This window comes from Rhipicephalus sanguineus, chromosome 4 (genome assembly GCF_013339695.2).
Source record: "Rhipicephalus sanguineus isolate Rsan-2018 chromosome 4, BIME_Rsan_1.4, whole genome shotgun sequence".
In the NCBI taxonomy this organism is placed as follows: Eukaryota; Metazoa; Arthropoda; class Arachnida; order Ixodida; family Ixodidae; genus Rhipicephalus; species Rhipicephalus sanguineus.
Genome location: NC_051179.1, coordinates 150,318,996 through 150,463,174, shown reverse-complemented (window position 1 = coordinate 150,463,174; position 144,179 = coordinate 150,318,996). Strand labels below are relative to the sequence as shown.

Sequence of the window (144,179 nt, the reverse complement as noted above, 5' to 3'; positions counted from 1 at the left end):
TTGTACTAGGTGCGAATATATGATGTGACTAATACCACGGGGGAGGCCCAAGGGCTAGACGATGGCTCGATTATGTCTTTCGCTAGCATTTTGGCCACTTCTTTTCGAATCACTGCTCGCTCTGATGTAGACACGCGGTAAGGCCGACGGTGGATGCGCGCAGAGTCACCTGTGTTAATTTGGTGAGTGACAATTTTAGTCTGGCCCAAGGGATGATCATGGATATCGAAAATGTCACTATAGGAGGCCATAACCTGGGAGAGAGCGTCGGCCTGATCAGGAGAAAGGTCTGATCCAATCATGTTTCGAAAAATGGCGGCGTCAGAACCGGGTAACCGTGCGACTTCAGCTTGGTCCGAAGCAGTTACGGCGACAACGTTGATGTCACCATCGGTTATAGCTGTGAGTTGGGCGAGCGACATCTGGTAGGGCAAAACTTGGGGAATGAGGCCAAAATTGAGGAGCGGAAGGAAGAAGGAGTTATCCACTATGGTGGCGATGGTATGCGGCACAGTAATATTGAGCGTAAGTAGTGCGTCAGTTATAGGTGTAACGATGTAGTCGCCGTCGGGAACTGGAGGGGTCGATGACAAACAGACGTACGTCACTGCTCGAGGTGGCAGGCGAACAAAAGTGGTTGGGCTCAAGCGGCTGACGGGCTTTTCACAGTTATCGGCGAGAATAGGAAGATCGAGGCTGAGTGTACCAGAAGAACAGTCACTTAAGGCCGAGTGTGCCGAAAGGAAATCAAGGCCAAGTATGAGGTCATGAGGGCAACGAGCTAGAACGGCGAAAATGACGACGGTGTGACGACCGGCAATGCTGACACGAGCAGTGCACATTCCGATTACTTCTACAGCACCGCCATCGGCAACCAACACGTATTGCCTGTGTCGTGGACGGCGTCATAATCTTCTGCAAACGGCGGCGAAGAGGAGCGCTCATAATAGACAGGTGCGCGCCTGTGTCAACGAGGGCGGTCACAGGAACATTGTCGACTTTTACTTCAAGCAGGCTATAGTGTGTGGGCAGCGTCAGTAGAGGATTTGCAGGCGTCGATGGCATTGCAGCATCACCTCCATAAGCTACAATATCTAGTTTTCTTGATGCGAGCGTCCAGAGAAGGTCGGCGAGGGAAAGCGTCGAGGCTGCGGAGAGCGGGCTTGGCGGCGTTGCGGCGACGGTGAGCGGGAGCAGGGTCGAACGGGCGAAGTGGCGTCACTCGTGAGTGGGTTCGTGAGAGGACGAGTAGACAATGGAGGGTGCAGCGGCTGAACGTGTAGAAGTGGTAGGGCGCATGTAGGTAGGGTAGGTCTTGCGTGGTGGGTTTGACCAACGGCGACGGCAATAGCGAGAAGCGTGCCCTTAAGGTTAACAGCGCGAAAATAAGACACGGCGGACAGGAAAAAGACGAGACAAGCGCTGACTTCCAACTGAATTTTTATTGACACGAATGCTCTTATATACCCGGGTTAACAGAAAACAATCGGTAACAGAAGGTGAAAACATAAGCAAAGATATGAAATAACTATACATCAACTATCACTGAGCCTGCTACGTCAACTCCCGCATCCCAAAAACAGAGCTCCCTGTCTGACAATGCAATTGATGGCTTGCTTACGCACGTGCCCCTTTCACGCGCCATCTGAGCTGCCTCAGAGATTATACGCTCATGCTCTTCTTTAATCTTATCCACGACTGTGGTCCTTTCAAACTGCGGAGTGCACCCACACGTGCTCACGTGAAGCGCCAGGAAGCCATCTTTGCCATTACGAACGTTATTGGCGTGTTCCCGTAAGCGCTCGTTCAGACATCTGCCCGTCTGGCCCACGTAGCACGCGCCGCAGGACAATGGGATCCTGTACACCACACCCTGCGCGCAGTCGACAAACTGCGTCCTGTGCTTGACCACGCACTGTTTACCGCGCCTCTTCACGGGGCAGGTCCTATTAGCCAACTGGGCCAATTTGTCTGGAGCACTGAAAACAACTTTCACGTTGAGGCGTTGTCCTATTTTCTTTAGGCGATGTGCAACCGTGTGCATATACGGAATGACCGCCAACTTTTCCCGCTTCTCCGCTGTGCTGCGCTCTTCGTTACGGTCACTGCCCTTACGTTTTCTCTTTCTGTGCATTGTTTTTTGGGATGCGGGAGTTGACGTAGCAGGCTCAGTGATAGTTGATATATAGTTATTTCATATCTTTGCTTATGTTTTCACCTTCTGTTACCGATTGTTTTCTGTTAACCCGGGTATATAAGAGCATTCGTGTCAATAAAAATTCAGTTGGAAGTCAGCGCTTGTCTCGTCTTTTTCCTGTCCGCCGTGTCTTATTTTCGCGCTGTTAACCTTAAGTATGCACAACCAACTAGCCCAGTCAGCCACTTTATTAAGCGTGCCCTGGCTGGTGACAGGAAATGCATATAGGCTGGTCATCGGGTGTTCGCCATTCCGTAGGGTTGCGGAAGGGCAATGTAGGAGAGGATCGGCGAGCGTTGCCTGGGGAGTAAGGCCGTACTGCAGGGCGAGTCAGGGGACATGCTGAAGGAAGGCCGAGGTTTTAAAACTCATGCCTGACCACAGCTTGAATGAAGGCCACCGATGGCTGTGAAGGGTCAGTGGTGTGTTGTGAATACTGGTAGTTCAATGGGAGCAGGACAGGTAGCTTCAATCTCCCGACGAACAATGCGTGTGACATTGTCATAGGTGGGCGGCTGGCGAGCGGCTTCACAAGATGAGGTTGCGGCCGTGTTGGGAAGCCGCGTAAATCTCTGAGTTATACGGCGGCTCTTGGCTTGTTCAAACCGTCGGCACTCTTTGATGATTGAGTCGACGGTGGCAACGTTGGTATAAAGAAGCAGGTTGAAGGCATCGTCTGCGATGCCTTTCAGCACATGCGACACCTTCTCCGACTCAGGCATGTGCTCATAATCCTGGCGACAAAGGGAGATGACGTCGTGAGTGTACGCTACGTACGATTCGGTAGAGGTCTGAGCTCGAGTTGCCAGTTGATTACGTGCAGCCAGCTGCCGTCCAGCGGCGTTGCCAAAAAGGTCGCGGATTTTCTCTTTGAAAGAATCCCAGCTCGTAATCTCAGATTCGTGCGTCTCGAGCCACACCTGCGGTGGGCCATCAAGGTAGAAAAGTACGTTGTCGAGCATAAGGGTCGGGTCCCACCTATAGCTGGCACTGGTCCGTTCATAGAGGTTGATCCATTTGTCAATGTCAACGCCATCCTGTCCGGAAAATACGCCAGGATCACGAGCAGGAGGTAGGACTACGTAGGTCGAAGCCACGGGAGGGGCAGGCGGTGACGACGATGTTCCGTCAACTTGTGACATGGTCGGACCCGCGATGATACGGCCGTTGCGGAGATTCGTGATGGGTACAGGGAATACCCAGCGCCTCCACCACAAAGATGTTGCGTAAAATAACACGAGGCGTGACTATTTACAAGTGTATTTACACTGATGTGCACAGCATCGATCAAGATGGAGGACAGCACCCACAGCAGACAGACAGGCCAGTCCTCTTTGTCGTCTTCTGTACGCAGAATGTCTGGCTCTTGATGGGTTAGCTACGTAGCAATATGATGACCTCTCATTCGCACACCTGATACCAACGCCGCCTCAAATGAACACACTCATGGTCCCCTATGCCAATCGTGGTAGGTACCAAAAACCAAACATGCTCGTGGTTCTGCAAGGCGTAGCAGATAGATAGATAGATAGATAGATAGATAGATAGATAGATAGATAGATAGATAGATAGATAGATAGATAGATAGATAGATAGATAGATAGATAGATAGATAGATACGAAGCGTGTCGGACCAAAGTGCCTTTCGTCCGCCACGCATTTGTCTGCATTTATTTAAGTGGATTCTTAGCAAAGAAACACTAATCGAAAACACGTTAATGAAGCTGTACGATCCGCTCACTACGCGGAAATTCAGTTTTTGAGAATCAGTGTGTTATGACGGCAATGTGCGTGGTTCATGTGTCACTTTCAGTGCTCGCAGGAGCCACATTTACTGTTTTTGCAGGAAATTGCGCCTATCAGGAATTTTTCTGGGCGAACTTCACGGCAACTTTAATTACTGAGGCTATTTTACAGCTTTAACATGAGTGCAGCTCTAGCTTGGAAGCATGGCGTGCTGCTGGGATCGCTGTGGCAATTTTGTCGCAGGAATGCGTCTTGCTTTTGTCGTGAACATATACTTACATACAGGGTGTCTCAGATAAAAAAAAAACACCAAGTAAATAAAAAGCATAGGCGCTACGCGCCTCCAGTAAGCGCAGTATTGGTGGGGGCCATATAGAGCCCGACAGAATATTTTTTTCCAATCCACAAAGTCCATAAGGTAACAAAGATTGTTTAATGAACTTTTTAAATAGTAACTCGAGAGAAAAATCAGCGATGCAAACTTTGCCGCACTTGTTCAGGAACTTCTCAATTTTCAATCAATTGTAAGATAACGCGCATAATTTTTTTCTGGCCTTTGTTTAAAGCTCGCGAGTTCAAAATATATATATATATATATATATATATATATATATATATATATATATATATATATATATATATACCACGTGACCGCCGCCTAACGCTCGATGTGTTTGGCGCCCTAAAATTTAAGTTGAACGAAGGATCAAAGGCTGCTTCTGGCTAGACGTTAGACGCGGACATCGATTTCACAGGCTAGACTGCGATAGACGTTAAGCGACAAAATGAGCACACCGTTTCAACAACAGCAAAAAATGTTCAGCCAAAAAGCGGCAGCGACGAAGCAAACGCCACATATGACCGTAGGCAGCATTCGATGCAGCATAGGCGTTTTTTTTTTCGTTTCTTTTCGCACCAATGAAGAAACAGATTGAAAGGGACGGGAGTGACAGTGTGATGAAGAACCGTGATAAAAGATTCACTCACACGTGGCAGGCTGTTTCGTAGTTTGTTTTTTTTTAGTCGGTATGCCCCTCACATCATTTAGCGTCCATCGCAGTCATTGATAGCCTCGTCAAAATCGACATTCGTGCGCTGAGCAGCCTTAGATAATTCGTTCAACTCACGCGTGAGGGCACTAAAAGCGCGGAGCCTTAAGGCGGGAGTCACGTGGTATTTTTTTAAAAATTCGCGCGCTTTAAATAAAGGCCGGAAAAAAAATTAAGCAGGGGAGTAATCTTGCCACAGATTGAAAAAAATTTGATGGTTCCGAACAAGTGCCACAACTTTCTTATCGGAGATTTTTCTCTACAGTCACTATTTAAAAAGTTCATTAGGCAATCTGCGTTAATTTCTGAGCTTTGCGGATTGGAAACAATATTCTGACGTACTGTATATGGCTGAGAACAATACTGCACTCAATGGAGACGCGTAGCGTCTATGCTTAATTTTTAATACATCGCGCTTTTTTCTGCAACACCCTGTATACTTCCCGCCATCTAAGTAATATGATATTGTGACGTGGTAGCGACGTTGACGAAGGCAGCAGTCGGCGTGTTCAAGATGAAACTCTTTATTTGAGCGAACCTGTGCCCCGGAAATAAAAACTCAAACTACAGCAATACACTCTGTACTCTAATAGCCGCGAGGAGTGCGTCGGCCATCGATAATCTAATTTGCGGCTAAGCGCGCCGCCATTTATAGATATGGCATCGAACATTCAAGTCTCGTCGCTGGTGGCTGCGCGCTACTTACAGATCAAACTGACCTGTTCACGTTTGCGCACTCAGGCCCATCACAAGATACCCAAATAATCTGAATGGTTTCTCGACATTTGGGCGCGGTTTTCTAAAGGCAGTGGCTATACGTGTCACGGCTAGGTTAGATAGAAATACAACATGAGTGTACGTGGCAACGCCCCCCTTCCTGAAGAATCATCGTCTTGATGCTAAAACCAGAATACAGAAGGGGAAAATATGCATACGCAACGAATAACAATAAAGAAAGCAAAAAGTACAGTTCTCCGGTTAGCTAAGGCGTATAAAGTGGTTTAAGGCGCATGGCATGGGCAACTTTCGTAATACCATCCGGGAAAACCGCGTTCCAGAGCGCCAACATTGGGCCGAAGTATCACCGGAGTCGTTTTTCGCTGAGTACACTTCGGCGTATCGGTGTCCAGACCCAGACACGGTTGCCGGGCTGGTATTGCACGAAGCGTGGCCGAAGATTGTAACGGCTGCTGTCGGTCGTCTGCTGATTCTTCATGCGTAGGCGTGCGAGCTGTCGGGATTCTTCGGTGCACTGAAAGTAGAGGGCAATGTCCAGGTTGTCCTCGTCAGTGATCGTCGGCAGCATGGCGTCGAGCGTGGTCGAGGGCTCCTTCCGTAAACTAGCTTGAACGGCGTCATATGCGTTGTTTCTTGCACTGCAATGTTGTAAGCGAGTGTTATGTACGGAAGGATGGCGTCCCATGCCTTGCGTTCAACGTCGACGTACTTACATGGCCAGCATGTCGGCGATGGTCTTCTTTCGGTCCTTGGTGAGGCCATTGGTCTATGGGTGGTAGGCGGTGGTATGGTGGTGGCTTGCCTGGCTGTATCCCAAGATCGTCTGGGTTAGGTCAGCAGTAAGGGCCGTACCTCTGTCGGTGATGAGGACCTCTGGGACGCCATGACGAATGACAATGTTCTGAACGAAGATCTTTGTTACCTCGGCGTCACTTTCCTTGGCAGAGCCCTTGTTTCGGCGTAGCGGGTGAAAGAGTCCATGGTTACGACGATCCACTTGTTGCCGGACGACGTCCAAGAAGGCTTCAGCAACACCATCCGGATTGGCTGAAAGGGTTACGAAGTGGATGGATTGGCTGAAGAAATCCCGCTGGCCCTGTCGGCGGTGTCTTGCGTCGATGACAGTTCCGGCATATCCTCACGCAACGAGCGACGTCAGCGGTAAGACGTGGTCAGAAGTACTTTTCTCGGATCCTCGCGCGTGTGCTGAAAAAACCGAGGTGGACAGCCATCGGGTGTCGTCGTGCAGGGCCTGCAATATTTCTGGTCGCAGTGCCGAAGGTATAGCGACAAGCTAGTTGGCTCGGGCTGGCGAGAAGTTCTTCTTTACGAGGACGTCATTCTGCAAGAAAAGTGACGCCAACCCTCGCCTGAATACCTTGGGTACAACAGTGGTCCTGCCTTCGAAGTATTGTGCCAGACTTCTCAGTTCTGGGTCGCTTCGCTGTTGTTCGGCGAAGTCGTTGGCACTTATGCGACCCAAGAGGCCGTCTTCGTCGAGATCGTTATACAACGCCGAATGAACTGGTGCGCGGGACAAGCAGTCGGCGTCAAAGTGCTTGTGTCCAGACTTGTAAGCAACGGTAATGTCGAATTCAAGTCTGAGACTCCATCGTGCGAGGCAACCTGAAGGGTCTTTGATGTTAGACAGCCAACACAAAACGTGGTGTTCTCTCACAACTTTGAAGGGCCTGCCGTAGAGGTATGAGTGAAACTTTGACGTAGCCCAGATGACGGCAAGACACTCCCTTTATGTTGTGGAATAGTTGGCTTCCGCCTTGCATTGCGACCGGCTAGCATAGCTGATTACCCTTTCCACTCCGTCAGTCTTCTGCACAGGGACGGCGCTGAGTTCTACGCTGCTAGACCTGTGCCGTTTTTCACAACTCGCCGTCGGTCTTGGTCAGTTTAGTGAGTGGCTTGGCGATGCTTCCAAAGTCTTTGACAAAACTCCTGTAATAGGCGCACAGGCAGAGAAATCGACGCACAGCCTTCTTGTCGGCGTGCTCTTGTCGGCGTGTAGCGATGTCGGCTTTCTTCCGCGGGTCAGGGCGGACTCAAGAGCGCCTCTTCCAAGGCGAAGTCGACGTGCCGTAGAGTGTGCTCACAGGTCCAGGTAATGAAGGGCGACGCGGTCATACGGTTCAAGCCAGCTTTCCGGGTCTTTAAATGATGATCCGACGAAGGTGGGCGGCTCCCTGCGTTGTAGCCCGACTGCCGCGGTCGGTGGCACAGGGGCTGCCATCGTTGCCCCCGCCTTGTTCATGGCGTTTGTCTTCTGGGTCTTACCGGGCAGTAGCCCGTACTCTGGGGCTAGACCTCATTTCCTGCGGCTGATTTCTTCTTTGCGACTTGCACTGGGTTCACGGCTTGACGGGGGCGCCCGCAACATGAACGAACAGCACTTCCGCCAGATGTCACGTGTTCGTGACGTTGAGGAAGGCAGCAGCTGGCATGTTCACGATAAAACTCTTCATTTGGAGGAACCTGTGCCCTGGAAATGGAAACTCAAACTACAGCAATGCACGCTGTACGCTGATAGCGGTGAACAGAGCGTCGGCCGTCGATAATCTGATCTGCGGCTAGACGCATCGGCATTTATGCATGTGGTATCGAACATTCCAGTCTTATCGCTGGGGGCTGCGCTAGTGCCAGAACATACTCAATTGTTCGCGTTTGCGCGCTCAGGCCTATCAGAAGATTCTAAGATAATATGAAAGCTTCCCAGACATTCGGGCGCGGTTTGCGAAAGGCAGTGGCTATATGTGTGGCTATCGGTTACATAGAAATACAAAAAAGAGTGCGCGTGCCAATATATAACCATTGACAATGAAAACGTGAGCGTATGTAAAGTTCAGTCGTCGGCGTTCGCGTTAGCTACAAGGGGCATCCATTCCATGAAATTTGAGCAGCAGCAGCTGAAATTTGTGAGAAAAACAAGGGCGATTGATTCGTCCACTGAAATGACAGCCGCATGCTTTATACACATTATTTATGAAAAATAAAGCATTTGGCCCGCTTCTAGCAAAGCAAGGATGACATCGTGCATTATTGTGATCGCGTCTGACGACTTCTCTAAGAAGGGCAACAATATAGTGTGACGTCACTGCAGCTGTATGAAAACACCGGCTGATTAGAACAGCTTGTTGCCGGGAAGGCAACTTTGTGCTTTGTAGTTTGAGATGCTTTCGTTCAAGATTACCGCCTTCACCTTTCTTGCTGCGGCTCTCACGCTTATATATCAGTAAGTATACGCCCCATAAAAACATACACCCAGTTCAATAATCAGAATTTTAACACGAAAGTGTTTTATGCCGGGGCCCACCAAGACTTCACTGACGCATTTCCGCCACGGATACGACGTTGTAAAATGTACATAAACAGATGATAAAGAAATAAAATAAAATAAAAAGTTCCCGCACTGCTAATCGAACTCACGATCGCTTGCTCCAAAGCGCTCAGCGCTAAATAACTCGGCCACATAGTGTATGTTCCAAGGCGCACTAACGACGAGCTATTTCTATACACCATTTACCACTGGCGGTACTTGGAGCTCGGTGCCACTTCAACGCGCTCTCGTTATCACCAGCGACATGGCGTGAAGGGCGCTTTCTAAAGGTCGTCGCACCGCTTGTTGCGATGCTCGCGATATCTTGTGTAGAGGGGGACGGGGGTGTTGTACGTCTTGTGCGTTCACCGCAAAGGCTGTGTTGAAGCTACAGAGCGCACGAAGGTCACTTCACTGACTGCAGCGGCCGCGTTCGCGAAAGGAGTACGCTGCTGAAACACGAAAAAGTAACAACTGTAACAGTTGTTAGCTGGCACTCGTACTCCGCATAATCGTTCGTTCGTTTCATGCGTCCTTCGTTTTGTTTGACGGTACTATAGCTGCCAAACACAAATAGATATTCTACAAGCTTTCATATATCAATGCACAATAAACGCTCTGCTACCACTGTGAAGACCCGTTTCACTTTCGTGTCATACCAGTTCTAATGACGGAGGGATCAGCCATGCTTTTTTCTTGTGTTTAGCATCTTGTGTTTGTGAGCCACAATGGCTGCAAGTTTCTTTCTTTTGAGCGTACAGTCGAGAAGTCATTCAGAGGTTTGGTGAAGAAACCAAACATCCTTTAGCTCGAAAGTTCATTTGCGCTCGGGGCGCTTTTTCATTACATGTGTTATCCCAGCGTACATGCGCGGAATGATTTGTAGCTTGATTGTGCCGTTTTCATGAACGAAATATTGCTGCCTGTATTTCAGACAACTGTGCAAGGCAGGTGAATGCCTTAGCGAATTGAGGTTAAAGGGGTCATGAACCACTTTTTCAAGTAATGATCTAATCTCCTTAGTATCGGAGTTTACTGTAGAGCACTGCACGGGCTCGGGCCTACCCGAAAACCCGGGCCCGGCCCGGCCCGGCCCGTGGGCCGGGCCGGGTAAAGTAGTTCTCACGGCGGGCCCGGGCCGGGCTCGGGCCTGAAGCTCCGGGCTTAGGTCCGGGCCCGGGTTTGAGGTCGCGGGCTCGGGTCGGGCCGGGCTTGGACTTTGCTGGGTTCTTAAATAGACACTATAGTGAAGCACTGAATCGGTTTAGACTGATAAAGTGACGTCTAAGAACTCGAATCTCATACATTTCACCATGGTAATTTTATTATCAGACGAGAAAATCAAGGCCAAAATTCTATTTTTTAAAATTTCGCGCCGAAATATCCGAGCCTGACACCACGGATTTCAAACTGTGTTTGTCGTATTTGGGGACATTGGCTCTATAAAATTTGCTGAAACTTGGTATGTTAAGTCTATGGCCCCCTCAGAGGTCAACGTACTTCATTTTTAGTGATTAGGAACTACGTAGACCCCATTAGACGCCGTCAGAATATAAGATGTCACGATGTCTGCTACGCGAACTTAAAGCGGGCGTCGCCACCCGCATTTACCCTTTTGCGCGTTTTCTCACTTACCAAGACTCTTGTCCCGGCGAACGTGGTGATTTAGGAATTGCTAAAGAGTAATTTACTGATAATAGAGAAATTGTTTTTCTTTCTAGTGCCCCTTCATATTTGTTCCACATACGTTGTGCATACGTACATATATGTTTGACATTTTCTCTCGAAAAAAACGCTTTTTTATGTGGGGCAAGCTGTTTAGAGAAATTTTATTAGAGACAAGTACTGAACTTCTTTTGCTCTTTGCATATGGGGCTACTTGATTTATCTTAAACGGGCGAGCTAAAAGAAGATATACCAGGCGCTTATATAATTAGCATGTCGTTATTCCGTGCTTTATTTGCATTCGTTATGATTTTATATCCCAAATGTTATTCTGTAATCACAGTAATAAATGTGATATAATAAATATACACGTGTAACTTATCGCAAAAGCGATTATAGAGCCCCATAGCGAGGAAACGTTTTTGAAGTTTCCAGCCCTCCACTAAAACGAAAGGACTGCACACAATCTCGTTACATAGAATTCCTATACAGAGACATTCTTTTTCCGCGGCTTCGTCACGGCCCCGAGTGGTCATGTGACGCGATATGGACGTGCACAGCCTGCTTGATGTGCCCAATTTGTTAATATTTGCACTTTCGCCTTTTTTCTCTATATCAGGTGTCTCAAACCCACCTCAGTTAATGGGCCGCATTCACGAAAATTTACTCCGGCAAGGGCCAGGACAGTAATGCAGCTTAAAAGCGCGGGGGAGGGGGGGGGGGGGTTAGAGTAGCTAGGTCATACCAAATGTCAGCTAACGTTGCCATTTAAAAGAAGAGCTTTCCCATATGTCACATATAGGTCGTTTGAAGGGTATTTGGCGGCAGAATTCCAACAACATATCAATACCTATCTTCAACATGACTAAAATCAGGACGCCGATTTTGAAATATAGAGTTTTGTTTCACGGTTACGTATCAACACACGGTGGCCGCAGGGGATGCCTCACGACAGAAAAGCTTCAGACTTCTCATGGCTGTGTAGCTTAAGTACATACTTATAAAGAAAATGAAAAATTCGGACGAAGACAGTCATGTGCGGGCCGCGGGCCTTTAGGGACAGGCCCACGGGGCGCGTGTTTGGGTCCTCTGCGCTATACAGGTATAGTGTGAGAACTATATGACACTGCCACAACACCGTTGGAATGTGCAGGAATGGCATAGGTTCAAACAGCATAAGGCGTGAGGCGAAATGTATTCGCTTGACGAAATATCAGGCTTGAAAAAAAGACAATTACGAATTCCGTGCCGGGTGATGTCCCTTCACCTCGAACCATAGGCATCCAATGAGTAAGCGTCGAGAAGCTGACTCGCGCCTTTATTACCAGACTGTAACGAACACCAAAAATAGATCGAAATAGCTTCGTCCACCTCTTGCCAGTCCTACCCGCGTAGTGCAGAGGTCACCTTCTACCAGTACAACATCGTTAAGAAGGCATAGAGTATTATGATACGGAAGAAAAGAAGAGCGCAGTGCAAGCCGTGCATAACATACACTGCTGAAAACTTCAAGCAGAGGCGCTCAAAGAGGAGTATTATAAGTGATACTGAAGAGTGTGACGACGTTCGGGAACGATAGAAATGAAGGGATAAGCTGCACAGCTACATTCATTCTGCAGATGTCCACAAAGACATCCTAAATTTGCTCCAGTGGTGGAAGTTAAGAACGACTGCCGACGCCTTCACATTTCGCAAGGCAGATGTGCACCCCTGCGGCTAGCGCATGCAGTGCAAGAAACTTTAGCGCGACAGGATATGTGATACAACGGTAGATGGCGTGCTTAAAGCCGGAGTCTCTAGATAGTTTGATTTTTTGAACAATAACACGTGAATAAATAAACTATAAAATATGCCACAAAAGACTTGTGGACTCTATATAGCCCTGGTGATATATGAAATACATATGATATATGAAAAGAATGCTACCACAAATATTTTTTCGCCCTTTCGGCTGCCTATACGTATTTCTAAAAGTACACGTGGTGCACATGGTTTGTTCTTTTTATCTAGATTAGTGTACATACAGCAAGGTGATAAACTTGGCTTTCTTCCTCCATCTTGCTGTGGCAAGGTGCCGCCATGCTGAAGACAGGTGTTACATATCTGAAAGGGTGCTCGATTGGCTTTGTCGTTAGAGCATGTTTTATGTTTCAGTAAAGAGCGCAATAAGGTGTTGTGTTCTCTGTCTCCTCTCTTTTTATTGCAATTCTTATCGAAACTGAACTCATGCTGCAAATCACTTTCCGTGCTACAATATCTGCTACAAAACGCTCTTGATGATCCGTATTGCATTAGCAAGAAAAAAAAAGTTATAGTATACCATTGCCGAACAAAAGTTCATTGCACCCAGTATTTCCACTCAACTCTTTCCACCATGAGTCCCTTTTTACACGAAATTACCGTAGGTTAAAGTAGAATTGTTAGCGAAATATTCGCCAACAAAGAGTAGATATTTGCTACTTAAAACACCTTGCTGTAGGTTCTACGTTCTGGCAACACCACCTATATTATTGGCTCTCGGGCCTCTGTCGGGCCTGATCTGCCGTCGGGCCGGGCCGGGCCGGGTAGGCGAAATTTTTTCTCGGGTTCGGGCCGGGCTCGGGTCGCGTATTGAATCACCGGGCCGGGCTCGGGCGGGTAAACTTGAACGAGGTCCGGGCCCGGCCGGGCCCGGGCCGGAAATCACGGCCCGTGCAGTGCTCTAGTTTACTGCCTCCCGAATCAATTGCCGCAAAAATTTCTCGAGTCCGTGAAGAATCAGCGGAGTTACGGGGATTTGGTGCAAGCTCTCAGCGCTTTCTCTCTTTTCTCGTGCCGACGAGCGCACTGGAAGCTAGACAGGGAGGGATGGAACGGGGGTAAGAAGTTACGTCAGCGCGCGTCATGAAACGCGATCGCTCTCCCGCTGTGATTCGCATGCGCGAGTGCGGCTACCGTGCAAAGTTAGCAGACTGAGGAGTGCGGCGCGGGCAAGTGGCAGCAGCCCGTGGCAAGAAGCGCATCTCATGCGGCTATCGGCCAATAAGCATGCTATGTCTCCGCGACGTCAACGTGCAGACGCCCCGCCCACTGACAAGAGTGAGAACCGGCCTCTCTTTGAAAAGAGGGCGCCTGAGGAAACGGCAACTACGCGCTCCGCTTGTGGCCTTTACGCGGCGCGCACGACTGTAATATTTTGCAGAGCAGTTCATAGCCGTGTCAGCTTTCCGCAGGTTGTGTTTTTTCAACAAGCCCAATTGGTGCTTCATGACCCCTTTAAGAGATAATGAGGCACTGTGATCCACCGAATAAATATTGCTGCCAATGAACTACGCAGCAGTGGTGCACTATTGCTGGTTCCGGGAAGATACTTCGTTTTGATTGTTGTAAAACTTACAGCGCGATGCTTCGTACGCCTCGTGCATCTTTTTCCGTATGCCACGTGCGACTTGCGGGAAGCTCTGGAATATTTTCGGAGTACTTTAAATTGCTGTCAGTTGCGCGTACTGAGGCTTCGCAGATACTTTAAATCTTATGCATGCCAAGGCAAAAAATGCCATATTTCAACGAAAAAGGTGAATTAGTAAGCGGTATGAGGTTTCTCATCCAGTTGGCACGGACATAGGACATAATATCTTGCTTTGTAACTATAACTGTTGAAAGCAGTAACATATCGTAGAAACCGCCTTTTTACCTCCATTTCCTGGTCTAGTCATCGAATCGTATGAAGTCACCAGTGAGCATTGTCTTCAAGTGAAAAGTGGCTCTGTGTCATCAGTAAGCATGCTGCCTTCAAAAGATACATATAGTTAAGTAGACAACAGTAATTTAAAAGCGCAAGTATTTCGATGCTTACTGAACGAGCCACGGTGGTCTAGTGGGTAGGGCGCTCGACTGCTGACCCGAAGGTCGCGGGATCGAATCCCGGCCGCGGCGGCTGCATTCGCGATGGAGGCGAAAAGGTTTAAGACCCGTGTACCTAGATTTCGGTGGACTTTAAAGAACCCCAGGTGGTCAAAATTGCCGGAGTCTTTCACTACGGCGTCTGCCATAATCATACCGTGGTTTTGGGACGTTAAAACCCCAGATATTATTATTATCAACGAGAAAAGTGTCCGTTTGTCTGTCTGCTACATAAGAGGATCGCCGGTCTCAAGAACTTGATGAAAGTAAGTTTTAACTCTAGTGATTGAGTTTAAACTGCGCCCTCACGCTCAGAAGGCGAATATCTTAGCCCGTACGCTACGCTTCTACCTATGCTTGCAAAGTACGAACGGATGTGACCAACATGTGCGCGTAATACCCGTTTTCAGGGCTGTCAGGTGAAAATGAGAATAAATAGCTAGAAAATGGGAAAGTCTAGCTAAAAAGTAGGCAAATTTATGCCGATGGCAGTAAAAGTAGCCAAATGTAGCCACGAGCGCCTGAGGACAGCGACATTCTTATTTACATAAATAAGTTCAAAAGCCTTTTGGCAAGAGTGTTATTAAATACAACATGAACAATTCCAAATTTGCATTACGGTTATTCAACGATAAATTCTTGACTCCAGCAACCATTTCATGTAGGTTAACAAAGTTAAAAAAACCAAATGTATCTCTCTTAACGCGTCTTGCTTAATTTTTCTTAAAATGACTATAATAAATGCCCTTGTGGTGACAATAAAAATATGTACCGCATGAATGTGCTCAAAATCACAGTTGCTTCGATTGAAGCGCAGATTACAGTCATTTTCGCAATTTTCTCTTACGTGATGATGAAGTCGCATTCCTGAGTCGCAGTCCGAACTTGACCCTAAGAAAATGTAAAATGAGTTCGCGGGATATGAGATTTCTAATGCCGATGAGTGCAGAGCGCCTTGGATGCGGAGCACTTTCGATTACCTTTACACTGCCAATTATAGTTTAAAGTCGCATTAAGAAAAACGTGGTGTGCAAAATGAGGTGCCAAGCAGTACTCCTCGAGTCTCAGCCACGTATCCAAAAACATTCCATTTTGTGTAAGTCAAGTGCGAAATTCAATTTTTGGAGCTGAACAGACGCATAAGACGCCATGTTTTGTTGCCGCATACTGGAAAGTCAGCGGCGAAGACGTCCACAGATATCGATAATTTTGACAGTTTTGCTCAAATCGGAAGGACAAGCGACATCTGAACATTATCACACAATTCGAATCGCAGCTGCAGTTCAGGTGTAATATGCTTGCGTTAATTTTGGCAATCGTTTCCGGAAGATGTTAAGCTGGTTGTGCTCACGTTCTTCAGTTGCAGCCACATCTTTATCCATAGAATCGAGGACCAGCAGGACGTCATTCTTTTTTATGGCGACTTTTCTTCAAGGTTGTCAATAAAGAAACTCGCGGGGCTTCTGCCTTTGAGGTCAGCAGGCGAAGCTGCTTAAGAGGGTAGGTATTGGCATTGTATGCGACATATTCATATTGTAAAGCGTATAACTGAAATGAGAAGGACGACACAGGGAGTAACACACACACAAGAGCTAGCGCTTGTGTATCTTACTCTCTGTCCCGCGCTTGTCATTTCAGTTCTGCGCTTTGCAATACGAATATGCTGCTTAACAGGTTCCTCGTGCACTGCGGCTGGCTTCGCCTATCGTATCGGGGCTGTCGGCGTTTCGCTTGTTTCGCGAAGCCTGCAATGGTCAGAGTGGTGTGAGCAGCAGTTGAGCGTTGCCGATGGCGTTTCGCTTGTTTCGCGACATATGCGATGTAGAGAGTTGTGTGCGTAGCACTCGAGCGCAGTCGGCGTTTCGTTTGGTTCGCGACACCTGCAATGCACAGCACTCGAGCGCTGGCAGTTTCTTTGGCAATATGTAACTAATGTTACATTGCTACAACTGAGGATAGCCAAAACTTCAAACGCTGCTGGCGTTGCCCCAACACGAAGCTGCGCTCAGAATTCGCAATAGGCAGTATCTTAATCGTCGGTAAATATTTTACTAGTGTTTTCTGACAACAGTTTTGGCAACGAACATGCACCTCACATGCTTATCATAGCTATCCAGTAAACGAGAATACCAAAACAGCAAATATTTATGTATCCATACCGTGACTCAAGTACTGTGGCGCAATGTGGTCTGCTACCGACAGCATGCGGGACGCCTGTGCTTACAAAGTAGCGAGTGCAGGAGAAGCTTCAACTATAATGCTGACGTTTCTTACTCAAAGCCAAATAGAAGAACGTCGAGCAGGAGACACTCACGGCACGATCAAATACAGCAAAGAAAATGTGCTGCTCCTGAGCTACGGTGTAAAATCCACCGCAAAAACGCAAGCCTATGTCATGAGTCTCTTCAGCTACGCTGTACTCTGAACTAATTCTACAGAGTGCCGTGAAAGTGCAGTAGGGTGCTGCTCAGAAAGTGTAGGTACTGTGACTACACCGACACTGCACGGTTATATGAAAAAATGAGCAGAAATATGCAAGACTTCTTTTCTATTCGGCGCATTTCGCGCATTTCCTCATCGAAGTTAGATACATTTCCAGGAATTAAGTAACATAGGAATAAAGAAACAGAAACATGAAGACGCGGAAAGAAAAAGGGACAGCAGGAGCCATGCTGTTCAACTGAGTTTGTTACACAGAAGGAACGATTTTTTATAGGTAGTTAACATACGTCAACAGATGCTGCAACAGCGAATGTGGCGCGTGCCTGAGTCACACTACAGTATGGTACAGTACGTTTTGGAAAAATATAATATGTTTCTTTTTGCGACAGCACGATACAGGCAGTGCTGATTCAGTTCTCATTTTCTTTTCTAATGCAGAAGGCCCGATGAACCAGACAGATTTTTTTAGCCTTATACTTGCTGCGAACTTTCAATAGCCTATAGCAACAGCCATCAGAGACCTCGAGTATATACGGGGTCCGAGGATAGTCATAAGCGGTCAATGCTGTGGGGCGCGACACGATGACGTATGCTAGCGTGGTGAGCAACGCCAAGAATGCCAAGACGTCTCGCCGCCGCGAAGGAGTAGTATGGCTTGCGCCGGAAGCAAAGCTCTGAGCTGTGATCATTGCCGCCAGGTTGCCGTTTAGTGGTGGTTCTCGGCAATCGAGCCGAGCACGAGGCGCTAACTGGGCACGAGAAACAGATGGAATGCGCTCTCAATGACCACACTTCTTACTTGGGTCGTTCTCATCAGATGACGGCATGTGCACGGCTCCTGCATGGCAGCACCGCAACATATTGCACCCATGAAAATTGCCAACCTTCGAAACCGGTAAGAACGACTTCCTTAACATGCCGTCGTTTACAAGTACATCAAGAACATTTTTTTCACTTATGTGTGGCCATTTATTTGTAAGCGCTAAAAACAAGCGGTCAGTGTTGTTTCCTGTACAGAAAGCCGCATGCTGGCGGCTGCCATATGCTAAACTTTTATTGGGATAGCAATTATATGGACACTCTCGGCTGGTTTTTACGGTCGCCGTCCGGGCCCGTATATGTGTGTGTATATATATATATATATATATATATATATATATATATACACACACACACACACACACACACACACACACACAAAAGCCATTCAGAATTACGTTCCGACGCGCTGTGAAACTGTGACTTTTTTGTTCCTCTCTTGATATTCCACAGCTTATGCAGCTCTGAGCGCACAACTGCAGCCAATTTTGGTGGTGATAATGTGCGCCGCAGCTGCCGGTGCCGGTGGGGACCGTGAGGCGATGCGAAGCCGGAGCACTTGCACGATCGCGTTTCGTTGGCGTTCATTGGGCATGCTACCGACCTCGCGTCGTGGAGGGCGAAGAGGAACGCTACGTGCGTCTTTTCTTCCTTCTAGCCTGGTCGTTAATTCTCACAGGGCGAGCGGGCAACGCGGTCGACAGGCGTGCGAGAGGGGGGCAGCGTTGGAAAAGAGAGAGAGGGGGAGGGGACGCGCATGCGCTGGTGCTCATCGCGGCGTTGTGCAGGAGAGAATTTCGGCATGTCTAGCCTGCGTTTCAGAGGAAGGGCGGAAAGGGGAGGGGTGAGGCGAAGTGGAGACGGATATGGGAGAGGGAACGGCGACAAGCGAAGTGGGGAGGGGGAAAGGGAGTGGGAGAGAGTGAGTGGAGAGGGGAAGGAGAAAGGGGGAGAGGACAGGAGGAATGGTGAGGGGGAGTGGAGAGGAGGTGTGTGGAGAGGGTATGCGCATGCGCAGTAAGGGTGGTCACGCTGCACACCACCACTACCACCACCGGATTGAACTCCGCCATAAGATACTTCGCATCTAAAATCCAGCCAGCTCCACTTCGCGAACACTGTCGAAACAGCGAAGCTTATGCCCGTCCTTCTTCAGGCTATAAGTACTTTTGTGTTTTTGAAGTCTTCCGTTCGTTGGCACTTAACCTCGGCCTTTCTTGCGCGAACATTGCGGTTGGCTCAGCGACGACACGCCCGTTCTCACGTCAGCTCTCGCTCACGCTCACGTCGGGCAGCTTCTTCATCGGGAGAACGAGAACTCGTGAACACTGAATCTGGAGCACTATTTTACACTCCACTGTGCCTCACCGCAACCCACCTTGGTGCGTTTCTCGGAGGTCCACCACTCGGCATCCTCCGCCCTCGCCTCTCGCAGCACGCGCACGAAATCCCTCGCCTCTCGCATCACACGCAGCCCTCCCCTTCCTACCGAGCCTCGCTCTCGCCACACTGCGGGGCCACGTGATCACCGCTACCACAACCCTGGACATGAAAGTCTCGACTAAGAAGGGCTTCGCTGTTAAACCTAACCTATAAAGGCGTCACTGTAAGGCGAGATGTCCCGTTTGAAAGTGTAATATAGCGTGGCAGGTGCAATACCACAGCTGTAATATTGCCCTTCAAAAGCGTGCAATCACACCACTTGTCACACCAGTGAACTGCGAGGCGAGTGGGCGGTTCGCAGCTGCCCGCCCATTATGAAGGGCTCAGCCATAACTCAGCATCATCATTAATAACAACCACAGCACCAATAAACTTTCAAGCTACATAGAAAGTGCTGACTTTTTTACATTCGTTCGACTTTCATTTGCTGGGAAGACAAGGTCCATGCACAAAATCAGGAGTGTGCATTGGGTCGCGAGTAGCGCCTGTTCGGAGCAGTATTTTCCTGGGTTGCGTCGACCAGGCCTTACAAAAGCAAATATGTGGCCTTGCCACAAAGATAGCGCGCTACGTAGACGATTACCTGGTCTTTGTTAACAGCGACAACTTCAACTGCAGTGCCGTGAATGTCTTTAAGCTATTTTGTAGACAAAGTCTAGGACTGAACTTTTCCTTTGAAATGCCACCAGATAACAGAATTCAGTACCTAGATGTGCAAATATATTTCCATGACTCTCGCATATGATGGAGTTCTTTATCCTGGTCCGTGAAAGGTATGCTGACTTTTAGTTCCAGTGATTCCAAGCTTGTGAAAAATGGCATTGCTTTGTCGTGTATTCGCTCCGCTGTAAACAGGTCCTGCGAGGATCTCATACCACACAGCGTCCATAACCAGGTGCGCAAGTTACGAGGCGCAGGATATCCTAGTTTTGTGATTCCCTCTGCTGCTCAGAAGGCTCAAAAGTTGGCCAAGGTGAAGGCGAAAGCAAGCAAGCGAATGAGCCGCTCGAGAAATGTCCCTTTGTGCTCCTTATAAGCACGAAATTTCACACTGCTTGAAAAATGTGGGTAATGGCTATGTGTCCAGTTTTACAGAAGCCCCTTGACACTAACGAGCCCGCAAAACGTACTGTCAGCCACAAAATTTTGCAGGATCTGCAGCGCGTCGGCGGAGCGACGGAACACTAAAGTCCTTTAACGGAACACTGCATTGCTGCGTCACCTACCGTCACGCGGCCGGTATCGAGGCTATCGGCCTCGGCGACTAGCGACGGCGCGTTTAGACAAAGTGTCGTTGCCGGATCTAATCGCGGAGGCCACGGCCGATAGCCTAAACACCCGCCACGTCATGGTAGGTGACGCAGCAATGCAGTTTTCCGTCGGCCTATTCAGTATTCCGTCGGCCTATAGGAACGGCCTATTCCCACCTTGCACTACACTGCCGTGATTGCGGATGTGGACCTGCGCTATATGACACTTTTATTTTCAGATGCGATAATCAACTAACACGGGAAATTGTGGAAGCCTTTAAAATAAAAATGAAACGCGAGGCATGTGTGACCCAACCTTCACTGAGTGTGCAGAATAATACATTTATATATTGCAAAAGTCGTGCGTCATATCACAGTGACTTTGTTGATGTTATTTATGGGTGATTTGTGAGCCGTATGCGCAAGTGTGCGCACATGTGCGGCGTCCAATGTGGTTCTTGTTTTCGGTCTTTTTAACACGAAAGCGCTTTATGCCGGGGTCCACCAAGAATTCAGCGACCTATATCTGTCAGGAAAATGACATGAAATGAATCATGCGATCACATGGTAACGAAAAAAGTTACATCACCGGAAGTCGAGCCCGCGACCTCTCGATCTGCGACAACAGAGGCCGGGCACGCTGTCCACTGCACCACGATCACACACTGTGGAGGCTTCACAAACGCGCCTTTTTTTATCTGACACATTCCTCTCGCAGTGCATTTGGCCGGCGGGGTGGTGCTAGCGTCTGGGAGCGGTAAAGTGAATGCATCATGGTCGTGGCCTCCGCGATGAACTCCTTCAACGCGTCGTTGCTACGCGTCCGTCCCATTCGGCGGTTTTCTATAGAAGTGCAATTTTGTGAACGCCTTAACACACCGCGAGGTGGCGATATTAGCCCATGCCTCGGCCTCACTCATAGCATCCATCCATATTAAAATAGCATTGCGACGCGCGCCTGCCTTGGCCTGCCCTGCCTCGTCTGGCTGTAACACCGCGTTCCCCGCATGCGCTCGCCCCAAGAAAAATCATGGCTGGGCTAGAGGTGAGACACGACGCGCGTTGCGTTTCCCTCTAGTCCGGTCGTGGTGTTTAATAAAAATGGCGACCTTAGCCAATGTTCTGCGTCCAATGAGCGGCACTCTTCTGGCTGTGACACCGCTTTCTCTGATTACGCTCTCGCCGTTAACTCCTACAGCTACCACAAAGGTTTGTTTAATCATTCATCATTGACGTTAGTCTCCGGGATGGAGATGTGCCACCAAGCGTCAACGTGGGTGCGTCCACGCTAAACGGTGCTATAGCTGCCAAACTACAATAGACATTGTCCAAGCTGTGCTATATCGATGTACAACAAACATACGACTATTTTGTAAGGACACGTTTTACTTTCGTGTTTTACGGATTCCTATGATGGAAGGATCAACTATGTTTTTTGTATGAAATTCAGTTTCAAATCAGCGCTTCTGCTCTTTTCCGTCTGTCTGTTTTTCAGCGCTGTGAAGTTATTCCATCATGTCATACAAGCTCGCCCAAGCTTCGGTGCTCGTATGCACACATTGCCTTATATACGTGTAGTGGGTGCTTTGCTGGGTCACAAAATCATGAATTTATGCGCAGTTGGTATCTCGCAACTGTCAGTGCTGGGCAGTATCAACGATACATGTATCTTAGATAATATTTCAGATACTCTTTGAGTATCTTGTATCTGCATCGCGATACGTCTCCCATGTGTATCAGTATCTGTATGTCGGATACGATAAAAAATGTATCGTGTATCTTAAGATATAATATCCATCAATCGTACACCACCGTGTAAAACAATTAACAAAGGCTGTACTACACTTCTCAAGCTAATACTACGCCACTAAGACACCTGAATAACACTAAAGGCAGCGACATTCTTTTATCTTCTGCCAGAGTCCTCCAGCGAGGGCAAGTGATGATGTCAGCGCGTCCCTAAAGTGGTGGAGCAGAGTCACTTGATGGCGCTCGAGCCATCTCGAAAAGTACAAGTGCAAACGTCTACGCCAAGCTGACCTTTCGTTTTCTTTTTTTTAGCTGTGTAACTGCCAGGACACTTGCTCTTAGCCACTGTCCTGCGCTGTGTACTCTAATGCGTGGGGCGCCTATTGCGAAAATTTTGGCGCCACTTTAGTGTGGTTATCAAAGTTTATCTCGCGTTGTGCTTCGTTATAGCGTCTGAAGAATGTTAGAATGGGGTTCCTTTGCTTTCACACACCAGTGATTTGAAGGAGCTCGTGGATTTAGGTATGACTTTTCACGCTTTGACATTGACCTATATGCAAATGAGATTCTAAGAATTATAGCAACACTGGTAGCTATGCTAGATATAGTGTTTAAACGATGGCGATCCAGACACTGCGATCAGACTGAACTCCGTCATAAAGGCACAAGGTAAAATATACATTTATTTGAGCTGCGTGTGGAAGCGCTCTGCTTTCAGTTCTGAGCGTCCCCGCCGCTCGTGCTCTCGCGCTCTTCTTCTTCCTCGGTTCCTTGACCCAGCCCGGAACGTGCAAATAATCAACATTCCCGGCCACGCCAAAGTTAGGTACGCAATTCAAGCGGGTAGAGTCTGTATCGGCCTGATCACAAGAAGACCTCCTTGCAACTTGATCTTGCAGGAACGAATGAGGCCGTCGGCACTATGGTACACTTCCATGACCCTTGCAAGCTTCCATAGCTGGCGTGGCGCGTTGTCAGCATGCACGAGCACGACGTCCCGTTGTTTCACTGCTTTGGTTGATCTGGTGTCAGTACAGTGCGCAGATCGTAGTTGCAACAGGTATTCCTTTTGCCACCGCTTCCAAAATTTTTCAACTAGTAGCTTTCTATAGGTGTGTCTGCGTATGGCATCTGCTGGTTGGAACTACCGGCGACTTCATCGACGGTCGCATACGGAATAGAAGTCAACCTTCGTCCAAGGAGAAGTTCAACTGGCGTCAACGTACAAGGTTCTCCAGCATCTGCCTCGATGAAAGTCAAGGCCTAGAGTTTATGACTCCTTCGACCTCAGCCAGCACTGACGATATTTCCTCAATGTTTAGACGAGCTTTTCCGATAATTTTTCGCAGAGGAAGCTTCACTGATCGTATGAGGCGCTCCCACCATCCACCCCACCAAGGGGCATTTGGCGCTATAAACTTCCACGAAATGCCGTTGGCGCTGAGGTGACCAGCTACTTCCTCTTCAGAGACCATTCGGTGTAGTCGTCTCATGTCTGCCGATGACTTGCGAAAGGTTCGTGCGATCACGCTAGGTATTCCTCATCTAGCTATGAATCGCCGTAGGCACAGTAGGAAAGCCTCGGATGTCATTTTCGAAACGAGTTCGAGGTGTACGGCTCTTGATGCGGCGCACGTGAAAAGTGCAATGTAACACTTCGTGTCGCCTGTTTCCGTGCGGGCATAAAGGGGGCCGGCGAAGTCGACTCCTACCACCTCGAACGGATTCGTCGGTGACAGTCGATGGCTTGCCATTGGAGCAGTCTCAGCTCTTCCTGGGCCCACACTGAAGCGCTTACATACGTTGCAGTCGTGCAACACTCTCTTCACCAAAGTGCGAGCTCTGCAAATCCAGTAGCGTTCTCGAAGCTGGGTAAGCGTGTCTCTAACGCCTCCATGTAGGACTTGATGATGGGCTCTGTTTGCCAAAAGGGCCGAAAAGTGGTGGCTTGACGGCAGTATGATCGGGTGCTTAATGTCTTGCGTGGAATGCATAAGCGATAAGCGTCCTCCAACCCGAAGAACCCCGTCTGTGTCTAGGTAAGGGCGCAGCTCAGCGATTCGTGATGTGAACTCTACTGGTTGGCCCTTCGACAAACCGGTGATCTCTGTAGGAAAGCCTTGTTCTTGAGTACGCTTGATCCAATGCCGTTCAGCGTTCGAGATTTCTGTTGCCAGGAGATGTCCAGTTTGATCTGTCCTCTTCCTGCAGCGGTCGTTAAATCTGAACACCAAGGCAGTGACTCTGAGTAGGCGCTGAAGCCTGCTATGCCGTTGAATGTCGATGATTGGACTTGAGAAGCGCTTTACTACTGCGACGTGTACTACCGCGACTTCACCTTGTGTGGCTTCCTATATGTCTGGTTCGTTGAACTGTAGCGGCCATTCGGACATAGGTCTGTGTAGCCACTCAGGACCATGCCACCATTTAGAGTTGCACAGCAGTTTCTCGAGCGTCACACCACGCGTGAGCAGGTCAGACGGGTTGTCCGTCCCAGGGCAGTATCTCCACTTTGATGGATCTGTTTTGCACCTGATTTCATTGACTCTGTTGGCTACGAACTGCTTCCATTTCGTGGCGTCACCTTTTATCCATGACAACACGATCACTGAATCCGTCCACATCGTGTAGTCAATTTGAACACTTTTCAAGCCACTCCTTACGTAGGCCAACATTCTTGAGCCCAAAGCTCTAATCGCGGCAGCGTCGTCTCCTTAATTAATGGGTGCTACACGTGACTTTGCAATGAACAACGTCGGCTTTTCAGGACTTGGCACGACGTATATTGCTGCTCCGTATGCTGCTGGACTGGCGTCACAGAAGACATGTACTTGAAGCACGTTGTGCATCCTGCCTCCGCCACACAGATAGCGGGGAACAGCAACGGCTTTCAGTTGGGGTAGCTGGATGACCCAATCATGCCATTCCTTTTGCAGGTCATTAGGTAGTACTTCATCCCAGCTGATCCCTTGTTTCCACAGCTTCTGAAATAATCAAGATAGATTTACCAGCGAAAAAAGACAGGACATTTAGGAAGGACACATACACATAGCGCTGCACTCACAACTGATTTATTACTTCGAACGCAGGGCCTTTTTGTAGGCACGCGTCGAAGCAACAGAAAGATAACATCGAGAAAAGAAACGGTGGGAACCACGTGACACTGCTTGCCGAAAAGACAATCTACCGACGGTAACCGCGCAGTCGAAAAATTGTTACGCTACAAAGTACGCCCCCGATATGAAAGAAGTGACACTATAATTGATCTTAAAACCAACCGGCAAGCCAGATAAGCCAAGGCAGCCACACAAGAAAGATAAAAAAAGGTATAAAACGTTAAAAACTAAAATGAAATATAAGAAATGTGTAGAGCACATGGTAAAAACTATTGTGTAAAGGACAGGGTAAAAAACTATTAAAAAGGTAAGCGCCGTAGGTACCTGACTTCCTTATTTGAGAGGGAAATGCAAGGCCTGCTGACACATTTGTCACCCAGCCTCTCGATTTCGGCTGCCTCTAAAATCTCTCTAACAATTTGCTCGCTATTTAATAGTTTTTTACCCTGTCCTTTACACAATAGTTTTTACCATGTGCTCTACACATTTCTTATATTTCATTTTAGTTTTTAACGTTTTATACCTTTTTTATCTTTCTTGTGTGGCTGCCTTGGCTTTTCTGGCTTGCCGGTTGGTTTTAAGATCAATTATAGTGTCACTTCTTTCATATCGGGGGCGTACTTTGTAGCGTAACAATTTTTCGACTGCGCGGTTACCGTCGGTAGATTGTCTTTTCGGCAAGCAGTGTCACGTGGTTCCCACCGTTTCTTTTCTCGATGTTATCTTTCTGTTGCTTCGACGCGTGCCTACAAAAAGGCCCTGCGTTCGAAGTAATAAATCAGTTGTGAGTGCAGCGCTATGTGTGTGTGTCCTTCCTAAATGCCCTGTCTTTTTTGCGCTGGTAAATCTATCTTGATCATGAACCAACTCGCCCAAGCAGCCGTTTTAGCAAAGTTTATCTGAAATAATATTCGTATGGCAATGGTATATGACCCGACAAGTCCCAATGGGTCAAATGTTCTTGATGCTGCATGCAAGACAAATCTATTTGTGTCCCTCTGTGCTGCCATAAATCTGAGTAAATTTTCAACCGAAAAGCTGAATTCGTCTATTGCAGAATACCACACCAGACCCAGGAACTTGACGGATGTTTCGTGAAGGACGACCATTTCGTTATTACTCTTGCTGACGTTCAAGAGTTCGCATCAAATTTTCTGAATTCGTTGTCCACTTGCGCAGTGTCGTGCCTGCCGATTTCATTATTGTTTGCGCTTCTCGGCAAAGTTTAACGGCCTCCTCTTCTGAATGGGTACCAGTGACCAAGTCGTCTACGTAGAAAAACTCAGCAAGAGTTTATGCTTTTTGTGCCATGGCATCCGTTGCTCTTTTGACGTGGTAAAGAATGGTAGCTGTGAGCAAGAATGGGCTACACGTGGCTCCGAAAGGTACTCGTGTCATCCTCCACTCTTGTAACTTGGCCTTGCATAAATCTCCTTCTTCGAACCAGAGAAAGCGGAAAGCATCTCTGTCTTCTTCCCGTATCGAAATCTGAAGGAATGCCTTTTCGATGTCTGCGATCATTGCCACCGGGTGCGTTCTGAAGCGTAGCAAAACTTGCACGAGGTCTTGATACAAGTTGTCACCTTTTTCAAGGCAGTCGTTAAGTGACTTGCATCCTTTGGCATGTGACGAAGCGTCAAACACCACTCGAATTTTCGTGGTCAGCGCTTGTTCACGTATGACTTCCTTGTGCGGCATATAATATATTTTTGTCACGTCAGAAGGTGCGTAACTGACGACTTCAGCTTGTCCTGCCCGCAAGTACTCTCTTATGGTACAGTCATACGTTTCGAACAGTCCCTTCTTGGCGCTGAGACGGTTGACAAGCTTTTCTAGTCGAGTAATGGCGACTTGCCTGTTCCTTGCAAGCTCGAATCCATCCTTCCAAGGGAGGGCCACTTCATATCTTCCGTTGAGAAAGGTGATGGTTTTCTCAAATTGTATCATGGTCTTGCTCGTTTCAGGAAGCTTGCCTATCGTGTCTGTAATTCTTATGTTCTAAAGTTCCCAAAAGGAACGCAGAAACTCTTCGGAATCGGTAGCTTGAACTTCGAGCACGCACACCATCATTCGTGTAGCTGTTGTTTGAGACATCAAGTGCGATGTGCTCCCCTGGAAGGCCCATCCAAACTTGGAGTTCAGTGCAATCAAGGATTCGTTCTTCGCATCTTGAAACTTCGCCGGTCAATATTTTCCACATCTAATCGGAACCGATCAGTACACTGATACCATTGTTCGTTATGACAGGTGTATCAGCTCATCGGCGACATCCTTTCCAAGCTTCTTAAAAGAAGCGACGAAGGCTGCGTCCATTGTTGTCTCTTCGATGTCCTGGCAGATGTGTGGGATCTCTATATCTCCTGGTCGGAAAACTGACTCCGCAGTCGCAGTTCGACGACCCGACGCCTCTTAGCCTCTTGGTCTGATGCACTCGCGAAAGTGTTGAGTGCTATCCGAGTAGTTCCCACACTTTTCAGCTGAAGGTGCTTGGACAAGGCTTCAGTTATGAAGGTCCTCTGACTGCCGCCATCAAAAACTCCTAGTATGTAGCGACACGTGTCATCATTTATGGCACATGCTCGGAAAGTCTGGAGAAAGACGCAAGCGATGGAACCTTCATTTGGTGGTCGTTTTCCAAGTGATGCGCAGACTGTCGTAGTTTTTCCGTCGTTCTTGTTGACATAGTCTGTCTTCCGCGAACACCTGTCTGGATGACACATGCTTGTAGCGTGTCGCGCTTGGCATCTCGAGCAGGAGATCTTCCTTTTGCAGTCCCGTGCCCGATATCCTTTGGTGGTGCAGCGGAAACACCTCTTGTCATTGGACAGTAGTTATTTTTTCTGCGTCAGTGGTAACTCAGATGTGCACAATTCAGGTTTGTGTTGACTGGACGAGCAGAAGACGCAGTTGTCCGTTTTTGGTTCCCTTGCCGCGTTGCTGTGAAGCACAGATGACGTAGGTTTCCCACGGCGAGAATACGTCAAATGACTTGCCGCGGGCATTGTTCCGTTTTCTCGTCTTCCAGCGTCATTGAAATCGTTCTTCTCTAAGCTTTGCAGCTCAATGCCCAGGAAGTTGAGCAGACCATCCAGTCCCACGGGTGTAGCATCACTTCTCGAGTCACATGCCACCTGGACGGCACACGACCGATGATACTGAACGACTATGTCCCGTGGAAGAGTACGCAGTAGAATGTCGCAGAGCATAGATGAGAAGGATGACTTGTGCACACCCAGAGCATCGGGTCCGCGGATATTGACGAGAACGTGGTCGTACAAGTTGCGTAGGGCTTTCGTGTCATTTGATGAACGAACAGGGGTCAACATCCGTAGTTTAGCAAAGTACTCTTGTTCCAGGCGCGTCTTGTCACCAAAGCGCTTCTGTAGCATGATGATGGCGTCGTTGTAGCAACTCTCAGTCGTCGGAAGTCCCGCAATTACTGACGCAGCATCTCCTTTCAGATACAGTCGTAGGTAATGAAACTTCTCTGTTGCAGTGATTCGGACATTACTGTGAACAATGTGGTCGAACTGTTCCCAGAATTCCGTCCACTTGCATAGGTCTCCAGAGAAAGGAGCTATTGTCAGTTTAGGCAATCTGACTCCAGTTCCGTCTAATGGTGCTGCGACCGTTTGGGCGACCGTTCCTTCGGTTAGTGTCGACGACTGTAGCATGCGACCTTTTTTACTGAAAATCTCTGCGAGAGCTCGCGTCGCATTGTCTTCATATTCCAGGACGGCGTTATACTCGGCCTCGAACTCTTCGTCGGGAATATGCTGCTCGATCTGGTTGTTCAAGTTCTGAAGCTCGTCGTTGTTAGCCTTCAGCCTCTCGTATATGGAATTGAGCTGGTCATAAGATGCAGAGTCGTTAGCGAGAAGAGCACTTGCCTCGTTTATAAGCCTCGTGTTCTGTGCTCGCCGCGACGTCCGCTTCGACTTCAGTCGGTCCATGCCTGTGCAGTTGACTGGTAGCCGTCCGCTGTTTCCTGGCTTTCAATCCCGGTTCTTCGGCACCAAATGTTTAAACGATGGCGATCCAGACACTGCGATCAGACTGAACTCCGTCATAAAGGCACAAGGTAAAATATACTTTTATTTGAGCTGCGTGTGGAAGCGCTCTGCTTTCAGTCCTGAGCGTCCCCGCCGCTCGTGCTCTCGCGCTCTTCTTCTTCCTCGGTTCCTTGACCCAGCCCGGAACGTGCAAATAATCAACAATAGTGTAGCAAGCATTTACCTAACAGAAGGTATCTTGACGTACCGTATGATTTTCTTCCTGCCATCTTTGTTCGAAGTGTCACTAAAATTAAACATAGATTGCTAGCAACATAAGTGCTTTCTTCTTGTCCTTCTTTTGTATCCCATATAGAATCAGCAATGAGTAAGGTAAAGACACAGTATACTGTACTGATGGGCGACTTTAATGCAAAGGTAGGCAAGAAGCAGGCTGGAGATCATGCAGTTGGGGAATATGGCATCGGTTCTAGAAACGCCAGAGGGGAGTTACTAGTAGAGTTTACAGAACGCAATAATTTACGCATCTTGAATACGTTCTACAGAAAACGGGCTACTCGTAAGTGGACGTGGAGGAGTCCTAATGGCGAAGCTAAAAATGAAATAGACTTCATAATGTGCGGCCACCCGGGCATTGTACAGGATGTGGAAGTAGTTAACAAGATCCGATGCAGTGACCATAGAATGGTAAGATCTAGAATTCAACTAGACGTGAGGAAGGAACGGCAGAAACTGATACGCAAGAAGCCGATTAATGAACTAGCTCTGAGAGGGAAAGTACAGGAATTCAGAGTTTCACTTCAGAATAGGTATGCGGCTTTAACCGAGGAAACCGACCTTAGTGTTGACGCAATAAATGATAATCTGACTAGTATCATTAAGGAGTGTGCAGTGGAAGTCGGGGGTACAGTCGTCAGACAGAACACTGGTAAGCTATCCCAAGAGACGACAAACCTCATTAAGAAACGTCAAGCTATGAAAGCCTCAAGTGCAACAGACAAAATAGAGCTGGCGGAGCTTTCGAAGCTAATCAATAGGCGTAAAGTAGCCGACATAAGAAAGTATAATATGGAGAGAATTGAGCATGCTCTAAAGAACGGAAGAAGCCTCAAAGCTATGAAGACAAAACTGTGCATAGGCAAAAATCAGATGTATGCATTAAGGGACAAGGAAGGCAATGTCACAAACAATATGGATAGAATAGTTGAGGTAGCGGGAGAGTTCTACAGAGATCTGTACAGCAACCGAGACAGTCAGGATGATAACGTAAGAAGCAGTATTAGCGCAGAGGAATCTGACATCCCACCAGTATTGACAGGAGAAGTAAAGAAAGCCCTAAAGGGAATGCAGAGAGGCAAATCAGCTGGTGAGGATCAGGTAACATCAGACCTGTTGAAAGACGGTGGAGAGATTATGTTAGAAAAACTGGCCACCCTGTATACGAAGTGTCTCTCGACGGGGAGGATACCAGAATCTTGGAAGAATGCCAACATTATCTTGATCCATAAGAAAGGGGACGTCAAGGACCTGCAAAATTACAGGCCCATAAGCTTACTGTCCGTTGTCTACAACCTATTTACAAAAGTAATTGCTAACAGTATTAATACGACATTAGAGTTCAATCAACCAAGGGACCAGGCAGGATTTCGTACAGGATTCTCAACAATAGACCATATTCATACTATCAATCAGGTGTTAGAGAAATGCGCGGAATACAACCAACCCCTATACATAGCATTCATAGATTACAAGAAGGCATTTGACTCGGTGGAGACATCAGCAGTCATGCAGGCACTGCGGAATCAGGGCATCGACGAAGCCTACATAAACATAATGGAAGAAATCTACAGCGGCTCCACGGCCACTATAGTCCTCCATAAAGAAAGCGAGAGAATCCCAATAAAGAAGGGCGTACGGCAGGGAGACACGATCTCTCCAATGTTATTCACCGCGTGTCTACAGGAGGTTTTCAGGGCCCTAGATTGGGAAGAATTAGGGATAAGAGTTAATGGAGAGTATCTCAGTAACCTGCGATTCGCTGATGACATTGCATTGATGAGTAACGCGGGAGACGAATTACAGCTCATGATTACTGAACTGGATACGGAAAGTAGAAGAGTAGGTCTGAAAATTAATATGCATAAAACTAAAGTAATGTGCAACAATCTTGGCAGAGAACAGCGCTTTGCGATAGGTGGAGAGACACTGGAAGTTGTAGAGGAGTACGTCTACTTAGGACAGGTAGTAACCGCGGAGCCGAAGCATGAGAGTGAAATAACTAGAAGAATAAGGATGGGATGGGTCTCATTCGGCAAGCATTCTCAAATCATGAATAGTAATCTACCACTATCCCTCAAGAGAAAGGTATATAACAGCTGCATCTTACCGGTACTTACCCACGGAGCAGAAACCTGGAGACTTACAAAGAGGGTTCAACTTAAATTGAGGACGACGCAGCGAGCGATGGAAAGGAAAATGATAGGTGTAACCTTAACAGACAGGAAGAGAGCAGAGTGGGTCAGGGAACAAACGGGGGTTAAGGACATCATAGTTGAAATCAAGAAGAAGAAATGGATATGGGCCGGGCACGTAACACGTAGCACGTCGGCAGGATAACCGGTGGTCGTTAAGGGTAACTGACTGGATTCCAAGAGATGGTAAACGCGTGAGGGGGAGACAGAAAATTAGGTGGGTAGATGAGATTAAGAAGTTTGTAGGTATAACGTGGCAGCAGAAAGCACAGGACCGGGTTGATTGGCGGAACATGGGAGAGGCCTTTGCCCTGCCAGACAGGCTGATGATAATGATGATATTTCCTAGGTTTCTGCAGTGTTTTTGCGGTCTGTTTATTGCAATATGTCTTTTGTAACGTGCTGCCAAAATAAGCTCTCTGCTTTATTGTTACTTGCAGGGCTGGGCAAAGATACTTTGAAATTGTATCGCGATACGATACAAGATACCGCAACACTGATTGTATCCGATGCGATACATTCCAATTGTATCTTAAGATACTTCGATACCTTCGCAAATTTGTTATTATATATCTAGATAATGTAGCACTAAACGCCTGTGCCCAAAAAGATTCGCTTGAACATTTATTTACTGCCACCAATTTTGTTTCATTTGAATGAAATGTCTGTCAATATCTCAAAAGCTCTGTATTTCTTGCTCAAGGCATATTAGTTTTTTTTCAGAAACAACTTATGGGCGTTGCTTTAGCTGATTGCGGTTTTTCTTGTCGCTTGTGTAATTGGTGGTAGTCGCTGCTCTGCTTGCCGACGAGCTTGCGGCTTGCCATCTAATCACCATCATCATCATCAGCCTGTCTACGCCCACTGCAGGGCAGAGGCCTCTCCCATGTTCCGACAATCAACCCGGTCCTGTGCTTTCTGCTGCCACGTTATACCTGCAAACTTCTTAATCGCATCTACCCACCTAATTTTCTGTCTCCCCCTCACGCGTTTGCCATCTCTTGGAATCCAGTCAGTTACCCTTAATGAACACCGGTTATCCTGCCGACGTGCTACGTGCCCGGCCCCTATCCATTTCTTCTTCTTGATTTCAACTATGATGTCCTTAACCCCCGTTTGTTCCCTGACCCACTCTGCTCTCTTCCTGTCTCTTAAGGTTACACCTACCATTTTCTTTCCATCGCTCGCTGCGTCTTCCTCAATTTAAGTTGAACCCTCTTTGTAAGTCTCCAGGTTTCTGCTCCGTAGGTAAGTACCGGTAAGATGCAGCTGTTATATACCTTCCTCTTGAGAGATAATGGTAGATTGCCATTCATGATTTGATAATGCTTGCCGAATGAGCCCCAACCCATCCTTACTCTTCTAGTTATTTCACTCTCATGGTTCGGCTCCGCGGTTACTACCTGTCCTAAGTAGAAGTACTCCTTTACAACTTCCAGTGTCTCGCCACCTATCGCAAAGCGCTGTTCTCTGCCAAGATTGTTGCACATTACTTTAGTTTTATGCATATTAATTTTCAGACCTACTCGTCTACTTTCCGTATCCAGTTCAGTAATCATGAGCTGTAATTCGTCTCCCGCGTTACTCATCAATGCAATGTCATCAGCGAATCGTAGGTTACTCAGATACTCTCCATTAACTCTTATCCCTAACTCTTCCCAGTCTAGGGCCCTGAAAACCTCCTGTAAACATGCGGTGAATAACATTGGAGAGATCGTGTCTCCCTGCCGTACGCCCTTCTTTATTGGGATTCTGTCGTTTGCTTTATGGAGGACTATAGTGGCTGTGGATCCGCTGTAGATTTCTTCCATTATGTTTATATAGGCTTCGTCGATGCCTTGATTCCGCAGTGCCTGCATGACTGCTGATGTCTCCACCGAATCAAATGCCTTCTCGTAATCTATGAAGGCTATGTATAGGGGTTGGTTGTATTCCGCGCATTTCTCTATCACCTGACTGATAGTATGAATATGGTCTATTGTTGAGAATACTGTACGAAATCCTGCCTGGTCCCTTGGTTGATTGAAAGTAGAAAGTAGGTTGATTTCGTATTTATTCTGTTAGCAATTACATTTGTAAATAGCTTGTAGACAACGGACAGTAAGCTTCTGGGCCTGTAATTTTTCAGGTCCTTGATGTCCCCTTTCTTATGGATCAAGGTGATGTTGGCATTCATCCATGATTCTGGTATCCTCCCCGTCGAGAGGCACTTCGTATACAGAGTGGCCAGTTTCTCTAACATAATATCTCCACCGTCTTTCAACAGGTCTGATGTTACCTGATCCTCACCCGCTGCTTTGCCTCTTTGCATTCCCTTTAGTGCTTTCTTTACTTCTCCTGTCAATACTGGTGGGATGTCAGATTCCTCTGCGCTATTACTCCTTCTTACGTTATCATCCTGAATGCCTCGGCTGCTGTACAGATCTCCGTAGAACTCTTCCGCTACCTCAACTATTCTATCCATATTGTTTGTGACCTTACCTTCCTTGTCCCTTAATGCATACATCTGATTTTTGCCTATGCACAGTTTTGTCTTCATAGCTTTGAGGCTTCTTCCGTTCTTTAGAGCATGCTCAATTCTCTCCATATTATACTTTATGTCGGCTATTTTACGCCTATTGATTAACTTTGAAAGCTCCGCCAGCTCTATTTTGTCTGTTGCATTTGAGGCTTTCACAGCTTGACGTTTCTTAATGAGGTTTTTCGTCTCTTGGGATAGCTTACCAGTGTCCTGTCTAACGACTGTACCCCCGACTTCCACTGCACACTCCTTAATGATACTAGTCAGATTATCATTTATTGCGTCAACGCTAAGGTCGGTTTCCTCGGTTAAAGCCGCGTACCTATTCTGAAGTGAAACTCTGAATTCCTCATCTAATCACAAGACCTTCAATAAGAAGCCCGCGCACTATGGTACCAATAGCGCTGGGAGTTCTACCTTGCCCGTAAACGTATTGCGGTCTTCGCACTACCGAATCACCAGGCAGGTGTACAGCAGTGGGAACGCTGTTAGCGACATTCTTTAAAACGCATTGTGTTTACGTAGAGGACATAAAACTGCAATCACTTTACGTACATTCTCCTTATCTGCTGGCGTAAAGCGTTCGTTAGCGACGTACTCAGTAATGTGCAATTTTTTTAACATTTCTTTTTCTACAAGAGGGCATGTGCAGCCCAGAAACGTCTCAGACGCATTGTACAGTTGCACAAAGCGCCGCAGGACACTGCCGCTATTCCCACTATATTGAAACTTTTATTCTCCAAGTACTTGGTGATTAGTAACAGTATACACGTTTAGGAAGCCTAAAAAAAGGAAAACAAATATATCAACAACGCGCTGCTTCGGGCTAGTTGGTAATCCATAATTACAAGTTTTATAGCGCCTTGTGTAGAAGTTCCGCGCTATAAAACTTGTAAATATATCAAGCTAAGTAAAATGGAAACGCGGTTCCGTATCAAACACAGTGAATAAGCATAGAAAACGATACAGGCGGCACCCCCAATAGCTAATAATAATTGTTGCGTTTTAAGTCCCAAAATCACGGTATGATCATGAGAGACGCCGTAGTGGAGGGCTCCGGAAATTTCGACAACCTGGGGTCTTAAAGCCTAACACGGGCCTTTAGCATTTTGCCTCCATCGAAATGCGGCCGCCGCGACTTTCGGGTCAGCAGTGAAGCGCCACAACCACTAGACCACCGCGGCGGGTAACCCCAAATAGCTGTGGCAGTTAATCATTTAAGGTAAGACCACAGAATATTCAGTGCCTATGAAAAATAGCGCAAAACCACTCGTTGGGACGTTCATGAGAAGAACGGTCCATTTTGTGGAACAATGTCTCCCCAGTCCCTTTGCCAACATCCGTAAGATGGCTCCTAATAAATTACGTTATTATAATGCAATTTCGCTATTTTATTACGTAGTAAGCAGATAATTTTCGATCAGCTTACAGCGCAAAAAAGACGAGGACGTCTTGTAGTAAGCAGGATTTTTGTTGATGTATACTCCAGGCACGCGCAGAATATTATATATATTTGTCCTCAACATCGCCTTGACACAACAGTAAACTCAACCTCCCCGCCTTTCCTTTATTCTTATTCTCCCTCAATTGGAATATATGTACACAAACAGTAGCAGAAATGACGCAGACAGTTAAAAGTAATAATAAAGCAGAGAGCTTACCTTGGCAGTACCTTAAAGACATATTGCAGTAAGCAGACGGGAAAAAACAATACAGACACGTATATAATGTATGGGATGGAAAAGGACAGCTTAGAAAGAGCTTGTGCTAACAATCAAATTATGATTTTAAGAATTCATTGAATAAAAGAAAAAGAGAGGTACGCCGATATAGCTTCTGTTAGCTGAATGTTTGTTCTGTTAGATGCAGGATCGGCACCGGTGGTTCTATAGATGTTAGAATCTTATTTGCATATAAGTCAATCTCATCGCATATAACACAAAATTACACCCACAAGGTCCTTCAAAGTCACCGATGTGTGAAATCCACTAGACGCAATTCTACCCGTTTCTTGCATTCTTCAGACTTCGTAACGAGGCACAAAGCAACAGATACTTCGATAATGACACTACAGAGGTACCAGAATTTGTGCGAAAGACGCCGCATGCATTCGAGTGCGTCGCACAGTGTCATGGCACTGACCCAACTACAAATTAAAAAAAAAACAGAAAAAGAAAGGTCTGTTGGGCGTAGAGGTTCGCGCGCTGGTCTGCCGAGACGACGCGAGCGCTATACCACGCGATTCTGCTCCATCAATTGGGACGCTCAGAGCTCATCGCCTTCCCTCGCTTGAAAACGCTGGCGGAAAGATAAAATGGTGTCACTGCCTTTAGTTTAATTGTGGCGGCTTAGTGAGAACAGTATCAGATTGGGAAGCGGAGTTCAGTTAGCGTTTATTGTTTCACACGGTGGGATTGCGATCGCAGTATCTTGTATCTTAAGATACACGATACATTCTTCAATGTATCAGAAATACAGATACTGATACTCGTTTCGCGAGAGGTATCGCGATACAGATACAAGATACACAAAGAGTATCTAAGATAGTATCTAAGATACATGTATCTTCGATACTGCCCAGCACTGTCATTAACGCACTTTTTTCCCAGTTTACAGAAGCATCGCCTTTGGTATTGGTGTCTGTTAGCTTGGTAGTTGTTTCCGGGATTGTCAGTTCATTTCGACGCCACTCATGGCTGTCAAACTGCTTTGCGTTTCTATTTCGCCATTGAAACTTTGAATACAAGTTTTCCACCCCACCAATTTCGCCTGACTATTGCCATATTCTCGTGCGACACGTATGAGATCACATAAGAAACGCATAATTAAACACACATACTTCGGTGTCATGCCAGCATAACTTCCACTAGGGCCGATAAGAGTCAGCGGCAGTGGGCTTCTGTTTGATACACTATTTTCGCAGTAAACTCTGTGTCCGTCTGTGGAGACTATCCAAACTTCCAAACTGCTTATGTCTCCAGAATTCATTTAGTGGAGTCTGACGGTGTGTTAATTTAGCTCCATTGCTTCAAGCTGCTGCGCTTCCTAAGAGACCTTGCCACCCTCCATGCGGAAGTCGTATGTGCGTCCACATTTATACCGAGAAAAAGAAATTAAGGCGGCTTCGCGCTAGCAGTCCCACGCCTGAAGGAATTGCGGAGCTCGATGGCCTGCTTTGTTTCTCTTTAGCTTTCTCTTTATTCCTTCTGCTCTTTCTTTCTTTTCCTCTCTTTTCTCTGGTTTTCCGTCTTTTTTCTCTGGTTATTTTTATTTATTTCTCCCTCTTTCTCTCTCTATCTCTCAAATTTTTTTCGCTTTCTTGATCTAACTTTCTTTCTCTCTTTTCCCTTTCTCTCTCTCTTTCTCGTTTGACTCATCTCCCTTTCTGTAGTTTTTCTTCCTATTTCTTTCGCTCTCTTTCCTTCTTTCTTTCCTTCTTTCCTTCTTTCTTTCTTTCTTTCTTTCTTTCTTTCTTTCCTTCTTTCTTTCTTTCTTTCTTTCTTTCTATTTCTCTCGTTCTCATACTCCTTACGCTACGCTTTGCTCTCTCTCCTCCTCCTTTCCATCCACGTCACTCTAATCTCTGCTCGTCATCTTCACTTCCCAACCCGCTTTCTATACTATACTAAACTATAGTATACTTTATTATACTATACAATAATATGCTATGGTGTGCAAGCGCGTCTGGATAGCCGAGTGTTTACGATGCTCGGCTTCGGATCGTCGGTAGGCGTGTTTGAATGCTACCACGCCAAGCAATTTTTTTGACCGAGGATTTTCTGTTTCTCTTTTTATCGCTTTCTCTTTCTCCCTCTCTGTACTCGTCCTCTCCCTGTTCTCACTCATGTGAGGGAGAGAACACCGGCGTGACAGGCTGGACAAGTCGGCGCACCTATTCTCGGAGCGAAGCAGAAGATGAGGAAGAGAACGAAGAGGAAGAAGAGGTCGAACAGAGCTCGTGCCGGTTCATGATGATCATTTCTGTTCAGCCGTCACGGAACAATGACGAGCTTAAACGGCTTCACTGTTAAAATGGCTGGGGACAATTCTCTTCCACTGTACTCTTGCACAAATTCTGAGCTCCTTCTCAAGCTGAGGCATGGCACAAAAGTTAGACATTCCCTTATCGCGCTAGGCGGCCTCATTCGATTCATTAAGGTTGCTAGATTTCGCGCTTTTTAATTATTGTAACGAGGACAGACAGACAGACCGAAGTGAGAGAGCGCTAGCCCATAATTCTCTTATAATAATAGCGCTTGTAAATAGAGGCCTGCGAAATGAATGTCAGCGTCAACTGCTTGGTGAAATGAAGGTTACTGAATATTATTTAGACAATTATTTATAATTCAATGTTCTTCTTAGTATTATGCTTAGGGATACGGCGATAAGTTGACACGCAACATCGGATATAATACTGACTGAAGAAGTAGTTCGCGAACACTTTCCCTGCTTTCTTTCAGCTGTGCACCAGTGATGGTGATCCCGAAACTCAGTGTGGACCTGGCTGCCGGTGTGTCTACGCAGAAAACATGGGTTTCGGCTCGAATGGACAAAGACTAATGCACTGCTCTGCTTGAAGATTGGGATCCTGCTAATTGTGCAGTGCCAAAATGAAATTCGACGTTTGATGCAACGTTAAACAAATGAACTCTTTGTCTCACTTCTTTATATGGGTTTTTAAGGCACATGCATGTTCATTTCAATTTTGGCTTAACCTTTTTGTAGACAACATCGAGATAGGTAATTGTGAAGAATAAATGGAGGTATTACAGTGCGTTAGCTGTATTAGGCTTTTGTAACATATATTACTTTAATTCTATGAGAGAAAAAGGAGGACGATACTACAAGCAAATCTAAACTAAATTGAAGGAGACAAAGAAAAGTCGATATGTAAATGATATCCTGGGTATCCGCACCACAACAAAACAACCGCACTGAAAGGCGATGAACGACATGCACAACAAGCGCTGACGCGGAACTAAACGGTTTATTTTACTTCACACATAAATATAAGCAACACGCAGGTAGCGAGTTGTGTGTGTCGTTCTTCGCTTTTCAGTCCGGTAGTTTTGTTGTAGTGCGCTCCTGTACTGAACTGTGAACCGACAGTGAAGAAAACGTTCTCGCTCGTAAGTTTTCTTGGTAACTGTCGGATCAGCTTCATTAATATTGGGATAATTATTCGTGCTGCTCGAATTAGCTCTAGCGAACAGTTCTTGGGCAAGAACTTGTTGTGACTAGGGGCCTCAGTGCACAATCTACTAAACCTAGCTAATGCCACGCCGCTATTACAGAGAAAAAATAAAATCCGCAGATGTTACACTCATGTAACGCAAGAACGCGAAATCCTGGCAGCACTCACATAAGACAACGGCGCCACAACGAGCAGGTACATGCCGATTTCATTAAATTGACCCTTTGAACGTTTCATGTCACCACTTATGCCATTGTATGTCCTTTTGTAAAGCCATTCATACTTTAGTGAAGAACACGCTGCGCTTCTGTAAGGCAATAGGCGCACCTGCGTAGCTGCACAGTTTATTGATGCTGTGGCTGATGATTTCTGAGCTCTTTGCAATGGATGGAAAGCGTTACACCACTCAGTCGTGACGTAATTTACATGGTGTGACGTGTGGCGCGATCCTACGCTTGTGTTAGGGAATATTAGTCCGTTAACGTGATTGCTCCCCCCGACATGACACGTGCATACGGTCTTTTGTCCAACCAGTTTCAGACACTAGCGTAGTTCTGCGCTAGAAAAGCCACGCAGAACGCCTGCGCTCGATTCAGGCTCGAACCCTGTTTTCTAAGGTCATGCTTGAGAGTTCACGTGAGTTTCTGCACCGCAGGCCGCGTTTTTCAAGACCAGCGTATTATGAGGCACTTAACGTTTTCGCCCTAATAAACAGAACGAAGACTGCCTCTAGCACACGAAAGCTCGGTAAGAGAGCATTTCGCGTCGAATTTGTGAATAAAAGGGCAGATATTTTTTAAATGCGAATGCATTTCTTAGTCGGGCTATGTAAGGCATCCGGCGTTGTCCGCGCGCCGGCAGGTGTTATCTCTCCGCTCTCACTCCCTCTCCCACAGCAACAGCTACGGGCGCGCGCGCTTATCCTCGCCCCCAGCAACCGAAGCATGTGGTGCGAGAGAGTGTAGGAGAGGGTAGGTGCAGTGCTTCGCCGCTCCTTCTCTCGCCGTTCGCTCTCTCTCCTCCCTGCGCCCCACTCTCCCGTCCGCTCGCGCCTCACTCTCGACCGTTCGCTGGCTTGGCGCCTCTCAAGAACATCCGGAAATGTGTGCTCGAGACGCCGCTGTGAAACGCCAACGGCGATTACAAGGCTGAGATTATGGCCCTGAGGTACAATGACAACACAAGCAGGTGCTGATGAATGTGAGAATGAATGGTTACGGTACAAATCCTCGTCTCGTTATTAATTTACGCCATTAAAATTACTACGCCGTGTACTCTCGGCGCAAGAAATGCATTCGCATTTCCTCACGATTCCCTTCGGGGAGGTGGGGGCATTTTTTATTTCCTCACAATGCCATAAGGTAGCGTTTCTCGAAAAAAAAAACAATGAAAAGGAAGCGTTCACGGCATTTCAAAAATTATTTTGAGGATTAACTTAGTCCCAAGCAGTTCCTGTGCAAGGGGGCTGAAAAAAAGTTTAGACGGAAATAGACAAATAACAACACACTCTGCGAAACGCAGCATTGCTGCAACTGTCATATTGAACGAAGGTACTGATGGGGTCCACTTGGTGGCGCTATACGGCTGTAGACGTCTCGCCCACAAGTAGGATGACCAAAAAGAAACAAAACGAGAACAACAGATAGCAGACAGACACAACCACATATATGACGGCAGTGGGGAAGAAAATAGCGTAAGGATACTGTACGTACGAGCGTCTACGCCTTGTTTAATGTGTGCCTATGTCTTCCTAGAAGAGCGCCTCGAAGTCCGCCTTCTAAAAGCCCAGCTGTACGACTGGGCTACTCGGAGGCGGTCTCTGCACTTAAGTGATCAAAAGGGTGTCTAGGGCTCCATCTTAACGGCGTTTTGGCAGTGCTACAATATCTCGTCTTTCAGTGTCCGCTTATCATACCGAATGGAACACGAAGTTCGGACTGATCTATTTCGACTGTGTTATCAGCTGAAGCCGGATTTTTAGGCACTAAAAAAACGCATTATAGGCGCCAAAAATAGGCCAGCAAACCAACGTTTTAGGCGCGTAATATATGCAGGCAAGCATGTTTTAGGCCTCCAACGTCATAAATGTAGGCACAATACATTTCTACGTCAATACAAAGAATTTCAAAACAAGGGCGTGCGCGACCTATATCTACAACACGAAAGAAAAAAAATGTTATTGTATGATGCCACAGAGGTACCACACAGGGTTGCCACTGACTTTCGAGTGAATGTCGCCAAACGACGTACAAAAAGTCGCCAAAAGTCGCCGTTTTTTTTACAAATGTCGCCAAAAAAGTCGCCATTCTAGATATGCGCGGCATACCGAGTAATAAAAACTTCCACTCACGTATAGCCTCGTAGAATATAGTACCATCGAAGACCCTGAAAATATATTAACGTTTCTCAATGCCTGTCGTACCGCCCGCTACACCATGGGAGTGCATGATGCTGCTTCTCCGACGAGGCGCAAGATGTGCGTGGTGGCGCAAGGGTGAATGAATGAAATGCTCATGATATCTTTCCATCCCTGTCCGCCCGCTTCAAAGGTAAAAGTGTGGTAAACCTTCGGCGAAAACCTTGAAAGCGTTGTTTGTAGACAGTTTTACGTACCCTTATCAGAATTAAAATGATTAAAAGGTTTATTGAAGGTAACGCGACTGAATTCTTACAGGAACCCATCATTAGTGAGTCTTACACCTTTTCATTGTGAACGAATATGACACCGGACGCCATCGACCCTTTCTTATAGTCACCTAAATCTACACGCGTCAATTTGATTCGTTATTAATGATCAGGTAGACAATGTAAAATGTTATATATGGATTGTTCTCATTTCACACGCTCACGAAGTGCAGTGGAAAATGCCTAAATAAATATTTTTTATTGCACAAATAGCCGCGTGTCCGCCTCGCTTCGCTATTCTAAAACAGTCTTTACGAGCTGAATTGGGGGTACTGCAACAGTGAATAAGTCACCAAGCTATTCAGAACACTTGGAGCCTTGGCGGAACAAATGGTCGGAACACGCGGCCAACCCGTCGTCTAGCCCCTTCAGAAGCGACACTTTAGAGAAGCTTAAAGCAAATAAAGCCATAAACCTATAGTCAAACACTGCCCCTCGCGGTTTGCAAGGCAGTCCGCTGACTTGCATTTTGCAGGAATGTCGCTGGGGGACGTTCTAGTACCTCCTGCATCTAAATGAATTGAGGAGATACAGACGAGTTACAGGACGAACGTACCGAATGACGCATAATGCACACATGCTACTCGTGCGTCTAAAACCAAGACAAATACAGAGAATATTGTCGCTAATTCGTTCGGAAGACTCTGAGCTGAGGATGCATAACTCAGTGGAGACCTAAGCCGAAAATCGCCAAAAATTCGCCATGTCGCCATACATAATTTTAGGTCGCCACGCGCCTCTCAAGTTCGCCAATTTGGCGAAAAGTAGCCATCATTGGCAACCCTGGCACCACAGCTGAACATAGCCGTGCAATTGTTCTTGTACCGCACGGTTCGCAGAAAATGGTCTCTCCTTTTATTCTCTAGGATGGTGAGTTTAGTGTACGCTGTCATGTAAACACGCCCTTTTTTAGAAAGCCTATACAAAGTTTGTAGACGCCTATAGATAAAATCGGTTGAGGTTCTATAGCTGTGTTGTTTAGACCGCTCTATAGACACTATGAAACTTGGTGCTGGGCTAAAAGACGAAGACGAGGGAACAAGTACAAGCGCACTTGTACTTGTTCCCTCGTCTTCGTCTTTGTCCCGTGTTGCGCCACTTTCCTGTAATATAGACGCTCTATAAATTTATGACCGCAATCGTTTTTATAGAGTAATATACAAAAAGTATAAGTCTACAGATTGGCTACAGAAGGTCTGTAGATTAATAAAATTCATGCCTTTAGGCCAGTGTCAACAGAATGTCTACAGACAGATGTGTAAAGCTTAATAAAATCTATTTTAGTTCACTTTTGTCTATAAAGTTTTCAGATAAAATTATTATATACTATCCACAGACAATTCCTATGACCCAGTATGTAGATACGCTACGGACTTAGGGCCTCACAAATAGACTGCTGACTACAGATTGCCCGAAAGCAGTTTCTGTAGACTACTCTATAGCCAATGTATAAATTTATCCCCATAAGCTTTGGAAAACACGAAGAAAAGCACACAGAGAAGGATGACAAGCACAAGCGCTGACTTATAATTGCGCTTTAATCATAAAAAGATAGAAAAATATGCAAACATACGACAGAGCATCCGGAAAAATTAAACGCCGACCCATTTTTGCACACAATGCAACAATGGCACTTGTCTGTTAAAATTTTTTTTTTCAGACAGAAGATGTATGCTTCATCAAAAGATATATGCAGTGGCACAATCATTATTTACCCATATTTTTCTCGCACAAATACAGCAACAAGCAAAGCAGGCACTCGCTTAACAAGCTTAATTGAGCTGACGCTCGCATCCACCAACGATAATTTACATATACGTGGTGTGCTACTTCGAACAAATTAGGTTTGTAGTTGCACGTATTGACATACTGTTACTACCAGTACATAACGTGTTTTACGCAAACACACAAACGAATTGTCTTCCAATGAGCCTACTGTACAAACCTAATGAACGAGAGAAGGGGAATTTTTTCAAGGGCATCTCTCCTTCGTTAGACACAACCAATTAATCAAGCAGACAGTTAGGCCAGGGAAAACATAGGCGACATTATTTGTCGCCTTTGCTTGTAGTGTAGCAAGAATGACGTAAGTTGAAATTGGTTAAAGTGGATGAAAAATCACTCTTTCCGTCGGTGGGACCTGAATCCACAGTCTTCTAATTAGGCATCTGGTGCTCTACCAATTGAGCTTCAACGGAAGGCGCTTCCCCATTCACTTCGTTTGGTGCGTATGTATGTGTAATCCATAGAAGTCTCAGCGAGCGCAGCACGTAGCCCAGGCGGCGAGTTTGGAACATTCATTCTTGCTAGAGGGCATGACGTGGCACTTGATTTTAGCACCAGGCAGCAGCTGGCCATTAACCCTCGCGCGCTAACTTGGGGCAATAAATCTGGGGGGACAGGGTCCTCGCGAATACGAATTTTGGTTGTGTATAAGAAACGAGGCCCTCGAAAATTCCCCTTTTTTCATTCATTCACAGCGAGGGCCTCGGCCCGGCTTATGCGAAGTTTTATCGGTCAGCTGCCGCATTGTGGAAAAATAACGTGCTACGTGACACTCTCTGGCAAAAAAAAAAAGCGTGCCACACTCAGCGCCTTGGCTACGAGTCGCGCTGGCCAACACTCCCAAAGATTACACATACATAAATACCGAACGAAGTGCACGGCGATGCACTTTCCGTCGTTGCTCAATTGGTAAATCATCGGGCGTTCAGATAATAACAAACGGAAACGGTGATTTTTCGTTCAGTTTATTCCATTTCAATTTAAGCCATTATTAGTACACGACAGTTAAAGCCAACAATTATAATGCGCTATGCCTTTCCTTGGCTAATCGACTGATTCGGTTGCGTCTGTACACGTCTAAGTGCTACGAGCCGCGGGCTTTACGCAGACAGCCTAAAATTCTCACTATAGAACAATTACGTTCATTTTTTGCAAAAACGAGCGCAGCACCGTAGACGGCGACGCATGTCCATTCCGCGACTTCCAGCGGCGATAACCGCACGTAATATTATTATAAACGGGATAAAAGTACATGCGCGAAATAACCTTATCACTGCATTACAGTCACTGTCTTCGCTGCAAGAGCTTTTTTCTTTTCGACGATCCTGAACCAGGGCTAGGTCAGCTGGTATACCCTGCAGGTAAGCGGGAGTTGCGCCACTAGCGCCGATTTGACCCTGGTGTTTGGTAGGCCTAACTTTCAAAGCAAGAAAGAAAAAAAAAATCACTGCTGCTGCTATGGCAACGCTTTCGCTGATGCGCGAGGAGGAAACGCCATGCTGCTTGCCGTCTGTTATGCGCTCGACGAGTGCGCGACCATATTGTCTGCCGGAGGTGGTAACCAACACCGCTTCCATATTTCTTTTGAGATTGTGTTGCTGCTGTACATGTTATTTTCGGCAGCTTTCGGTTGCTACTTTTCTTGAAATTCCAGCACATGCACGAAACATTGCTTTTGAAATACGTCTCAGACTCTCAGTTCAACAAGCGCGAGCCAGCACGCCCTGACGCGTGAAATTGTGTTTCGGCAAGAAAATGCAGTAGTCGGAAACGTGGTTTGTTGACTGCTTTTATTAGCAGCGTATCGAACACGAGGACATCCATTACATATGCCACAGTAGCGTATAGCTGTGTATCTCGTATAGTAAGTACAAATGATCTCATGCTCGCAGACGGCGATTCATGGTAGACGGAGCTGACTGTGGTGTAGTCGCCTTCTGGAAATAAGAACAAAATGAGGAAGAACTAAGCTCACATGACAGACTATTACTGAAACAAATCCGAGCACTTTTTCGGTAAAATGGCGCATACAACTCGGACTGCTCAGCTCCGACTGTATTTCTTTTCACGACTTTAACTAAACACACTCCCTCAAAAGGCATTGCGCCATGCCCCAAATTTTAATGCTGTTGTACATTCACGTAACATTTAGGCATTGCTGGTTTCTCATTAACTATCAAAGAATATTGTAGAATTGTAAGGTGCTTGTTTAATTTGGCTTTACTATTCTACGCTGCCCACAAGAGGAAATTAAATCCCAATCATTTAAAAGCTGCTGGGCGCCGGCATGCACACTCTTGCTCCTGTGGAATTTCTACTATACAGCGGCAACTAAAGTTATAGAGATGATTGCAACGTGTGGCAAGACATGGCTTCGTCGTATTGAATTGAACTGTGCGGTTTTACCAACCACGATACGTCCATGCGACGCGCCGTAGTAAGGGACTGTGGACTATTTTAACTACCGGAGGCATGTATAAATTTAGCTCTCATCGAAACACGATTTGATCCCGCGACCTCGTGTTTCACAGCGTAGCACAACATCCGATACGCCAGAACATCGGGTGACTGCTGTATGGTTTGCTGAAACGCCATGAGCGCTGCGTCATCGTACGAGCGTGAATTCGTTCGTTGTGGAAAGAACACATCCGCATCTTTAGTCGCGCGTGCAGTCTGGAACACCTGGCGCCGCACATGCTCATACAATAAAAAAAATATTAAGGCAGCTTCGCACTAGTGGTACCAGCTGGTCTGGATCTGGGCCGAGTTCCTTGTTTTTCCTTTTCTTTTTTCTCTTCTGTCTGTTTATTTAAAATTTTTTGTCTATGTTTATTTCTATTTCGTTCTTTCTTTCTCTCGCTTTATGTATTTGTTTCTCTTACTGGCTCTTTCTTTCTATTTGTTTCCTTTCTTTCTCACTTCCTCTCTCTCTCTCTCTCTCTCGTTCTTTCTTTCTATTTCTCTTTCTTTGTAGATATTTTTCTTTCTCCCTCTCTGTACTCGTTCGCTCTCCCATCAGAGTTATTTATTGCATCCCACGCTGGACAAATTGACGCACGTGTTCTCGGAGCGAAGCAGAGGATGAGAGTGGGTGCCAGCACATGATGAGACAATTTTTGTTCGCGACTAGCGTAGTTTCTCTGAGCCTAATTTATGTCAATCCTCCCCTTTCTTTCTCTCTATTTCGCTCTTTCTCTTTCTCTCTTTACTCGTTCTCTCACCCATCAGCGTTATTGCTTCCCCACGCGAGATAGGTCCGCGCCTGTGTTCTGGGAGCGAAGCAGAAGATGAAGAAGAGCACGAAGAGGGCTCGTGCCGGTTCATGATGATAATTTTTGATCGCGACTAATGGGGATTATCCGAGCTTAAACAGTGCAGCTGTTAAAAAACCGAAAAGCACGTATTTGCCTGGCGCATGCGCAAAGAATTTCGCGGCGTAATGTCAAGCAGAGCCGTAGCAGACGACCGGAAAAAAAAAGAAAGCTGTTCACTTTAGCACCGTACCCTGTATTTTGGTTCTTCAACCCTCGCTCTTCCTCCCCCCCCCCTTTCACCTTGCCCCTAGCTCTCTCGCCCACTACAAAAAGCGAAAATACGCGCCCGTTTCTTGATGCCGAAAAAGCAACAAGTCGGCCTGTGCAAAGCTGTCACTGTGGCGACGCTGTTTTTGGCCCAGGTGGTCTTGAGTCATCAGTTATGCTAGCCGGTCCCTATCCAAAGCAGAAGGTAACTATTCCACAACGGAAGAGGATTGTCCTGCCATCATCTGGGCTGCGTCTATGTTTCGCCCCTACCTGTACGACAGGCCCTTCAAAGTTGTGAGCGACCACACCGAATTGTGTTGGTTAGCCAACTTGAAGGACCCTTCAGCTCGCCTCGCACGGTGGAGCCTAAGAGTTCAAGAATTCGACGTTACCGTCGTGTTTACAAGTCCGGAAGAAAACACTCCGACGCCGACTGCTTGTCTCGTGCCCCCGTCGACGCACCGCCGCAGGACAACCACGATGATGACTGCTTCTTGGGAACCATAAGGGCCGACGACTTCGCTGAACGGCAGCAAGCTGACCCGGAACTCAGAGGCCTTGTGGAATACCTCAAGGGAAGGATCGACGTTGTTCCGAAAGTATTCAGGCGGAGATTGGCGTCATTTTTTTTTGAAAAACGACGTCCTCGTAAAGAAGAACTTCTCTCCGTCCCGGGCCAACTACCCTATCGCTCTACCTTCGGCACTGCGACCAGAAGACCTGCAGGCCCTGCACGACGGTCCGACGGCTGGCCACCGCGACTTTTCCCGCACGCTCGCGAGGATACAGGAAAAATACTACTGGCCAAGCCTTCCTACCGACGTCGCCCACTACGTTAAGATTTGCCGAGATTGCCAGCCACGGAAGACACCACCGCCTAGGCCAGTGGGACTTCTGTAGCCAATCGAACCACCTCACCGGCCGTTCCAGCAAATCGGTATGGACCTACTGGGCCCGTTCCCGACGTCAACTTCCGGCAACAAGTGGATGGTCTTAGCAACTGACTACCTCACTCGCTACGCCGAGACAAGGGCCTTGCCCAAAGGCAGTGCCGCCGAGGTAGCCAAGTTCTTCGTGGGGAACATCGTCTTGCGTCATGGTGCCCCAGAGGTCCTCATCACCAACGGAGGTACGGCGTTTACGGCTGACCTAACTGAGGCGATCTTGGAATACAGCCACACAAGCCACCGCCGAATCACCGCGTACCACCCACAGATCAACGGCCTGACCGAGCGTCTAAATAAGACCATCGCCGATATGTTGGCCATGTACGTCGACGTCGAACACAAGACGTGGGACCCCATCCTTCCGTATGTGATCTTCGCGTACAACACGGCCGTACAAGAAACGACGCAGATGATGCCATACAAGTTGGTCTACGGACGGAGCCCGGCAACGACGCTCGATGCCATGTTACCAAACGTGACCGACGAGGAAAGCATCGACGTGACCACCTACCTACAGCGCGCCGAAGAAGCACGACAGCTGGCCCGGCTGCGGATCAGGAACCAGCAGACGACTGACAGCCGACGCTACAACCTTCGACGACGCGAAATGGAATATCAACCTGGTGACCGTGTACGGGTATGGACGCCAATACGCCGACGGAGACTTAGTGAGAAGCTTCTTCGAAGATACTTCGGACCGTACAAAGTACTTCGACGCCTCGGTGCACACGACTACGAGGTTGACCCTGACGGCATTACGAACTCTCAGCGGCGCAGTGCGCGACTTGAAGTCGTCCATGTCGTGCGCTTCAAGCCATATTACGCGCGTTAGTCAATCTGAGGACTGTACTTTGCTTTAAAATTGCACTTTCTTGCTTGTGCTTATTGTTCATTTTACTTTCTTGCTTTATTGTTATTTATTGTTGCCTGCACATGCCACCCCCACCCCCGTGTTCTGTTTTAGGCATCGGGACGATGCTATTTTTCAGAGGGGGGCATTGCCACGTGCGTTTCTTATGATCACTTTTGCTGTACTGGGTTTTCGCCCACAAAGACTGTCAGCAACGCTCAGCGCAAACCGCGCCTCATTGTTCGAGAAGTTTCCCGATTATCGTAGATCGTTTTTTTTTTAAGATTCCAGCTTATTCTCTCCAGCTTATTCGAGCTTATTCTAGAGATTGCGCGACAAGCAGCGATAACGCTGGAATATTCTACGGCACATGCGTAAATGCCGACGCGCTTCGCCGCTTGTCAGTTGATCGACGGTTGACGCTCTGTTCACCGCTATCAGTGTATTGCTGTAGTTTGACTTTCAGTTTCCCGGCCACATGTTCGGCCAAATAAAGAGTTTCATCTCGACGTCACGATTACGTGACAATACGATATGTCACAACGTCATTCGCACTAGCGATACATGCACGCCGCGACATGCATGTCATGGCGTGTTATTGATATTATCTAAGAAATGCATATACTTGGAGCCAGCCACATGATATGTGGAAATCTCAGCTGCCATGCAGGCATTACGGAATCAGGATGTAGACGAACTCTAATAATAATACTGGAAGAAACCGTCTACTGTGCCCAGTTTCATGACCTCGCGCTGGCAGAGTGGGCCCGTCTATAGGCGATTAACCACGAAGCCATTCGGGCCATAGCTGGACTGCCACGTATCACTCCGTTAACAGTACTGCAGCAGGAGTCCGAACTAATACTATTGACAAGTTAGTACACCAGCGTCGCTGTGCGCGCAACCTCAAGCCATCAACGTCCTGTTCGGGTGCTGCATTGGCGCGGTACATGGGCAAAGAAGTTCGCCAGACACCTTCAGAGACGAGCACTATTGCCCTGTGGAACAAAATGCAACTTACTGAACCTCTTGGTCGCCACTCCAAGCAAACGCCTAAGTTTCCCGCCTGATTCGTGCCGATGACTTAGATGCTGTCACTGTCGTCGCCTATACTGATGTCAGTGTTAGTGGCACCACCATTTATACCGCTCTTGTATGCCCATTAATAGCAGAGGCTGGCCACCCATGCTGGTATTTTAACGCGATAGCGTTAAAGAGCTCGTATCGCAGAAATTGCGCTGTCGGCGTCGGGGCCGTTGGTTGTGAGCGAAAAATCATCATCATGTGCGTGACCGAAAAATCGAAAAAGCTGCAAATAAAATAAATAATAAAAATGTTGGGTCCGAATGAGAATCGAACCCAGGCCGTCCGCGTGGCAAGCAGGTGTTCTACCACACAGCCACGCCTCTGCTTGGAGCTGCACTGAAAGTAACTTTCATGCTTCCCAAAAATACGCGTCCTGTATACAGGTGTCACAGTACGAGATGTAATATGGCAGTAATATTGCGTGGTACAAGCGTACATTGCCATCGGGCGTCACACCATGTCAATATCATAACGACTTGGTGGTTTAAAGACAGCCACCCATTACAAAAGGCACACACATTACTTCGCGTATTCCCTTAAGACCACGTAGTGGGTGCATCGCAACTTCGAAGAAGTTTCTCGCGCATAATTGCTCCTGGTTTAAAGCATGCTACCCATTACATAAGGCACACGCCTTAGTGGGCGCATTCTGTTAAACCCTCGTAGTGTTCGAACTGCGCAGTAGGAACAGAATATCGCTATCGCGTTCAGCTCTTAAAGGCGAAGCTTAAGCGTCCCCCAATTTTTTGCGGACCCTGCACCACCGGCTCACCTTGCTGAGCTGTCCACCATACATGACGGATTGGCAGCGCTGCTACCTTTTCTTCTACCTGACAGATGATATCAGCTCATCATTCGTACGGACTGGACGTAAGCTATGCACGATATACGATGAGTGTATCGGTCTACGTCAATCTCTGATAGTATTAACCGTCTTGCTGCCTGCGCATCTGTACGGATACGTGTTCTGTGGGTGCCTCGGGCTGCTTTGCCGAAATTGTGAAAACTGATTCGGCAACCCACCCATAAGTTACACCGTGCCCCTATAACCAGGGCCGTAGCAAGGGGGGGGGGAGAGGTGCCATGGGGCCCGGGCCCCCCCCGAAATTTTGGCGAAGTATGTGTTTTTACTAAAAATAAGTAACAAAAATAGGATGTTTTTCTCAAAAAGTCAAGGTTTTCAGCAAGTGCCCCCCCCACCCGAAAAAAATTCCTGGCTACGGGCCTGCCACAAACGCATTTTCCTGAGGAAGGTCAAGGAATGATGCTTCGGGAAAAGAAAGCCTCCGACGTACCACACGAGCTCTTATACCTCCGTGTGGGTCAGACCTCCCTTGTAGTTCAAACCACCGAGAGGAGGTTACGTTGCGGAGGCTTCGTGTTGGGGTTGCGCATAACCCATCCGTGACCACCCTTTGGGCGCAAAAGTACCACGGCCCGTATGGTACATCGTGCCCATTTCACGACGCCCCATCCACGACGTAACTGCCACACACCTATTGTGGACTTGCACGGCTCTACAATTAAGCCGTCGTCGTCATCTCCGTGAAACAGGCCTCAGGTCTGGCCGACCACCCGACCTTGACCGCTGGATTTGTGGACCTCACCACCGCTCATTACTTGACTTCATACAGGAAGCAAATTTGTATGTGTATTTTTGAATCAATAATTATTATGCCTAAGGGCAGAATTTCGAAAAAAAAAAACGTTGCAGTGGCTTAGCTTGGCTATGCCAGGATAACGTAGCGTTAGCAAAGGTTCAGCTGATTGTTCTTAGCTTTCCTGACTTCTAGGCAATTCAGCTTGAGTGTATACCACACACATGGTATACATATTATGTGGCACATGTATATTTACTTTGCCAGGCAACTGCTTCGGGATCCGATGAGTTAAGCTTTTCCGCTCTTCTGCGCCGTTGAGCAGCATTTGCGCTCTCCTTCTCAATGGCTAAACCACTCTGGCAAACGCCAGTGAGAGGCGCTATCAAGCGGCTCCAGCGCAGTGTCAGACGGCGACCGCACAGCGAAGGCGAATAGCTGCGCGAGCGCCAGCGCCAGTGCGTCTGCCACGGCTACGGCGTCACTCCTCTGGCATGCGCAGATCGGCGGCGGTGCATTGCGCGGGAGGTGCCGGCTCTTGTGCGCGAGCTGTGTGACATCCCTGATCCTCGCGCCTGCGCAGCACGGCTCTTGAGGAGCCACGCGAAACTGGCTCGGCTCGGCCGGTGTAGCTAACGCTACAAAAAGCTGAAGCGCCTTCACCGCCACGGTAGGTCTTAAAGCATGCAAATTCCAGTAAAGAAGGATGTAAAACAGAATGATAAGATTGCTCCAGCAGTATTTACCGCGTGTTTACAGGAGGTCTTCAGAGCCGGGGGGGTAGGAACAGTTAGAGATAACAATTAATGGTGAATACCTTAGTAACATGCGATTCGCAGATAACATTGCCTTACTGAGTGACTCGGGGGACGAATTGCAAGTTATGATTACTGAATTGCATAGGTAAAGTAGAACCATGGGTCTGAAGATTCATAAGCAGCGAGACCCCGGAAGTGGTACAGGAACGCGTTTACTCAGGGTAGGTAGTGATTGAAGATCCGAACCTTGACACTGAAACTAGAAAGACATGCAGTGGAGCACATTTGACTGGTTGGAGTCCATGTTGTGTTCGGCGCGCCGTTCAGGCGCACCGAACTCAAAGGCAAAGCATTGTTTGCGACATATATGATTTAAGATCCCTAAAAGCGGTTGTAGCAAAACGTCTTATAATATGCACACTGCAGTACATTTTCACGTAGTGATGAAGTAAAGAACATAGCGATCACACGCAAGGCTAAATCCGAGCCGTGGCAGTGTCAGTAATCGTGACTTCACGAGTACGCAGAAAGGAAACAGAAACAGACGCACAGCTCTGTTTTCTTCCTATGTTCTCGTGTAATCGCGCTTACTCAATCTGTCATGAATGTTAAGCAACTAGCCCGACAAGGTGTGTTAAGTAAACCAAGCACCACCAACGCCTCGTAGGATGGCCGCGAAATGTGCCGTTCTTAGCATTGGCGTGATAACCGTTGTGGGAGCGCTCGTAGAAGAGAACAACGACGAGAAGGTGCGCTGATAGCAAGCGCTAAGCGGCCGCTGGCAGCGAGTAGTTGCGGCCGAGGCTCGGCGGAGTAAAGATGGTTGCTGGTCTGTCTTGGTTTCGTCCCTGAGGGGATTCTGGGCCAGCCGCAACCCGAAAACCCACACCGTAAACGTGACTGGACAAACACGTTGTGTAGCTGCTCACTTTTATTGCGATAGCAATAAAAGCGGCTGATTATTGCCGTCGCCGTCATGCCCCGGATATGTATATGCATGTATGCATAAATAAAACGAACAAAGGAAAATAAGAAAAAACCACTCGATGTGCGCCACCGGGCTTCGAACCCGCGACCCCTCGCTCCTCAGCGCGCCGCTTTAAACTCGGCCACGCGCCACCGGTTGTGTAGAATAATAATGGTGAGCTATTTATACACCATTTATACACCATTTAACAATGACTGTATGTCGATCTTTGAGGTGTTCCCGCGTGTGCAGTATCACCCACGAGATTGCCCGCAGGGTGCACTTTAATGCAATGATAGATTTTGCTTCTACTTGAAAACTGCCCTTGAGATGCGCACTAAAAGGCGGCCCATTTCTGTACCCACACTCGATGTGGCACACCGGGTAAACAATGCGTCGAACGCCAACGCGCGGCAGGAGACGCGGAGGGGCCACTGGGCGCGCCGCAGTGTGCAAGAAAACAAAATTATCTAAGAGCGTTGGGTTGCAGCGCGCTGCTCAAACGCGAATAAGTAACTGGGACAGAACTTAGTTCGCACTGGTTCTGTGCATACCTGTGCATTCTTTTCGAGCGTCCTTCGTTGTGTTTGAGCAGCGCAGCGCGCTGCAAGTGTCGATATGCTATCGTTGTTAGTTCGTGGTCATCCTGTGCGTGATCTTTTCGTCGGTTGTTTGCGGTTGACGGGCGTGCTGAAAGTATCGAGCTGCTTGGTGTTCTTGTTGTGACTTTGTAATTTGTTGCTATCGCATTCATTGCTTTGGCTTTGCGGCAAAACTGCGACTTTTTTTTTAGTAAACCTGGACTGAAACGTCACGCCCTCAGTAATCCGGTTCCCTGGGATGAGTAAAGCCGTGTTCAGACTACGTGCGCAACGTACGGATCGTCGGTAAGGATCGTGACCGTAAACGCAACCAACGTAATGAGCTTGTTCAGACATTGTTGTATTTAGCGTAAAGTACGTAACGTTTCGGGCGTAAATGTTGGCGGGTCCGCGACTTTTACGACCACTACTGATGCGACCATTACGGCACGACCAATGGGCAAAGCAGTTTCGGTTTTCACTTTCCGCTCACGGGGCTTCCGGTCTCCCCAGATTCCGCTTCTTCATGCACGTCATGTCATGCAGCAGCGTATCTGTGGAGCTGGTTTGCCCGTGTTCGTTGTTTTGTGTTCTCGTGGCAAGTTCCACGACGAGTGCGGAAGGGCCTTCATTGTGCAGCGATGAGTTGCTCGTCGATGAAGTGCGTCAAAGACCTATTCTCTACGACCAACGGCGCCATGTTGGAAAATCAGAGCGGTGATTGGCCCGTCGTAAAAAACGTATATTATCGAAGGGCTCAATGTGAACACTCGTGGTCGCTAGCAACGTAAAAGGACGTTACAGCAGTTACGCGATACGACACTTATGAGAGATGCGGCTGCAGTCTGAACGCGGCTTAACGTTAATCGAACAGTGGCGTGGGCTTGCTCAGCCTTTGTAACTGCTGCGAATTATCTGCAAGAAAACACACCAAAGCGCCATTTTATGGCGTTAGCAGTGCAGAGCAATGGCCTCATCACGCAGGCAGAGCTGACTAGATCAGACACTCAAGCTCCCCGTGCGAGCCCTCATCTGTTTGCGCGCTATTCTTTCCCTACACCGCGCAATCTATATCGACCTCTCTCTCCCATGGTTTTTTTTGTTGCCAAAGCGTAACGTATGCGCAGAGTGACATCATTATATTGCATTTCAATCAGCTTATCAACTATAACTCTGACAGCGAATTTTCCTTTTACTTGTCGCCACTATTAATATCAAGCATACGTAAGCGTGTGCTAGCTGAACACTCGACGCAACAAAAGTTTGTGAATGACTCTTTTCGCGTATATATGTGCGTTTTTTACTGTACGTACTATTTGTGTGTATTTGTGATCATTGTATATACCATAGTCATCAGCCGACACCTGGAGTAGCAAGGCAGGCGAGAAAACAGGCTAACCTCTCCGTGATTTTCATTAAAGATTATTATCTCTCTCTCTCTAGAGAAGTTAGCATAACTAAAACGAAAACACGCGTGTGTCGGCTCGTATGCGCCTGTACTTGTTACATGCACAAACACGCATAAAACTATTGCTAAATACCTCTGCTGTGCAAAGTAAGTGCAGGCCAGTCACAGCTTCAATGGCGTGAAAGGCTGTGCATTACAGACAGTAGAAGGACACAAACACTTAACGGAGCTAGCAATACCATCACGAAATTAATACCACTAAATATAATGTGAAACATATATCATGCCCAAAGAGAGTGCGAGTGCTTTGCTCACATATATGTCAGCAATTCTGAAGCCGAATTCTTGATTCAGAACGGAAATAAAAGGAGGTAACAGACTGAAAATAGCACCAATACGAGAGGCACGCATGTGTTTTTCGAATCGAGCAAAAACGAGGTCTTCTAGTGCTCATTTCCCCAGAACTTGTAGGCTCCAACTTCCGGTTTCTTCAACGGACTTGTCGAAAGTTAGTTAAAACAATTCTTTGTCAGAAGGGTATGAAATCGCGGAAGTAACAACAGTATATGTATAACGTCGCTATGCCAAATGCCGAAATTTATGGTGTGCAATGGCACGCCATAAATTTATTAGGAGAAAAAATGAGAACAGCCTTGTTTTTGAAACACCTGCTTAGTGACTATAAAGTGTTACACCATATCTTAACACACTGCATGCCGGAGCATGCACTACGGCTTTGAGAACCGAGAAGGCCAAATAACACCGCATATTGTGCACTAAAAATACTGCCGCGAGTTCTTGAAAAACAAAAATCAATTGAATGTCGCAAGGTAGTTCACACTCATACTGGAGCGAAAGCGATATATTACCCATGATGCAAATTTAGGCGCTCTGTATTTGGATTGAGAATAGTTCGGGGAGTGCGATACAAGATAATGTGCCTGCTATATGCAACCCAAGCACTCAATATGATATACTGCAACGCCATAATATCGATTCAAACACTACAAAATAAAAGGCTACTGACTGTTGTACAACAAATGGTAATACATAAACGAGCGATCATATCTGTGGTTCTAATACTAAAACGTTCGCGTCTGCTTTTGTCCTATAATCTATATCTGGTACCATTTTTATTTTGCTTGCCGGCACGGTGAATATGGCGTGGCGGGGTGCTTCTGCTGGAAAACAATTCGAGTTTCAATGCTTACTGCAACGCTCATTGTTTCAGAAGACCATGCGCCCTGCATTGGTCATTCGTTATCTCCCCGCCGCCCGATTCCCCCTCCATTTTTTATTTCTCTGCAGAATGGAAACTTTGATTGAAGAGCTTTGCATGGTATAATTATAGAACAATGCCCTTTCACGCACTGCTAAATATTCTTCGTTTCGTTTAGCTGTATTCACTGGATCCAGATAATACCAAGCAAAAATATAACGCGTGTCGCAGCTTTTGTGCTACCTAGGAGCGTTTGGACGCACAGCACTACTCGTCATACTTAATAATAGTTCTGGGAGCCCAGGCATCTGCTATGAAGGTCGCAGAGGTAGTTCTATTTCATAAAAGTGCTAAGCTATGAAACCTGCTGGCCTCAATTGGAATATTATGCCTAATTCACCCACTTAGTGAGGTCATGCGAACAATGATACATCAGTGACTGCTCTGGTTGCTAAGTCGGTCAAAGTTTCCTGCGTCATTATGTTTCCGTCCTCGGCATAATGCCTAACATTCTGGGTTAGACTGCCATTTACGTGCAGCATAAGAAATCATCCGGAATGATGGCAATTTAGGCTTTCCTAGAGATCAGAGACATTTGACGCAGTTAACCACGATTGGAATGCACAGGTACATTGAAGATAACATTTTCTGACTTGTCATACTGCATCCATGAGGACAAGCAGGGGTAGCAGCAAACCTCGTGACCTTAAAGGGGCGTTGCCTCAAGGATGCGCATCAGCCACATACAATGCAATGGCGTGCAAATCGTACACTCTCTTCTCATTGTCAGTCCATATCATAACGTGTGCAGGTGATAGCCACCTCTGTTCCTCAGGACACGAGCGCAAGTACAAAAGTTGCTTCCCGAAGGCATATATATATGTCTGTGCGCTTTCTGACAGAATACGGTATGCATGTTTTCGAAGAAAATTTAGTGGCATTATCATTTAAAAGAAGTCCAAAAGAAGGCAGGAGTCAGTGAGAGATGGAAGCTTCTGATGAAAAATTCGTAAGCAGGGGGTGTGCTGGAGCCTGGTGTGTGCTTAACACGGCTTCAGCAGCACACCCCCTGTTTACGAATGTTTGGTCATTTACGAGAAGGCGTCACGACTAATGTAGTTCTTTAGTAACCCGGAGGGTAGTGCTCGTTGTATGGGACAATGATTTCTAAGCATTTTTCTGGACCGAATGCTAACGTTGGAAGATCCTATATTAGAAGGCTACGCAACTGGGTGAGTTGGTTCATGATTATAAGCTGGAAACAACGGCGGAAACAACGAAACAACCCGTGTGATAGCGCTGTTTCCTGGTATATGAAACACTCAAGAGCTGGTTAATCAGACACTGAAAGTTTTCCAGCACATAGCAGGCACTAAATGAGTTGGTACAGCAAGATCACCTTCAATATTCGTATAATTGTTTTGTGGCAAGCAATCGCATATTCTCTGCCAGTTACGGAACATTTATTTCTGTCAGATCAACATATGCTTAAAAACGTCATAACCCGAAGTTTTTCGTTTGCCTGAGTTTGCCGCACTCAACTATCAGTAGCCTTGTGATCACAGAATTATCCGCTCATTCAGGCTCTTCGCATCCAAGAATTCTGTCGTCACTTCGTTAGCTTAGAATGAAGGCATTATGCTCATAGGTATGGTGACAAGGTTTTACAGAGAAGCGAAAGAATTTGTGACCCTGTGCGACATTGTGAGGAGTAGTAACAGCTTGATGAGGGCTAGTTTGTTCATAATTTAGAGCCATGAAACTTCCAGCGCCAAAGGAACAAGGATAAAGTAGAAACGAACACCACAGGACGAGCGCTGACTGCCAACTGTCCTGTGGTGTTCGTTTCTACTTTGTCCTTGTTCCTTTGGCACTGTAACTTTCGTGGCTCTGATTTGTGAGGAGCCTCTTCAACAGAAGCACCATTTTCTGTGTCCAGATATCCAACTAACTCCTTGACATATCGTAATAGTTTATCTGACAGGCAATATTCATGCACCACCCTATCGGCAAAAAAACAGCATTTCCTGAGCCCCCCAGTACTTTCAGCGCACTGGGTGGCACTGGAAACACTGTACAGTGTGTACCAGTGTACTACAGCGCGTACAGGGCTGCCCAGTGCGCTTAAAGGCACTGGGAATACTGTACGGTGTGGCCCAGTGTCTTACAGCACACTGGGAGGCACTGTCCACGCTGCAAAGTGTCTGCCCGCGCAATGGAAACACTGGCGGCACTTTGGAAAAAAACTAGGCGCGCTGGGTGGACTTCGGATAAGATTTGATATTATATCACGAGATTTTGAAAGAAAAATGTAGTAAATATGTGCAAAATATGATTCCACGCTGTGTCTTACACATATCTAGATTTTAGTTTGGTTATGCGACGGACGTACGTATGCGTAAACACAATGATTCGTCGAGGGAGCGCGCCTGAGCTTTCACTGATGTATGTGGTCGAGTGTCGTGAATGTAGTTCATATAACTGCATCGGAAGAACTTATCATTCGCAATACAATATGACATTAGTATGAGTCTTATAATCAACATCAGCCGGCTCTAGCAGTCAGTCCTTCCATATGGGCTCGTACCGCTGACAGCCGCACGTCACCGGCAGCAGTTAGCCGCTCCAATGCTCAATCTCGAATTTTTAGCTTCTGATTCGTGTTGCCCAAGATGCAAACATGACCTCGCTTGAGTCAGTTACGATCGAAAGTACACTTGTACGGTTTTGGATTCGTCGTAATTGAATATCCGCGTTCTTTACACCAATCGTGGCGCACAGAGTACAGCTATAAGCCTCATGGTCGTTTCGGCTAGGGTGAACTACTGCGGCTGTATAGCATGCGTAACGTAAAATAGTATGCGGAACGTCCCAGTACTCAGCGCCACGCTGGTCCAATAAGCATGTATGGCATTCGGACAGCGCCATTGGGTTTTCCAATAGGGCACATCAACCGAGACGAATAGAAACCCAATTGCTGAAAATGTGGACAGAGAGCCACAATGCAGCACTTATTTTGGGACTGCCCAGTAGACCCGCCACCAAAAGAACTCCAGAAGCTTGTAGGCTCGTAAAGGTGGGTGACCCTGCTGGTCAGCTCTGCTCTGGACGTACATGTCCGGGTTACAGCAAGAGCTCAAGTGGTCGCCTTCAGCACCGACTGAAGGCCATATGGCGGGGTCCCAAAAACCATTACTCACAGTACCGATATTAATGTTTTGTGCAACTCCTGTAATTGAAAGCAGTGCTATAAACTCTCTGAACGCAAATGCGCTGTTTTTCACTATCTCGCTAGTGAGGCACTCTTAGCAGCACTACACATTACAATTGTGTAGCTGACAGCTGATGAAAGCTCGACCTTGGTTTTTCCTTCACTTAGTTCTCAAATATGAAGAACTTACCGTCTTTACCGACCATAAAGACATCGTCTACAGTAGCGAACTTTTTCCCAATACAACAAGCTGCTAAATTTACCTCTTTTTTTATTATTAAATGTGTTTAAGGAGAGGTTGGTGCCTATACATGGCTCCGGCTACTGCTCTTCCCTTACTTATCAATTAGCGTCGCGAACTTATAAATAAAAGTACACTCACTCACGGCAATGTCCATTTAAAAGGAATGTTCACACGTCATGCATAATGCCCATGTGATGACAACAATGTCCACACACAAGACACACAGGAATCGTTTGCACTTTGCCGAAGAGTTAAACCTACAGTGCCACAGTCCTTTGTATAGTGCGATCACATCACAAAAAGTCACTGGGCATTGCCCACACTTTAAACACATTTTAAACACAGCTGTCTTTAATCACAAGAGGCAACGCGAAACATGTGACTAGAAGTATCTCAACGTGAAGAATAATTGCAAATGTGAATCAATATCTTTTTGATATTCCCGACTCTTCTAAAAACTGTACTAGGGCGCGTGCAGCAATGTTTTGAAGAGTTTCAGTTGGCCATGGACCCATACTTTTGCTAATGATAGCGGCCGTCTGTCCAATCTGTTTAGTGTTTGTAAGAATTTTTTACGCGGAACAGCATAATTTTTGCAGTGTAGAAGGAGGTGTTCTAAGTCTTCTTCTGCCTCTTCACATGTACATGTAGCGCAGTTATTTTTTCTTATCCTATATAGGAAGCTCTTAGTGTAGGCAGTGCCTAGACGAAGTATGTGAATTACTGTTTCTAAAACGGCTAATTTTAATCGGAATTTGAAATTCCATTCCAGGATTGATTGTATATAGTTGAGAGTTTTGAGCTCCATTCGCGAACCAAGTGTCTTTGGAAAATCGACCACAGAGTTTGTTCAAGAAACAGCGTGCATCGCTCGCCGCGAGAGGTAATAGAGATAAATCGTCATCTTGATGCGCTGCATGTGCGAAACAATCAGCTCTGACATTTCCGGTGATTTCACAGTGACTTGGGATCCACTGGAAAACGATATCATGATGTAACTCTTTTGCTATGGCGTATGTCTTCCGAATTTCATATGTTAATTTCTTATATGTTTTGTCACAGTTGCTGTCTTTTATACACACTAATGATGATTGCGAGTCACTTAAAATCAGGGTGTCGGAACGAAATGTTTTTCGTTTCGGTTTTAGTTTCGTTTCACCGCAAAAAGTTCCGTTTCGTTTCTGTTCCGGAACGAAAAAAAAAACGTTCCGTAACGGTTCGTAACGGTTTTTTTTCTTTTTATAAAAAAAGAAAGTATGAAAAAGGTGAGGCAATCATTAAAAAAAAACATTGTATTTGTGATGTAGTTGCTTGCCCACCTCTTAAGAAAGTGGGACAAGGGTAAAACACGTTCTTCAAAGGAGCGGAAGTAACTGTACCACGTATTCCTACCAACTAGCACAAACCAGTATTCATTTCAAAGTCATAGTATTTACTTTCTAACAAGACAAATACGAATTTTTTTTAGTTGGCTTAATTCTTTGTGTCAAGGGAGTGAGCACGATCTGAGAAGCAGCACGTCATTGAGTGTACTCTCTGATGTGCGAGACCGCTGTTCAGATAAAAAGATCGCCAGGCCTGCGTGAAACACGCAGCAAGTCACAGCAAAAGCTAGAAGAGCGCTTTGTCCCGTTGTTATCTCTTGGATCAACTAATACAAGTAAACATGCAACGTACCACCTACGTCATGAATCGTCGCAATTTTTCTGAAGTAGCGAAGTTCCCACTACGCTATTTTTCTTCATTCTTCGGAGAATCGCGGTACCCGCAACACATCTGTAAGGCATTATCTGCACTTTCTGCTGTGGTTGATAATGGAGAATTATGGCTGAGCACTTTGCAGTGGGCGGGAAGGAGCGTTGCGGAATGGGCGCCTCCATTCGATTCCAATTCCATTCCGGGGAATTAGAAGTTGCCGCAATTCCATTCCTTTCAATTCCTCGGAATGAAAAAAACTTAGCCCATTGGCACTCAGGGAATGGCCTGGCAGTCCGATTCCATTCCTGTAATTCCTCAACGTGGGAAAGGCATCTTGATAATTTTATCGAGTTAAGAATGAACGCCCCTTAAAGCTGATGTCATCAAATGCATTAAGAACTGCAAAAGTACGCAAAACACGTGTCAAGGTCGAGGAATAGTAGCTTGGTGACATATCTCGTGCAGTACAACCACCCTACTAATTCCCATAGGGGCAGTTCTCCCGCCAGCAATAGTATTTGCGTGGTCAACATGTTTGAACGAATGGTGGTGTTTCAATATTTTTTAAGCTTAAATCTGTTAATGCTAAAATGACGACATAGCGTATTTTTATGCTGACAAAAGCGCCTTTGCATCGAATACGGAACACTGGGCCGCACTGCCCGTCAGCACTCACGCTTGTCAAGCGCGCCTCGTAAGCATGGATGGGGTGAGGAGAACTTTCTGTGTTCGCCTGTGCGCAGGTATGCAATGTCTTTCTTGTCGCAAAGGTTATTTACGTGTGTCAGGTACTAAACTGCTCGTGAGATAAAAGATCAGGCTGTGCATACAGTATTCGCCACTTTCGGGTAGGGGTATCAATGGGAACCAACGCGCAGGGGTAATTTGTTTCTCCCTTCGGTATCTGCTGGGATAATGCATTTGTTTGTACACTAACTTATGCCTCCGTTTGTAGTAGGCGCGTTGCTTATAAATGTGGCGTGCTTGTAATCAGCTAAGCCATTTTAAAAATACTGCTTTAGCGTTAACTTGCGAGGCTCTGACTTACTAGCGTTTGAAGCTTGAAAAACAGCACGTAGACGAAAACGTCCTCTATTTTCGGAAAAAGACGTAATTCCATTCCCATTCCATTCCGGGGTGTTGCGAAAATGTGGAATGATTCCGGAGTCATTCCAATTCAGTAGTGGTAACTCCGCAACACTGGTGGGAACCATTAAACCACACACTCTTTGCGCTATTAGCATTGTGTGATGACTGGTTGTTATTTTATTCTTCTGCCACGCTATATTACATATATTAACGCGATTCCTTGCCCAACATGACGCCTGTGTAGAGTATTTTTGCGATGGAGTTATAAGCACCAGCGTGGCACTGTGGTGGAAGACCCGACTGCCACGCAGAGGGCCCGGATCCTAGAAATTTGTTTCTCATTTATTTTTTTCTTATACCACGCGATAGCGGTCACGTACACCGGCGGCTGCGGGCAACTATGGAGCCAAAATCGGCTGTTGTGATCTCATAACAGCTTTCGCTGTAACAAACTTCAGCTCCGACAATGCCCTCTCCACTTTGGCCTGCTTGACAGGCGCGCAAAAGTCCACTTGCGTTAATATAAACATCTCTGGTTGCCACTGTTCTCGTTTTTCGCACAATTTCAACATATCTTTGTTTTGGATTTCCTGTCTGAGGTACGCGCTAATACTATACCCTGAGATATGCTTACATTGCATGAGCTCAGTTGTTCCGGATTGCGAAATTTTCTCGTGAACCGAAAAACGATTGAAAAAATTTCGGTTTCACTCCGGAACGAAATAATGAATAACGTTTCGGTTACGTTTTCGTTCCGGTCAAAATATCGTTTTTTTCGTTTTTCGTTTTCGGTTTTCGTTCCGTTCCGACACCCTGCTTAAAATTACCCAGCGAAGCGGCCCTGCTTTTTTACATATGTAGCGTAAAGCAGAAAGTATAGCGAATAGTTCTGTTGTGGACGTCGTAAAGTGAGAGAGGCGAAAAGCTTTTCTCTCTTGGTATTCAGGTATATAGAAAGCTGACGTAGAACTTTGTTTTCGACATGACCCATCAGTGTAAACGCTAATACGATCAGCGTAACGTGTGTAAAGATGGGCTAAAGTAAATTGTTTTATTGCAATAACGGGCATTGCACACTTTCGAGTTATCCCCGGAATCGATGTGATAATTTCTGGATTAGCAAGTCGCCACGGGCGGTGAGTTTTGCACGCCGAGCAGTATTCATGAGTAGGTAGTAAATGTTTACATTGCATTATATCTGCATGGTTACGGGCAGCGGTTCTTTCCTGAACCGCTCGGCAAAGAGGATGATTAGCATGTTGTGACGCCAATCGAAAGTAGTGCCTACAGGTTTCCGTAAATCTAAGCGCTTGGAAAGTAGGTTGACGGGACTCCGCAATGACCAAGGCGCTAGAAGATGCGCGCGGTACGCCAAGACATATGCGAAGCTTCTGGCTATCATTCTCTGGACAGTTTCTTCCAAATTACGAGATATACCGTATAGTACTGGAGCAGAGCATGCAATTCTTTGTCTAATCATTGCTGAATGAATTCGCAATAAAGAACTGGAACTGCCCCATCTCACTCCGGCAAATCGACGAAGAACGTTGACTAAGGAATTGACGTTCTCCTCTAATGCTTTTATTTGCGGAGCCCATGACAGCCTCCTGTCCAAAATAACACCCAAAAACTTGTGCTGTCGCACTAGTTGTAAACGCTGGGAGTCTATTTACCTCTTAAGTTCACCACCAGTTGCAACGGGATACGATATTACATCTCTAAACTAGCACTGGAAATGATAACTGATATTCCCTTATGCAGCCCTAACACTTCGTATGCCTCTTTTTGCCGCAGTCGACTGCCGTTGCTGTAGTCGAAGAACCTGCCACCTTAAAGTTGCAACTAATGACATATCGTTAAACCACTCCCCTCTGTAATGCCCTCAATACCTGATAGGGACATAAATATTACATAACTAAATAACAAAACAAACAAATAAATACACAAACAAACAAATAAATAAAAACTCACACTGTCCTTTGCGCACACACCTAAGACGACTGGAAGGCGAAAGTCGTCTTCTTTTTCTTCTCAGTCGATGTATTGATCCTGCGCCGCCACCCTCCGAAAGCTTTCCCTAAATAATGTGGTTTTACATTGCCTCCAGGATCGGAGGCACCTCACCTGGATTTGACTGCCTCCGTGATCGACGCACAGTTGACCAAGCTAAGATGCCTGTGACGACGTCATCGTGTCAAATTATGTGGCGTCGTGAAGAGGTCACAAATTTTGCCTATCTCTGACGTCATGTTGCCTTCAATGGTGACATCATGAAGTGATGATGATCTTTTGCATAACTTGTGTGGATGTCGGCGGGAAAGACCGACACGTGATGCCTGTTAGTTTACGGGTATGGTAAGGCATCTAAGGCTTTCGCCTTAATAAATAAATAGTATAGTGACATTAAACCACACATACAATTCCGCTATTTCTTTCTTAGCTGAATTGTGTGTTGGTTTCATTAGCATATGATCGTACGGTGACATGTTTGTAATGCCACCGAAGCAGATCGGTGGCTTAACAAAACCCATGCCGATGAGGTAACCCCTCCATGCGTTTTCAGCCTTCTAGGTTAAGTTGCGCCAACTCGTCCTTCCACTCTCCCTTTACACCGGTTCCCCGCCCAGCGGAAGCCGAAGTGCCGCCATGATGTTTCGGCTGCATTTTCGGTTTATGCTCCCGCCCCATGCCCACACGACGCAAAAACACCGAGCGAAAGCTCACTCGGCGGCAGGCAGTTTAGGACTAAACTGCTGCGTCGGAAATTGTCACGGACGTAAATGACCGAAGAAGGAAGGCGCCGTTAAAGGTGTCGGGTAAAGAAATGGCATTATTCATAGCCGGTCGCATGAGAAAGTGCGATAGTGTGGCTCTGGTGCTATTCTTTTGCGAAGCCAAGACGGATAACCTGCCAAACTTGACTATGAAGCTCAGCATATTCTTTCAGCATGGTGTGTGCCGTGTAACGCGGAGTGAGCAGCTAGAAGCAGACTCAAGACACGCGCAATGAACATCACGCCCACCGCGACCTACCATATTCTAAATTGATCGTCAACGCATAGCACTGCGCACGCAGGTTTTGAAGGCTCAATGTTCTGGTTTTAGCCCACGTGTTAGCAAATTCTAACACGTGGAGCATACAAGTAAATCGCAAAATGTCGGTTGTCATCGCGTTCAGGTATGTGTTGCCGTCGGCTATATGCCGTGTAAGCGGACACGCACGTATCCCCATTTGACGTATAGACAAACGGAAGACTACCGTCAACACAACATTCGAAGATGCGTAATAAAACAGTACAACGCACACAAAGCGAGAGCTGAAGAGAGAATGCAACTGGAAATGCGAAAGTCGCCGGGGTCATCCGTCCCTTATAAAGCGAGCTTTCTACCACTGATCGCAAGATGCATACCTAACTAAAACTGATCGTGTATGTACCTACTTCATCGCTTTGACATTATGTATATACTCAAATTTGATGAATTTAGGTGCCAGAGGAGGGACGTCGGAGGGTTTCCCTCTAACTAGCATGTCGCGTGATGCTCGCTTGTGCTTGCGAGTTGCAGAGCGCCGAAATTACTCACACGAGATAGGTTCGGCGCTAAGATACAAACAAGCATCTCTACGCAAGCTTTGCGAGGCAGTGAAGTACACAGTCCATATGGCGCGCCTGCCCTTCGCTTTACACCCCCTTCTCCCGTTTTATTTTTCTTTCGCTTTCTTCGGTCTGCGTGCGCTGCGAATGCGGCGCTAAGAGTTAAGAACCCCACACAGTGGATGGAGCTGTTTGTTCGATAGATCATATCACACTCATCTTTCCACTGCCCGCGGGCGCTCGTATGCTGTTCGCAATAGCACATAGCAACGAGCGCAATAATTTAAAAGGATATGTCAGTGAACGCACACGTGTAGCGTACAAGAAAACCAGAACGAGAATACTAAATCCGCGCGATAGTTTACGGCCACAACGTATTATAAACATCCAGCATGCTGTAAAATAGCTTTACAATCTCTGGCCGCTCTCTGTGCATACAGGTGAAACGCGCGATCAGTATTTTTGTTTGGTTTGCGGCACACCGCTCCGTAAGGTACAATATCATTCACTTTCTTTGTGTCCACGTATGCGACAATTTCTAAAAAAAATAAAGAAAAAAACATGACTTGTATTATTGATGCCAGTGACGGTTCTGTGTGCCTGCTTTCTGCCTGCTCCCCGGCGTCGCTCAATAAACACCTTTCCAATATAAAAAACCTAATGCTTTCAATACGCGTCCCATAAGGTTAAGCTTCTCCTTACTGTTTCTGGGGTTTTACCATTCATTCTATATTTTGCTTAAGCGTCTTCTCAAGTTGCTCTGCTTTTTCGTATGCTATAGAGCAGAAATGAACAGCTTAAACGCTGCCAGTCTTTCGGCTTCAAAACGATACGAATCTATTAAGGGAATTGTGTTTCATTTTTTTTGCTCTTTTATCAGCTGCGGCGGCGGATACACGCGACGAAGCAGGCAGTGAATAAGCGCAGATCCCGCCCATCCACGTTCGTGAAAAAAACCTACAGGCCGATAACAGAAATGGCCGCGAGCAGCCATGCTGCATGCAGGCTTTTGGCGCTTGCATCCAACATATCTCGAACGCAGCGACTGCCGGTAATCGGCGCCTTTGCAGTCCGCAGCCGGCCCCTCAAATGCTCTAGACAAGTTTGATTCTATCTGTACAAACTCGTTCATTCTGAAAAGTGCCCAATTGTACTCGTGACTGTCATAGTGCCGGTGTGACTGTGAAGCGTTTCATTCGGTGGGCGCTAAGTAGCAGCTTCTTTTCATATAAAATAATTTTGTCAGTTTACACTACTTGTGCAAGGCTGAAGCCATCGGAGGAGCCTGTTATCCCGTAGCTTCTTCCAGCGTTTTACGTGGTTCGTCTACTCAGTCTGCTCGGTCTGCTCTCAGTGAAGACCGCATCGGTTCGGTCCCAATTTTGATGTTAATAATTAGCTAGAACTTACTTACCATCATACTGAATAGTTCTGTCTTATTTGGTAACATGTTGATTAACACGCCATTAGTCACTCAGGTTTAATTAACAAGAACCTAACTAGCATGAGTCTAATTCACATAATTCTAATTAGCACGAGCAAAATACCATAGTGAGTAAGGCCCTAAGTAGCTTGGTTTTAACTAGCGCTCCGAATTAGCGTCGTGCTAATTAGCGTGGTCTTAATCAGTTTGGTCTTAGATTTGTGCTGCTTCATTAGCCTGGGCTTATTAAGATGTGGCTGTATTAGTGCGGTCTTAGTATGACTTAGCTTAATTAGCTTGGTTATAGCATGTCCTGACTTGTGTAGGTATATCGCCCGGCCAATTAGCTAATCAGCCGGGCGCACGTGCTTGGGGAGCGAGCTGACGATTAATAAGAGGACGAAGAGGGCACGCGCCGGCCGAGCAACGCGCTAGAATGTATAGGGCGACCATTATGATTACACATGTGGCCTCGGCGATTACCTCCGGCCGTGGTGTGGTAAGGCGCTCGGCCGAAGCTAATCTCAGCGGCCACGGTACTGATTATTGGATACTTATTACAGACATTCCCTTACAGAAATAGAGTTAGACATTCTACAGATTGTCTAAAACTGGGTTTAGATAGTCTATAGATCTTCTAAATCTATTTTTGTAAGGGTTAAACGCTTGAAAATGAATTTCAACAGCCCGTACCTCTAAGAAGTATCCTTAGTAAAAGTTTCTCACACTGTTCTTGCATGGGTGCACTTCTGCGCTCAATGGAACGACAAACAAATGAAAGAAGATGCCTTTGGTTTAAAGACACCATCCAACTACGTCGACCAATCTTCACTGTGTGGTGTTCCTGTGTACCTTCTTGTGTCCGTGTTTCCTTTCGCGCTACACCAAAAGCCCGTCACGTGACACCGCGCTCCATCGTAACCAATGGAACACAGCGCGCGCTGACGGATGGATTTGAGCTCTCGGTATTTTTAGCTCGTTAAAAACGAGATGTCGCCAGAGCTCAGAAAGATTCCGAGTTTCGCCAAACTCGGGCCATCCTGCACAGAACCCCAGGTGTCATGGTTCAGCAAGCTTTGTCTTGCGATCAACCGCTTGAGAAACCTGGAGCAGCGGCCGCTTGTATGCTGCGGGCGCTCACATTACATGATTGCCACTTGAAGAGCGGACGAGCTCTGCTTGGGCGCCAACCTGCCCTCAAAATATGAACGAAATAAGGAATGCATCACTGTGAAAGTTAAAGGCTGTTACGTGCCAACAAAATCCATGTTTACAACGAAATTACTGTCGGCAATATTGCAGTGAGCCCCCTCAGTACAGCACACATGTATTTTTTCCCTGCTGTTACGCCCGAAGCCGCAAAATATTGTGATAAGCTCGCCGCTTGCGTTGAATATTATATCGGTGGATGCACAAGAATACAATGTTGTAAAAGCGGTGCATTAGTTAAGCAAAGGACTTCGACACACTTCTGTTCACTGCCGACTGACACATGTGTTCTTGCACGAGATGGAGAAAAATTGTAGTTTGAGTTGCTCGACCATTGTAAGCACGGTTGACAGTTTTCTTTAGATGTCAGTGACTTGCTTTTGTGCTATGTGTTGCTGACAAAGTGAACCTAATTATCTTTACGCCCTCAGAAGAGAGGAAGCAAGGGATGAGCTCACTACTGGAGGCGCTCAGTGCAATATTGCCGGCAGAGTTTTTGTTGTATAATGTGGTTTTTGTAGACACTAAACAGGCTTTTACTTTCACAGTGATGCATTCCTTATCTCGTTAAACCTCTGAGCGTAGCTTGGCGCGCAAGCGGAGCTTCTCCATAGTCGAACTGGCACTGTGCGAACGGCCGCTGCTGCGGTTTTGTGAAGTGGCTGATCGCAAGACACAGCTTTCTGAACCATGACACCTGGCCACGAATTTGTTGTTGTGGATCTGCTGTTTTGTGATTATGTCGCTACAGTTATTTTCAACAACTTATATCAGATTTTCAGCACATAACGAAAGGCGCGGCCGCTGGACTGACTTGGTCACATGTGATGTATTATAACTTGTTAGGAATCAAAATAATGCAACGTTGCTTTGCGCATAATGGTAGATGACGTCCTAGACTTCAATCAGAGGGATTAAAGAAGATCAAAAATGGCTTTTTTGAGAAAAATATTTTCAATCTTCGGCGTTCTTCGTAAATCACTTCCGTTTCAGCACAATCATGGAGTGCAACTTCTTTCATTTTTTGGTAGTTTCTTCACCACCTGTGCTGAAGTGCACTGGGTGGTTTAGAAATTGTAGGTTACTTATTCTTCGTTAACAGTCATTCGCGTTCCACCTGAGTCTAGCAGTTCAAACACTTCTGCTAAGCATGAAGTGAGCAACATGGAAGACATCGCATCTCAATGTCTTACCCTATTCTCTATTTGAATTCTTGCTCATTCTGATGATATAGCAACACGGTTTTTCTGGTGAGAAACAAAATTAGAGGCCTTGTTACATCAATAGCAATTGGATAGCGAATCGAGGTAAGGTAAATGGAAACCGTTTTCGCTTCTCTCAAGCTGCAAATATTATTTTATTATTTAATTATTTTTAATAAACACTGCAACACGAAATGGGATCAGTAAGTTTCACTGTAAGTGACTGCATTCTTCAAATTTTGTTTAAAAATCTATAAACGAGAAAGCTGGCACACCGGAATTCACAAAGGAAGCTTTGCGGGAGCTGCTTTCATATTATCTCGATATTAATTAATAGTAAAGTGGTTACTATTCTCGTAAGTATAAGGGCGCCTATTCTACAATAACAAATGCTTGTGAGTCGAAGCTAAGCTTATTCAACAATGGAATATAAAAATAGCATACCAAGCCGGCTAAGATACACCCCTTTCAGAAGCCCATACATGACGCACGAAACTGAGGGCAACGTCTGAACGCACGCAATGTAGACAACGCACAATGAAGCAGCGCTTGTTCTCGCCCATTGATCTCAGTAGTATTTGATATGACGGTATGTCGTGACCTTATAACAGTGAGAAGCACCGTAATCAGCGACATTATTTGAGAGCTCACAAACAACTGTTGAGTGCGCGCATATTGCATCATATAACGTTTAAATGGGGGCAGACACAATACACTCTGCGACAAAGTCGCTGTGAAAATATGGGAACTTGAATACGTTTCATCTGTGCTGCGCTTTTCTTATATCTCTCATTTGTGACTCCCACGCCCGTAGCCACAAATCTTTTCTTGGGGGGGGGGGGGGGGGACACTTGCTTAAAACTTTTACTATTTGAGGAAAACACCGATTTTCAGTATACGTGGGTGGGCCCGGGTCCCTAGGGCCCCTCCCCTGACTACGGGCCTGATGACTCCAGTTTTTGAACCAATATTCAAAAGGGTCGTACATGGTGTCACACGCTCTCATGGTGTGCATGTTCGGTGCTGCGCCTTCGGGTCTTGTAGCCTCTCTCAAAAAAAAAAAAAAGAACGACAGTGCAGCAACGAAAGAGTACTGCCATATCTTGCGAACGAATAAGCAATTTTGACAAATGCGCAGGTAAAAGAATGGATGGTGGTGCCGTTTCATTATCGAAGTAGTCGCTATCGTAAAGGCCTACGTCGTGGTAACGGAATGGTTTACGTGTACGTAATTTTTTCATAACTCTGCAGGCATCTTTCGTTATTGTGCAAAATTCATTTGCAATTATTTTTTTCGGTAAGTGAATTCATTCAAAAAGAAAACCAAGATGCAAAGCAAGTTACCACGTTTATTTTCAAATCAAATTATGTGCCCTGGGAGCAATTCAAGCATTGAACCTGTACCTCGCGTTCTGATAACACCATTTTTAACGAACTGTAATCAATGCACGAGGTATAATTTACTGCCGTGCACCACCACATCTAAAGCTGTGCCATATCGCCTGCTGCCTAGATTTGTACGATTCGTGCGCTTTCGAAAGGGCGTTTTTTAGATAATTGACCACTCCTGATGGACTTGCATTGCGCGTAATGAAATCGAAAAGAGTTGTGCGGGCCTCGCGCGCTACATTGTAAGAGTAAGGACAAAATTTTCGCTCTCGACCAACTAGCCCAGACTGTGCAGCTTAATTCACGAAACCTATGATTATTATGTTTTTTTTGCACGACAGAAACCCGCGGACAAGCAAGCAGGCACAGATGAATAAACTGAAAGGCTGCTTATGACAACCTGCAAGGCATTCTTCTAAAAGAAAGTGCAGCGTTGATCGAGAATACAGGCGGTGGCAAAACCACGTCATGTGTGTCTTCGCGCACGTGGATAAGAAATGGGGGAAGGTGCACTCCTGAGGCATCCAGTGTAGCATACTGCATTGAAATTGAAATTTATTTGCCAAAAAGCTAAAAGCCTGCCTAGAACAGCTAAGATAACACCAGGTGTAACAGGTGGAACAATAGTGGACGAAAATCAATTGGAAGAAACGCACAGATACGATCGCTCATCTGTTAAGTATTATGTACACCACAAAAGGCCCAGTAGTCATTTATGTCTCTATGCAATGTGGATGACGGTACCATGAACCATCTTCGTAAGAAGCGCTAAACTACACACAGGGACAGCAAGAAAGATAGACACTACACAAGCGCTTGTTGTGTGTTGGGCAATAATGGATGAGTAATACAAGCGCTTGTGTAGTGCCTTTCTTTCTAGCTGTCCCTGAGTGTAGTTTAGCGCTTCTTACGAGGATGTATCTATACCAACTAGCCTGATATACTTGTTTATTAAGGTACCATGAAAACTCAGAGAGTCCCTTATGCGTTCGCCTAAGACCACTCGAAGGCGAAAGACATCTTCTTCTTTTTCTTCTCAGTTCTTCTCACTCGATGTATTGGTCCTCCCACGCCCCCCTCCGAAAGATTGCTGCACCTGACTGCCTCCGTGGCCGGAGGCATTTTAAGGTTCCTGTACCTCACCTGGTGTTCCCCTTGCTAAACCTTGAGACCCACCCAAATACCCACGTGACCTTATGTTGTCACTATGACGTCTTGATAACGTCATAGTGACAACACACAATGACCTCACTTCACGTCGTCTCTTGATGTCATCATTTGTCATCGTCGATTGGTCAAAACTGGGCCAATCTCCAAGGCACTACAGCACGACGTGAGATGCAGAAAGCTTTAGGGAAAGAGAGACGACCACTGCAATTTACAGATAACATCAAAGTAATTTATCGCTCATTTCTGACACTGATTTCTCTTTCGGTGTTGCAGGAAGTCTGGTCCCCGATTGTATAACTTATTGCATTACGAAGTGTGAACTGGTTTTCGTCTTTAAATGTTACAGAAAGTGTAACATGTTGCAATCTTTTATCGAGGAGGCCCGACAGCGAGTGATGAAGATATATACGTTGTAAATCCTCGGTAATGCCTCCGGTGATGTTTCCGGTTTCCGGCATTCCGAATGCCTCCGGTAATGCCTCCAAGATGTTTCGCAACCAGAGAACAACGTATATTAGGTTAATGTACTCGCGACCTCCTCTTCCACAAGTAGGGCGCGTGCCATTAAATTTCAATAGTGGTAGCGCCAAGTTAGGCAAGCTACGAATGTGTTGTTCCGCTAAAATGGCACTTGTATTTTTCCGAAGCAATGATTATAAGGTCACACTATTGCTCTCTGAGAAGGCGAACAATGGCATGTCCATATGTTGTTCTAATAGCAGCTGAAAACTCCATTGCATGAACTCCTACACAATGGTCGGGCGTCCCAGCTCGTGTATATAAACGCCGGCTGGTTTTGAAATTCTTGTTCTCGAGAAGAGCAGCTTACGCAATATTACTTTGACATGTTTTCATCCAAGATTCTCACCTTCACCTTTCTCGCTGTCGCTATGCTACTCGCCTATGAGTAAGTAGAGTACCATAAGACACCTACCTCTACTTAAAACGGCAACTCTTATTATGCCATATTTAGAATATTGACTCTCGTGTGAGCGTTCATAAGGGCTGTAGACTTAATTGTTTTCAGCGCAGAGTCGCGCAGTCATTTGAAAAATGCGACGACGTTCGGGTCGGAAACAGAAAGGGCTGTTATTGAAATATTTCCGCCATTGACACTTTTTTTGTCTTACGAAGTATTCATAAGAGAAACACGTGAATCTCGCGAGGTGAACATTTGAAGCTGCGAATTTCAGCTTAAAATCTTGGAGGACGCTCGAGCTTCGCCTTCAAGAGTAGACGCGATAACGTAATCCGGCCACATTCACCTTCTCACTCGCTAGCCTGGCTTCGCTTCTTGGTGGGCACCTGAACCATGCCGCAAGGAAAGGAACGTCTGTAGTAATTACATCTGTCGTCGTAATTGGCCGTTTCAAGCTATCCTAGAACGCCTACTTCAAGTACTGTTGGGAAGTGCCCACTACGCCATATTTGCGAACTGGCGAAGTGCGCAGAACGCGTCCGTAAGGCAACACGCGCCCCTGCACGCTTCGTTGATGCTTTTGATGATGATGATGATAAATAATTATGCCGGAGTGCTGTGCAATGGGTGGCAATTAAAGCATCCACTCGTTAGGCAGTTCACATGTTTTCATGCCCGGAGCCATTATACACTTCTGCCACGCAGTATTACATGGTTAACGAGACTGGTTGCTCTACGTGACATTCGTATAGGGTTTTTTTTCAATATCAGTTTCAAGCAGTGGCGGAGCTCTCTGGCAGAACACCTTCCTGCCACGCAGAAGGCCTGCGTTTTAATCCCATTCAAACGTAACATTTTTATTATATATTTGTTTGGATTTTTGTCGAAATTTCTCTCGTGGACGACGCAGATTTTTCGCACACAACCAACGACGCCGACACCTAAACAAACACCGGAATTTCAGTGAAACGAGCTCTTCACCGTTAAAGCGTTTCTATGCCGTGTCTATCACTGCAACTTTAGCGCCTGTATGGAAAGCACCTGCGAAAGGCAATGAATCGCATTTGCGAACGGAGCATAGAGCGTATTGAGGCAATTCAATCGGCTTTCCGAACTTCGTTGCAAATCATATTTTTCCTGCATATGGTACGTCGGGTGATGCATAGTGGCTAGAGGACGATACTTTGCGTCCACTGTTGTAAAATGCGGGACGATGTTTTTCCGTGATCAAAAACCATTGATAGATTGCATATGTCTTGCGCAAAGCTTTCAGATACCTTCATAGCGCTTGAAACTGATATCACTAGGGTAGAATAGAGCTACGAGATGTACTAGTTGGTGCCCGTTCATCGGTAAGCTGCGCTAAGTAAACACTACGCTGGCAGATAAAAGAGAAGATAGGACGTTGCACGTAGCGTCCTGTTTTCTGTTATCTTGGTGGGTGTATAGTCACTTAGCTTGACTTTATCAATGAATGAGCAGCACGCCCTGAAGCTTCCTTTTATAACTGAACGATAAAACTACGGCACATCCTACGCACTGCGAGAATTGATGCTGTGCAAAGCAGTCAGAAAGGAGATGGCTATGGCTCATTATTCGACTTCTGTGAGCTTAGAGTTTCGAGACGAGTTGTTTGTGCCAAAATAACGTCGGCCCTCGTGTTCGAGGTGCGAGTTTCATTGAGGAGATGCACGCTACGGCGCGCTGACGTACACCCGCCCACAAAAGTTTTCGGAACGTGGCCTACACGGAAAATGCAAATTTCTGCTTTGTTAGTGCACTGCGCTTCTAATCTAGCGGATAGCTGTATAGGTAGCAAGAACTATACAGGCTTAAACATTTATTTGGGGCCTATATGCTCAGAGGAGCGGGAATATATTTTTTACAGAAATTCCGCGTTCCGCACACTTTTGGAGGCGGGGGTACATATCAGTAGCAGCGTTCGGCGGCGCACTCCTGCTACGTCGAACAACGCCCTACTATCCGCGGCAGTATCATAGCGGTTCATATGTTATAATTTGTAACAGTGTTATAATAGTGCACTGCAGACTCTACGAAACTGTAGGGAACGTTAGGCAGCGCTAGACTACCGTGACAATTAGCGAACGCTTAGGCGTGCACTGCTAAGTAACTGTTAGCCAACACTACTAAGCACTATCCGACAGTCTGACTGTCATGAACAACATTAGCTATCACTGTTCTTGCGCTGCTATCTAATGCCTGGCCTTTCTTGGAGTGGGGGTGGGGTGTAGTCAATATAGTCAGTAACCAATAGCCAAAATATACAAGCACTAGCCAACACTAGCCGTAAGTGAACCAGATCTATTCAGCACTAGCCACCACTTAATTGCGAACCTCAGCAATTACTATTCAGCATTAACCAACACTAGCCATGACTTAACAACACTAGCCAGGGGTAGTCAACAACAGCCAGCATTAGGCGGAACTTGCCCCTCATAACAGTTCACCATTTTAACCTGAGGAATCATCGCGGACCGCCGCGTACTCCTGCGACACACCTCAGGTTTTGAGGTCGCATGGGGAAGCTGTCCTCTCGCCGCTGTGCCGTTCAAGGAATCTTGTGTGCTTTTTTTTACCGGAACATTGCTTAACTAACCAAATGCACTCGGCCATTTTAAATCCACCTGTCTAACTTGCTTGCTATCTATCTTGTTACTCTTGGGGTCGTCTCCTTGATCTGGTGGATACCAGAATTGGCATAGGAGGACATGGGTGCCCGACGAAAAGGATTGGTGAATCGTGACATGAATAACATGGATTCCTTGCCACGTACGTCACGAAACGCTGTCCACTAGTCTTGTGTCGCAGATACCCGCATGACGTAGCTTGGTGTGCGCTACATGTGACTCGCGGTCCATATCAACCCAGGCTTTGGAGGCCTTAACGTCATAGCGTGAAACTGGACAAGCCCCACTACCGGGTACAGCAAGTTCGAGGGAAAGCGAATACAGTGCGGGGAGCGAGCGCAGCGAACTGGAGCAAGCGAGTGGCATATTGCAAGCCTCGCGTCCAGCTATTAGGTGTCGCCACCGTCGTAACGACGACAGCGCACTGCCGGCAGCGCTAATGAAACGCCATCTACGCCTTTTTTCCCCGATTTCATTTGTAAGGCTACGCATCAGCACCCATAAAAAACTGTTTCTCAATTAATTTTAGGCTGTCAGAAACGTGTATAGCCCGAACCCTCGAATATGGCGAAGTTATGCATTTCTGGTAGCAGTGCGAACCAGAAAAACCGCACTGATGGTCGTGAAAGGCGCGCGGTTATGTTCATACCAATTAGAGACAGTTTGTCAAATACCTTGAACGAAGTGGTGGACATCTTGAGCTGCAGAAGTGCAGGGACTTTAGCGGTATGCCTTCATTATCCCAGCCAAGATTTCGTGCAGTTCGATGTTTTTATCATCCAGCGCCGGACAGCTTATGGCTATGCGTAGCACATACCCTCTTCACATATAAATTCTTATGCGTGCATGTATACATGCTAACACGCTACTTACGTGTCCTTAATTTTATGTGAACATCGATGCAGTTGCAAAAAAAAATGGCTTATTGTAGCAAGTTTGTGTGACCAGCGTTGTTATTTCGCTCGGCCTGTATGCGGCAGCATTAACCTAATAAATTAAGTATGCAAGATACGTCTGAGCTTCTAATGAGTAATTGACTACAATGCGCATTATGGAAACGAGAAAAATTCAGGGAGGGTTTTGCACTCACCTGGTTTTGCAATGCCTCCGTGATCAGCCTAAATTAGACAAAGCTGCGACGTCATGTGATGACGGTGTAGGCTTGTGCCACAGGAGCGAAGGAACTAGACGGCTGAACCAGAGTCAACGCCAGCAGGGAACACGAGCCGTGGCTTCACGTGCCACTGCAGAGCGCCGTCTTTATTTGAGGTCACACTCCCTCCGCGAGAGCGCTACAACGGCATTATGTTGCGTTACGTCACATGACGTCACGCCAGAATTTGTGACGTCATTGTGACGTCCTCACGTGATGATAATTTTTTGCACCAGTCGTCCCCGCACGCCGCCGCCGACGGTCAAATTTCCTGTTAAACGAGGCGTATAAGCCATTCGTCTTAATAAATAAAATGAAATGAAACTTCTTCGCAAGGCGCGATTCGCAACCGGATACCCACGTCCCGAAGGCGAGCGTCGCAACCACTCTGCTGTCGAGGCACGGTAGCAGAACAAGCATTTATAGGAACCATATGATTGCGCTGCTATGTGTGAGATAGCGAAAAGAAGAGAGAAAAAGACAGAAAGCAAGACAAAGAGAGAGCGAGAAAGAAAGAGCGAAAGAAATCGAGAAATAGAAAAAAAGATGCAGAAAGAAAGAGAAATAGAGAGAAACAAATAAAGAGAGAGACAGGCTAGACTTGTATTCTTGGGCTTAACTGGCCTTCTCCATGCTCATGTGGCTATATCTAGGCTTACCTAGCTATCTCTTGGCGAGGCTTGGTTGATTTGCTACGGAAGTCCGCCCAGCTCCGCTGCTTCTCAGGCATGATTTCACCAGTGCGAAGCTGCACTAGTTTTTTTATGCATTTGAGATTGGGTTTCTGTAAATAAGGGAAGCCAAATACCTTCCATGTTTTGACGCCCATATAAAAAAGTTCCTGCGGCCGCCACATTCACATGAGGATAGATTACCGGCGAAGCTGCACTTGTGTTTCTGCTGTAGACGCTTCTCCGCTGGTTTGCCCGGCGTGCGTGACTGCAGACAGTGAAGTTGTTTTTCGAACTCATGGTGCTTCAACGCATTCTCTACTGTCACGTGGTCTCGCAGCTTTCAAAAAGAATTTCTAGCTGGCTTTGAAAATTAATTGTGGATTTCAGGCTGGGTGCTGAGCTATAATGTTTGGCTCACGTGTTCTCAGGAGCTTCGAATGCCGATCGGCAGCGTTTTCCGACCATGCTCAAAAAGTGTTGCAGGGTCGCTTCAACGCACGCGGGATGCAGGGCGCATGGGCACAGTCGCATATCGACACCATGGAAACACGGCCGGATTTTGATCGCATGGCCGCATGTTTCAACCAATGAAAGTACACATGACACTGCTATGTCAGCAAGGAGAACGACTCTAATCAACGCGGGAGCAATAATTTCAGGTTGCGCACCACCGTTCAGCTGTCGCTGTGCCATACGCACTCATATTTAGATTTGCAACATGCCTGTTCTTTCAAATTGACGAGTAGCGACCACGGTGCATCCGGGGTTACGGTGTTTGGCGGCTGACCCAAACGTCGCGGCTTCAGTCTCGGCCGCAGTGGTCATGTATTGGTGAAGGCTAAATGCTAGAGGCCCGTGGACCGTGCTATGTCAGTGCAAGTTAAAGAACCCTAGGTGGAGGTAATTATCCGGAGCCCTCCTCTACGGCGTGCCTCATTGCCTGATTCTCTTTGGGACGTTAAACCTCATATACCTCAAACGGACGAGCGCTAAAGAATCGTAAACTTTTGCCAACTAACCAACCGTTGGTTTGCCAACCAACTAACCGACCGACCAACCGACCGACCGACCAATTCCAATAACGCGCACATCGACCATTGAACACATACAGACACACACACAGACAAATACAGGCAGTGGCGTCGTCTGGCTATATTTTGCTTTGCGTAAATGCATAACAAATGAAGGGCTGTGCACTCCTGACTGAAAAAGTGTAGCGTACGGCACTTGAAGTAGAAATTTCTTTCCCCCGAAAGCTCGAAGCAGGCCAGGCAAAATAAAGATGGCACCAGCTGAAACAAATACAACAATAGCGGACGGGAAAGTCGGTCTGCAGGAAAAAAAAAAAGTAAAGCGACCCTTATGTAACACTTATTAATCTGGTAGTGGCACTCTAACTGACTGTGGTAGTAAACTTCAGATTAAGTGAGAGCTATCTTCTTTTTTTTTCTCATTCGATGTATTCATTCGCGCCTCCTACACCCTGTAAGTTTTCTGCTCCTAACATTATCTTGCACTGCCATTAGGATCGGCAACATTGCAAGCGTGCGGTACCTCACCTGGTATTCCACTGCCTCTGGGATCGGTACACGTCTAGCCATGTGATCATTTCGTGGGATTTCGCCAACACGAGACAGCATCTTATGTGACGTCATAGCGACGTCAAGGCGACGCCATATTGACGTCGCGATAATTGATTATCAGTTAGGTCATGGTGGCGTCGCACGATGGCGTCATCAAGCAGTAATTTTTGATCACATCAATTTTGGCATCGCGCGTGTCGACGACGCTGCCGATACCGACTGTCACTTTTCTCGTTCGTTCAGGAATCCATGGCATTCATCTTAAAATATGACTCTTAATTTGAACCGCTACCATCAATTTCATAGCAGTTTGCAGAATCCGTTGTATTAACTGATGTTTATACTAACTTCTACTGGTCATCAGACTCTAATTTTAATTTATGACAGACCTTAATGTCCAAGCGCCGCGCAGCGAATTTGGAGCTTCTTGTCGTTCTGCGTGTGACATTCCATTTTCTTGCAATCGCATTCATTGCTTCGCCCTTGTGGCAAAACTGTGCCTTTTTTTGCTTATGGTGAGAGAAGTATCACCGACCTGGTGCTCGGTGAGTGTTCATTGATTTCTTCAGAACGTGCGCTCTCCTTTTCACTGTCTCTTTCACTACCCTCTGTCCCTTCTAAATGACACCGCGCCGCGATCCCTTATGTGCTGCAGAACTAAGGTTATGTACCCTTCCAATGGGCTATGTAGGGCAGAACGGCCCGGAAACCCAATATTTTTATATCAATACTAAAAATAATACATACTCTGGGAAGCAAACCCGTGCATTGCCGAGCGCGTAGGAGCCCTGGAAGCCATCTAGAAATGGCGCCAAATACAGCTCCTTCAGATCGACGCAAGGGCTTGTCTACAGGTGTTTTTCATTATCGTTTCTGCATGTATGTATTTTTTATAATAAATATGGCTATATCGGTTTATTATTCATTTCCTATCGTTTTCATATGTTTAGAGAGCAAATTCTTCCAGCAGTAATATTTTTGTATTGCAGTCATTGGTTTATGTTGTGAACACTTTTGGCGCGTGTTTTTAAACATAAAGACGCGTTTTTTCAGGATCGCTTTCCTGAAATTTTTTGAAATTGATGTGCTTTTTTTAAAAAATATACGACCGATTCTGCTGATATTTTCTCAGATTATACTAAAATACCTTCCAAATAGTCGGGACCAAGAACTTCGAAAAACAGTACGAGGTATAATTAGGAAAATAATGAATAATTGGAATGTCTCTCTTACGGCACTTCACAATGCCATGTGGAATTAGCGTACCAGATTACACGGCCATGCTGTTTTTCGATTCCAAGAAAAGATACATTTATTTTGGCCCCCTGTACAAAATTTCGTACCTAAATACAAAATAGTAACAAAAGGTACAAGGTAAAATCGCACTAACTGAAGGCCAACACTTTTTTATGGAGAAGGCAAAATTTCAAATAAAATATAGAAGAGCTCCTAAGCCATAAAGCTGAAACCCAGATGACCCGTTTACCCTACCAGACCCCTTTTTACTAGTTATACTAGAATTAATCAGTCGAGAGAACGAAGTATGGACATTTGCTAACAGTCATTTGCTAATTTTATGAGCTTGTCATCGAGACAAAAAGGACGACAATAGTTGATCTGTGATGAAGACTGCGTGCGGATGCGCTGACTGCGCCCTTCTAAAGAATTTCTGGCGAAGTGTGTACTTTATTCAGAAAAGGCTTTTGCTTTCGTGTCTCAGGCAGGGCATGCGTCGCTTTCTTGTGCCACAACACCTTCCGGAGTGCTTCGCATCACAATATTTCCTTCAACTTTCACATGCATAAATTTGATATAGGTGGCTATGACAAACTCTTTTATTGATATATTACGTAGATCACTCCTGAAAGATTACCTAACTCAAGTGAATTCCCATTATATCGGTTACGAGCGATCGGGACAAGTAATAATATACAACTTCTGAACATCGCTTCCTATTAACATAAGCTAAACAGGAAGAATTAAAGCATACTCGCACAAATATTGTTTTAAAAGCTCGAGCACGTAGTAAACTCGCGTTCTTAAATTAAACCGCATCAAGATGTTTACGTAAATGCAATAAAGTTTAATCTGGCATAGCGTGATTGACCTAAACCATTTCAAAAGGAAATTAATGCTTGTTGCAAATTGAAGACAAACTTGGTTCATCAAGAGATATATGTTACCAAACTTCATTGCTTATCAAATAGAACACCTGAAGAAAAATGTAGCGATTCTTTGCCGCATATCAGGAAACGGCATTTTACCAAGATGCCTGTAGAAATACCCCCACTCTCTAGCTCCTATCTCGTATAGTGAAGCAATAATCACCATCTCTACTTACGAATATGGATATGTCGTGTCAGAAAATGGGAACTCCTTTATATAATTATTATGTATTTTTCTTTCAGATTTCATATGGCCTTTGCACCGGCTTGTGATCACACTCAGGTAAGCGATACAAAAATTACCGTAGCCTCAATGTCAGCCTTCGCGATCTCTCAACGTTTATTATACGCGAGTGGCTTAGCAATGTGTACACTCTTGGGGAACTTATCGCAGCATCTGTTGAAACCTCGGCAAATCTCACCAATTCTCGCCGGGTTCTACCAGAAACGCTGCTCTACACAATGTCACGTTCCGCGATGCTGTGCGATTCGCCATCTTTCCAATTCTGATTAGCCAACAGAGCTTCGACGGGCTCTCTGATTGGCTAAATTGCCGCCGTTATGAAATGTGTCGATGTGGCGGAATTTGACAGAACCCTACAATAGCGCCCCGCGTCTCACAACCGGTCGCACTATCTCGCCAGGTATTTGGTACACCGTAAACACCCAACAATATGAACGCTTCCCACCAATACATATATATATATATATATATATATATATATATATATATATATATATATATATATATATATATATATATATATATTTGATTGAAAGAACGATGCACGTACAAATGTGGTTTTAATAACGTTGCGGCTGGTAGGAGAAATATCTTTGTTTGTGCTGGCCCTTTAATAAAACCACATTTCGGACGTGCATCCTTCTCTTCAATCATCCATGGTACCTGACCCATCGACCATCTTAATATCTAGGGCTTAACGTCCCAAAACCAGGATATGATTATCAGGGACGCCGTAGTGGAGGGCTCCGGAATATAGGTACACGGGCCTCACATTTTCGCGTCCATCGACCACCATACCCAAAGAACAAACGTGCGAAACACAAGTTTTACTTAAGAAGGGTGTCGACGTGGGCTTGTTAACGATGATGACATGTTTTGCGAACGTTTCGGCAGGAGGGCCTACCTTCGTCAGAGTGAACTTGCCTTCACTCTGACGAAGGCAGGCCCTCCTGCCGAAATTTTAGTAAGGCCTGCGTTACGCAACAGGACGCGCACGTAATTCTCCCTACTTACTCAGTAACCTTGGACTTGGAGTTGTTCTGCTGATGCCTGCCCTGATGGCCATGAGCGCCCTTTCACATATGCTTGGCGAATGTCACATAGTTGGCGAATGTCAGAAACATTCGCCAACTTCCTGTTGTCTCACAAAGTACGTAACAACCCCGGCTTTTCATGTGAAAAGGAAATGGGGTTGCTTTAGACAGCACCATGTTTGACGTCTGCGTCCCAGGTCAGTGGGCATGGGCTGAAGATTGCCGTTGCGAATGCTTCATGCCGCTTGAGTTACGTCAGTGAAAAGGTGGTGGAGACACAAAATTTCAAAAAAATATTTCTCAAGTTAAGAAACCAATACCCTTTTGTAACTTTCCCTATGTTCAGCTAATACAATGAGCTTTCAAATAAAGTATTGTGCATATTTTTAGTCCGAACACCAAGGCAAGGTTTTTGACGCGGAATACAGAGCTTTTCTCAAAAAAAGTGATATTCGCAATTTTTTGTGAGACGATCTGCTGCACCTTCAGCGACCAAATTATTTTTCTTTTGTAGTATGTCGAAGAGGCCACCAGTATATATTTCATTTCTACCCTTTGAGTTTGCCTTGTTCCTGGAAAAAATATCAGACTTTGCAACTTTATTCAATTTTGCTTGTGCGAAAAGCTCTCGAAGAATTGATATACATAAATAAGTCATTATTTTTGCAGTTACATCACTCCATTAGCTTGCCGGAAATACCATTTTATCGAGTGCATCCCATAAAGTTTCTTTGAAAAAAATTGTTGTTTGATGCCCATTAGCTCAGTCGGCGCAAAACTACAGACTCTCACAAATAGGCGGGAAAATGCTTGGCATCAGAAATAAACGAGCAGAACGAGTTTCAAACTTCAAGAAAAGCGTGGAAATTTTTTCAGCCATATTTGTTATGGTCGGAAAACGCTGGATGATTTCGCATGGAATGACCCATGTGATAAATTAACACTAAACAGAGACAAGGAAAACTGCGTAGTATTCCACTCCCGTTGTGCCAAATGTGACGCAGTTGGCTTGCAAATTCACCTCGTAGGTGGAACAATAGAACAACAAGACAACATAAAATATTTCGGGGCACTATTGGACTGCAACTTGAACTGGAGACCATATATATGTAGTATATGCTCGAAATTACCTTCCGCTTGCTTTTCGCTAATAAAATGCAGAGAATGTCTTAATCTTAACATTTTTAATTCTTTTTAATTTTTTATATTTCACTGTCACATCATGTGCTGTTCTGAATCATGGTCTGGGACATATGAAGCACACTTGGGTCATATCATTCGATTACAGAAAAGGGCCTTGCGCATTATGACATACAAAAGCCCGCATGATGATAACTTGCTTTTCAATCGACTCGGTATATTACCATTCTCTAGGCATGCTAAATGAAACTAGCCATTTTGATTAACAATATTTTACCCGGGAATCACTCGTTCTCACCATCTTGTTCATTGCACCTAATCGCAATCCAAGAAGCGCAACAAATATCAATTTCAGCCTACAGGTTACTCGTAACACGTTCGGCCAACGACTGCTGGAGTTTCATTGCTCCAAAATCTGGAACGCAGTACCCCCTGAGGTATAAATGCCTAACCATTTCGTGCCTGCCATGAGAAAACTATATTTATAAAAATTATCGTGAGTTTCCTTAGTTTACTGCTCACGTCTTTCATAGTGTGCCAGATTATTTATTTTCAGAGCTATTCAGCGGTTGAGTTTCGGTTGAGTTATGTGGCTATGTATTCTTGCAACTATGTATTCTCCCAGTGATCCATATGTATACATTATACTGCTTCCTTTTATTTGCCCTTCAGTGTATGCATCTCGCCTAACCACATAATGTTGTATTACTGATAACTACATATTCATATGACGTTGTAGCTGCTGCTACATGTATTTTGACTATGGGCCTACACTAGCCTTTGGCTACTGGCCCAAAGGTTGTTTGCACAAAAATACTGAATCAATGAAAAATAATTCAATTGAATTTATCGGATGTGGACGCCGAGGAGGCAGAAGCGAACACGGACGCTCCTTCAGCAAGCACACCGATGAGCACACTCGGCAATCGCACACAGTCAAGCCGCTTAATTCGCACTGTAGGAGCCGCGTCCATCTGAGACATTTTTAGATGCGAAGAAGCTCTTGCTCGGGGCTTGTGCGGCGGCGGTGGTGGCGTCCCTGCTCCACTGCGCATGCGCCTACTCTCTCTCCCACTCTCCTCCTTTACGCAGGTGTTCGGTCGCTTTCCCCCATGCTGCAGTCGCGGCGCAGCCTCTCCTCCCACGTGATGCAGCCGCGCGGCAGCCACATACAGCCTGTAACCCACTCTCTCCTCTCCCTCTCCCATTTCATGTGTATATAGCACGCGCTCGGACGGAAGCCGACCGAGCGCGTGCGCTTGGTCGGCTTCCGTTATTCTCGCTTCGCTCCCGTTCACATGACTTGTAAGGTCAACATCGGCGCCACTCCTTCACTCGGCGCTAACGGAAAGCAACGCACAAACACAACGTACTGATAACACAAACATTAAGTACAAACCCCACACACTAACGGAAACGCCTAGTGAACGAAACGGAAACTTGGTGTGCGCCCCCAATGCTGCTTCGCATCCCCTCATGGTTCCCTTGAGTGGGAGATGGCATATTTTTTTTTTTCTGGGCGAGCGTGTACCACATCACTGTGAGCAGTTGTTACCGCGGTTCTCGGTAGCTTACCCTAAGGAGCGTGGTCTCCGCAATTAGCGCGAGGAGTGCTATAGTACGCTGCGTCAGTAATCACGGAGGCCATGTGTGGAGAAATAGTTAAGGCCAGTGACATTTCGCTTTAGCACTATCGATGACCTTAGGGACAAGCGCGTAAATCGCGTATATTTCCCGTCTACGTTAGCAACATGAAACTATGTACCATGATTTCGTGCACAACATTTTCTTCACCAGCTACATGAATAGACAACAATGGAGGGGCGGCAAGTGTTGCAACCGAATAAGAATGGTGCGCACGCCAAGGGAACGAAAAAAAAAATATTCACAGCATATCCACGGGGTGAATGATGATGAGTGCGGCGAAGCTCCGGAGAGAATAATCGGTAAACCGTGAATACTCCGAGTAATTCGCCCTGTATATGATCAAGTAAACACCTGAGAAACACCGCGTACATAATAAATATGAAACTTTTATTGTGCTGTTGGTTTACGTGGTCCCTTCATTACCACGGTCCCCTTAGCGTACGTCGCCGCACTAAATCGAACGAATGCCTTCCATCAATGACATGTGCCATATGTGAATCTTCCGTGAAATCTGCCCAGTACATCAACGACGTGAGATCGGGCGCGTTTATACTAAAGGGTCGATGAGAGTCATGGCGACTTGCAGGTGACTTTAGTTTTACATGTACGCTGTAGATTTTTATTGTTTAATCACGCACAGGAGAAATCTCGCACAGGCACTACCTTGGAGGTCAAAATCCAGCGCCTATATATACGGGATGGTCATTGAACAGTTTTGTAGCGCGAGCAGTCGGTTTTTCAATCAAGAAACTCGCTAGCAGACACTGCCTGCGTCGGCCTCGCGAGGCGTGAGAGTTGGGGGGGGGGGGGGACTAGAGCACGCATCTGCAACGCAGCGAGCGCCTCCGCGCCATCTAGGGATCTTTCAGAGAACTAGAGGTGGCTACGACAGCGCCAGAACACTCCAAGAAATAGAGGTGGCTACCTACTACTCCTACATACTACAGAGGAGGGACAGACCCACACCCTAAGGAGCTTTGCTTCTAAAGAATTCGGCAGAACCCACGCGCTGTGGGAATCGGTTTGATGCGAAGCAGTCAGCGAGTACTTCTATGCTGTACTTTATGGCTTTGAGCCAAGCGTTGGGAGGTGGATCGACGTGTTTTAGGGGCGAAGCTCCTTAAGGCGGCACCCGTTCATCCCTCGTAGTCGTAGTAGTCGTAGTGCATAACCAGTCTTACGCTTTGACCTCCAAGGTGGTGCCGGTGGGAGATTTTTCCTATGCGTTGTTGAACAATAAAAAATTCGCAGCGTGCGCGTTAACTAAAAGCCGAATTCTTCTGTCTCTCATTCCCCATTAGCAGCCATTGGCATGTTCCAGTAGGAAACGTTAGTAGAAGTAGAAGTGTAAGTGTTAGCTAAAAGCCGACTTCTTCTGTCTCTCATTCCCATTAGCAGCCACTGTTTACCTCCAAGGTAGTGCCTGGTGAGATTTCTCCTGTGCGTGATTAAACAATAAAAATTTTGTTCAAAACGCCGTTGATTGATGAAATAAACCAACGAAAGACGCCAGATGTTTTGTAAAAGCAAAACGAAAGAACGCCAGATGTTTCTAAAGCAAAACGAAGAGACGCCAGCTGCTTAACGAAAGACGCCAGATGTTTTCTAAAGCAATGGTTTTCTAAACAATGAAAATTCACAGCGTACATGTAAAATTAAGGTGACCTGCAAGTCGTCATAACTCATCGAGCCTTTAGTATAAACGCGCCCGATCTCACGTCGGTGATGATGTACTGGGCAGAATTCACGGAAGATTCACGGTTTACCGATGAACCTCCGCAGCTTCGCCCACTCATCATCATTCACTCCGTGGATATGCTGTGTTTTTTTTTGTCCGGCCAGCTAGCCGCCTCTGGATCGGCGCTACATGACGCCTCCGTCTCCCCCCTCCCCCCAGCGCGGTGCGCGATAGCAAAGATATGTATGCAAGAGATAGGAAGAACAAATAAAAACTATGCACATGTGCGGCAGTTCTTAGAATGTCCGCTGTGAAATCCAAGTCGTCAGGGTGGAAGGCGTAAGGAGATCGACATTTCTGGCGGGCGGCACTGGGAACCACGCAGCGGGCGAGGACCGCGATGATTGCGCATCGCTAGGAGCAGCGAGCAAGTAGATATTTGCCTTGAAGGTGCTGGTGGTGGAAGTTGTGCAAGTAACATTTGCCTGGTGCACTTCAGTGGGACTAACACTCTCACAAGAAAAGACTACTTACATGAGCATTGCCAATAAGTGGGGCCGCCGCAAGCTTGACCGAACCCCTGTACGACTTACGCTTGATGGTCGTGTTCTCACGGAGACGTCTACAATCCGCGTCCTTGGGGTAGAATTTTCTGCATCTGGATCGGCCACACTCTGGCTTCGGTCTGCACGCAGAACCGCCTCCAGCATGCTTCATCTTTTTCGTCGCATCGCTCAGCGCAGTGGCGGAGCACGAACTCGTATCGCACGGCAACTGGTATGTTCCGTATTCCAGCCTCGATTACTGTACCAAGCACAGTTTCAGCACTTCACCAAAGCGGAATGGGCGCGACTGGAAAATCTTAATCGTGAAGCCATGCGTGTGATCACAGGCCTTCCAAGGTTCACACCGATTCCGACACTCCAGGCAGAAGCACAGCTCAATACGCTAGATGAACTCATTCACCAAAGACGCAAGGCAAGGATGATAAAACACAGCAATGTTCCTGTGGCTGCTGCCTTAGCGAATTACATGAACCCTAAAGCCCCTTTGGTTGACGAACCTACGTTGTCAGTACCACCGTGGGATCATTGCCAAGTGACCACCAACAAGCCACTTGGATGTATACGTCAAGAAGTGAACTCTATTTCAAAGTGCACACCGCTCGGCCCTTTATCTTTGGCACCTCAGGCACTTGAACTAGTAGCATATGTGGACGCCGGGTTGACATCTTCTATACTGCACACTTCCTTAGTGTGCCCATCTCACCCACATGCCAACCAGACCTGCTCTTATGCATTAGACACCCCCATTACATCCGTACTAGCCGAGTTAGTTGGCCTCTGCGATGGTCTTGCCGCACTTCAACCGCTCGTCGAGATGCAACACCCATCAAGTGTGATCCTTTACACGGACTCGACGCAAGCGGTGCGCGCACTCCGTCGCGTAGACCTTTCTGTGGGTGTAGCAGTGCAATTTCATCGTTGTGCTGCAGCTTATCCATGCTCTGTTCGAGTATGTTGGATTCGCCGGTCTAGTGTTATGGCTCATGCCGCGGCAGATGCCGCATGCCATCCTGTAACCATCATGTACCCTTTACCTCTGCTCCGGCTGCCACCTTCTGACACTGTGGACATTCACAAGGAAAATCTTCGGCGCACCACGCGAGCTCTCATACCTCCGCGTGGTCATGACCTCCCGAGTGGACTTACTCGTCAAGAGGAGGTATCGCTCCGAAGAGTTCGCGTGAGTGCGGCTGTGACACCTTCAATCCGCGCTAAGTGGGGCTACACCGACACAACTTCAAGCTGCCCATTTTGTCCTGCGCCGGTGCGGGACGCAGACCTGAACCACCTCTTATGGACATGCCCTGGGCTACAAGCGGCTCGTCGACGCCATCTGCGGCGTGCAGGACTTCAGCACACCAGGCCACCGGATCTGCAGCTATGGATATACGGTCCGAACCATAGGTCCCTCCTGGACTTCATGGAGGAAACACAGCTGCACCATTTTGTGTAACGTGTATTGATGCCGCAGGGCAAACTCACGCAAATAAAAAAAAATGACAGGTGACAAGGTGAAGCGTATCAATAATGCACTAATTCCCCCTTGCGCTGAAGCGGCCAGCCTGGCCGCGACTTAGGCTAGGGAGAGACGTCGAACGAAAGGCTTCAGACTTTTTTATATGAATGGATGCTATGAGCGAGGCTTGGGCTAAAGCCGCCACCTCACAGTGTGTTAAATCTTGGCGAAATAACACTTCTCTTAGAAACGCACCGAATGGGACGGTCCTAGAAACGGTGCGTTATTTCTTCTTTTTTTAAACACCAAAGTGTTTTATGCCGGGGTCCATCAAAATTTTCATGACATATATCCGTCACAGAAATACCTCATGAAAGTCATGGCGCAAATGCGTCATTTTGCTGACGTATTTCCGTCACGGAAATACGTCAGCAAAATGAACGCCATCAAATGGCATAGAAAACAAACCATTAAGAAAAATCTACGCATCAACATGAAGTGAATCATGACGAGTGGGCGAAGCTCTGGGTATCGTATAGGTGAGTAACCGTACGTTATCCGAGCGTTGCCCCATATAATCTAATTTAAGTGACATAATGTGACATAAAGCGTGGACGACAAAGCTAGGTCCTAAGGTCCATATTCTCTACGTTGAAGTGCCGACTAGTATAAAGGGTTGGTGTTTGTAGGTGTTCTATATTGTTCTGTCACAGTTATGATTCATGTTCGTCTAATGTAAACGTTTTTTTTTATTCACATACACACATATGTTTCTACTTTAGCCACGGTTTTGTATATACCACGACAACCAACAGAATCGACGACAAAGCTAGGTCCTAAGGTCTATAATGTGCACGTTGAAGTCGCCGAATAGTATAAGGAGTTTGTGCTTGTAGGTGGTTTAATTCGATAGCGTTAAAGAGCTCGTTTCGCAGAAATTCCTGTGTCGGCGTCGTTAGTTGGGAGCGAAAAATCATCATCTTGTCCGTAACCAAAAAATCGAGAAAGATGCAAACAAATAAATAATAAAAATTCTTTGATTCCAGTGAGAATCGAACCCAGGCCGTCTACGTGGCAAGCAGGTGTTCTACCACAGAACCACTCATTTTTTGGTATTTATTGCAGGATGTAACATTCAACCAAACAAAAATACATCCCCACTAAGCTGCAAGCTTAGTGTTATAGCTTAAGCATAGTATGCCACGTGCCACACACGCTTCAAATGGTTTCAGATGACGCAGGTCGTCCATAACATTCAGTAGTTCATCATCGTAGCAAAGTTTTGCAAATACTTCTCGCAACTTGCACATTGCTTGCAAATTCACTGAAATTAACTTTAATCCTTCACCAACATACGCGTTCTGTGCACAAGTGTCACAGCAAGAGATGTATTAGCGCAGTAAAACTGGGTACAAGCGTATATTCCCCGTCGGGCTTCACACCATGTGAACTGCATAACGAGCTGGTGGTTTAAAGCCGACCACCCATTACAAGAGGCACACACATTACTGCGTGTATTGCCTTACGAACACGCAGTGGGTGCATCGCAACTTCGAAGAAGTATCACGCGCGTAATTGCTGCTGGTTTAAAGCATGCCACCCATTACAAAGGGCATACACATTAGTGCGCGCATTCTCTTACACACACGTAGTGGGTGCACTGTTGTCATAAAATTGCTGTTGAAGAGGGCGGAAACCTTTCCCTTTACTATAGAATGTCGAGTGTGAGTGTGCGTGTGTGCGTGTGTAAGACCGGGCGACTGCACATAATGACAAGCGAAATAGAGCGCGATGAGGACGGAGCAGGATATCACTATCGCGTTCAACTCTTAAAGGCGAGCTTAAGCGTCCCCTAAGTTTTTATATTGTTTCGTCGCAATTATGATTGATATTAGTCGGTTGTTAGACTTGATGTTTCGATTGTACACGGTGCTGTGCCGTGAGCACGGACAACGAACAACGGACAAGCCACAACGCAGAGGTACTTCGCCCCTGAGTTCCGTTGACAGTAGTCGAACCCATGACTTCTCGGTTCGCGACGATGGCTGGTGGGTGTTTAGGCCCGTGAGCTACCGCCAAACATAACGGGGGGCTGCAGGAACGCGCCTTTCATCTTTCACACTTACCTCTCACAGTACTCTTGGATGGATGGATGCTATAGCGTCCGCTTCATAACGGGGCGGTGACATGTGTGCCGCCAGGCACGGAAAAAAAGAAAATATGGCTGATCCCTCCGCCATAGGTATCGGCATAACATGAAAGTGAAACGTGTCGTCATAGAAGTAGTCGATTGTTTATAGTGCATTGGTATATGAGAGTTTGTACACTGTCTATTGTTGTTTGGCTGATATAGCACGGCTTGATCTGGACGCACTGACTTTGACGCCTAATGGCACATCTCCGTACGGAGGACTAACGCCCATGATCATGATTTAACCCTTTCGCTAGCTGAAGTTGTGAATATATACCTGGACACCGCATATGGTAAATCCCGCGAAAAGATGGCATCCACAAGCACGAGCGGGAATCGCGGTGCGACAGCCAGGCGAGCGTCGGAGAGCTATAAGCACATAGTCGATAGTCATAGCACACACTGATACTCGATATTCACTCCTTCAAAGCGTCCTAAAACGCGGAAAGAAATGCGAGGAGCGTCGTGTCATCGCACTAGCCTGACCGTTAGTTCTCACAGGGCGAGCGGGGAACGCGGGGCGACAGACAGGCGAGCGTCAGAGAGCTATTTTATAGGGGCGAAGCTCCTTATAGCATCACCTGGTCGGTCGTCGCTCCGTCCGGCTTTCCCCCGCCGTCGCGTCTCCCGTATCATTCAATAGATGACGCTGTCCCATAAAGATGCATGCAAACTGCAGTTGGGTGACGATATAGTAGATGGCGCTGTCCCATAGAGATGTGTGCAATATGGCGGTTGGGTGAGTGCACGCTAGATGGCGTTATAGGTGCAGCTGCTCTCAGATTGGCCGCTGCGCCGGTTATCTCTCATTCTCCTTGATCGTCGCCGTACGTGGAGGAGTGTGCTTGCCGGATCATGCTGCTTGGCGGACCATGAACGACGAGGAGCACAGGGTGCGGAAGGCCGCTGCGTCTCGTGCTCGTCGGCAGGATCCCGAGGTGCGAGCTCGAGAGGCTACCGCCAAGCGAGCGCAGCAGTAATCAAAGCGGCGTGCCGCTTTGATTACTGCTGGGCGAAACCACTGAACATCTCACAATGCAACCATGATTGCTTCAGGAGCTTTGCCCAAGCTCATCATCATTCACCCATGAATATGCTGTATTTTTTATTAGGATGGGTGCTATGAGCGAGGAGAGGGCTAAAGCTGCCACCTCGCTGTGTGTTAAAGCGTTAACGAAATTACACCTCCTATTGAAAACGCGCCGAATGGGACGGTCATAGGCACTGCGCATTGCCGGAGCTAATTGCGGAGGTAATGAGGTTTTTTTTTCCGAGCCTGGTGGCCCACATGTCACCGCCCCGTTATAAAGGGTACGCTCATAGCATCCATCCATTCATCGAAGAGTCGAAATTTCCGGAGCCCTCCACTACGGCTTCTCTCATAATCATATGGTGGTTTTGGGACGCTGCACACTAGATGTTATTATTATTATCAAAGAGCCCTGTGAAAGGCAGGTGTGAAAGATAAAAGGTGCGTTCATGTGGGCTCCGTGATGTGTTTGGCGGTAGCTCAGTGCGCTAAATGCTCGCCAGCCATTGTCGCGGATGTAGAGGTCGTGGGTTCGACTACTATCAAAGCAACTTTTTCTTATTGTTTCTTTTCTTTGCCATGTGATGGCGTTCATTTTGCTGACACATTTCCATGACGTAAATACGTCATAAAATCTTGGTGGACCCCTGCATAAAACACTTGTGTGTTAAAAAAAGAAGAAAAAACGCACCTTGCTACGACCGTCCCATTCGGTACGTTTCCAAGAGGAGTGTAATTCCGCCAATAGCTTTGTAATTCCGCCAACAGGAGTGTAATTCCGCCAACAGATTCCATGCATATAAAATAGTTCTCCGACGCTCGCCTGGCTGTCGCACCGCGTTCTCGGCTGGCCCTGTGAGAATTAACTGCAAGCCTAGAGGGAAGAAGGGACGCGCGTAGCGTTTTTCTTCGTGTTTAACGACTCTTTTACGAAGTGCATATCGAGTATCAGTGTTTATTATGTGCTTGTTCATGCCATATTTGCGCGGGATTCACCATATGCGGTGTCCACTTACATGTTAAGAACTTCAGCTACCGCAAGGGTTCAGTCATGGTCATGGGCGTTAGTCATCGATACGGAGATGTACCACTAAGCATCAGCGTGAGTGCATCCATATCAAGCGGTGCTATATCCAACAAAAAATTGTAGACATTGTACAAGCTCTCATATATAAATGCACTATAAACAATCAACTACTGCTGTGACGACAAATTTCACTTTCGCGTTATACCGATTCCTATGACAGAGCGATTAGCCATTTTTTGCGTTTTTCCTAATTGCCTAAATATGCATGTTTAATTGCATAACTCTTGAAGCGAGGAAACTGGACAAAAAATCCCAATATGAAAGTTGTAGACCAGTTTGAAAAACATCTGATTAGACAGTTTTTAACTTTCTATGTACTAATTATAAGTGTTTTGTGCTTACTAGAAATGCCGGTGAAATGAAAAAAATACACGTGACATGACCACTTGCGCGCCTATGCGGGCCGTGGTTGCAGTACTCTCTAACGTTCCGCATGGAAACGACCATAGCAGTTGACCGCGTGTGCTGCCTCGACAGGGCAGCCATGATGGTGGTGACTGCACGATGACGCACGTTTTGCTAGCTGCCACACAAGCGATAGCTGCTGCATCTGCTTATCGGTGTCATGAACCAGCGCGACGGAAGCATGTCATTAGTACAGGGAATGTTAGTGAGCACATCCATCACGGCGCGTATAGATGCGCAAGCGGACATGTCACGTGGTACTTGTCTCGCATTTCGCGGGTATCTGCAATAAGCATAAAAAAACTAATACTGAATTGGTAGAAAGTTATGAACTGTCTGATCCGACGTTTTACAAGCTGATATACAAGTTGTTCATTGAACTTTTTGCCCAGCTTCGTTGCCAAAATTAGGTAAAGTTAGCCAAAGTTAGGCCAAAGTTAGGTTCCGTTCATCACGGGCACCTTGCCCGAGGTTAACGGGCCCTTGCAAGTGGGGCACACCATGAATTCACTGTAGTTGCTGTTACTGTTACTCGTCCCCAACTCTTGTTGCAGCACGCCACGCGGGTTCATCCCCACGCCACGCGGGAGCACGTGCGCTCATCGCGCGTCTGTAGAATGTCGTTCCCCGACGCCATCATGTGATTGCTGAGAGAATGTAAGGGTGAGAGGCCACAGCATCTTACCCAGACCCTTACACAGGCCCGAACGCGCTAGCGCGTACCAGCGCGTTCTCACTAGGATACAACGCGCTGGTTCATCGCGCGTCTGCAGAATCTCGTTCCCCGACGCTATCACATGATTGGTGAGAGAGTAAGGACGAGAGGCCACAGCCTCTTACCCGGCCCCTTACACAGGCCCGAACGCGCTAGCGTGTGCCAGCACATCTGGTTCCCGAGCGGACGGTCGGCAATGGAAGGTGACGTACTTGAGGGAATAGTCAGCAACGAGGATTTCCTCGCGGTGTCGTACAGCGAGTCGGCATATTTTTAGGGGCGAAGCTCCTTATAGCATCACTTGGTCTGTCGTCGCTCCATCCGGCGTGCCCCCGCCGTCGCGTCTCCCGTATCATTCAATAGATGGCGCTGTCCCATAGAGATGCATGCGAACTGCAGTTGGGTGACGATGTACTAGATGGCGCTCTCCTATAGAGATGTGTGCAATACGGCCGTTGGGTGAATGCACGCTAGATGGCGTTATAGGTGCCGCTGCTCTCTGCAGAATTTCGTTCCCCGACGCTATCACATGATTGGTGAGAGAGTAAGGACGAGAGGCCACAGCGTCTTACCCAGCCCCTTACACAGGCCCGAACGCGCTAGCGCGTTCGGTCACTACGTGTCTGAAAGGCACACATGTGCTTTGAAGTATAGCATACTTGCTGAGATTTGTGATACCATTTGACTTTAAGTGTATCTAATCCGCCGTGTGAACGATCTAGCCATGGTCAAAAAGACCGTAAGTGTTCAGGGTGCGGAATGGGATGGAAAATAGAGGTTTGTATGGATGAGAAGACAGAGGGAGCTGACGCCAAGTGTAAGCAATGCGAGTTAGAGGCGAAAATGGAAATAGTGATGGCTGCCCAGAATAAGCTCATGGTAAGAATCGCCGAGCTGGAGATCGCGTTGGCGACAGAGCGGGAAAAAAAGGATGGCTATGGGGGAAAGGCTTAAGTCAGCCGAGGAGGGGTTAGCAAAGGTAGTCATGGTGAACAAAGAAGCAATCGACAGCGGGAACAGCGGGGCATCGACCCCCACAGTGGTAGACTCGAAGGGGGAAACAGGTTTGGAAAAGACAGGTGCAAGGGTCACAGGACCCAGCTTCCGCGAAGTAGTTTTGGGAAGGGGAGGGGACAAAGCAGCAGTGGCACGCGCTAGTAACCGAGGCAGTGGCCAGGTGCGGGACGGTTCAGCAGAAGAGTCGGAGCACGTGATAATCGCCGGGGACTCGAATTTAGTTAGATGCGAAGAAGCAGTCAAGGAAAGGGTGAGAGGCGACAAACGAGTTTTAATAGGGAAGTTCCCGGGACATAGGCTAGGATCAGTGATGAGACGAGCTAACGCAAAACTCGCAACTAAGGCTAATGGACGTAACCTCGTGATAATCGCGGGAGGTCTAAACGATGTCTTGAATGAAGAATCAGCCGAACTAGCGACCACATTGGCGAAAGGGGTCGAGGACATGCGCGCCATTTCCTCTCAGGTGCAGATAGTGGTATGCACAATACCGGAAGTACCAGTGAGAGATATCAACTTGCAAAGAGCTGTTGTCGACGCAAACAAAGAGATATGGCGAATTAGTCGAGAGAAGGGCTTCGAGGTAGTGGATATAAACAGGGAGGTGCACAGGTGGGGCGGTTTCCAAAGAGACAGAATTCACTTCGATAAGAGGCTTGGTCATGAGGTGGGCTGGCGACTGGCAGGACGCGCAGTAGCTTTTTTGGGGGGCACGCGGGCCCTTCGGTGCCCACGGTAGCTTGTAATGAGGAAAACAACCAGGGGGACTCTTTGACAGGCAGTATAGCGAAAAACCAGAGAAAAGGTAAAAGAAGGGAGAAGGCGCGTGTTGCAATTAGTTACATGAACATGCAGGGTGGCAGAAAAAAGGCAAAATGGTTAGAGATTGAGGAGCAGTTAAGCAACGAACAGATAGGTGTTTATGCGGTTACAGAAACACACCTTAGAGACTTGGATGAGCCACCACATATTGACAATTATATTTGGGAAGGATGTAACAGGATCACCTCAGAAAGGAGAGGTGGGGGTGTTGGAATGCTAATTCATAGCAGAACAAAATTGGATAGAGTGAAACAAACGTGTTCAGAGCACATGTGGGTTTCGGGCACAGTAGGTGGAAAGCAAACGTGGCTAGGTGTAGCTTACTTGTGGACGGGCAATAACTGCTGAGAAAAGAATCTGGAGATAGTGAAATGCATAAGCACCGATATTAAATAATTTGGTCATGATGCCGAAATAATCCTTCTAGGGGACATGAACGCTCACATTCATGACCTTGACGGATATTCAGACACCAATGGCAAGTTATTGCTAGATCTCTGCGAGCAACGTAGTCTTGAGATAGTTAACGTGGGGCCTAAGTGTGAGGGGCAGATCACGTGGGAAGTCGGAAACCGGCAATCGAGCATTGATTATTGTCTCATGACAGAAGGAATATATGACAAACTTAGAGAGATGAGAATAGACGAGGAAGGCATTAACAGCTTGGGTAGTGATCATAAACGCATAATATTACAAATGGGATATAAAACTGAAAATAAGAACATAGAATCAAAGTTTGGCAGCTTGTATCTAAATGACAAACAAATAACAAATATAGCCGCAAGAGTCGAGGAAAAAGTAGACGAACTACCAGGCAAAGACTGGAAGTATAGTGAGCTGCTACATGTAATCACGAAAGAAATGGAAAAAGAGAAGAAAACTACTTGTTGGAAAGGAAAGAGAAAGCCAAAAAGTTGGTGGAACAAAGAAATCCGGGAGGCGATCGAGAAGCGACGTGAGGCATCACGGGAGCACAGACAAGCAAAAAAGGAGAAGCGGCCACAGGACGAAGTCAACCAAATATGGGAAATATATTTAGAGCAAAAATCCACTGTGCAGAAATTAGTCGAGACAAAAATTAAAGGTGAAAGTGAACGCTGGATGACAGAGATTCGCGAAAAGAAGGAGGCCGCGCCTAGGATATTTTGGAGCCACCTAAAAGCGCTGGGTAGGAAGTCTGTCACAATGCAACTACATATGGTAGATGAAGGAGGAAATCAATTGAAAGGGTATGAAGCGCTAGGTTACATCCGAAAGATAACAGCTGATTCGTTTAAAAAAGGTCGCCCCGGGGATTTCCCCAGTGAGTAAAAGTACGCAAAGGAGTGCAACCGACGAAGATGTAGTACTAGAGAATTTCAATTGGAAGAAGGCCGAGGGAAAAATTCCTAAGCGCACTACTCCGGGCTGAGATGGGGTTCCCGTCAGCCTCATTAACGAACTCGGACATAAAACTAAAGAAGCACTGCTGAAAGCCGTAGAAAAGTGCTTACAGGAGAGGGAAATACCAGACAGTTGGCGAAAAAGTAGAATGAACTTAATCTATAAAGGCAAGGGAGAAAAGGATAACATTCGCTCGTATAGACCGCTAACCATTACATCGGTGCTATACAGGTTGGCGATGCAGGCAGTAAAATTAAAAATAGAAGCGTGGGTAGAACAAAATGATATTTTGGGAGAACTTCAGAATGGATTTCGAATTGACAGGCGGTTAGACGATAATCTGTTCTTACCCAGTGTATAGAAATATCGAAGATAGAAAACAGGCCCTTATACGTAGCTTATCTAGATATTACCGGGGCGTATGACAACGTTAATCAGGAAATTTTGTGGGATATACTGAAAGAAGTGGGCATAGGTGACGACTGTATACAGCTTTTGAGGGAAATATACCGAGAAAATACAGTTTGTGTAGAATGGGAAGGAATAAGTAGCAAGGACAGCGTTGAAATTAGCAAGGGGCTGAGACAGGGATGTCCTTTGTCCCCGCTGTTATTCATGCTGTACATGGTGAGGATGGAAAAAGCGCTAGAAGGTAGCAACATTGGATTTAATTTGTCACACAAGCAGGTCGGCACGATGGTTGAGCAGAAGCTTCCAGGTCTATTTTATGCTGATGATATTGTCTTATTTGCGGACAGTCAAGATGATATGCAGCGACTGGCAGATATATGCGGAAGGGAATGTGAGGCTCTAGGACTAGGATTTAGTGCAACAAAATGTGGATTGATGGTATTCAATGATCACGAAGACCATGTGGTCTTTATACAGGGCCAAAAAATACCGAGGGTAAGCGAGTACAAGTACCTCGGAATATGGGTAAATGAGGGGGATAGATATATGGAGGTACAAGAGAAAGCATCGGTAGCAAAGGGAAAGAGCAATGCTGCAATTATGAAGCACAGAGCTTTATGGGGATAAAATAGGTACGAGGTGCTTCGAGGGCTGTGGAAGGGTGTGATGGTCCCGGGGCTTACATTTGGGAACTCAGTAGTGTGCATGAAGTCAGAGGTACAATCAGGAATGGATGTAAATCAAAGGACGGTGGGCCGCCTCGCGTTGGGCGCTCACGGGAAGACGACAAATGAGGCTGTAAAGGGTGATATGGGATGGACAGGCTTTGAAGTGAGGGAAGCTCAGAGCAAAATGAGATTCCAAGAGAGGCTGAGGAAAATGAAGAACAGTAGATGGGCAGAGAAGGTTTTCAGGTATTTGTATAGAAAAAGCGTTGACACGCAGTGGAGAAAAAGAACTAGGAGGCTCACCAGTAAATATACGGCTAGCAGTGCGGGCGATATGGCAACAAGGAGCATTAAGCGGAAGGTCAGATAGGCGGAGAGGACTTATTGGATGGCAGCGATGGAAAAGAAGCCGGCTCTGAGTAACTACCGAAAGGGAACAAACGAAATAAGGAGGGAAAGGTTTTATGATAATTCAAGGGGAAGCGCTTTACTGTTTGAAGCAAGGTCGGGCTGCCTTAGAGCGCGTAGTTATAAAGCGAGATTCAGTAACGAAGAAGAACAATGTACATGCTGCGGGGGAACTAAGGAAACGATGGAACATGTACTGATTGAATGTGGCGATATTCACCCAGGTATACGCGTGGGCACGAGTCTACATGAAGCCTTGGGTTTTAGGGACAACAATGGAAAGCTGCACACGTCCGCGATAGAAATAAGTAAGAGACGGTTAGAGTATTGGTGGCAGAAAAGTAGAGATAAAGAACAAAAATAAATGACGGGGGAAAAATAAGGTCATTCTGCCTTAAGAGGCATGGACCGTGAATTTATATTTTTTTGGTATAATAACATAGATTTAATCAATGTAGATAAGGTATTAGGCCAACATGAAACAAGAAAGCTTTTTTTTTCTTCGAGCCTGGTGGCAGACATGTCACCGCCCCGTTTTAAAGGGGACGCTCATAGCATCCATCCATCCATCCTCTCAGATTGGCTGCTGCGCCCGTTATCTCTCATTCTCCTTGATCGTCGCCGTACGTGGAGGAGTGCGCTTGCCGGATCGTGCTGCTTGGCGGACCATGGACGACGGGGAGCGCCGGGTGCGGAAGGCCGCTGCGTCTCGTGCTCGTCGGCAGGACCCCAGGTGCGAGCTCGTGAGGCTGCCGCCAAGCCAGCGCAGCAGTATTCAAAGCGGCGCATCGCTTTGATTACTGCTGGGCGAAACCACTGAACATTTCTCGGTGTAGCCATGGTTGCTTCAGGAGCTTCGCCCAAGCTCTTCATCATTCACCCGTGGATATGCTGTAATTTTTAAACTCTGGCTAGAGATCGTTCGGGCACGCTGTATATGTGACGTACGAAGGAAGCCATGGCAAGAGAAACCGACGACGAAGAAGTGCGCGTGAAATAAAATAAAGCATGGCTTCTGAGCCCAACCACCTATCGCATTGATAGCGTCACACAGATGGATATGATCAGGTCCTGGTAGCCTTTCCATCAGCCTCACGTCATCATCGAAGCCGTCACCATACACGGATCAAAGAAGCAGATCCTAGCTGCGAAGAGTGACCAGCTTCATGGCAGCATTATCATCGGACCTTGACATACCAAAGTACACCGTATCAGAAGGCTATGGACCCGTACAGAACTGGTTCGGCCTATTCGAGCTCCACGCTCCCACTGCATCATGGTGAGAACGGGAGATGGTCGCGAACTTGAACGACTATGTCACCGTTGAGGCATTCCGACTTTACCTCACACGCATCTTTCCAGGCAGTGAGTTATGGAAAAAGATAGAAGAGATGGTCACCCTATTTAAATAGTACGTTGAATACTCGCTTATAGCCCATCACCTGAAGGCAATCGAACCGAGTCGTCACAGCCACAAGCAGTCTACACGCATCCGAACACCGAGCATCCATTTACAATTATCGATAAACAAAGTGACGCATATCCTCATGAAAAGGCATCTCGGCAGTTTTCCCACAAGACCCCACCTTCTTGGAAACCAGCTTTCCATCCGCGCAATGATCACCATTTCCTAGCTCTCGACTCCGCTACAAAAATCGAGTCCATATTCAACTAGGTGGCCCACCACCTAGTTTTACATGAAGTGGTTCTTCTTTTGCTTCTAACTATCACCGCGCGCATCACGAGGTCGCTACGTACGGGACACACCAGCTAACGTATGTGGAAAGTACTCTGCCAAGCCACTGTCCTTCCGCAGGAGTTGATGCTTCACGAGGACTTACCTCGGTAGTTCCGCAATGTTACACACATTGACCCTTAACCAAGCCTTCACTGCCTGACAAGCAATACAACATCCCACCGTGTACCCGCTACCGAGTAGACATCACACCAACTTGCGCAGAAAGACAGAGGTATGTTCCGAAAGGGCTTCCACATCAGCATGGCCAGTGCAGCCAAGTGGAACTATGTCGACTACAACCAATACTGCAACAAAGACAACAGCGAAAGAAAACTTTATCGGAAGCACAGTCACCGACTAAAAAATACAGCATATCCATGGGTGAATGATGATGAGCTTGGGCAAAGCTCCTGAAGCAATCATGGTTGCACTGTGAAATGTTCAGTGGTTTCGCCAAGCAGTAATCAAAGCGACACGCCGCTTTGATTACTGCTGCGCTCGCTTGGCGGCAGCCTCTCGAGCTCGCACCTCGGGATCCTGCCGACGAGCACGAGACGCAGCGGCCTCCGCACCCGGCGCTCCTCGTCGTCCATGGTCCGCCAAGCAGCACGTTCCGGCAAGCGCACTCCTCCAAGTACGGCGACGATCAAGGAGAATTAGAGATAACGGGCGCAGCAGCCAATCTGAGAGAAGCGGCACCTATAACGCCATCTAGCGTGCATTCACCCAACCGCCATATTGCAAACATCTCTATGGGACAGCGACATCTAGTACATCGTCACCCAACTGCAGTTTGCATGCATCTCTACCAACGAGGATACATAAAACTCGCTGGAGTGGAAGTCGCCTATGCGCCCCTTCTGGGGAGAGCGAAGCCGCGCCAAGCGCGTGGCGGCCATCTTGCCAGTGGCAGAAAGGAGCTAAGCGCTGCCGCACGCATGCTTCTTCGCGCTGCCCATGAAGTTTGCTCGCGTCTGTAAAGCAAATGAAATCAAGCAGCTCTCGCTGCAAACATTTATTTCCGACTTCTAAGCAGCCAAGTGACATATATAGAAGTGAATTCACCCGCACAGGCATTACGTAGAGACGCTTAAATCAGACGCACGGTGAAAAGCATGATGAATGGCGCCCCACTGGGGATTGAAGGTAATGGCCCTTGACAGAGGTGGTCGCACCTTATCATTGATCCATTCTCAGTTTCGTTCCTTCGTCACGTGGCGTATGCTCACTTTTACGTATTCAGCGATTTGCTTGCACAAATTGTAAACGTTCAAGCGGGTCGAAGGATATGCCGCTCCAGTTTATGGAACCAGTTTTAAATGCGAAGCATTTCTTAGCGAACCTTTGGCACTTTGAGCGTTTCTATCTACGTATCTATCTATCTAGCCGCCTACGTCTGGGTGCTCTCATGATCGCCTCTTTTATTTGCTGTGGACCAATATTGGCATGGGAGGGTAAGAGGATTTGGCGAATATGACAGTCGCGTCATGACATGAATAACGTGAAAATCCTGTCGCGTACGTCGTCAAACCCTTTCCTCCAGACACGTTTGGCACATACCCGTTTACCACGGGCCCCGGTGTACGGGTATGCGCCACGGGTGATTGACAGTTTATATCCAACCAGGAACGGCGAGAACAGGCATTAGTAACTTAAATGCGAGGGCGTTAAGAAAAACCGACATCGGCAGCGTTGACCCGACAAATGTAAAGAATGACAATTGGGACCCCAGCAGGAATCGAACCCAAGCATTCTGCGTGGCAATCAGATATTCTACCACAGAGCCACGCCAGGTCTCTAAACTGCTTTGGAAAAACAACCTATGCAGGCGTAATAACGGTGCAACGTCAATTTGGTTGTGGTGCTTGCTATCTAATTTTACAAGCAAGCAATAAACACTCCGTCATATTTCGACGATCTGTACTCGTACGATACATGCGTCATATCAGATTAACGTCTGTCATTCCAGTGTTGACTTCGATTTTATAGCAGACTAATAAACATTACATTTGTTTTATTCTGAATAAATTAGCTATATTGAAGCATTGCTCGACCCCTGAGGAGTACATCAACGAAAGTTACGTATGATATTCACATCACCGCACCGTAAAGTGCACTTAGTCCGCCAGAACGACGCTCTGTTCTCTTCATTTCTTGCGAGGCTGGGCGATGGCCTCATGCTGACCGAGCATGATGCCAGACTGATTGACAGCCGCTTTGAAGGCTTGGCTACGTAGGTCACATACGCCCAGGTAGTCTACGAATACGACAAGCGCCATCCGCTGATGTTGGTCTACGTAGCACTATCCAGGCCTAGCAGCCTCGACGGCCCATACCTATCCAGCGTAAAAAATGGCTGCAGGTTCCGACATGTCGCCGGCTCTATCGAGAGACAATTTGTCGACGAAATGACCGAGGCATCCACGAATTCCAACAGCTGTACTATACCTCATACTTCACTACACATGGACCCCTCGTCACCGTGATCACGACCGGATCCTATAACAAGTCATGACCAGCTGCTCCTGCGCACTGATCCCGGTGTTGATGACCTTGTTCTCGCACGTTTCACACAGGTTTGTGAAACGTGCGTGTGTTCTCCATCAGAAGGGACAAGTATATGCACTTCATATAAGCTTGCTCACCGCTTCTGGTGTTGGTAATACCCACGTTGCCGTTGGCAGCATTACCCAACTGTAAACAACTGATTATATAACACATATGCGGCTCTTCAACGTATATGTGTGCGTATACCATTTATATAAATCTGAAGGGTCATTTTGTAACGTTTCGCCAGTAAAAAAATGGCGCCACGGTCACCTTTCCGCCGCGCGCTTCGCATAACATCGACTGCCACGGTACGTGGGATCTGCCGAATTTTTTTCTCGGAGGAAGCTACCAGGACTTCCAAGATGAGGTGTTTTGCCCTTCTTCGTTATGATGACATCACATTCAGCCTGTAGCCACCAGCCCTTTTTCTACTTCTTCACACATGCCAGTGACGTCTTGCGACGGCGAAATAAATCCACCTCTGCTCTTCCATGTAATTAAACGTGCAACTCACCTGAGTGCAGGGCTGTGATGCACTGCTCACATGTAGTTGTTGTACGAACATTTTGAGCATTGAAGCCTGTTATGTATGGCACCACGAAACCGACAAAAGCAGAGAGGCTTTCGGGTCAGTATCGGCCTGCAGGGCTGATGGTCTGCGCATGTCAATGAGCGTGCTTTTTGCATCTGCTATGGCAGCAGTACAGCAGTAGTTGCTGCATTCAAGATGGAGACAATGTCTTGGGAGCAGTTTCCTGAACTATAACTTCCGTGTGTCAGCATGTACTTCAGCTGATCCTGGCCGACAACTTCGTCAAGTATTATTTCGGTGCTTGCCATATGCATATGAAAATGTCAACAAATCCAGTTTTTTTTCAGTTCTTCCGTCATTGCACTTCCTGCCGAATCTCTCAGCCCATTTATGTATGCTCGGGTCTCAGAAAAAAAACAGTTTCTAGCAAGCAGTCAAAGCAATCCGGCGCGAACTGCACGGAGCATATAGATGATCTTCGTCTTTCGCATTCCACTTTACAGGGTGAACGACCCTCTCCCACAGGCTCCGCACTGTGGGATCTTTAGGAAAACTTTCAAAAATATCACGGCTATTTGTTACACGCTCATACCACGCCCACGTCAGTTAGCAATCCTCAGTAACGCGCGCGGAATGGCTCAATCGAAGACGTTTTTGTGTACTTACGGGCAGAATGTGAGGACCTTTCTTCAGCCTGTTTGCACATCCATAAGCGACAAGAGAGGCCACCATCGTCAAACCGTTGGTGTTTACATGCCCACAGCGTCAAATAACGCACGCAAGCCGCAGCGCGCGACGGCGTGGAGCGCGCTTTCTGCCGCTGGCAAGATGGCGACGGCCGGCTTCACTCGATGAGCGGCCCGTCCACTCCAGCAACTTCTATGTATCCTCCTTGATCTCTATGGGACAGCGTCATATATTGAATGATACGGGAGACGCGACGGCGGGGGAACGCCGGTTGAAGCGACAACCGACCAGGTGATGCTGTAAGGAGCTTCGCCCCTAAAACGCTGGGAAGCAAGGCAACTAAACCACGGACAAATTCATTATCTAATACAACTTCGCAGGTCATCAAGAAATTTTTTCTGCAAAAGATATCAAGACTGCTGCTACGATCAAAACTGCGTCACCAGCACAGATAACGTCAAAAAAGACTGGAAGCATACCCTTGTACCCTGGAAGAAGACAGCCATCATACCATCAGATTCGATTAACAAAATTGCATGATCGAAGCATAGCGTCTACACAAGTCACGACACTGAAATTGACGCCTGCCACATCTGACCGGCCGAAGCTGCAAGGTATCTCAACCTTGTTCGTCTTTCACGGGAGCACAAGCTGTATTTTCATCAGCATCGAGGCGTCGAGGAAGCCTATGTCGTCTGATGAAGAACAGCGAGTCTCGTCCACCAGAGCTAGCTGGAGAACAGCGGGCTGCTGAAAAATGTTATAAAGTGCTGGCGAGGTCATAGAACTCGGTAGGAACATTTAACTATTTGCCTATTTTTTTCGTATGGGACTTTCGCCGTTCACTCTCTCGTGTGCGTCCCCCTTTGCCTTACTTCCTTCACTTTCTCTTATTCCCTTCACCACTTACGTGCTTGCGCTACAAACTCATTAAAAATGCTCCTTGTTCACTTTTGTTGTAACTCGCTCTCTCTTTCGGTGGAGGGGGAATCCTGTGACCTACGAAGGAAGCGATGGCAGGAGAAGCCGAAGAATAAGTGCGCGTGCTATAGTATAAAAGCATGGTGTCCTAGCCAAACCACCTCTCCCATTCAAAGCATCACACATATACATAAGAGAGAAATTGCTTTGTGAAACTATTGCGTGAACCCAAGCAAGAAGCTGCACAAACAGCTTGAGAAGACTCGAATTTTCTTTATATACTGTCACGTGGTCGTGACTATGGCGAAGGCAACAGTCGGTATGTTCAAGACGAAAAACTTTATTTGAGAGAACCCGTGCCCAGGAAACGAAGTCTTACTACAAGCAATAGATGCTGTACACTGATAGCAACGAACAGAACGTCGGCCGTCGATAATGTGATCTGCGGTTAGACGCGTCGGTATTTATAGGAGCGGCATTAAACATTCCAGTTTCATCGCTGGTGGTCGCTATAGTTCCAGAATAAACTCACCTGTTCACGTTTGCGCGTTCTAGCCTATCAGAAGATTTTAAAACAATCTGGAAGGTTCCCATACATTCGGGCGTCGTTTGCGAAGGCAGTGGTTACACGTGCGTCGGACGGATTACATAGAAAAGAAAGGAGCGCGCCTGGCATTACGCAGAAGCACAGCATTTTTAAATGCAAAGCATTGTTTGGGATCAAAGGCGCTTTGACTGTTTCTATCTATCTATCTATCTATCTATCTATCTATCTATCTATCTATCTATCTATCTATCTATCTATCTATCTATCTATCTATCTATCTATCTATCTATCTATCTATCTCGCAGCCGCCTAAGACTTTGTGCTCTCGTCGCCGTCACCTCCACTTTATACATAATGAAATCAGCAAGGGAGGACGTTAGTGTATCACGAACAGAATTAACTGGTCATCCAATCAATATCGTAATATGCTTGTTGCGCGCGCCATGGAATCCTTTTCCTCGGGCCGTGTGAACACTTGCATACCATGGCCCATGAAATGCGGCTATGCGAAGTCTAGGCCCCTGACACTGAAATCGAAGCCTCGAAATATTTGTATCATTTGATTGTCCTGTGGCCGAATATTAGTGGCTAAAGTTGCCTTTCGGGTATTTTAATTTGGTTTTAAAGTAAACGTACGTGCTCATCTGTGTTGGCAGCACCTCGCGGCATCGCCACTAGTATGACGTTGATGAAGGCCTTGTGTGACGTTCCACAAGAACTGCGAGTATTCTTGACATCGCAGAAGCCTCGCGGGGGCACACCATACCACGAGTGGCATCCGATGAGGGCTATTGTTCCTCGCCCCTCTCGCTCTGTTGTCGGGCTGCTCTCAAGGTTGTTCTGGCTGCTTACGCCGTTACGTAATATTACGTGACAACTATTCACGAGACCAAACTCATGTAACATCTCGTAACAGCTATTCGCGTGACTAAAATTCACATAACGTCACAGGAAAGGTAGTCATTGGCCAAAAAACATGTAGCATCTAGTCACTTCACTAGAAGTCACTGTGTAAAATTATGTAACATCACATAGCAAGTAGTTACGTGATAAAAAAATCACGTAAGAATTATTGACGTGATCAAAATCATGTAAGATCACATAACAACGATTCGCGTGACTGAAACCATGCAACGTCACGTACCATCTAGTCACTTGACTAAAACACGTAACATCTAGTCACGTGAGAAGATTTCACCATAAACCACATTACGACTAGTCACGTGACTAAAACCACGTATCACGTAACAGCTAATCACGCACATGTTCCCCCCGAAAATATGCAAGAGCTGGTCAAGTGACATGTTTCCGCCAAAAACCACGTAACGACTAGCCACGTGACTAAAGTCACGCAACAACTAGTCACGTCACTAAAAATCATAGCATTACGTAACAACTAATCAGGTGCCCCGCCACGGTGGTCTAGTGGTTATGGCGCTCGACTGCTGACCTGAAGGTCGCGGGATCGAATCCCGGCCGCGGCGGCTGCATTTTCGATGGAGGCGAAAATGTTTGAGGCCCGTGTACTTAGATTTAGGTGCACGTTGAAGAACCCCAGGTGTTCGAAATTTCCGGAGCCCTCCACTACGGCGTCTCTCATAATCATATCTTGGTTTTGGGATGTTAAACCCCACATATTATTATATTAACAACTAATCAGGTGAGTAAGCTCACGTAAGAGCTAGTTGCGTAAATTGTTCCCGCAAAACAACAGCTGTCACGTGACATCTAACTGCCTAAACCATACAACAGCTAGTCACGCGACTGGAATCACGCAACATCACGTAACATCTAGTCACGTGACTAAAATAAGGAAACATCATGTAAGAACTACTCACGTCACTAAAATCACGTAACGTTGCGTAGTAGCTACTCAGAAGACTAATATTACGTAACGTCACGCAACTAGACACGTTTCTAAAGGTCTCGTAACGGCTCGTCGCGAGACAAAATTCATGTAACTTCACGTAACAACTACTCAGTCTACTAAAAGGCGCGTAATATCACGTAATTAGTTACGTGACTAAATCGCGTAACATCAGGTAACAGCTAGTTGTTCCTGCCAGAACCACGTAACGAGACACATATGACTAAAATAACGTAAGTAGCCACGTCACTAAATATCACATAGCATCACGTAAGAACTAGTCGCGTGACTCAAGATCAGCTAGTCGCGTGACTAAAATCACGTAACAACTAGCCGTGTTACTAAAAAGTAACAGTAACAACTAGCCATGTCAGCAAAAAAGTCACAAGCACAAAGAATACACGAACATAATATACGCAAGACGAGCGCCAACTAACAACCGTCACAGCTCGACACTTGCAGTGCGCTGCTCAAACACGAAGGACGCGCGAAAAGAACGCACAGGTAAACAGAGGACGAGCACGAACTATCGACTCACAGTTGTTACTACTTTGACCCGTATTTTGAAACGGTCCATACCTCAGTGAGGGTGCATTAACTGCTTGAGAACGCCTTATCACGTATTCTGGAACGCTCCTTACTAAGGTTCGCTCACTGAGGCCCTCCTTGATGCTCCTTCAAGTTAAGATAGCACTAGCGCTATCTTCAGGCCTCCTTACCTTGATACTTGCACTGAAAGGACGTGTCTCTGCAGTATTTTGTCAACGACAGTGCGTCCGATTTCTTATTTTCGATCGATGCCTTCTACTTCTTCACAAGCTCCCTATAATTGTATCCTCGTCGTTGTTGAAAAATTGCTTTCCAGGCCTGTTTTGGAACGTCTGGTTGAACGGCTGCCAATATATGTTTCGTTCAGATTGCGCAGCTCGAAGAGCACAAAACATTTACCAGGAATAGAGAAAACATTCGGCAGAACCCACGTACCGTGGGAGTCAATGTTATGCGAAGCATTCGACGGGTAGGTGACTATGGCGTAACTTTTTTAACACGAAAGTGTTTTATGCCGGGGTCCACCAAGACTTCACTGACGTATTTCCGTCACGGATATGACGTTCTTAAAATGTACACGAACATAATACAAAGAAAAAAACCAGAAGAAAAAGTTTCACAAACATGGAAAATTTGGGAATCGAACCCACGACCTCTCGGTCCGCAACGATAGATCGCCGAGCGTTTAACCCATTGCGCCAGAAACGCATTTGCAGGGAGCTACACAGACGCGCCTTATATATCTAAGACTCCTCCGTGTACCCGCGCTCTTGCTCGAGGCGGTGCCGCCGCCTACGAGCAGAAAAGAGAAGTACTGCATTATGACACTAACGCGCACCGACAGTGAACGCTTCGGTGGTCTCAGCACTACGACGCCTCGATGCCAGCATTCGAAGGGAGGCTGGCATCAAGAAGCACTACCAACGCCACCTAGGTGGTGTTCGCCCTACTCAGCACAGCGGAGCGTGGCCTCCGCAATTAGCTCTGAAAATGTTTCTGAAGTTGATTGCGGAGGCTGCAATTGCGACGCGCTATACGCGCTGATTTGGACGCGGTGACGATTTGGTTACGTGCTTTGTCTTTCGCGTTGTATTAGTGTGTCAGTTACGTGCTTGGTCTTTCGCATTGTGCTAGCGTGTGCAGCGTAATGCAGCTTCCAAACGCACTAACGGTGTTTCTCCGCTGTCTACTGATACGAGTGTGATGGCACCGCCTACGAGAACTGCGGCATTAAGCGCCGTCGAAAGACAACGACGTCGGCGAGCTAACGTCGTGCAAGTGAGTTTGGTGCAGCGATAGGCACGCCAGGGGGGAGCAGGAGGCCTTCGCGCGTTCACGGCTCAAGCTGAGAACTCTGCCTCTCGCTTTCCAGAAGTTGACCGTATCGCGACCCAACTGGCTGCCATACACGCACCGAACCAAGACCGAAATGATCGTACCTTCGCCGAAGCGACCCGCCAAGCGGGACGCCGCTCGACAATACGACGCAGGATGCCCAGCACACCCACAGGATGGTCCACGACCCGCAAATCATGCACCCTTCGCTGCAGTGGACCGCGAGTTGACCAAACGATTCAGCGACAATCCGTTCGGTTTCGCCTGCACGGTTTGCAAACGCCTGTGGTTCAAGTGTGCTTTGCGCGATGCTCCGGCGCGTCCAATGCAGTGTCTACGGAAAATGTATCCCGGTCGCGAGTCTTTCAAAAACTTCCTCTTATGTGCCAACTGTCTCACTTTCGTGTTCTATACCGATTCCTATATCAGAGGGATCAACCACATTTTTTTACTGAGCTACACGTTACAAAATGACGCTAAAGATTTGTATAAATTTTATACGCACACTTATATATGTTGAAGAACAGCATATGTGTTATGTAACCAGTTGTTTGCGGTTGGGTAACGCTGCCAATGGCAACGTGGGTACTACCAACACCAGAAGCGGTAAGCTGCTATGTAGTGCTTACACGTGTCCCGAGAACGCACGCACGTTTCATGAACCCGTGTGCATGTGTGCAAGAACTTCTTGACAGTTCTTGAACAAGGGCATCATCACCGTGATCAGTGAGCACCATCAGCTGGTCATGACTTGTTATAGGATCCGGTCGTGATCGTGGTGACGAGGGGTCCATGTGTAGTGAATTATGTGGTATAGTAGAGCTGTTGGAATTAGTGGATGCCTCGGTCATTTTGTCTACAGATTGTCTGTCGACAGAGCCGGCGACATGTCGGAACCTGAAGCCACCTTTCGCGTTGGTCAGGTTAGGCCGTCGAGGCTGGTAGGCCTGGATAGTGCTGCGTAGACCAACATCAGTAATTGGCGTTTGTCGTATTCGTAGACTACCTGGGCGTATGTGGCCTAAGTGGCCTAGTCTACAAAGCAGCTGTCAATCAATCTGGCATCATCCTCGGTCAGCATGAGGCCATCGCCCAGCCTCATAAGAAATGAAGAGGACACTGCATCGTTCTAGTGCACTTTACGGTGCGGTGATGTGGATATCATATGTAGACTTTCGTTAATGTATTCCTCCGGGGTCGAGCAATGCTTCAATATAGTTGCTGAATCATAGGAATACAAACGTAATGTTTATTAGGCTGCTTTAAAAGGGGAGCCAGAACTCGAACTGCAGACGTTAATCTGATATGACGCCTGTGTCGTAGGAGTACACATCGTAGGAGTATCATGTAGTGTTTATTGCTTTCTTGTAAAATTAGATAGTTAGCACTAGAGGTGTGCACGGGCTCCGGGTAGCCCGAAAGCCCGACCCGGCCCGCGGGCCGGGCTCGGGCGGGCCGACGTATTTACACCTCGGGCCCGGGCAGGGCTCGGGCTACTTAGAGTTTTATCGGGCCGGGCTCGGGCCCAGCGCAAAACCCGACTCAAGCCCGAAATATAGAGAATGAGCGAGAATTGTTTTCCAGCACGCATGCAGCGCCTTTTCCGCGACCACCCTTTCCCGCTTTTCCTTTCCATTCGCTACTTTAAAGAAAAGGGGAGGAGGTAAAGCACTGCCTCTGTTGCACTCCGACAAACAGAGAAGTAACACCACCTGAGCTAGTGACGGCGCCACGCGACTGTTCGCGTTAGATTTAAGGCCAAATCCCATATGAGTGAAAATGCACGCGACAGCGACCCTACGTAGATCGCCTTCGTGCAAGCTGACGCTTGCATGGGCATACCCCATACACGTGACGGCTTTGGCGAGCAAACTTCATTGTTACTGGCATGAGGCCGTCCATTTGTAATTTGTAACCTGTGTAATAGAGACTGTTCGTCGTGTGTCGTTTGATCATATTTGATATGCTCAATAAAATGCCGAATTACCGGAAAACGATGTTTTGCTTTTGCAGCGAACCTTCAAAAAGCCGTGTCGGGCCGGGTCAGGCCCGGGATTGTGTTTTCGCACGTCGGTCCGGGCCGGGCGGGCTCGCAGCTCGTTGCCGTCGGGCTCGGGCGGGCCTTCGACAAAGTCAGTGGGCCCGGGCCGGGCTCGTGCTCGGAAGTACGGCCCGTGCACAGCTATAGTTAGCACCACAACCACAATTGACGTTGCACCGATATTACGCCGGCGTAGGCTGTTTTTCAAACCAATTTATAGACCTGGTGGGGCTCAGTGGTAGAATACCTGATTGCCACGCACAATGCTTGGGTTCGATTCCTACTGGGCTCCTAATTTTCATTCTTTCCATTCGTTGAGTCAACGCTGCCCATGTTGGTTTTCCCTAACGCTCTAGCACTTACGTTAAAAATGTTTGTTCTCGCCGTTCCTGGGTCGATATAAACTGTCGATCACCTGTGGCGCATACCCGTACACCGCGGCCCGTGGTAAACGGGTATGTGCCACACGTGGTTAGTGGAAAGTGTTTGACGAGGTACGCGACAGGATTTTAAAGTTATTCATGTCATGACCCGGCAGTGACATTCGTCAAATCCTCTTACTCTCCCATGCAAGTTTTTGTCTACACCAAGTTAAGGAGGCCATAGTGAGAGCACTCAGCCGTAGGCGGCTAGATAGATAGATAGATAGATAGATAGATAGATAGATAGATAGATAGATAGATAGATAGATAGATAGATAGATAGATAGATAGATAGATAGATAGATAGATAGATAGATAGATAGATAGATACGTAGATACGTAGATAGATACACTCAAAGTGCCAGATGCTCCCTAAGAAATGCTTCGCATTTAAAAAGAAGACTCTAGGTATGCGAAACGGTAGGCCCCCTCATCGCCCACCCTTCGTGCTGGCGTCTTCTAGGATTGACAGTATTTGCTTGGATAAGGCTAACGATGGCTTATCATGCATGGCCATTCATCACATGCCGTGCGGGATGCTTCCACAATAAGGTAGGTGCGGTCGTCCGGGTAGGAGAAATCACATCGGTCTTAGCAAACCAAGGGGTGCAGCCGCTTGCACTACAATGCCCAGAAAACCCTCCTTTCCTTTTTTGCGAATTATCTCAGCCGCTGCGATTAGTAATCCGCAGTGATACAGGCGAGTCACCTGTGCCTTAAAGCTGGCGCTTACTCTGGAGCAGCATGACTATTTTAATGCGTCGGAGAAGCAAGCCCGAACAATAACCATTTTGACAAGTTTACTGAGGGAAGGTTAGAACAGTAGGATTAATTGTAGGAGCCTGGTTCACGTGTACAGCAAACATAATCACGAGTGAAATCGAGCTGAAGATCAAGGAACCCGACGGAATCCTAGTGGGAAGTATCCCAGGCAGCACAGCACATTGGTCCAATATTGTTTATATGTTGGCAAACGATGGCCCAATGATGGACCATACAAACCACTATAAAACCAATGTTGGCAAGCCAGCCTACAAGGATGCCAATAATGGTCCATCTTTGCCAGCCAACATACAATATTGGTAGTGCTATTCTTTGAGGTTGGCAAGAACGGCCCATGGTTCCCGATGTAAATACGATATTGGCAGAACCAGGCCGTATGGGTGGCAATATAGGGCCACCTTATCCGTTGGTAAAACAATATTGGTTAAGTAATGGCAGTAGATTGGATATATTGTCCAGTCAATCTGACTGGTTAAACAATATTGGACGGCCAATGCTACGCACCGGACAATATTGTCCAGACTTACACGTTGTCGCTCCAATGTCTTAAACACTGGCAAGCATATGCATGATTAATCGGCAAGAATGTTTTTTCCCCTTTTACCATCACTGAGGGAAGGTTAGCCCGAATCGAGCCACCACCTGCATGCACGCTATTATGAAAATCATTTTGTCCGGCATCCAGCGCACCTCAAAGAAGATTTCTGGTTACTTATCACCATAGGCGTGCGCAGGGTTCCCCATAGGGGGGGGGGGCAAAGGTTCGTCGCAGCGTCCCCCACCCTACTAACAGGTTCGTCCGAATTAACCGGGTTGCGGACAGGTATGGCCGAATTAACGAGAGTGTGATGCCGTTAAACAATAAACATGCTTGCAGGGACCAGAGAACGCGTCCTAATTATCCGACTTTCCGAATTAATAAGTGTGGAATTAACGAGCTTTTACTGTATAAAGATGGCAAAAACAGTCCATCGTTGTCAGCCAACAAACAAAACTGCAAATTCCAATCTATAAGAAAGGGAACAATGGCGCACACAGGGTCTTGATTTTTAGGTTGGCATTTAGTGTGGCACAAAATATATGCAAAATAGTTGGACAGAATTCGTTGTACAGATGTTGAGCAATGTAAAATAAGTACCAAGTTCTCAACTGAGTTTTGCGCGCTGTTGGAAATACATCTGTAGCGACAGAGAAGAGACCGACACCCGTGTTGCCCTGGTTCAACACTTCTTCCTTCTTTTATTGCGTGCTCACGAGCAGCCCCGCCTTACGCCCGCTTCTTCGCGCGTCTTGTGCACGGCATGGCGTTTCCCGCCAACGTTTTCCCGCGGTAGATTCAACATCCTCCCGGGGCCGCGCTGTGGTCGTTTGCATCCAGTAGGCACAGCCGCTGAGCCGTGCGCCGGACTTGATGGTCGTTTCTGTAGGCGAGCTTGAAGTATCTCGCTATGCCGTCCTTGCCTGGATACGCCTTGACCACTCTAGTGACCTTTACTGCAGTACCGGCACGTTGTCATTCTGGATAACCATAATGTCGCCAACGTGCAGTCGGAACGAAGATGGATGGCACTGATGAGCGGAGCACAGGCGAAGCAAATATTCTTTCTTCCTGCTTTTCCACAACCTTTGCAGAAGCTCGTGGTCACACCTTACAAGCCTTCGCAGGTCATGAGCGGTGGAACTATGCAAATAGCCGGTAGTTCTCGCTGGTAGCCGCAAGAAGTGCATGCCGGTTAGGAGGTACCAGGGTGTCCGCGCCCGTTCATCCTTGGTGTCCTCGCAGAGTTGCGTTAGAGGGCGGTCATGTACTGTCACGCCTCTATGGTCTTCATATGTCAATGACGGGTAACGTGAAAAGTGATGGTCAGAAAGAACAGGAAGTTCAGATGGCCACTTCCACAAGTCCTCGACGTCAGGAGGAAGAGGCTCGTCCCAGTAGATGACCTGCCTCAATTGCCGTCTGCGCTTTTCCTCCTCTGATGTTGTGGCTAGGCAGTCACGCGTCCCGTCTCCTGGGATGCCGCAGAGAGGACATACGGTCTGTCTAGGCGTTGAAGTAGCTTCTGGCAATGATGATCGTGCTGTCACTGCTATGGTCGGCAGTAGATGAGGCGATGTCGAGGTGTCCGCTGCCTCACGGTTTTCTGACACTTTCCTTGAGGTAGTTTTCTCACGTGAGATTCGTCTGTGTTCCCGACTTTCCACTTCAGCTTCAATGAACTTCAAGTTTTCCTTCATTCTCTCTTCTCTCGATTGCCCTGCAGAGTCCGCGATGTCTGTTTCGGTCTTCGTGCGCTTACGGTACAGGATAGCCAGGTCTACTGGCAATGAGCGCAACAGTACTCGGTGTGGAACAGCCGCGTTCTCTGCAAACGGCGTGCCAAGGCTGACCAAACAGCTGGTCCTGAACTCGGTTTTGTCGTGCACGTCCTGCAGCCTTGATACTTCGGACGAAGACTCCATCGGCTCAATGGCAAGCAGGCTGTCTGCGTGATCATCGACGAGATCTTTTCGGCTATACCCTTCGGTGGACACCTTGACGGCAACGTTGTAATACTTCTCAGTCAGGCGTGTTCCTTCGGTGGCTCGCCTCGTAGCGCCGGCCAAGTTAGGCTTCAAGCACTTAAACGTTTCGATGTCTGTGAGCTTGGGGTGCATGTGAGTGGTCGCCTCGTAGTGCTCCTAGAAACCCGGCGACTCACGGTTCTCGCAGCTGAAGGTGGGTCCTTGAAGTTTCGGCAAGGCGATTCGGAAGCCCAGTGCTCGTGGCCTACTGTTCCCGGCGAGGCTTTGGCCGATGGTGTCCGAGTGGGCAGCTTCCATGGAGCTGCTGGATCCGTCAATTGTATCCGCATGCCTCGGCTGGTTGGCTTCGATGACGGTAGGACCAACCGATGCACGCGCGTTCAGCGCGAACCGAAGCCTGCTGACGGCTTTCACGATCTTATCGTGATACTCAATAGCGCCCGTAATTTCCTCGTCAAACTCGTCACCGTCAAGGGCATAGGCGATCTGTTTGTCCAGTCCAGCGAGAGCGGAGTCCTTGTCGCGAAGCTCGTCGATGAGTTCCTGCAAGTCGGCGGAAGACGGTACTGTGCCTTGCAGGAGGATCTCGCTGGCCTCTGACAGGAGTCAATTAGTGGCACCGCGAAGGACGCCTCGATCTCTGCGTAACTTGTTCATCCTCGGTACGGCATCGGTGCGGAGGATGTCGGCCTTCTCCCATGTTTTCGGCACCAATAATGTAGCGACAGAGAAGAGACCGACACCCGTGTTGCCCTGGTTCAACACTTCTTCCTTCTTTTATTGCGTGCTCACGAGCAGCCCGGCCTTACGCCCGCTTCTTCGCGCGTCTTGTGCACGGCATGGCGTTTCCCGTCAACGTTTTCCCGCGGTAGATTCAACAACATCTATGAGAAAGGAAACAAAACAAAATCTCACTTTGCAATGCTTGTTGAAAGTTAAAGTTAACTGTGTGATACAGCCAGCGTATACATCGCAACTGTATAAAAACAACCAAAAACCCTACTTTTACATTGATTGAAGCTGTACATAGCGTTGACGAGTTAATGGAGTAGAATAGAAGTCATCTGCTTCGCAATGGGCCTCTGCGCTGGTGCGCCTTCTGCGCACCGCACACGCACCGAAATTATTCTCACGGCTTTATTAGCGGCAAACAATCAAAACATTTCATGTGACTTCAACCACGCTGTGTATTTTCGTGTTTGCTACACGACTGGTTGAATTACAGGATTTTAACTGCTTTGTGTGCGCGCTAGAGCGACGTGCTGTCCAAGACTACGGTATCGCCCGCGGAATCTTTAAATGATCGATGAGTTATGTTTGCACTTTGAACGCTTCACACAACCAGACGTGTTCACACTGAGTAAATGTTCTCGGTGATCGGGATTCCGGAGAAGCAGCGCGGCGCCATGTTTTGCTCCGGAATTTCACGTCCTCTCCTCGCGGCAGTGGGGCAGCGCGGTGGTCGCTGGTCATAAAACACTTGTCACTTGACGGCTGCGCCGCCCACGACGGTTCGCTTTCAATGCCTGTGAAAACGAGGGGGGGGGGGTTGAGGGAGATGGCGGGAGACGACGGCACCTCGGAAGATGCGTACGCGTTTCGGCCCCTTCTGGCCGGCGGCTATTCTTCGTCAGTCAGTGGCGGTTACTTTCCCTCGTTCGGGCTCCCAGCGTCGGCGGGCGCGCGCCCCTCAGTATTCAGTCGAGAGTCATCGGGAAAAAACGGAGTCGGATACCGAGACAGGATGCCACGATTCTACGGATACCGAGATTCGACGTCGATGCCACAGTGAGAAGGCAGCTGTCCTGTTCTTCATCGGACCTGACTGTTTTGACTTTTGAAGAGCGATCCGCAGATGAGCGCCGATGTGTTCTGACAACTCGCAAACTTTCCGCAGGATTTTTGTGTTCGTATCGCGTTCAGTAAGTCGTTTTTCTCCTTCGTCGCATGTTACTTTCCGTGTTGTTCGTAAGTGAAATATGTGCTGCGTTTATTATTGTCTACATTACCGCGTAAGTTTTTTTAAATCTGCTAGTTTGTGAATACCGATGTGGGGCTTTATTGTGCGCTGCGAAGTAGGTTGGTTAAGTTCTCGCCCTCAGCGATGTTGTCAGCATTTGCGTGTGCTATTTTGTTCTTTTCTCGCGTTGTAGTGCGTCAGCTTAACACCCTTTTTTCATTTGCCCTTCGCCGCTGGATTCGCGCAAAGAAATGATGGATTTGTAACACACAAATTTTTATTAGTTGTGAAGTTGTCGCAGACTTTCAAGCTCTTGCCGCAGTCACCTTTTAATTAATAAATAGGCGATGAACTTTCTGGTAGTTCAAGGTGGTTATGGATCTCGGCTGTATCGAATGTCTGTTCACGTGTACATGTTCATTTATTTCATTTTGTATCACGCTTCGCTTTTCACTGACTTCCTTTTGAACCTTCGGTGAACTGACAAATCAAATAAGCGCTAACACCTAGGGAGGCTGTGTGTGTTTGTGCGTGGTCCCGTTTCCCCGATTTCTAATATAAGGACGTTATTGAAGGTAATTAGTGTAGGTTCTGTGCAGCTGTTATCTGCCAGCAAGCGGTCAGCAGAACAAACGCGAAATGCGAAATTATTTTCAAAACTTGCAGTATCTTTGCCATATGTATACATGCAGAATAAACTTGTGTGTACTCTCAGCTATTGTACGCTGATTATCCCTGCTGCTTGCCTAAAAGCAAAAGCGTGGGCAATATGCATTTATTTACGTGCACAAAAATCTACCTCACGTTAAACTACACAATCAGTGGAAAATGGTTTCATTTCCAGCGTTAAACGCTGGAAATGAAAGAACGATGGTGCAGCCAACGATAAAGGCTGGCAAAAAATATTGGAGCTGCCAATATTTATACAATGTTGGCGATACGTACGACAAACAATGTTGGCTACAGCCATCCTTGCCAATATTGGAAAATCATTGGCATCCAATATTGCACCAATGCACATTTAGGTGTAGCAAACCCCGAAAAGCCAACGCAGGACCAATATTTCTGCCAATGTTTACCAACATTGTTCCGAGATTGGTCCAATGCCGGCGTGCTGCTTGGGGTATCACGTGTTTTGAAGAGGGGCGATATATATTCTTCAAGTGGAGAGCAGATGCTCTTATAAAGAGCGCCATCCAATTTACGCGGCAGTGCGTGGGAGGACAGCATGGCGTTCACATTGCAAAATACCACGATTGAGAAGTAGCGGAGCGTTAAACGATTTTTGACAGCGGAAGGTGTTAAACTGGCCACCATTCATCGCCTGGGATTTCTATGTATTTGGTACCCTAAAAAACACCTGAAAGGGAAGCTCTTCAACTCGGACGACGAACTCAAGGACGCTGTGAAGGACTCTGTCTCGTCACGGCCACAGGAATTATGGGAACAAGATATCCTTCGGCTCGTTCATCAATGGGATCGTTGTGATCACGCACATAGTGCATACATTGAATAAATTCTTTATTTCTACCCACAACGTCGTTACATACCTTTTCATTTGAACAGCCCTTGTACATATGAATACTTTCAGGATTTGTGTTCCTGGGAACAGCTGCTGTATGACTTCCTCACTTTGCTAAATACAGGTCTGTCCCCGAAGGCGCGATGCATGCCCCGATAGGCACGCCCTTGTTTTGAATGTAAACAATAATTTACTTGGACATAGTGCATTCGAGACAAACCTGCACTAAATTGCGGAAATTTCACAAGCCTAACACTGCTTGGTTATGAATATCAATCTCGCCCACGTCTTTCATTCTTTAAACGGTCGTTATTACTACCTCCCACGTAACGGGCCGTTGAAATACATCAATGAACGCAATGAGCTCCAAGATTCCTCGACCACCTTGTAAGTATACAGAAAAGGCTGTACACCCATATCGCCAAATGTAGTGTACACGTTAGTATTTATCGTTATGCAAAAAAATATTCCTTATTCTTGCTTAAAAACAGACGTTTAGTCAGTATTTCACACGTGCTCTCGATCACAGACTTGTGAAACACGCGCCTTACCTTACTGAGGCGGCCCTTAGCAAAGAAAGCTTTTAGAATACGCTCGCTCCCTCAAAGAGCTCATGAAGGTAAGGAGATATGCAGGGCTCCTCACGTAAGGTAAGTAAATGGTCTGAGGTAAGGAGCGTTTCGGAATACGGGTCTTTGTGTTTGAGCAGCTCGCTGCATGTGTCGACTATGCACAACAAATTAGCCCCTACTTTGGCTCTTCCAGCTAGCAGCTCACCCCTTTCGCAAACGCGGCTGCTGGAGCGAGCGAAGTGACCTTCATGCGCTGTGTAACTTCAACGCAGAATTTGCGGTGAAAGCACTAGATGTACGTGCAAACCACCCCCTCACGAGATAAGCGTGCGCGAAGGCGACGTCGCCCTATAGGCGTATATGGTGTGTATGAATAGCTCGCCGTTAGTATGCTGAAGGACGCATGCTCCGTGGCCGAGTCGCTTAACGCCGAGCGCTGCGGAGCGAGAGGTCGCATGTGCAAATGCCCTGTCGTGCGCTTCGGAAAATATTTCTTCTGCATTATAGTTTGCCGGCCTATATATATATATATATATATATATATATATATATATATATATATATATATATATATATATATATATATATATATATATATATAGATATATATATATATATATATATATATATATACGGAACATGACTTTGAAGCTGGCGGCAAAAACCAGCTGAGTACTGACGCATCATCACGTAACAAATAGCCACATTAGCCACATGAGTAAAATTACGTGACATCATGTAGCAACTAGTTACGTCACTAAGATCATGGAATCTCGTGTAACAGCTAGTTCCCGTGACATGTTCCCGCCAAAACCACGCATAATCTAGTGACGTAACATGTTTCCGTCAAAACCACGTAACATGTGCCTAGTGAGGGGAACTGACCGAAACCAGAGAATAGCCAAGCCTACCCACACTTAGGCCCGCAATCTGAAACGCTCCTTACCTCAGACCATTTCCTTACCTTACGTGAAGAGCCCTTCCTGTCTCCTTATCTTAAGGAGCTGCTTGAGGGAGCCAGCTTAGTAAGGTTAGACAGCAAGGGCGCGTTTCACAAGTCTGGGATCGAGAGTACATGTCAAATACGGACTAAACGTTCATTTTCTCGCAATAATGAGGAATATTTTTTTGTGTATAACGATGAATAACAACGTGTACACTGCTTTTTCGCGATATTGGCGGACATCATTTTCCGTTTATTTACCTTTCACCTTTCAACCAACAAAAAGAGTATGGTAGAGTAACCTTAGAGCTCATTGCTTTCATTGATGCATTTCAACGGCCCGTTACATGGGAGGGAGTAGTAACGATCGCTTAAAAAATTGAGGACAAGGGTGAAACCGATTTTCAAAAACAAGCAGTCCTGAGCGTGTGAAATTTCCTCAATTTGGTGCAATCCTAGTTACATGTGTATGTCTGAATTATGTTCGTTACATTCAGAAGAAGGGCGCGTCTTTAGGTTCATGCGTCGTGCCTTTGTGGAGCGACAGTGCAGTGTCTCGGGTTTGCGTTCTGAGTTGTAAGAAATGGTTGGAATATTTGAAGAATGGCTATGCACCTGGTCATAACACGTGAAAGCTAGCTTTCACCGGTGAGTATGTTTGCTAAACATGCGAGCCACGCGCTAACAATCCACTCACTCCTGCGCACAGTAAACTTGCAAATAGAGCTATTGTTTAGGCTTGCTTCTCGAATGCGTTGAACAAGTCCCACTGCCTCAGAGTAGGCACCAGCTTCCATGCCCAGGTCACTCGCTTGAAACCCTCATCACGACGGATTACTAATCTCAGTAGCTGTGTCAATCAGCAGAAAACTCAAAGCGGACGGCATGTGCAATTATTTCCCACCCCACAGAAGCTTCGCGGTTTATCAAGAAGCAGCATTCCTACAAGGAATTAAGCATTTCTTTACGACGTGAACTACCGTAACCAACTTGTGGTATGTACGATAGGCATCGTGCACAGAATCCACTTAAACTGTTCTACTTGTTACGCGGATAAAACTCAGATCGCAGATGTTGAAACGATAAACTGATAATATGCCAACAATGTTAGGAACGAAACAAAGGGTTTCCTACACCCCTGGGTTTGCTCAGACCACGGCGATTTTCTCCTGCTCGCACGGCTGCCCCTGCATCATTGTGTAAGCAGCTCGAATGGCATGTGAAGGATGCCCATACATAAGTAGCTATATTTACATTTATGCGAATGAGAGCTCTCATTACTGCGGCACGCCAGCACGATATCCCTCTGCCTTCTTTTTTTCTCTCTTTCTGTAAAATTGCCCACGGAAGAAAATAAAAACCAAGCTTGAGGTGGCAGTAACCATTCCATCTACGTCGTTTCTGCGTACCTTGTCCTCTTCGCGTTGCGCCATCCGAACGAAAAAGTTTGACAGCCGTTCAACCGAAGTTTGGAAAACATGCCTAGGAAGCAATTCTTCAGCGACGGCGAGGAGGACATATTTGCCGATCTCGTTCAAAAATACAAATCATCGATCGGACACAGTGTCTACAAATCGGACACAGTGTCTCTGACAAGACAGCAAAAAGCATGGGAGGCCTTGGCTGCCGATGTCAACAACGTGTAAAATGTGCGGCCGCGCACTATTCGCCAGTTGCGGAAGCTGTGGGACAATCTGAAGCGCTGGAAGAAAAAAAAAGCTTGCCCCCCTGTCGGCGGACCCGAGAGTTCACAAAATACTGCAAAGAAGCAACATCTCAGGCCAAGAAGCCAGGTAAGGAGACACGAAGGTTGCCCCAACGCTACCTTAACCTGAGGAGCACTCAGGTTAACTGAGGCCTTTCAGTGAGGGAACCTTGGTATGGAGTGTTTCTGAATACGCGATAAGGCGTCCTCGAACAGTTAAGGTCCCCTCACTGAGGTAAGGAGCATTTGAGAATGCGGGCCTTAATACAACTAGCAAAAACTTAGCATCTCTTAAAATCTTGGCTGTACTAGCAGCAACTTACATTACTACCAATAACTAACACTACCTCTGCTGTTGGTTCCACTCTTGCCCGACTAGTGCGAGCTACGCACATTTTATTGCGATATCAAGTATAATGACACTCTCTACGTCATGTCCCGTATATATTCAAAATTCATAACGTCCCCCGTGCACCGTTTGTTCTATCCGCGTGAAAAAGCGTGCGAGCGGCGGCGACGAGCGGTGCTGAAACAGAGGTGAAACGAGCCCGCCCATTTCGTCGATCGGAAGGCGCATCTGATAAGATCCACCCGCGTTTCAGACCTGCAGTCGGGTGCTGAAGCAGGTAGGAGACACCCCACCCGTCTTGAACGAGCATGAAAAGGCGCAGGAGGGGGGGGGGTCGCTTGGCGAGCAGCAACTGCGAGCTTTTATTGATTATAAGGGTGCCCTCGCGCTCACTGGCGCGTGCTATCTCGGCATGCATCAGCGCACGGCTCGTGTGCCTTTTTACGTGCTGCGCTGTCAACGGTAGGTTCGAAAACGGCATTTCTCCCTTGAGCGGACGTATTCTCTTACACCAGCACTTTGTAGACTTACGCGATATCGAACAGAAAAGAGTTAGCTTCCAGCCTTATTTTGTATAAAATTGCAATTTGATGCTATCACATGTTTTGCTTCACCGTTGCAGTGAAACTCATTTCTATTGTTTTTACAAAGCAAACATCTTTATACTTCGTTTCCCAGGACTTCCGGTTTGGTGCATCTGCTTAATCAGACTGAACAGTAGAATTCAGCTCAGTGTTGCGTCACCTCCAGAATTGGACCACGTTTATGGCCTCGTCTGATCTTTAGGATGGTTCGGCACTTTCGTTACTATGCAGCGGTGAAAAAGAAATACAGTCGTTTTTGAACATTTATATAACAAAATGAAAATGTAATAAAGAAATCGATTGTGTGGCTGTGGTCGGAACGTCCACCACAGCACACGAAAAGAAACAGGTGGCAAGCGTCCCGCTCTCTGAGGCTTAAGGTTCCTGAGCAGCGGTAGCGACTTCCAGGAGGTGCCTCGACCATCACGGCCTCGATTCCCGTCTCGGACGCCGTTCACACGGAGGTGTGACGGTTGCACGTGATGGTCCCGTCCAGCACAGCAACATCTGTGTCATGCTGGGACACTGCTCCGCACAGCTCCGTTGCGTCAGCTCAGCAAACGGCCTTCCTCGTCTCGGCCAGGAACACCGCCAGGCCCAGTTCAAGTGCGGTAACTCAGGGACCAGCGGCCGACGTCCAAGCCTGGAACAACGCTCGGCACAGCTCAGGTGCGGCAGCTCGCGGACCGGCGACCCTTGATTCAGTCAGTGTCTCGAGTATTGCCACCTGGGGCCTCGAAACCTCGGCCACCACCGAGATCGCCCGGCTCCGCGGTCCTCCGTATCGGGCCACACACGTCTCGCCCGGTAGACCCTCTCGTTCGCCCAAGAGCTCGGGACTGCAGTCCGCCTGATGATGAGGATGAATACATCTTGTTTATGGTGATCACCCGCAAAGGGGTTGGGCCAAGAACCAGGTTGCAGCCTTTTTGAGTTAAATACCTATGAAGATAAAGACAAACGCTGTAACTTTAGACTAAAAGAGAAAAAAAAACATAGCTCATATTTGAAAATTTCATAGAGCAAACAGTCAGACTATTAGATGTGATGTTTGACGGATGTAACAATGGGTTGTAATTAAAAATTCGGCAGATCCCACGTACCGTGCGGATCGATGTTATGAGAAGCATGCGCAGGAAGGCGGCTGTGTCACGATTTTTCACATTGAGCGAAACGTTGCGGAATGGCGCTAGAGAAATGTGCAAACGCCATACGCACACACATATTTTGAAGAGTCGCACATGTGTTATATAAGCAGTTGCTTAGAGTTCCTTAAAGGTGCCAACAGCAGCGTAGGTGCTACCAACGCCAGTGCAGTAAGCTGATATTTAGTGCTTATATTCTTCAATACTGGACAGCGCGAATTCGAATAGCAGAGTGAAGGAACACAGATGCACAAGACAGGTGCTACTCGCAACTAAGTTTTATTCAGAAAAGATTTCCTATATATATATATATATATATATATATATATATATATATATATATATATATATATATATATATATATATATATATAATATATATATATATATATATATATATATATATATGCAGCCGAGTGACACGCGCACACGCACTGCACGTACGTTACAGTCACAGTTGCAGTTGTTAGAGTGAGTTGTAGTTGTTTAGGCATTATTTTACGTATTCGTTATGACGCAGAACGCACGCACGTTTCAGGAACCCGTGCGCATGTGTAAGAAGAGGTCCTGCAGTTATTGAATAAGGTGATTATCGCCGTGATCAGTGAGCACGAGCAGCTGGACATGCCTTCTTGTCGGATCCGTTCGTGATTGCGGCTACGAACGGTCGAAGTGTATAGTAGAGATATAGTAGAGCTGGTGGAAACCGCGGGTGGCTTTTACGAACAAATGATCTATGATGCCTCCTGTCCTGGACGTGGCACCGAGGTGTTGTGATGCCCTGTCCACATTCAAGCCGTATTTCATGCCGTCTAAAAACCTGGCGTTGGGTTCTGATAAATGAATGCTGAAGTCACCGATAATAATTAGGGACATGGTCCTCCCGGCGGAGTTATTGCAGGAAGCATTCACCTTGTTTCTGGCGTAATCCACGTGGTCGACCTTGCGGACCACGCGCCCAGCGTCTTCCATCGGTGCTCTGTCTTGAGCTCCTAACATTCCTTGCGTCTACCACTGTGGTGTAGTGGTTAGGGTGCTCGGCTGCTGACCCGAAGGCCGCGTGTTCGATCCCAGTCGCGGCATTCGCATTTCGATGGAGGCGAAATGCTAGAGGCCCGTGTACTGTGGGATGTCAGTGTACGTTAAAGAACAGCAGATGGCCGCAATTTCCGGAGCCCCCCATTACGGTGTGCCTCATCACTATATCGTGGTTTTGGTGCGTGAACCCCCAACAATTACTATTATTGTCACTTTCCTTCCGTGTGAATGTGTATGTTCGCGGTTACTGCGTTGATTGAGACTGTTATCACATGTGGCACATACCCGCATAACACGAACTCTGGTATGAGAGTATATGCCACACGTGACTGAGGGAAAGGGTTTCATGACGTACGCGACAGGTATTTTGCGTTATTCATGTCATCACCAATGAATCGTGTTTGTCATACACTCATCATTGGTATTTTACAACCTATGGAGGTGACAGGGAGAGCGCCCAGGTCGTAGGCGGCTAGATAGATAAATACGTACAAAGAAACGCCCAAAGTGCCTGAGGTTCGCTAAGAAATGCTTCGCATTTCATAATGAAAATAAACCAATATACACTAGCATGGTAATCTTTGTCTCTCCTTTATGTAATCGAACACTGCAGAGTGGACCTTCTGTGGCTAAAGGTTAAACGTAACCCTTACCCGTCAGTGCAAAGAGGCCATGACTGAAGGTGTACGCCTAGCAAAAGAGACAGCATCCGTCTCGTCAAATTAAATGCTAGAAGCCTGGTAAATAAAACTGGCGACCTGGAATACATTCTAGCCAATTATGATCCACAAATTGTCACAGTTAATGATACGTGGCTAAATCCTGATATTCCAGACAAGGTTATAGATAATGCGTAATGATCGTGAATCCCGAGGAGGTGGCGTTGCCACAGTTGTTAAAGGTTATGTTGAATGCATCCCTTTACAAGGAATTCAAAACCACGAGAGTGTATGGTGCAACGTCAGAATTGGCAATGCCTTTGTTCTCCTCGGGGCTATCTGCAGAGCGCCTAATACATCGGCTTCACACTTGCAAGATATCAAGACTTATTTAGATGAACACAAGACGCGAAATGGTCGTATTATTTTTTGGGACATTTCAACTTACCAGATATTGACTGAGTTGACTGAGTTTCTTTTACCGTAGGTTCACAAGAATGCTCAAAGTGCGACACTCTCATTGATGTAGTTTTGCACATGACTTAACGCATATAGTTCATGAATACAAACGAACGGCAGGCTCAGCGATGTCTACCCTTCATTTAGTATTTCTGGCCGGGTGCTTTGGTAATTATGAATTAGCAGTTGACAAAGGAATATAGGATCACAAGCTAGTATTCGTTCAAATAAAACATGTAGCTGCGCGTACCAAACTTGAAGAACGCCTCGTTTACGTGCCTAACTTTTCGAAAGCACATGACACAAGTATAATCGATTATCTTTCATATTCATTAGATATTTCAGCATTGACACTGACCTCAAAGTGATGTGGGTAAAATTTAAAGAAATCATCTTCCATAGCATGACAGCTTCATACCTGTTACAAAGAAAACGACAAATAAACGGAACCCCGGGATTACCGGCAATATTATTCACCTCAAGCGGAGGATCAGTCGCGAACGAAAAAAAAGAAAAAAGAACCAACGCAACCTCTCAGACGTGTCAACGCTCTTACGCACCGTGCTCAGAGGGGCCAAAAATAAATACGTATCCCACAAAAACCCCCACAACCTTCATGAAGTTATCTCCGTAACGAATTTGGCGCTATTTATCGGGCTGCGATAAGGACTCTTACAGCATAGACGCAAACGATGCGCTTGTGACTGACCCTGCGGTGATATCGCCATGCTGTAATTCATATTTTCATTCTGTGTTTACTCCTCCAGACAAGGTTGGCTCTCCACCCCCTCTTACACATCAATGCCTTTTGCGCACCGATGGCTTATATAGCAGTAACATACGATGGAATTCTATCTTTTATTTTACAAATGGAGGAAAAGAAATCTGTTGGCCCGAACGAAATACCTAAGAAGTTTTTTACGACGATATGTGGAATGGGTAGTCTACTATTTGGAAATAATATTTACGGCCTCAATCACAGAAAAACAACTTCAGGACGACTGGCTAGTGGCCAGAGTAATCCCTATGCATAAAACAGGTAACAAGCTGCAAATTGGAAATTATCGTCCCACATCTTTGACTTGGGTTTACTGCAAGCTACTCCAGCATATAACAGCTAAGTCCATATACACCTACTTTGAAGAAAGCAGTATCTTTTTTTTCTAAACTAGCATGGGTTCAGAAAACGCCTTTCTACCACCACGCAGCTGATGGAAACCATCAACGACTTTTCTACCGCTTTGAACAAGAAAAAAACAACTCGATGCGGTTTCTTCAGTCTTTTCAAAAGCCCTCGACAGAGTCATTCACTCTCTGTTGATCAGCACTATGACACAAATGGGAATCGATCGCCATTTAGTAGTATGGATCGACGCATATCTGTTCAGTTGAACTCAGTATGTGGAAATAAGTGGCATAAAATCGAGCACCCTATCAGCTCAGGTGTACCGCAGGGCTCCGTCTGTCTGTCTGTCTGTCTGTCTGTCTGTCTGTCTGTCTGTCTGTCTGTCTGTCTGTCTGTCTGTCTGTCTGTCTGTCTGTCTGTCTGTCTGTCTGTCTGTCTGTCTGTTTTGGGCTCTGTCTTATTTTTGGCATACATTAATGACATCAGTTCTGATATCAGTGAAGAGGTCACTGTGGGTTTGTACGCAGATGACTGCTTAATATACCGTGAGATCAATGACGTGAGTGATCAAAAATCACTGAGCGATGCTCTGGCTGCGATTGAAGCGTGGTGTAAAAAGCGGAAAATGAAAATAAACGAACAAAATCAGTTGTCTTCAAGGTATCCAACAAAGTAAAAAACGAACTGGATCATAAATACTTTTTGAACTCCCAAATGCTCGCTACAGTTGACATAGGAATAACTGTCGCGACGAAGATAAGCTGGAAAACGCATATCGCAAATGTCACAAGGGCTGCCGAAAAGAAACTTTGGTTTCTGCGCAGAAAGTTGAAGCTTGCACCTCAATCTATCACTCAAACCGCGTTTCAAACATGTGTTAGGCTAACGCTGGAATACGCAAGCATTATAATTATGTGATCCGTTTCAAGTAGGTCTAATAAACGAACTCGCAAAGGTAATAAGAAGGGCTGCACGGTTTATTTTGTCTAAATATTCATCTACTGACTCGGCATCAGCAATGTTGAAACTGCTTAAAGGGGTCATGAAGCACCCCTTGGGCTGATTGAAAAAAACACATCCTGCGGAAAGCTGACACGGCTATGAACTGCTCTGCCAAATATTACAGTCGTGCGCGCCGCGTAATGGCCACAAGCGGAGCGCGAAGTTGCCGTTTCCCCAGGCACCCTCTTTTCAAACAGAGGCCGGTTCTCACTCTCGTCGGTGGGCGGGGTGTCTGTCCGCTGTACGTCGCAAGAGACATAGCATGCTTATTGGCCGATAGCCGACGTAAATCGAGAGCGGCGTTCGGATCAGATGCGCTTCTTGCCGCGGGGCGCCGCCACTTGCCGGCGCCGCACTCCTCAGTACACGGTAGCCGCACTCGCGCGAGCGAATCACAGCGGGAGAGCGATCGCGTTTCATGACGCGCGCTGACGTAACTTCTTTCCCCCATGCCATCCCTCCCTGTCTAGCTTCCAGTGCGCTCGTCGGCACGAGAAAAGAGAGAAAGCGCTGGGAGCGTGCGCCAAACCCCCGTAACTCCGCTGATTCTTGACGGATTCGAGAAATTTTTGCGGCAATCGATTCGGGAGGCAGTACACTCCGATACTGAGGCCATTAGATCATTACTTGGAAAAGTGGTTCATGACCCCTTTAAACTACCATCATTATCAGAGCGGCGCCTAGTATTAAGAATAAAATTTCTGTTTTTACCTTCGAATCACCAATTTAACATTGATATTTCACGCGACCTAGCGCCTCAGCTAAAGCAAACCCTCAGGAAAAAGCATGGCTTCATGTTCGTTAGCCACAACTACATATCGACGCATATGCTAATTCATACCTCGAACTTTAAAAGACTGGAACGCCCTGCCATCATCGGTTCTGCAGTGCACCTCAGCAGAAGGCTTCAAAAATTGCATAATAGCGGCATTACAAACCTGAGTGCTGATGCTTTCTTATTTTTTTGCATAGTGTGCATGTTTTTTTTCTCCCCCCCCTCTTTTTTTACGACTAAGCACACATTGGCTGCATCATAAACAACTCATGTTGCTGTTCAAGTACTCATTTTTTATTTCTTTTGACTGACGGACTGACTTGCCTTTGTAATATTTGGTTCATATTTTGATAACTACTGTTTAAATTATGAGTATACTTGTATTTTCATGTTTGATATTGTATTCATGTAATTTGTATTGTAACACCCACTTTGTTGTTATGAAGCCTTACAACCCAATCTCTAACGGCCGTATGGCCAACAGTATTGAGAATAAAAAAATAACCTAATGTAATGCTACCAAATGATAAAATTTGCACAACATTGATTTGTAATCCTAACTTTTGAAAGGGAGCTACGAGGCACCCTTTTTTTTCTGAACACTGCGAGAGCGCCTCGTGGCACAGTGCTTCTCTTCCTTCTTTCTCGGTGCTGGCTTGTCTGCTCTCACGTTGTCGCGGTATTTACACGTGACCCGTCGTAAAATGGTCGTTCCATGACAAGGCAAGGCCTGCTCACGCATCCGGTAACAGACACTCTGATTTTAGAAAAGCAGCACTAGAAAGTTCGCTTCTAGCACTCACTCAATCATTTCATAGTAGACGTACCTGCTCTTTGAAATGATTCTTTAGGTCGTCTGTCAGATGGTTCGGTATATTGAAGCGAAGAAGAAAGAGGAACGTGCATGCCATGTAACATGACATAGGGAATCATGTTCGAATAAAGGCGACATGCGAACGAGCTGCCTGTACCATCCCTGAAACCTCTCCTGCCCTCTTCTACGAACCCTGCTCTTTCTACTGAAAGCACTCCCATCACAGCCCACGCTGTGTGTGCATACCTCTCTCGCGCTACAAGAATTCTCCAACAACATAACAATATATTGTCGCGGTGCAACGCGACCAAACAAAAAGGACAACTTGCGACAGAGAAGCAGCGTGTTCAAATCAGCTGAACAGAAAAACGTCTTCCTCGTCTTTCACACCGAAAGCTACTGTCCCACTAGTCGGAGTCTGTGAAACCTCGCCATCGTCATCGTCGTTTATGTTTATACACGTGTCACTTGCCTCTCCTTAACAGAGCATCGCCCCGATGCTAAACCAGAACCACCGTTGTATGGAAGTGCACAGTCAGTCGGTGACATACGGTTTCATGCGTACCACATGCACAAGTTCAGGCCGGTGCTGGCGACGCCTTGTGCAATAGGGACTGTCGGGGACGACCTCGTAGGTTACGTCACTCAGCTGTCGCGATACACGATATGGCCCGAAGTATCACCTTAACAGTTTCTCAGACATTCCACGTTTCCGTATGGGCGTCCAAACCCACACTCGGTCGCCGGTTGCGTAGGTTACTATTCTTCGGTCGGCAATTATAGCGGCCTGCATCGTAGTCTTGTTGCTGGCGGATCCGTAATCGTGCGAGCTGCCTAGCTTCTTCCGCCCGTTCAGTAAACACGTCGGCGTCCGTGTCAATCTCGCCCCATTCGTGTAGTAACATCGCATCCAACATCGTCCGTACCTCCCGTCCGTGAACGAGGCTGAATGGAGTCATGCGAGTCGTTTCTTGTTTAGCTGTATTGTACGCGAACGTGATATAGGGTAAGATTTCGTCCCAATTTTTATGTTGAGCATCCACGTACATCGAAAGCATGTCTTCAATAGTCTTCTTTAAGCGCTCTGTTAATCCGTTAGTTTGCGGCTGGTAGGCAGTTATCTTACGATGAGTCGTGCCACTTAACAGCAAGACATGGTCTAACAGAGCTGCCGTAATGCGGTTGGTTCCGCGGTCCGTAATCACGACGGCTGGGGCACCATGTCGCAGTACAACATTCTCTATGAAAAATCTCGCGACTTCTGCCGCTGTGCTTCTTTGGATTGCCTTTCTTTCGGCGTACCGGGTCAGATAATCCGTTGCGACGATAACCCAGCGGTTCCCTGCAGTAGAAGTAGGAAGTGGACCCAAAATATCCATTCCGATCTGGGCAAATGGTGTTCGTGGGACTTGGACAGGTTGCAGCAGGCCGGCTGGTTTCGTCGGAGGCGACTTGCGTCGCTGGCAGTCGAGGCATGTACGAATGTGGTGCTTCACGGCTGTGGTAAGCCTTGGCCAGTAGTATCCTTGCCGAACTCTTGCCAATGTGCGCGTGTAGCCTAAGTGACCAGAAGTCACCTCTATGTGACATGCTTGAAGCACTTCAGTTCGAAGGGTTGCAGGAATGACGAGCAAATAGGGAGGTCCAATTGACGAGAAGTTTCTTTTGTAAAGGACGCTGTTCCGTAAACAAAACGACGGCAATACTCGTGCAAAAACCCTGGGTGCACTCTGAGATTGTCCCTCTAAGTAATTAATTAAGCCAAGCAACTCAAGAAGTCTCTTTCGTTCGTCCTTTGGCAGGGTAGTACCAACGTCAAGAACGGGTGCTGCTTCTTGTTTAGGCGCTTCGTCCAGTATCGATAAACAGCCTTGGACTTCTACAATATTGTCAAAGTAAGCGACGGCTGTGCCCTTTGGAAGGTGCCGGCGCTCAGCACTAAAGTTGGTGAGGGGCAAGTTTGTACGTCCACCAGTAACAATGACAATACTTCGTGCAACTGAAAAGCCATGGCTAAAGAGCAGCGAGCTGATTTGGTCGGCAATGCCTTCGCCGTCGAACGGTGCGTCCCCTGCCACCGAAACAAGAGTGCATGACCGTGGCGGGACAACCACATCATCATCAGGTAGACGCAGAGGTTGATGTGTCGCCCCAGAACAATCGGCTAAACCAGGGCTATTGCGGAACGTTATTAAACTGTCCGGGATGTTGATGACGGCGCCATATTCTCTCAAGAAATCCATGCCAATAATTAGGTCTTTGCAACATGAGGCGAGGACAACGAACGTCGCCACGAAAGAACCACCACCGATGTTGATTCTCGCTGTACACCTTCCAATAGGCATCAGTAATTGGCCTCCTGCGGTCCTTAGGTGAGGTCCCGTCCACGGCGTCTTTACATTCTTGAGGCGTACGGCGAGGTCTTCACTTATTATAGAAAAGTCGGCACCGGTATCAACTAAGGCGGTCACTTGTTGTCCGTCCACGAGAACGGCAAGGTCTGCGGTCACAGTTTCGTCGGTGTTACGTTGTGTCGGCTTTACGGCGTCCTGTGGTGAGAGTAATGGGGGCTTTTTTTCGCCGTCTTGACGGCCTGCAACCTTACCCCCGGAGGTCGCCGCCTTCAGTTTCCCCGGCGTGGGCTGGGTGACCTCCTTCCTCGGACGTCAGCAAAAGTGCGGCGGTGCGATGAATGCGAGTGGGCAGGAGACGGAGAGCGTGGTCGATGTCCGAAACCCGGCTGGTAATCAGGCATGCTCTCGTCGTCACTGGTACTGCGGTCGTCAAAATGGGGTCGAGGCGCTGGAGGTCCTTGAGAACCAGTGTCGTCGCGGCGCGATACGTAGTCGTCGTTGGCGCGTCGACTGTCAGACCAAGGGCTAAGAGGGCGAAACGAATCGACGCGGTGCCAGCAATGACGGGAAATATGGCCCACTCCTCCGCAGTTAAAACAAAGTGGACGCCTATGTACGGTGCGCCAGGCGTCTGTTTTGCGAAGCTGTGGACGTCGCAACGGCTCCTCTTGTGGCGAAGGCCATGGCATACCAGCGGATGGCTGGTCGTATGGCGGCAGGACGGCAGGTCGCCTCGATGTGTCCTCCTGCGGCGGTGGCCAAGGAATGGCGGCAGATGGCGGGCGGTACGGCGGTGGAACGGGTGGTGGGCGTCGAAGGGCGGCGGCGTAGCTCATGGGACGCTGATCTTGAGGAGTATCAGCCGTGGAGAATGCTTGGCGGATTTCGTCGCAGACGACTTCAATGACAGACGCTATGGGCGTTTCCGTTACCGGAGTCCGCAACTTCTGCAGCTCCTCGCGAACAATCTCTCTGATCAAGTCACGCAAGGAGCTGTGATTGTCAAACGTCATGGTGGCGGCATGAAGTTGGGCGCTGCTGTATAAGCGGTCGTACTGTCGGCATCGTTGGTGAAGTGCCCGCTCGATAGCCGTAGTCTCCTTGATAAAGTCCGCCACGGTGCTTGGCGGGTTGCGCAGAAGTCCGGCGAACAACTGCTCTTTTACGCCGCGCATGAGGTAGCGCAACTTCTTATCGTCGGTCATATGTGGGTCAGCTCTACGAAAGAGACGGGCCATGTCCTCGGCGAACATCGCGACTGTTTCATTGGGTTTTTGAACCCGTAACTCTAGTAGTTGCTGGGCGCGGTCCCGTCGATCGACATTGGCGAAGGTGTCAATCATCTGCTGTTGAATGTCGCGCCATGTTGACAGACTGCCTTCGCGGTTTTCATACCAAGTACGAGCGCTGTCGTCAAGGTAGAAATAGGCGCGGGAGAGCTTTTGCTCAGCAGACCACTGGTTGACCTTGGCAACACGTTCATAGTGCTCAAGCCAGTCTTCAACGTCTTCGTGTGCGCCACCACCAAAGCGATCAGGCACCAGCGGTTGAAAAAGCGTTACATGAGATGGGTTGGGAGGACCGCTGGCTTGCAGTACCTGTTGTGGGCTGGCGTTGGCCATTGGTAGTGGTAAGCGGCGCCGTGTGGAGGGTTCCGGCGAGGGGGTGAGCTCGGGAGCAAGGCCGCGCAGCCGACGACTGAAGCGATGCACGGGAGTTGCGATAGCTGCGTCCTGGCTGGATGAACGACTCCCAGAGGGAGTGTGGAGCATCAGGCAGGGTTGCGGTCCAGCACCTCCACCAGTGTCGCGGTGCAACGCGAACAAACAAGAAGGACAACTTGCGACAGAGAAGCAGCGTGTTCAAATCAGCTGAACAGAAAAACGTCTTCCTCGTCTTTCACACCGAAAGCTACTGTCCCACTAGCCGGAGTCTGTGAAACCTCGCCATCGTCATCGTCGTTTATGTTTATACACGTGTCAATATAATGAATGAAATTATTGCACTACATGCACGAGTCGGTGTAGATTTAGTTTTAACAGCCTTGTTTGCAAATCAGGATTCCGGCAGTGCGTGCTAACATCATAAGCAAAAGCATCAAGAAAGTGAGCATCAGCGTAGGTTCGCTTGTTGCCTTACGAACGTGTAGTGGGCCCTTCGCTGATTCGCAAAAGGATGAATTATGCCGCAGTGGGCACCTAGGAACTGTACTTGCAATAGGGATTTTGGTGTAGTTCTTAACAGCCAATGTTACGCGCACAGACGTTAGTTTCCTTGTGGCATGGTTCAGGCATCCACCGAGAACCGAAGCCATGCTAGCAATTGAGAAGGAGACGCGCACGGGCCCGATTAGGCTATCGCGTTATACTCTTGAAGGTGAAGCGCCAGACTCCCCCAAGTTTTTTTAGTCTGTAGCTCCAACTTAGCAGTCTAGGACAGACATGACAGTAAGACCGCTTCAAATATTGCTGAAAAAAGTTGTGCTATCGTATCTGAATTTGGGAAGTGTAGTTACTGGACTGATATTGCACGATAAAAAAAAAAACTGGTATGCTTCAAGGCGCTTGGAGCACTGCGCAGTGCGATGAAATGGTTGGTGTGCGCAACTTATGTGGATTTATTGCACACTTATTGCGGAAAAAAAAACTTATGCAGATTTATTGCTTCACGCCGATACCGCAGATATTGTTCGCTGTATTCAGAAAATGGCAGCTTTTTTGACTAGATAATTATTATGAATGTTTCTTTCATTTACATTTTTGTGACCATGAGGAAACTTCTCATAATGGAACATGTTTATAATTTACCAGAAAAAGTCAGTAGCGCTTCCCCCATCAGTGAAATGCGGGCAAGCGAACCTTCGCTAGGTGTGCGCCTGCTTTACCTACCGCGCTTCCGTCTCTCTTTCTTTCGCACTGCGCAATGCTCCCTCCTTAGGTAAGTGTTCAGTTTTATTACAATCAGCGGTCGTTACCGGAACGTTCTTTTTCTGGTTGAATCGTCATGGTGTCTTTTATGTTGCCACCAGTGTTCTCAAGCTTCTAGAACGGCCTTACGAAAGGACCACCACGCTATCATGAAAACTCGGGTTAGGCCTTCAATTTTCTCCACGTCGCAATTCTCTTGAAATTTGCGATTCCTGGTATCAACCTCACGCGTTGTCCAACAATTCGGTTTTAGTCCGCTAACAGGAAACATTTTAATGAAGCGCTCATAGCAAGTGTACTGCTTGCAATTTATTTTTTGCTCCGGCGGTAGAACGTATTCGTATGCTTCGGTTCAGTTCAAATCGGGCAAGCATGGGTAAGCACGTTGCCTAGTGGTCACGGCACTCGCTTCAGACATGGCAACACGGGTTCAAACCGCAGTCCCGGAGAGAGAATTTATTTAGTTCTATTTATTATTTCTTTGGTGCGCGCCAGTAGTGGGTAAGGTGGATTTTTGGTGAGCGCATCACACGCTTCTTGTGCGGCGTTGAATTTCTGGAACGTCTCCATCACCACCATTACAAGACAGTCGATACAAGCTTCGCTTGGAAAAGACTGACACTTTCATGAGTAATACATTGAAACTGGGACCTTTTTAGGTGCATATACTAGGTAATAAATTGCTGCTTCTATCAATACGGCAGAAGTTTATGCCAAATGTTAGACAAAACATTCACATTGCGAGTTCAGTTGCGCAGTGTTCCTGTCCAAGAAAGGTTTGCTTCTTTGATTGCTACATTGGTACAATGAAAAAAAATTGAGGAGTCATGGCACCCTGCGAAGGTGGATCAGGAGCGAAGCTGTTTAGCACACGGCACAGAGGCTCAGTTGCCGAACGCACACCTTGCAACTAAATCTGAAATGTCTGCCCCACGAATTATTTTTCTTACACTGCACTCTGCCCAGAAAGTCTTTTCAATTCCCCACGTGTACGCTCCTTTATACTTGGCTATTTGGGCAGCATGCGCCTTTTTGCCGAGATATGTGTCTTCTGTCTGGCTTGCCACACACGCTTGCCGTTTCGTGCACGATCTTTTTTGATGTTTCTCGCCCCTGTGTCTCCTTCGTCATTTTTAGTGGGCCACTGGCGAGTAGTGGCGTTTGCCCAACCTCTTTGATGCAAAAGTGCCTTACGGGTTTCCGCACGCAAACGAACAAATTTCATAGCCATAACAGCTTCGATGTGAAATTGTAGCAGACCTTCTGTACAATGACTGTCTAGGTGGCGTCACAAGTTTAAGAGGCACTCAATATGAATTTAGGAATTATTAAGGTGCGGGATTTCAGATGCCGCGCATCGCGTTACGATTGCATCGTACTTGCAACCACATTACACAGACACCGCCTGGACTCCAGGGAATGAATCCTTACACGGCAAGTAAGAGGCACACGCCCGCGCAAAAGCTTATGCATACCACAAACCCCGACAGGAATTGGATGAGCAACTCCATTAATCTGACATCACTGACTACCAGTCCTGCAGCACAATCTCCACTCTCGAGCAAACTGCACCGCCACACAACTTTTTCACACAAGGAGAAGCTGCAGCTCGACTCACACTTGAGTCACGTATAACACTGAAGCCCTGGCCACTCTACACTATACACTGTATCCTATAAATGCCCACAGTACTAGGAACACGCAAGCCACTACAGTATATAATGGACATACTCTGGCACGTCATAGCTCAACACATGGCAATGTGACACATCACTGTCTAGCTCGGACTCGACATTCAGCTCGAACAGGTCTGCGAAGCAAGAACGGCAGCTAAAGCCCTTTCACTAAGGTGCGTATTTGGGCCGGTTGGTACATGTTCAACGAAACGAGAAACAGCGCGACACACGGGACAGTGAAAGAGACGGACCAAGCGCTGACTTACAACCAAGGTTTTATTCCGTACATGGGGGTATATATAGCACACGCAGCATGAAAGGAAGGAGATGAGAACAGTGACGTGTAACTTTGTTCACGAATTCTATGAAAGCTTCTGAAAAATAAAACCATCATCCACTAGACAGATAGGCAATTTCCCTGGTGAGGAGCGCTAACGAAGGCACACTCACGCACATATCACCTTTTTTGTCAATGCAAAATGCCTCATAAATCTCACGTGCTCGTTGATCCCTGAATCGCCGAAGTATCTTACATTGATCGAACATTGCATGACAGCCGCATACGGAGCTGTGCGCAGCTAGGTGGCTGCCCACAGAACCCCGCATTAGATTGCGGTGTTCGCTGAGGCGGTCATTTACACACCGACCAGTTTGGCCGATTCCTGGTTCATGCTAGCGCCTCCATATGGTTTTCTTCTCTAGAACAGAACAACTACTTTATTATGAAGTACCACGTCTTATTCGCGGATTTGGACGAATATCTCTATCTAAGCGTCGCCCACGGGCCCCTCAGCTCTGGCAGCTTCCTCCCGAAAATATGGCGCATACCTTCGGCTTTGACTGTGCCTTCAAAAAAACTAATTATTTTCCTCATTCGTGAATTTTACAGGTGTGCCACAACGCAAGCGATCCTACACCGGACTGCGGACCTGGTTGTCAGTGTGTTTACAGGGGCAACGATACGGCTAGCGGGGCAAAACTAATGTATTGCTCTGGTTGAGAGAATGCAAATCTCTAATAAAGTATTGTGCAGGAATGAAGTAATACTTCTTAATGCCGCACAAAAAAAGAGAGTGTTGCGCTTGACTTGATTTTGCTACATCTGAACATGTACCGGCATCCAATGATACTCACTTATTTTTATTTAAGTATTGGCAGCGAGATCGCCCTATAGGGGGCAGCACCGTCGCTCCGTTAGTGTGGATATGGGTTTTGTGCGCTGCGTGGAACTTTACGGGGATGGTGTTTTCACATCCTGATTCTGTTCCGTATCCGCAGAAAACTTTTCGTGTTCGATGGTGAGGTTTTCTTCGGTGCCGCAATGCCGTACATACTGCACAGTACCATGTATAAGCTTCCATTTCTCTCCCACCGACGCGGAACGTCGTGGAGTTTGACTCGTTCCAAGACGCCTTCCAAGTACGCGATGGTGTGCAGCAAGCCCTTCGATGACGGACATTCGAGCGTTCGCGAATGAGAACGGATGGTGAGTATTGAGCGATAACTTCGGTAGTGTGTGCATTTGTGCTTGTTGCTGCTGTGCACTAGAAGAGTAGAGATGGCTGCAGTAAGCAAACGCTCGGGGAAACTTGTTCAGGGGTGCCAGTCATGATTCCCCTGTGCGTTGATTGTCATACGCTTCCGCAAAAAAAAAATAATTGAGAATCATCGAAGAAAGAAGAAGAAAATAATTCGCGACTTTTACTGTTTGTCCTTCGTCTGCGCTGCGAGGACAATGTTAGTTCGCGCTCACCTGCGAGTCTGCTTAAACCAGTGTCCCCGAGCCCTATAGTTTGCGCATGTTCCGTTGTGTTTAGAGAACTTAGAGAACAGTTCTCAGTGTTCCGCAGGGTGAATACGAGCACCGAAACGCGACAAGTGTATGCAAGATTTGGTGCAAAGTAAGGAGTATCGTTTTTTAAGCCCTGATTCGTCACGTTAGCGTTGAAAATGCGCTAGCGAATTTATTGCCACTGCTTGTCTTGATATATATTTTCTCGCCCGCCCTCTCTCCTTTTAAGGATTCTCGCGCAATAGATTGAGGTCTGACGCGCTTTCCACACCGATCATGGGCAGTGAAGTCAATGCATGGACAGTGAAGTCAATATACGTACCTTGGGGCAGCATTGTAGTTCAGCTATGGGCGTAAGTCAATATTTTTGCTTCACAATGTACATTGCGTTCTGTCCCTATGATGGGGGCAAATCAGTTTGGTAGAAGAGTCAATCGCCTTTCTATGTTCATGTGCAACAGCACAGCAACACAGTGCTTGCACTTGTGAGATGTGCTGAAATGAAAGGTAAGCAAGATATTGTTCAGTCTGCTTTTAATATCTACTTGGTCTCACTGATTCTAAAAAAAAACTCACAGGGTCCCTCATGCTTTCGACTCATACGACTCGAAGGCGACGACCTTCTTTTCTTTTCAATCAATCTACTGATCCTCCCCCCACCCCGTGAAACCTTTCTGCACTTCACCTGGTTGAGCAATGGCACCGTAATCGGCCTGCAGGTCACGGAGGCAGTGGGAAGCGGCGATTTCGTGATGGCGTCATCGTATGACGTCACGAAATTCGACGCTGTGTGACGTCACGTGATTTCAAGTTTTCTTCAGCTCAGCACTGCCTCCGTGATCAGTCAGCATTGCCTCCGTCATCAGTCACCGATCCCGGAGGCAGTGGAAAGCAGTGATCGCGCCATCGCATGACGTCACTTCATGTGACTTCATAGTAACGTCACAAAATTCGGCGCTGTGCGACGTCACGATGACGCCGTGTGATTGCAAGTTTTCTGTAGCTCACCTGGTTTTGCACTGCCTCCGTGATCGGCGAGGCAACCGATCATGGACGCAGTGCAAAGCGGCGATGTTATGATGGCGCGAATATGACGTCACAAGATTTGGCTATCTGTGAAGTCATGTGGTGACGTCATCACTTCATAATGATTTTTTGCATTACTCGTGTTGACGCCGCGGACGGTCAATTTTCGAGTTTGATGAGGCATCTAAGGCGTTCGCCTTAACAATGTGCGGTAAGGGGTCAGCAGAGCCCGAATCGGAAAGTCAGCTTAGCATGATATAAATGAAACGTGCATTGCGCATAGAAAGCGAAAGCGACCTAGATATGATTCGCTGAATTGTTTCTTCTATCACTTACGTTGCTTCAACTGCCAGTTTTCCCCTACAATGGCCATCTTCCATGAAGCCGCATATCATGACGCTCAAGCTTTTAAACATTTTGTGCAGGGCTCTTCTTTGAAGAAGCCGAACAGAATGTCCATCTTTCATTTAAACATACTTAGTATGAGAAACAAGCAAACTGATGTGCTGTTTGATTCTTTAGATTATACGTTCGATTTTTTGGCCTTCACTGAGACTTCGTACTCTTGGACGTCCGATGTAGTGTTCATCGAAGGATACAAGCAAGAAAGCTTGCATAGACCGAATCGTAGGAGTGGTGGTGTGTCGCTATATATACAAAAAGATGTTTCATATGCCGTGCTTCCCGAATTTTATTGTGTCAGCGCACATTATGAATCCATGGACATTAAATGTGCAATATCCCTGATTTTCATAGTTTATCGGCCCACAGCAGGGGATATTAAATAAATTTTGTGTTTTGTAACATTGATGTTTTAATACGCGTGCTTGAGAGATTCGCATACTGTGCTTATAGGTGACTTTAATATTGATTTGATACTTCTTACTCCACCAACTAGACAATTTTTACATGTAATCGAATCGTTTTCGTGTAGGAACTTAATAAGTTTGCCTACAAGAATAACAGAAAGTGAAACTCTGCTAGACCTATGTATAACAAATTATGATAGAAGTGACGTCAGTTCTGGTGTGCTAACAACCAGTGCTGGGCAGTATCGAAGATACATGTATCTTAGATACTATCTTAGATACTCTATGGGTATCTTGTATCTGTATCGCGATACGTCTCGAAAGACGAGTATCTGTATCTGTATTTTCGATACATTAGAAGATGTATCGTGTATCTTAAGATACAAGATACTTCTATCGCAACACAACCACGGGAAACAATAATCGCTGGCCAAGCTCCGATTCTCACGCTGGTACTGGTGCCACTAAGCCATCTGAATAAGTCTAAGGGCAGTGACGTTATCTTATTTTTACGCCAGAGTAATCCAATGAGGGTCGAAGATCAGGAAGACAAGCATGCGGACGTCTACGCCCAGCCCACGTACCTTTTGTTCTCTCGATTTCTTTTCTTTTTAGTTGCGCCAATACTGCGACACTTGCTCTTAGCCACTGTCTTGCACCGCGTACTCCAGTGCGTGCGGCGTCTATCGCGCAAATTCTGATGTTGTTACAGTGTCGTTATTAGGGAGTTTTAGTGCCGCCGCCCCAAAGCGGCTTGGGTACGTAAGCCCTTGCGTTCCTTTGTATTCTCCGTGGATGCAGCTGGGAGTACAAAGGAACGCAAGAGCGTGCGTAGGCGGGCCGCTTGGGGGCCCCGGCACTAAAACTCTCTAATGAAGATTCTCTTGCCTCTTGCTCCGTAACGAAATGTGATGCGTGCAAGAATGGGGTTGCTTTGCATCGCGTGGATTTTACATATCAGCGATTTGAAGGACCTCGTGGATGTAAGTTTGACTTGCATGCAATGAATTAACTTATATGCAAATAAGATTCTAACAACTTCAGCACCACTGGTACTGATGCTAGATCTAATAGAGCAAGCGTTTACCTAAGAGAAAATATCTTGGCGTACCGTATTTTTCACTTTCATCTACATTTATTCAAAGAATTTATGAAATCATAATTTGATTATTAGCACAAGTGCTTTCTTAGCTGTCATTTTGCATCACATACATTACCTAGGCCGCTGCTCTGTTTTTCCGGTCTGGTCACTGCAGTATGTCTTTTGTAACGCGCTCCCAAAATAAGATTTCTGCTTTATTCTTCTAACTATCTGCTTTATTTCTACTACTGTTTACAGATTTACACGTTGCCAAGGCGATTTTGAGAACAAATATATTATTATGTGGGCGTGCCTTGAGTATACAGTACAAAATATTCTGCTTACCGCTTAAGAAAATAGCGAAATTGAGTTTTCATTATAATAACGGAAATCATTAGGAGCCATCTTAAAGTTGTTAGGAAGGGGATTTGAGAAAAGTTGTTTTACTGAATGCTCCGTTTTACTCATGAGCGTGCCAACGAGTCGTTTCAGGCAATTCTCCATAGGCACTGAATTTTCTATTGTCTCAACAGGTAAGTTGACGATACTTCATGCTGATAGCTAATAAGGGCGCCGTCTGTATTGTGTTTCTGTACTCATTCAATGTGAATGTTTGATACACAACCACCTCTCTATTTTACATATATTTGTTTTCTTGTCTTAGGCCTCCTTAAATATTTTTCGTATTACTAATCGCCATGTAATGGAAGCTATAAGCGGCAATAGCGCGAATAGCGGCGGTGTCCTGCGACGTTTTGTGCTACTATACAATACGTCTGAGACATTTCTGTGTTGCACATGTTCTCTCGTTGAAGAAAAATTGCTAAAATATTCTACGTTAGTGAGTATATAAACAAAGAATCCCTTACGCTAAATAGAACATGGAAATTCATTGCAGTTTTACGTCATCTACGTATACACTAGGGGTCTCAAACTCAGCTTATGGTCGGCGGGCCGCAGTCGCGAAATTTAGCTCCAAGGGCCGGGACAGTGATGATGGTGGGGTCGGAGAGAGTTTGAACAAAATGACGTTGCCATTTGAAAGAAAGCCTTTCCAATA

The 144,179-nt window shown here is 46.9% G+C and overlaps 1 long non-coding RNA gene across 1 annotated transcript; it reads left to right on the top strand.

The window, feature by feature from the left end:
- The first annotated feature begins 74,066 nt into the window (after nucleotides 1-74,066).
- On the top strand, nucleotides 74,067-139,444 carry LOC125758124 (uncharacterized). Its single transcript, XR_007415882.1, has 3 exons — nucleotides 74,067-74,166; nucleotides 82,645-82,684; nucleotides 139,301-139,444. It is a non-coding gene; the product is annotated as an uncharacterized LOC125758124 (long non-coding RNA).
- Nucleotides 139,445-144,179: the final 4,735 nt, after the last annotated feature.